At 41.9% G+C, this 121,896-nt stretch overlaps 1 protein-coding gene and 1 non-coding gene across 4 annotated transcripts; both read right to left on the bottom strand.

The window, feature by feature from the left end:
- Window positions 1-1,624: 1,624 nt before the first annotated feature.
- TBC1D9 (TBC1 domain family member 9) lies at window positions 1,625-117,596 on the bottom strand. 3 transcript variants are annotated; one of them, XM_039249155.1, is made up of 21 exons: window positions 111,804-112,823; window positions 62,586-62,696; window positions 51,011-51,129; window positions 45,481-45,709; window positions 44,784-45,045; window positions 42,802-43,009; window positions 36,544-36,750; window positions 35,492-35,662; window positions 34,781-34,931; window positions 31,165-31,379; window positions 28,683-28,800; window positions 26,408-26,693; window positions 25,959-26,088; window positions 19,147-19,245; window positions 18,933-19,001; window positions 14,550-14,790; window positions 8,774-8,839; window positions 7,851-7,937; window positions 4,174-4,248; window positions 3,976-4,079; window positions 1,625-2,580 (listed from the first exon to the last, which is right to left on the bottom strand). In XM_039249155.1, the coding sequence occupies exons 1-21, from the start codon at window positions 111,931-111,933 to the stop codon at window positions 1,858-1,860; spliced, it is 3,801 nt and encodes a 1,266-aa protein (XP_039105086.1). In that variant the 5' UTR covers window positions 111,934-112,823; the 3' UTR covers window positions 1,625-1,857. The 3 variants fall into 3 exon arrangements, with proteins under 3 accessions (XP_039105086.1, XP_039105087.1, XP_039105088.1); XM_039249156.1 differs by lacking the exons at window positions 51,011-51,129; window positions 111,804-112,823 and adding an exon at window positions 117,560-117,596; XM_039249157.1 differs by lacking the exon at window positions 51,011-51,129 and having other exon boundaries at window positions 1,626-2,580; window positions 111,804-111,882.
- LOC120243143 lies at window positions 30,304-30,406 on the bottom strand. The gene has a single exon (XR_005531233.1). It is a non-coding gene; the product is annotated as a U6 spliceosomal RNA (small nuclear RNA).
- Window positions 117,597-121,896: the final 4,300 nt, after the last annotated feature.

The following is a 121,896-nucleotide window of genomic DNA, read 5'->3' as shown; positions in this document are numbered from 1 at the left end:
TCTCTGGGCCTCCCTTGCTCATGCTGTCTCTCTCTCTCAGAAATAAATAAAACATTAAAAAAATTTTTTTTTAAATAAATAAATAAGGACACCACGACATACTGTCTTTCTGATCTCAAAATATTTGCCTCAAAGTGTTGATTTACTCAGTCAAAATGGTTGCCTAAATATGATTTCCCCCTCAAAGTTGTCAAAAGAATAATGTTATTGCCTTAGGCAGGAACTCAAGCATAGAGATAAAAGCCGTATCTGAATATCGGATATATTTTATTTGTTCACATTTGTCCTACTTGAGGTTAACACTACTTCATTTGACAGTTTAAAAATCATCTGTAAACAAAATAAAAAACAGCAGCAACAGCTCAAAGAAAAACACAACGCATAATAAAGGAATGTGTTGAAAGGGACACTCTGAATCAGCAAAGAAAACGTGACCGTGATGATGAAGTCAACAAAGAGAAAAAAACCTTCAACATCTGTAAAAGGCAAAACTATAATAGTAATTTTTTTTTTTAAAAAGCAAGAATCCAAAGTGCAGGTGTGCTAGTTTTCATTTCCACATCCATTCAGGAAATAGATAGAGCATACTATTCTTTTAATAAAGTGACAAGTTCTGCTTTAAAACATTCAGGTATGTTATCTTGCAGATTTTGTTTTCTAGTTTACATGGCCTCTACTTGACATTGATTTTAACGGGAAAGATGGTCATACAGGATACATGGTTTAATTTCTTGAATCTATGCAGAGTACTGAAATGGTAAGGTTTATTGGTTTAGTTTTTGCTTTATTTGCAATGAGTAACAAGAAGCTGAAGATCCAGTATCAGAAGCATCAGTACTTTTACTCAAAAAACAAAATCCTGAGCCCTCGGCTATCTTTGCTGTCATTTTTAGATTCTCTGTAACAAAAGACTGTTCATTTTTCCTGAATTCTGACCCACTGACTTCAATAATCAGAACAGTTTTTTAATGCAAAGTTGGTCTAGTATTGGTCCAAATTGATCAGCTAGAAGTGTTATTCTGGCATCATGTAAAAATCATATGCACTTTCACAATTGTTTAGAGCCTCAAATGTTTTCCCCTCGAAAGGAAACCTCTGTTGAATATGATTTTTGAATAGAGGACTTTTATGAAATATATTTTAAATCTTAAAAAATACTTCTAATGCTCCCTAAAATGGCATATATAGGATTTACTCCAGCCGACAATGCCTTTTCCTTTTAGGAACATTTTTGTGTTTGTGGCATTTCATTTGCCTGACGGCTCTAGTTTTATCTAAAAAGCCCAAATACACAAATGGCTGCTGCCTTATTTAGCATTAAACAGCACTATTTTTTAAACCATGTACACAGATCAACAGCAAGATTAAGAAGTTAAAATACACACATATCACAGACAGATTAATCTTTTTTTGGAATTCACTGAATTAACTGTATTCTGGTCAACCCCCCCCAACCCCCCCCCCCCCCCCCCCCCCCCCGCCACATGATTGTATTAGGTAAGCTTGAGCCTAACATGCTCTTTTAACACTGGGCATCAACCCACCTCTTNGTTAAAATACACACATATCACAGACAGATTAATCTTTTTTTGGAATTCACTGAATTAACTGTATTCTGGTCCCCCCCCCCCCCCCCCCCCCCCCCCCGCCCCGACAGTGTACTGTACCTACATCGAGGTGTTTAAATATTTCTCCAACAGTTTTCATTGTATTATATTATGAAAACACTAGGCTTCAAGCCGGGTACTAATAAATATTTAATTTAAAAGGAAGAAAGAAACCCCAACACAGAACGTTAAAAAAAAAAAAAAACCCTTTCCCTCCCTCCCCTCCCCGTCCCCAGAGAAGGCGTGGGTGTCAGCCTGACATGGCCGAGATCTCATAGTCACTGGCGGAAGTGAGGGGCTTGCCTATCATCCGGATGTTTTTTGCACTGGTGATCCTGGCCATCATGCACACGGGCTTGTCAAAGTACTTCACCAGGGCCGGCTCAGTCAGGAGGGAGGCCAGGAACTGCTCGAAGGTGATGGCCCAGTCCCGGTCCAGGCTGGTGCTCCGGGGCAGTGCCGCGGTGCCCTGGCCGCTGCGCACCAGGACCGTGTCCTCCCCGATGTCCTCACAGTGCAACTTGTCTTCCTCGTGGGAGCCGGCACTCAGCACCGAGTACGAGGACATGGAGCTGTCGTCCTTGGTGTCGTCATCGGAAATCAGCATGGAGGAGCAGGCCCCGTTGTCCCGGGGGGAGGAGTCCTCCAGCTTGATGTCCTCCATCTGCCCTCCCAAGGAGTGCTCCTCACCCTCCACTGCCAAGCCGGCCGAGAGGGGCTCAACGGACTCCACCGCGTAAGGCTGGCTGGGCCCTTTCTTGGGGAAGAGCACGCCCGGGATGCCCGGGTTGCAGGGGGGTCCGCTGCCCCCGCTCCCGCCCTCCTTTGCAGGCTGGGGGGCAAAGAGCTTGCCGACTTCCCCGATCTCCAGGAGGAGGCTGGTCACCGCAGCCGTGGCGTGGTACAGCTCCTGCTCATTGGGGTCTTCACTGAACATGTTATACATGGTCTTACACAGCTCAATAAACTGCCCCTGGAAAGTGAGTGGGGAAAACACAAAGGATGTGGCTGTCTCATTGGAAGCATAGAGGCAGGACTGAAGCGGACTGTAAAGCCACTTAACCTGAGGGCTCCGGAAAAACTCTGAAAAGTCCTATATGTAAGATCAATTGACTGCTGTTTAAAGTCTCTTTATTCAGGGCGTTGGGAGGCTTAGTTGGTTAAGTGCCCGACTCTTGATTTTGGGTCAGGTCATTAACTCACGGTTCCTGAGTTTGAGCCCCACACTGGGCTCTGCGCTGACAGTGTGGAGCGGCGTGGGATTCTCTCTCTCTTCTTTCTCTCTGCCCCTGCCCCACTTGCACTCTCTCTGACTAAATAAATAAACTTAAAAAAAAAAAAAGTTTCTTTACTGTTTCTGTTCTTTTTAATTTGAAGAATTTCTAACATCCACGAAAGTAGAAAGAATGACATAATGAACTTTCATGTAGTTGGAACCCAGAGTCTAGAATGATTGTCCTACAGTTAGCTGCTTCACTAACTCTTTTATCCTTTGTTCAAGTATCGTAAGTAAATCCCAGACCTCATGTCATGTCCTGTCAACACTCTTCAGCGTGCAGCCCCGGGGTTAGCTCAAATCCCCTCTCCTACAACACATCTGCCGGTGTCCCTGGACAGGAATGATGCCTTCCACTCCCCACCCACGTGATTCATCTGCTCTCTTGTTAGGAGACAGCATTTTCATCCTGTGTTATAATTATTGATACTGGTTTTTCTGCCTCACTACATTTCAGCTTCTTAAGGGAAAAAGAAATGTGTCAGGCATCTTTAGAGCCGAGCACAGTGATTTGAAAATGGCATGAGCTTGTCTTCTGAGCATCTGAGAGTATTTTTAATAACTGAAATGAGAATGTGTAAACTCTAAAACCTGAGTATTTTGTGATTTGCATTTTCTCTGAGGAGGGGGTCACCTTCTCAGGATTGAACATATTTGTGATGCACAAAAACATGCACAGAATAGATCCAAACAGATCTTAATTAAACACTCCAAGTTACCGTTAATTTTTAATTAATTATTTTTAGTTTTAGTTTGGGGGGGAGAGAGTGAGAGAGCGTGCACAAGTGGGGAAGAGGGATAGAGGGAGAGAGAGAAAGAGGGACAGAATCCCAAGCAGGTTCCACACTCAGTATGGAGCCTGATGCAGGGCTCCATCCCATGACCCCAGGATCATGACCTGAGCCGAAATCAATAGTCGGACACTCAATTGACTGAGCCACCCAGGCAAGGCATTCCCTTTTATTAATTCATTTTTAATTTTTTTTATTGAGTTACCATTATCTTTCAGGGGTACGTAGTCTACATTTTTTCTATGACTGGAAAACAGAGCTTCAGGGTTCAAAATGGAGAAGCTGAATGTAAGACACTTACCTGATTCAGTTTGGGTAAATCCTTTGCATTCTTTGATTTGGATTTATTTTCTGGAGTCCAGAGTCTCAGATAATTACGATTTTCTTGAGAATTTGCCCTCTTCCCTAAAACCCAAATGTCAAGAAATAAGTATGCAAACGTCCACAAACGACTGTTCACCCAGCAGTAACGGAAACACGCAGAAGAGGAGATCTGTACCTCTGTCCGGCTGCAGACTCACTGTAACAAAGCCGTCATCCGCACCCTGTTTCCTCCTGCTATCCAGCCCAACTACTGCCAAGAAATATGCAGAAGAAAAAAAAAGTACAAGGTTATATAATAAACCCACACTCAGGATTTCCAGCAGAAAATAGAAAAATCTTTAGGTAGGGTTGCCTGACTTAGCAAAACAAAGAAAACTAAAAACCAAAACCCAGTACATTGAGTTAAATTTGAATTTGAGATAAATGACATAGTATTTTAGTATAACTGAGTCCTAAATATCACATGGAACACACTTGTGCTAAACAAATAATGTTTTGTTAATCTCGAATTCAGAATTTACTAGTGTTCCATATCTGACCTGACAACCCTATTTCTCAGTAATGGATTCCCCCAGAATTATTTTTCCCAAACGGGGCTCAGTGTAGAACTAGGAATTAAAGAAACGATGTCATGTAGTCTTCCTTTCTTAAAAACTGGTAGTGTTGGTCCAATGAATGTTGATTTCCCTGCCCTCTCTGTTATATCATCATCTTAACTGTGCATTTATGAGACTGGTTTTCTGCCAGGCTCTGCAAAAGATCAAGAACTCACTTTTTAAATAAGAAACCCAAAAAATGTTATATGTTACAAACATTCATATTCATAACATGGCATTTCAAAACGATGACTTTTTGGGGTGCCTGGGTGGCTCAGTTAAGCTTCCGACTCTAGATCTTGGCTTAGATCGTGATCTCATGGTCTGTGGGTTCGAGCCCTGCATTGGGTTCTGCACTTACAGTTCAGAGCCTGCTTTGGATTTTCTCTCTTGCTCCACCGTGGCCCCCCTCCCACCCCGCCCCATTCTCTGTCTCTCTCCTTCAAAGTAAATATATAAATTAAAAAACAAAGACTTTCAAGGAAGCCACTTTTAACTGTTTTCCTTTTACTTCTTAAAACAGGACATCTCCGGGCACATAAGGACTTCATAAGGGAGAGGCATGAAAATCCCCCTCCCACTTCCCATTCAGTTTGTCAGCTGTCAGAACGCATTCCAGCACATCGTCAATCATCCAAAAGGTGGCTGGTTTGCCAGGTATGTGGCCTTCATTGAATTCAGCATCAGGTTAATCTCAGCAGCTTTTAAGACAGAGTGAGAACAACGTACTATATGTCATTGAGAAATTCTTCTCCTCTTAATGTTGAAAATGATTTAGGAAACAAGTAAAGTAGATATTCAAAAATATTTTCAAGTATGGTAGGGTCATGCAACAGATATTATACAGCCATTTAAAAACCAGGTTGTCAGAAAGGGGCACCTCGGTGGCTCAGTCAGGTAAGCGATCGACTTTGGCTCAGATCACAATCTCACAGTCTGTGAGTTTGAGCCCCATATCGGGCTCTGTGCTGACAGCTCAGAGCCTGGACCCCGCTTTGGATTCTCTGTCTCCATCTCTCTGCCCCTCCCCTACTCTCTCTCTCTCTCAAAAATAAATAAACATTAAAAATAAGTAAATAAAGACCAGGTTTTCAGAGAATGTTTAATGACATGGTAGCATGCTCACTGGATTTTAAGTGAAAAAAGTAGGATACAAAATTGTACAGGCAGTTTGATCCCAGTTTTATATATATGCATATATATTATAATTATATACGTTATATGAACAAAAATGACAAAAGTATTTCAGGATACTGTTATCTTTGTATTATAAAATTTTAAGCTTTAGCTTACTTTATATATCTATATCTATATCTATATTTTATTTTTTTTGTTTTAAATAGTTAATTGTCAAGTTGGTTTCCATATAACACCCAGTGCTCATCCCCACAAGTGCCCTCCTCCATGCCCATCATCCCCCTATATCTATATTTTTTAAATTTCTATACAAAGCAATCGTGATTTGGGAGTTAGAAAAACATGATTTTGTTGTATTTTATTTTTAAATTTTTTAATGTTTTATTTATTTTTGAGTGAGAGAGAGAGAGAGAGCATGAGCAGGGGAGGGTCAGAGAGAGAGAGAGACACAGAATTTGAAATAGGCTCCAGGCTTTGAGCTAACTGTCAGCACAGAGCCCGACGCGGGGCTTGAGCTCACGAACTGTGAGATCATGACCTGAACTGAAGTCAGAGGCCGAACCGACTGAGCCACCCACGTGCCCCCAAAAACATGTTTTTAAAAAGTAACTTTTAATGATTATTAAAACCTACTGGCATGTGACCATTCCTGAAGCATTCTGAAATAAGTTTTCTGAAATGAGTGTTTCCTAACAAAGATATGGCTAACATTTTGCAGCCAAAATAACTATCGTAAACAAAGAATATTGTAAGATATGCTAAGGCACTGTGCTAAAAGCCTTCCTACGTCATCTCATTAAACCCATACTATACTCAATATGCCGGCTGTCATCTCCATTTTCCATAGAAAGAAACTGAGGCTCAGAGATGCCACAACCTATCTGAGGTCACCTATGTAACAATATACAGCAAAGCATTCCGTCCAAAGATCCTACTCACAACTCGTGTTGCCAACAGTAATAAGACTGGGTCTGGCTCACCCCTTTCTACTCAATTATACTAATGTTGTTTGGTGACATAGGGTGACCACACTTATTGTGCTGAGCACAAGTGATATATAGAATCATTGGGTCATGTTGCACAGCTGAAACTACAACAACACTGTAAGTTAAATACCCCAATTAGAAACAAAAAAACAAAACAAAACAAAAAGCTGGTCTAAACCATGCTTACTTTGGAAGGGCAATAGTTCAAAGGCAAAAGGACCCGGAAGCAACCCACGTCTACTTTGGGACTTGGGTGAAGCCATGAAGCTGCAGTAATGACGAGTTAGAAGGTAAATAAGTCACTGCAATAGCAAGCTGGAAGATGTTGCCTAGATTCATACAAGTCAGACACTGCCTTGTACATCTCATTGTATACAGTGAGTTGAATCATGTCTGCGTAGACCTAACAACTACATAAAGCCAAAGTCAGTACATTTTTTTCATAAAAGACTGGACAGTAAATATTTTATACGTTTTGCAGACCACACTGCCTCTGTCTCAACTACTCAGTTCTACCACCCATAGCATGAAAGGAGCCAGAGGCAATACAGAAATGGTGGTGTTCCAATAAAACTTTATTTATAGGCACTAAAGTTTAAATTTCATATAATTTTCCCATATCATGATATACTATTCTACTTCTGATTTCTTAAAATCCATTTAAAAATGTAAAAACCATTCTTAGTTTGCAAGCTGTACAAACAGACCACGGGCCACATCTGGCCCACGGGCCGGAGTTTGCTGACATCTATTACAGAGCCTGTATCTCTTATGCACAGATATAAGAGAGTTCTTTCTGACACAAGTGTCCTGATTCTGGATGGCAGCATAATAACAAGGTGATGTTCTTAATGAACCTGACTACAGTAGGGAGAGGGGAGCAAAATACATATTTCTAGGGGTCATGTTTTCTCTAAGCCAGTGAGACATGGTGTACGTGGTCCCTTTAGTGGGCAAAGTACCCACTCCCCAGTCGTTGGTTACCTGACTTCACAAATGTGAAAAGAAAGTAATGTATTAGGCAACTGTATTCATATACTTCTTTGACTGACTAGCTTTGGAGGCACTTTTTCCAGTAACAGAGGGCTCTGTAGAAAAGAAATACCATACCTATGGGGAGGAAAGTCACTTACCATGTGTGCATTCTGGGGTGATGTCTTCAAAAAAGTATTGAGTTGCTTCAAAAGCAGAATCTGGCTCGTCTTGATCAGAGGATGGCTCTAGAGAGGGGAAGAGAGGTAACTTTTGTACTGGCAGAGCGGTGACTCAAGGAAAGTGTGCTTTCATTGCTAAAGAAGTGACATGGGGTAGGATGAGGAGCTAGAGGAGAAGGGGCACATTGCTGGGGGCCCTGAATGCCGACTGCCTCTACAGCCTTAATGGGGGGGAGTTGTAGGGGCTCACTCCATTTTTCACTCCGCCTTCCTTTTTAACAACCTCACACTGAAGTGTCCCCTTGCCTCTTCCTTTTTATGAGACTGTCCTAAATTCTGTGAAATGCTGCCTTACAAACCAAATTTTAAGAAACTGTACGCAACTTAAGATAATTCTCAAATCCAGCTTTACCCTGTCTCTATCCTTAATGCCAACCTCCTCCTTTTGTGTGTGTGTGTGTGTGTGTGTGTGTGTGTGTGTGTGTGTGTGTGTTTGCGAGATACGTCCAAGGTATAGGCCAATGTTTTTAAAACCTGAACTCAAAACCTCTCCATCTTGCCCACTTGTTTCTGTCAGTGTTAAATGATGCCTTCTAAACTCAAAATCTCAGGTCCTACATTCTCTTCTCTTCTGCAACCTCTGTATCCCATGAGTTACCAAACACTATTTGTTCTTTCTCTTGCAGACATCTGCTCTTTTCTATTACAACTCATACCTCATACCTCTATTACAACAGGTACATGACCACGGAATCAAGCACATACTGATTCAGGAACCTATATAGGTAATTACTATTCAGTTCACGCTTAGTGACCAGTGAGTGATTTTGTATATCAGAAAAAGAGCTTTCAAACCAGGTCATGGTCACAAATACATGGGCTCCTCTGTGTAGGTCACTTACCGGGCAAGACATGCATTTTGTACAGGAGTTTGAGTTTCTCCGTGAGGTCCCCGTGGCACGCAGCACCTAGAATCACATGAGTACAACACGAAATGTATCGTGTGTGCCAGTGACCCCTCTCAGCCTCGCATTCCCCTGAAAAGTCTACTTTTTGCAAACTGAAATCAAGACATTGGGTGACAAAAGGTCTGGTCAGGACCTATTTGGATTAAGAGCTGTGGAACCCGGATGCCTGGTTGCAATTCCTTTGTACTTACTATTTGCCCTCAGGAGAGTTAACCTCTCTACCTCAGTTTCTCTTGTATAAGGCTGGATGACAAATAGAAATTTCTACCAGTGGTCTTGCCATCAGGATCAAAGGAATGTGAGAATTAAATGTGTTAACATGTGTAAAACACTTAGAATAGCACCTGGGACATAATAAATGTGTTATTCATAAGAAAACTCGTATAATTGGGTTTCAACAGTCTAATGGAATTCAGAAATAATCTCAAAATATGTCTGAGATTGCTTCCAATTACTCATTGTAGAAATCCCTTTTACCAACAGACACATGAAATGATGTTCAGCATCCCTCCTCATCAGGGAAATACAAATCAAAACCACACTGAGATACCACCTCACTCTGGTCAGAGTGGCTAAAATGAACAAATCAGGAGACTCCAGATGCTGGTGAGTATGTGGAGGAGCGGGCAGCCTCCTACACTGTTGGTGGAAATGTAAACTGGTGCAGCCCCTCTGGAAAACAGTGTGGAGGTTCCTCAAAAAATTAACACTAGAACTCCCCTATGACCCAGCAATAGTACTGCTAGGAATTTCCCCAAGGGATACAGGAGTGCTGATGCATAGGGGCACATGGACCCCAATGTTCATAGCAGCACTTTCAACAATAGCCAATTCGTGGAAAGAGCCTAAGTGTCCATCAACTGACGAATGGATCAAGAAGATGTGGTTTATCTATACTATGGAATACTACATGGCAATGAGAAAGAATGAAATCTGGCCGTGTGTAGCAATGTGGATGGAACTTGAGGGTGTTATGCTTAGCGAAATAAGTCAGGCAGAGAAGGACATATATCATATGTTTGCACGTATAGGTGGATTATGAGGATCTTTATGGAGGACCATGGGAGAGAAGAAGGGGAAAAATAGTTGGGGAGAGGGAGGGAGGCAAACCATGAGAGACTCTTGAATGCTGAGAACAAGCTGAAGGCTGATGGGAGTGGAGGAGAGGGGAAGGGGGATGATGGGCATGGAGGAGGGCACTTGTTGGGGTGAGCACCAGGTGTTATATGGAAACCAACTTGACAGTCAACTATTTAAGAAAAAATAAATAAATCTCTTTGAATCATTTTGGGGTTCTCCTAAATACTTCTTCAGTTTAATTCATCCTCATCTGTCTGCCATTATATCACCATCCCTTCAATCAAAAGAACCCTGTTACTTTTCCTTTAAAGTCTTATGTATTTCAGGATCAGAAAATCCTTCAGAAATATCTAATCTTAGAGCACCTAGTTGAAGATTAGTCAGTTTTAGGGAAGGAAGAATCACAGCATATGGGTTGGCAGGAACATCAGGGTATCCACTAAACGTAGGAATCTCCCTTCATGCACTGATGAAAGACAGGGCTCTATCACCTGCTTGAACACTCTCAGAGGCAGGGAGCTCATCACCACCAGACACATTCCATTCTACAGATGCATTCTCTAAATACTGAAAGTTTTTCTGCAATTTTTACCTTAGTCTCAGGATCCTTAACCTGCACTCTCAACTTTAGAAAGTCCGCAAAGCCTAGGAAATGTAAAATTCGTCTCTATGTGCATATGTCATTTTGAGGGGAAGAAAATGTCCATAGTCCCTATTAGATATCAGAGTCCATGACTCAAAAAAAGGTTTAGAACTGCTCTTCTTCCCCCTATTCAACTCTTTAAAGCCAAACAAAATAGGCCTGTTGCCTCGATACAACAATCCTTCAGATTCTGAGGATAACCCACCTGTCTCCCTCAATCTTTTCAAGGCAAGTTTATCCTGCCCTCTCCAAGTTTTTCCACTTTCTCACATAACATGATTTGTATAGGCTTCCTCATTTTTACTCACATCTACCTTATGTGTCAACTTGTCAATCAATATGTCTCTGGACAGAGACTTCCAGATGACTCTTATCTACTTCAGAGAATAATGGAGCTCTTTTTGACTCTTCCACTAATATGGCCTGAGTCTGCATTCAATTTTTTATACTCTTTCACTCGGCAGTCTCATATTGACCACGTGGTTAACTAAACCACAAGATGTCTGCACACCAACTAATACTAGTCAGAAAAGTAACCACAGACAATTCTATCTCATAAAATTATCATGAGAAGAGAATGAAACCAGTGTGGAAAGTAGTTAGCATGAGATTTAACACAAAGCCAATAATTAACAAATGTCTATCAGTAAACCCTTTTTAAGTCAGGCACTGTTCCAGGAGCTCTATTCAAAGCTATTTTATCCTGACAGTAACTCAGTTGTAAATGAAGGAAAAATCAGAGGTGAAATACCAAGCCCAAAGTACTAGAGAACTCTCAGTTGAAACGGATTCATTAACCATCACATTTTGGGGGGTGGTGTTCAATCAGTTACCTCATCACCACCTTCTATATTCTCCCACCTTTTCCATCTATAATGAGTTATCTGTCAAACGATGGACCAGCTGCATTACCACATGTATGACATATTTAGAACCTGCCTTTTAGCGACATGACTGAAAAAGGAGATACACTTCATTTGTGGCTTCTGATAGTAATCCCTCGCTTCTAATTCCATACAGACCATCTGTTCACGAACTTCTAGAGGGAACTTCCTGGGGATTGACATTCAAATTACTGATTCACCTTTTCCAGAATTTCTTTCTTAGTTTTTAAAACCTGAACAGAATTTCTCTTTTCTGGTCTACTTGTCTGTCTCCATAATAACTGTTCCACACGAGTGACAACTTTCATGACTCCCAGTATCTGAAAAGGCATACTTTGCTCAAGAACTCAGTTGTATTTTGAGAAGCCTAAATATTCTTTCTCAGTATTTTCACTCTCCTGCACTACAAGCCTCTCCTTCCTTTCCTGAAGATTCTGAAGAGTATTTTCCTTACTGGAGTCACCTGAACTTAAGTCAATTAAATATTTCTATTAAATTCTATCACTTTTCTACATGCAGAACTGGTTTCTTTTTCCTCCTCCTTATTCTTGTCCAAAGATAATTTTTAAAACTCCCCTTTTGATAACCACCCTTCTGGTATTAAGTAGTTACCCTGGGGCAGAAAAGATGAGGAGAGGGTTAAGGGGTCTTCGGCCTTGCCTAGATTGTGTCACTGTTTAAAAAAGCGGAATGTACTTATGTTACTTGTGTAATTAAAAATTGATATCTCCTCCTTCCCTAAAACATATCCTGCCTGCTGTCCTCAGCACGGAGTAGCAAGAAAACGATGAATCAGCGAGACAGGCAGCCCCTGTCTGACCGGGCCCGGGACGCACTAACTGTGCAGTCAGTCCAGTAACAGGTAAGTACTGGCTTGCTAGAAACTAATGTCCTCTGAGCTTTCATGTCTTCAACCGAAAATGGGGATAATAAGAATAGGCAGGTGGGAAATAAAGCTCAATAGTAAGAGCACAAACTGAGCCCCCAGAGTGCCTGGGTTCAAACTCCAACTCTGTAGTTGTGCGTCGTAGGCAAATTGAATGCATGCAAACGTTAGCGTAGTGCCTGCCGCAGAGTAATGCTGTATAAATGTCTGCTGTCATTATTATCCCCTCAAAAGGCCACTGTTTGGATTTAGTGATAACATACAAATTCTGAAGCATCTGAACAGTGGCTACACAAAAAAAGGCTAGTTCTTCCATGTTCCCCTCCCTTTTGAAGCATGTATGTGAGTGCTTTATACAAATAACTTTTTCCTTCCTAAGAGCACTTCATCTACACCCCTTTGCCTTTTTATTTTTTTAATGTTTAATTTTTATTTATTTATTTTGAGAGAGAGAGAGAGAGAGAGAGAGAGAGAGAGTCTGTGTGAGCAGGAGAGGGGCAGGGGGGAGGGGGAGAGAATCCTGAGTGGATCTCGTGGATCGTGAGATTATGACGAGTCAAAAATTAGATGCTTAACTAACTAAGCCACCCAGGCACCCCTCCCCTTTGCCTTTTTAAAAACCATCAGCTTCCCCTGGCCTTTAAGTCTTCTAGTCATTATTCTTAAAGATTTAGAGCACTTTCTGGAATCATCATTGGCTCTGTGCCTGACCCCTTCATCTTTCCTAGGCCATGTCATTTTAAAGTAAATGACTTGGGGATGCCCAGATGGCTCAGCCGGTGAAGCCTCCAACTCTTGATTTTGGCTCAGGTCATGATCTCATCGTTCCTAAGATCGAGCCCTGCATCAGGCTCTATCTATCTGCTTTCAGCACAGAGTCTGCTTAGGATTCTCTCTCTCTTTGCCCCTCCCCTGTGTGCCCGGTCTCGGTCTCTCTCAAAATATATAAATAAAATATTTTTAAATAAATGAAAAAAAATAAAGTACCTGGCCCAAGGTCATAGAGGGGCACAATTAGAATAAACTTTTTTTTTTTTTCTACTCTCATTCTGACACACTGGCATAACATCTCCTACATCCACAACGTCAGTGTCTGGTGGGCCAAGCGCTACTAGCCTGTAGCCTTTCTGCTCGATCATGAAGGGAAGAAGAGTTCTAAAGGACACAGGGAAGTCCTGCTAACACAGAATAACGGTCAGACAGTGAGGCAGACGGGCAGAAACCACGTGCTGCTTGTGAGCTGTGGCTGTGCTTTCTCAGGCGGCCGGTCCTTCCTCCGGGCTAGATGGAAAGAAAAGACCTCCATTTATTTATTTTTATTATTATTATTTTTTACAAATAGTTTATTGTCAAATTAGTTTCCACATAACACCCAGTGCTCATCCCCACGAGTGCCCTCCTCCATGCCCATCCCCCCTCCCCCCTACATCCATCAGTTCTCAGTTTTTGTCAGCATTCAAGAGTCTCTCATGGTTTGCCTCTCTCCCTTTCCCCCACCATTTCCCCCCTTCTTCTCCCCCTCGTTTGTCAGTTAAGTTCCTCCTAATCCTCCTATACGTGCAAACATATGATATGTGTCCTTCTCTGCCTGATGTATTTCGCTCAGCATAACACCCTCAAGGTCCATCCATGTTGCTACACAAGGCCAGATTTCATTGTTTCTCATTGCCATGGAGTATTCCATTGTGTAGATAAACCACATCTTCTTGATCCATTCGTCCGTTGATGGACACTTAGGCTAGAAAAGACCTCCATTTAGACCACAGAACTGCAGCGGTTTCCTCAGCCCTTTATTAAAAACATCCCAAAATGTTTTTATAACATCTTGCAATACAGAATATAAATATACTTTGTGTCAAAGAAAAACAATCCCCTGAAATATTCTTTTTCTTGTAAAGTTATCATGGTCTGTGGTTCCAGTGTGTAAGCTGGCATTTTATCGTCTTACAAATTGTCTGAGAATGGATTTTAACTGGTGCTGAGGACTAACTAAAGGCGAAGGCAATGCTTTAATCATATAGTATATTCATTCATCAAAACGAATTTTACCATCAGTCTGCAAACCTTAAGATGAATCCCTCTGCCCCCTAAACCCAATCTTTGGAGGCAGCGTGCGGCTGTGGCCCTGAGGGCAGCACCGAGGACCACCATGCGCGGGGCGGCTGTTACTGCCCTGTCATCCCTTTCAAATTCATGCAATAACATCCCCATGCTTACTCAGCCCAGCGACAAACTCTCGGAAGTTAATCAGAGAATCTCCATTTTCATCCAATAACTGGAATAAGCGGGAGGCCAGCACTTCAGAGTGAGTTCCACAGGCCCAGGGAAAGAGAAGGGCGAACATCCCCTTGAACTGCTCGAAGTCAATGCGATACTGTTCCAGGTAAGGCAGGCTGGGGTCTTGGCGGTCCAAAGCATTGCTGCTCCCACCCCAGTAGCAGCTGGTTAGATGCTCCGCCTGAAAAATTAAAGAAAAAAGAGGATTACTGGGGATGCGCTCTCACAGCAGAAACCGGGGAAAAAAAAAGCCCCGTCTCACATTTGCAAAAAGCCTTTTCGGTGGACCCTGCGGCAGGTGCTCTGGTCTTAGGGCTCCCTGTCTTCTCCTTGTTCTACACCCACCTCCACTGGACCAACCCATTAACTCCATGCTGACCACCTCTGCAGGTTACATCCGGCATGAAAGGTCCAGTTCAGTTACTGGAGGTAGAGATGAAGAAAGCCCCCTCCCCCCCGCCCCCACCTCTACCCCTATGTTCTTCTCCTTTACACAGACACACGCATTAAAAAAAAACAACCCTCATAAAATAAACAAAATTATTTATTTGAAGAAATTAAACAGAACGTTAACCTGAATAGGATCTGTAATTTAGGCAATCTGACCACCTTGTTTTCTAGGTGAGGATGAGAAAGCCCAGAGGCTGAGTGGCTCTCACAAAGTCATCAACCACTTACTCAGAGCAGAAGCATCGTGACATTTGGGGTTTCTGAATTCCTAGTTTAAGGGCCCAAAGACCCCTTGCCTCTTGGTCACTGGAATTACATAAATATTATAGTCATAGTATTCAAAACAAGGCAGCCTCTTATTCATGAAGTCATATTGATCCTGGTGGATACGTGTACCCATTCTAGGAAGACCACAAAGGCAAAACTTGTAATAGAAAGGCCCAGAAGGACACCCCTCCCCCAGACATTACAGTTAGCTCTGGATGGATGGTAGATGGGGGCATGAAAAGGAGGACTTTATTTTTTACTTTACTCCCTATTGGACTGTCTGAGTATCTCACTACAGTAATGTATAAATATTCCAGTAGAAAAAAGCACTTTCGAAACCGATCCTTCCCCCTTGCCTAGGAGTTGTGTAAGGGGGGAGTCAGTAGTGGGTGTAGTTGTTCAGTTTGCTCTTACTTAGAAAGGAACAAAGCCCTAATGTCTTTCTCACAGTTGTTTACTGGGAATCACGGCAAATAAATTAGAAGAGAGGGGAGCGGGGGTCAGCAAGAGAGGGGAAAGGGGAGGTGGAGTGCAGAACCAAAGGCAGGATTTTGCAGTGCAGCCTTGGGAGAATAGAGAAAGCGGGACAGAGTTCACGGAGGCTTTGGGACTACATTCCAGGCTGTAGTGCTGAGGTCAGAGTGGGGGATGTCAGAGGGAGGCAGGCGAGGTTGAGGTCGGAGATGCTGCAAGGATTGAGCCCTATGCCCTCTGTGGGTGGGACCACCTTGGTAATACATCCCTGGGAGGGTCCTCCTTACCTGAGCTACTTCAGTGCATAAAGGTTGTCCTAAAGCGTTTCCTCCTAACTAAAGCTTGCAAATTACTCCAGAACCTGGCTGGAATGTGGGTCCAGGCACTTTGACAGAGCTCACAAACTTCAGGAAAAGACTAGCCGGTTCCTTGATAAGCCCCATACTCCATCACGTGGGGGCTAGGGACCCAGACCTCCAAAAAGGACCAAAGGAATGATTGAGGAGTTCAAGAGAAACTAGGGCAAAGGGGCCTTGAACTACATTTTCCATCAAATGTGCCTCAAGGTGGCAGCCTTTCACCCTTTTCCTCCAAGCTTTTGTTTTGTTTTCATTTGAGTATAGTTGACACAAGGTTACGTTAGTTTCAAGTGCAGGACTTCGTAGTTTGCCAAGTTTCCAAGCTCCTCCAGAGGGGACTGCATCTGTCCTTTGTGTATGCAGGAGAACCCCCCAAAACTGGTATTTTCAAGGGCTAAAAAGTCGGGCAAAGTGTCAGACACATAGGAATGCCTCAATATGTGTTCAAAGGATTTAAAACCAACTAAAGTGTTCAGAAGAATCAAGAAAAGAGACTCCATAATGAAATTTTTATCTTAGGTTCCACGGTATCTCCTGATGCTCCTTCTGACACCTAGTCTCAGGTTCTTTTTTGGGGTGCTCCGTAGATTGGGGGGACTCCTGTTTGTCAACACAGCCTTAGAACAGGGCTTTGGAGTATAAGAAGAGTTTGCTTTGTTCCGGCATATTCTCAGTGTGCAAATGACACACCTGGTACCTGAAGGTATGCAGACCAGAGAGTGCAGATGTGCCCAGGCTTCAGCGATCTCTGGGCCCCGGACTTCTGCACCACCAGCTCTGGTCCTCCTTTCCCTGGTGTCCCCCCAAAGCAGCCTCTTCTTTCTAATGTCAATGCCCTTCCTGTTATCTGTTCTTGGTCTTGCTGCCTCTGGCTGCTACTCCCACTTCTGTTCAGTCACCCAAAATCCTGACTCTACCTGCTCCCCCTCCCCCATAAAGTGGATTTCTTCTGGTCTTCAGCATCTCTTCAAAATCCAATCTTAATTGGATCATTATGTCTTGTTTTGATCTAAGTCGGATCACTGTATTTTTCTTTTATGAAACCAAGAGGGGCCCTTTTCTTATGAATCACCCATCTACACTGAGCAGTGAGTTATGGTATATGAATAAACTATGAATGGGCGGGCATACTATAGAGACTCCACCATCAAGTGCCGAATGCAGGCCGGCGGGGGTGGTGTCCACTCTGCTGGTCATGCTGCTGGGATACCCGAAGGTCGTCATTAACCAGCGATGGAACCTCACTCTCTCTGTGTCCACATCAGAAACATGCAGAGAGGATACTAGATGGACCACTGGTCACTAATTTACCCATGTATTCAATACATGTATGTTTAGAGCACCTTCCAGGGAGAGACACTATAGGAGGCACCAGTAAAACAAAAATAAATAATGGTGGTGCCCTTCAGTAGCTGACAAGCAAGTGGATATTAGCGAAAACATTCCCAGCTATCACATCCTCTGATTCTAAGATTTATTAGTATTCAACCCAGACCATTGTCCCTTAATGCTTCCTGCTGTACTATGTTTGCAGTTCTCCAAATAGTCATGTTTAGTTCAGGCAGTAACAGGTGAAGATTCTGGAAGCTACCCAATTAGAGATCAAGATAAAGATGGTATCAGCATTGAAGACATAAAAGAATGAAAATCACAGAACTTGAAACCAATTGGGCTTTTCCTTAGACACAGGAACGGCTTTATTCTTATTCTGGCTGCATTATCTCTTTTTCAGTGTGTTTTAACATAGCTTAATACAGGAAAGCTCTTAGGGTGCTTTAATACACTTCATATAAAAAATTATAAAGTACAATAATTTCAGGGAGACTTTAAACTCAACTGCCATCTTTCCGGTGAGTATTATAAAGTAATACCCTATTTTGTTAGGTCGAAGGAAATAGCTAAAATATAGATGGAGTGGAAGAGAGCTGAAACATCAGCTTAAATGAGTTAAGAGAATATGCTTATTTTTCATATGAAGCAGTCCATTTTTTTTAAATGTTTATTTTTAAGAGAGAGAAGAGACAGCATGCATGCACAGGAGAGGGGCGGAGAAAGAGAGTGACAGAGGATCCAAAGCGGGCTCTGGGCTAACAGCAGCGAGCCTAATGCAGGGCTCGAACCATGACCTGACCTGAGCTGAAATTGGATGCTCAACCGAATTAGCCACCCAGGTGCCCTGAAGCACTCGAGTTTTACACTCTCAGCTCTATCTTCATATTTATGCATGTGGACACTCGTGATGTCCCTTAACAATTTAACAGAAATGGGGCACCTCGGCAGATCACTCAGTTAAGTGTCCAAATGTGGCTCAAGTCATAATCTCATGGTTCGTGGGTTTGAGCCCCGCATCAGGCTCTCTGCTGTCAGCACAGAGCCTGCTTCAGATCCTCTGTCCTTCTCTCTTTCTGTCCATCCCCTGCTCATGCTCTCTCTCTCTGTCTCAAAATAAATAAACCTTAAAAAAAATCTAGAACTAATTGAATTATTACAGTGAACTCTTTTATTCCCCTGGATGTACATGAATTTTACTTTAAAATTCACCTTGAGGGGAGCCTTGGTGGCTCAGTCGTTAAAAGTTCGACTTCGGCTCAGGTCATGATCTCATGGTTCATGGGTTCAAGCCCCACCCCAGGCTCTGTGCTGACAGCTCAGAGCCTGGAGCCTGCTTTGGATTCTGTGTCTCCCTCTCTGTCCCTCTCTGCTCTCACTCTGTCTCTCTCTCTCTCTCTCTCTCTCAAAAATAAATAAACATTAAAAAAAAAAAGCCACTCACCTTGAAAAGAGCATAAAGCTCTTCTAGCTCATCAATGGTAAAGGAAGTTTCTGTCACAATTGTTCGGACCTGTAAGAAGGCAGACACAATTAATCTCACGATCTCAAAGATGTTATATTGAGAAAGTTCCTGATTTTCTTCTTTTAAATCATCTGTCTGTGAAGAAGGAATTTATGGAGAAAGAAGGCCATCCATTAGTTTTCAAAGGACCTACCACGTTCCGTTTCGTAGTATCCTCCAGTGTCTGGATCACCTTCAGTCTCTGTTTGAATCTCATCTGCTCAATCAAATCTGCCCGGATGGTTCCAAATTTCTGAAAAGGAGCAATATTGGTATTTCTGAGAAATCTGCTAAAGCACACAGTCTGCAAGATTTATGGCGACACAATCCTGACACATAGAAGAAACTGAATTTATCATTTCACCTTATGTTTGGTTTTTATTTACTATACCTATCCCTTCCCACCACCCTCCCCCCACTTACTATTGAAGGAAGAGATTGTGTCCACTGGAGTGGAGGACAGTGCTGATTTAGTAAATGCTCAACAAATATTTGCTGAATACATTGAATTCTCGCGATAATACCAGGAAGGAAGTGCTCTTCTCCCCATTTCAGACACAAGGAAACAGAAGTTTAACAAAAACATTAACTTGCCAAGCCCACAGAACTGGTAAAGTACTCATTGCAAAGTACAGGCTAAAGACAGAGAACTGGGTTTACTTCAAACTGGGCCATAATATGCCTTTGATTAACAAAAACAAACAAAAACATTAGTTATAAGACAGAAGGAAAGTAAATGGCATCTAACCTACAACTGGCAAGGCCATTATGTGCTTTGTCATTGGCTCCCTATAATGACCTTGGGAGTTGGCACTCTTACTTCCGTTTTACAGATGGGAGAACCAAGGTTCAGAGAGGTTGAATAAGTGACCCAGAATTCCACAGGGGCTGAGCTGCAAGTCTGAGGCCCAGACACCAGTTCCAGAACTCCACCACCCACCATTCTGTCCGACAAGAAGTTCCTTCCTGTCTCTGGGAAGATCAGAACATAGATTTTGGAGCTAGACAAAATTTTATTCAAATTCATGTTCTTTGCCTGATTAGCTATTGTGACTCTATGCAATTCGGTTGAGTCTTTTGAAACTCAGTTTATTTCTGTGTCAATGAGACATCAAGACTGTCCTTGTAGAACTGCAGACAGATATATTAACATAAAGTACTGATAGTAGTAACTAATATTAAACACTGGCTTGAAAATCTTTGCAGACTGCCAAAGAAAGAGTTATTTCCTAGCCCGACCTTCAAGGAGCCCTGTATATTTAGTTAACATCTGTTCCTCAACTAGAAATGGGTCCTGCTGTTTGCTAGGCAGGACTCTCCCTTGGCCAGGCCTCTGGGACTGGTCTCAGATGGAACACAATGAAATGCAATGGCCCTTCCATCTGAAGCAAACAGTCCCAATCATGGACTCCAAGTTCCCGCCTGGCTATTTCTGGAGGATGTCTAAAGGAAAATGAGGAATGAGAATGATTGAGTTCCTCTCTCTCTCCCTTAATCCCCCTTTCTCTCCCACCTTTTGCAGGAGCTCTGACTAAACGAAATACTAAATATAGGGCAAACAAAAGGTGGCTCACTCAGTACATCCTGGAGCCAGCATTTCCCATCACCGAAAGCAAGGGCAAAGCCTGGTTGTAATACTTTTCCCTAGGCATTGCACATTTTGGTTCCGTGAAAAGAACAAATTCACTAATGTAACAATACTTTTTCTAACAAACAGAATTTAGTGGTGCGAGTGAGGAAGCCTAAAATTATTTTATTTTCTAAAATCTTCCCTTCCTTAAACAATAAACAGAATTATCCATCTCCTTTACATCCCTTCTTCAACTCAATTTTTATCTGAATGTTTGTGTCCTGTTTCTAATTTTCCAAACTAATTTCTAATGTTTTTAGGAGCTGAGAGGCATTTTCAATGCAAGCTTCCTCTGTTTGCTGCTTTGCCTCCCCCCTTCCCACTCCCGCCCCGGTTGACTTGACTGTTGATGATAATAGCTAACAACTAGGTATTCGGCCCTTTGTTTCATACCACTTCACCTCTCCTGCGTTCTGTCCTCACCATAAGCCTTGAGACAAGGAGAGAAGCTCAGGTAAAGGAATGTGGGGACCAGCTCCCCTCAAGTTCCCAGCTTGTGTTCCCTGGCCTCTCCCACGCCCACCATCACTCCTCAGCGGACGAGAGCTCCCTTCCCCATGCTGGGCAGCCTCTCTGTGATTTCATCCCTCCAAGCTTTCCCTCGCATTGCTGGGGAGACAGGGATGATGGAGAACAAATACAGATTTTATAGAGAGACCACAAGGGCCAGGCTCCATCAAGTTCAGTAGGCTTTTCGTTTCTAAATCCTCCAGAGAAGACTAGAAATATTCAAATGCTGAAGCTTGAAGAAAAAAGGCAACATAAAGCAGTTTAGGCCTTAAGTCCATGATCTGAATAAATCTGCCTACAAGAAGGAAATTTATTGCAACAAAAAGAAGGCATCATTTCTAAAATCCCAAAACTCTACTGCTTCTGTTTTTCAGTAAGGGTATGTCATTGAAATTATGCTCAAAAGTACATTTGAAATGTTAGTTTGAAAAAAAGAAGCTATTTTGGGGAGTGCTTATTTTCCTGGGATATAGAATGGGTTTCACTCTTGTTAGCCAGAGGACTGAGCACCGTTCACACCTGAGGGTCCTTTCTGCGGTCAGAAATCTCCAAATGCCTAAGGTGGTGCCTTGGAAGAGGAGTTTGGGGAAGAGAGGAGAAACTGATGGGATGTGAGTGAGTCTCTGGACTTAACAAAAAATAGCAGGAAGTTGTGCTAGGCTGAGACCGAGGACTAGGGGAGAGATTCTCAAAACTGCTGAAGGAATCAAAGCTATAAATTAGCACAAAATATCAAGCCCTAACTGCTTTCCTGTTAGAGATACATAATCAAGGGTTTCCAAGTGAAATAATATGCTATCTAGAGTTTGCCTGAAAATACTCCAGGAAAAAAAATGACTTAGATGAAAAGAGATCAGAAAAATGCTGATAATTGTTGGGACTGGGTGACGAGTTAATGGAAATGGAACAGGTTATCCTTTGAACTTCTACTGTGCTTGAAAATATCTACACATTAAAGATCAAGAAAGAAAATATTCACACCAGTTGTTGATAACGTATCGCCAGGGCTGAGCATGATGCCTGGCAAAAGATAGGCACTTAGAACATCTTAAATAAAGATTTTTTTTCAATAAATGGATAAACGGCGTTTCTTTTATCTCCTGGGTCTTTCCTCACACAACTGCAGTATCTTCTTTGCTAGTCTATTCCTTCGGCTCTCCCCAGTCCAATGTATTGCACGGGGAGCAGAAATAATGTACTTGAAGAAAACTCCCCTCAGCTTTGAGGAGGCTGTTGAGTGCCTTGCAAATCAATCAGTGGTTTTAAGACTCCTGCTCACCAGCCTCTACTAGACCAACTGACCTCATGTCCACATGTACATTTATAATTCCATCTCCATTCTATCCAGACAAACCCCAGTGGCTCTAGCTTTAATGCTAGAGTGTCACTTTCTAGCTGTGTGGCCTGGAAAACCTAGCTCAACTCCTCTCAACTTACAGTTTTAACCTTAAAATGGGTTAACTTTTACCTGGCGGGTCTGTCTATGAGGCACGGGCACCCCGCCTCAGACAGCGCAGGCTCTCAGTGCGCGGTAGCTTTTGCAGTCTTCATTAATAAGCCCAACACGTAACTGCCAGTGCCGTACAAACTCCTCTGTGTTTTATTAACCACATTCTTTTGTTTCTTTCTTTTTAAATATTTATTTACTTATTTTGGAGAGAGCACAAGCAGGGGAGGGGCAGAGAGAGGAGGCAGAGGATGGGAAGCAGGCTGTGTGTTGACAGGGTGACAGCAGTGAGCCCCATGTGGGGCTCGAACTCATAAGCCTCGAGGTTGTGACCTGAGCCAAAGTCGGATGGTCAACCAACTGAGCTCCCCAGGTGCCCTTCGCCACATCTTTTCTATTAGCCAGCTTTTCTCAGCTTAAACCCACTGGGTTGGATCGTGTTGAACATGAAGAAACTCTGGTGGTCATGTGCTCGCTGTAAGGTCCTTTATTTGTGTGCCCTGTGCCTTCGAGGAGGGGCATCTTGGTCTACAAATCAAACCTGAGTTTTGTCTTTTACTTCTGTGTAACTTTGCAAAACTGCAGAGCTTCACACACAGGGCCCACACAGAAGTAAACCCTCTCTCAAACTGTCTATACAATTCCTTCAGGGGGGTCTTGGGAGAACGTATAACGAACAAGAATTTCTCCATGAGGCATTTATGAATAAAGTTATCATCTCCACTCATCAGGAGAAATCTTGTCAATATCAAGCCAACATCCAGCAACCTGGGGACCTCAAAGCTGAATGTACTTCCAGTATTTTTCCTACTTTTCCATTTTCATGCTAAATTATCCCGAAGCACAGAGATAAACGTGTTGCACGCCTTAGAAAACCGGTGTCCTGCCTTAGTTCCAGCCAGGTTATAACCAGCGTCTGTGACCAGTGGCCCCATTCTGCATTTAGGGCAATGAAGCGCAACCCTCCCCTGGCACTGGAACCCTCTGGGCGACTTTCAAAAAATACTTATTTCTTAGGCCTCATGCCAGAGATACAGATTTAATTGGTCTGGAATGGAGCCTGGGAATTTACATTTTTAAAAGCCCGAGTTGGAAAAAAATTGTAAGTAGTTTTAATGCACAGGCAAGATTGAGAACCACGAATCTGATGGTTAGGAGGGGAAAACGGAGATGCGCAAGAGTTTGTGGTGGTCACTTTACACTGATTTGTAAGGCACTGGGGAGCCACTGGAGACTTATGAGTGGCACGGTGACATGAAGTAGGGAAAACAAAAAAACAGTCATTATGCTCTGAAAGACCAGGTAATATAGGCACTGGCATAAATAAAAGGGGTTGTCTGTCCAGGCAGAGGAAGGAAACTGCTGCTGTATCTTGCGACAGGATGTTTGGCAGCCAAAGGGCCACCATTAGCGATCAGCCAGACAGGATGTAAATGGAAACCAGCCCTTGGTCTTGTCTCCATTCTTTCTTTCCCATTAAAAATGGGTCAAGTGCTGACCTCAGCATGATGTTAGCTTATCTGCCGTCAAGAGCAGAGCTGAGTTTCCACATACTAAGCTTTGCTACTTTGGTCCAGAATTCTCTTAACAATAAAGGTTTCAGGGGATGCCTTTAGAAAAACAACTCACAGCTATAATAATAACCATTGCCTTTAATTACATGGCTCTTTTTCTGGAAAAATAATCATCCACAATTTCCAACAGAGTATTATCCAAAAGTCCTGAGGCAGTGATGTTTTTTACTGCATTATGATAACAACCAGTTTTTGAGAGACTGAGGTGAAATAGTCATCCTTAATCTCTACTAGTGGAAATATAAATCGGGTCGATCTTCATGGAAATTGGATGGTGTGTGCTAGGAGCTTGGAAATAATTTGTACTTTTTGATTTACTGCTATAGATATATTCCTTAGGAAGGACTCTATGAAAATAATCAGAGATGTGGTATTTGTATACAAGTTTATCATACAATATAGAATATATCATATAATATATATATATAATATATATCTAACAATATCATGTAAAGTTGCCATAAAATATTGAAAATTTGGAAGCAACCAAAGTAAATGTACAACAAAAGTGACTAATTAAATGATTTTTGGCGACTCATTAAATAAAATATTAAGAATCTATGAAAATTATAGCTTTCAACAATATTTAATATATTAGAGTGCTCATAGTATATTTTAAGTGAAAACTGGGGTATTACAAAGCACTTTTTAGTAGAGACTTAATTTTTAATTGCATATTACAAATATGAAAATCTACTTTAGGGAAATATAGTGAATATAAGTTTATTTTTCCATAGTTTCTACATTTTAAAGAATAAACATGCATTACTTTTATGATTCTAAAAGATACAAAAATGTTTTGTTCTCAATACATATTGAGTGTCAATGAAGTTTTTTAAAAATAATAAATTATCAGTCTTGTCTCCTTTATGGAGTGTAAGGACATACATTTCTGAAAAGGTTGTTTTAAAGCAACAATTTTTTTTCTCTTTAAGAGAGACTTTCTGACCTCAGCTTGTCCTTCACTATTTGTCCCTTAATCCAAGCTGTTACTAGTTGCAATGCTGACAATCATAGTCAAACACTCTCAAGATATCTGTGAGTACTGTGCTCAGCAGAATATTCATGCTCTTTCTTAATGATCATTTCCATAAATGTTTGCACAGCCAAGGATCAGGAAATGAAGAAACCACTGGGTATCATGGGGACTGAGTCCTCAGGGCTTCACAAACCACCAAACACTACTCAGCACATAACACTGCTTCCTTCACCCCTAGAAGGTTGTTAGTTCTATTCTGAGATTCAGGGCCAGATCCAGGGTCCTCACATACCAGAAGGCATCCTCCCTAGCCAGTCCAAGCATTTGAGAGACACCCCAGGACTCTGGTTCTTCTCTAGGATGGTTCTTCTCTATTCCATCGGTCTTGGACTGAAGAGAACTGACTTGTTTTCTTTAGAGACGACCTGAGTACTTGACCCGAGCACAGAGAGTGTATCGATGTGAGCAGGTCGACTGAAGCATGCCTGCTCTAGAAGCCCCTCCTCAATACACCCAGAGTCGAATCTGAGCCACTACTCTGATCAGGCTTCAGGACAGCCATGGTAAAGAACTAGATGGCGAGAGTTTGTCATGCCATCTGCCCTATGGTGTGAGAGCCAGCAGGTGTCATGGCCCTGTTCAGTTCCTGTCTCTGAAGGTCAAAGCCGTCAGCTGGAAGGCAGCTGCTTGCTCTGCCACTTAGTTATCAGAAGGTGAAAGGAAGCAGGTATACCCATGGTTAGCAATGGAAGCGGGTGCCACACATCAGTGTCCCTCTCTGCACTCTCGGAGCACTGTGCCATTCAGGCAGGAAATGAGAACCCACCTCATAGGACGTTCTGATGAGTCTGAAGATGTCTACCTCAGGGTAGGGCTCCACGTCATCACTGAGCAGGGAGTGGAGGTGAGGGATGGGGGGCAACGTGCTGTCTTTATTGGTCACACTGTCTAAATACCTGGACAAAGAAAGGAATCAGAAGTCACCGAGGCTAATTTGGAATTCTCCCTTTACAGTTCTCTGTTTTCTGCAAACTCTTCATTTTAAAATATACTTTAAAATGTATACTTCATCTGAAGTACCTCCTTAAGAACAGAACAAAATTCTCCTAACTTCTAAAGATGCAGCCTATGAAAATGAATCCTCAGCCACAGACAGGAGTGGGCATGATGATGACCATCAAGCCAATAAAACTCATGAAGCCAAGGGGAAAGGAGAGAGGGCAAGTTCAGAGAAGGAGCCTGAGGTGGTCTGCAAAGTGAGGCTTGGTCCATTACCTTCCCAAAACGGTCATGGCCTCCCCGTCGTCCTTGCAGCTCAACAGTTTGTCCACATTTGCGTCCAGCACAGCCAGGGCCAACTGGAATATCACCTTGATTCCTTCATAGAAGAAACAGTCCACAACCACAACCGCACTCTCAAAGGGCATCACGCTGAGAAAGAGCGTGAGGAACCAAGACAGGGAGATGGTAGAAATCACGCCCAGGTCCTGCATGCAGTCGTACAGCTGCGGGACATAGTCTCGTGCCAGTTCCTCGAAGACACCCTGGTCCACCAGTGCGCCTGCAGCAGAGGCGGGCACAAAAGGGCACAGGTGAACCCACCGCACCTTCTTACCATGGAACCCAATCAAATCAAATGGCTTGACTAAAATAATCCAGCTCACAATTGCTGCTGAGACAGAACTCAGCTCCTTTCTCTAACTGTTCTGCTGCTACCATGTTACCAGGCACTGAATGACTAGACCAAGGTGTCAACACAGCTCAGGCAGCAGATTAGCCATGGGTGTTTCTTCTCTTTCCAGAGTGTTCCTGTCCTGCTTCCCTACCACAAAAGGGCGGTAACACAACTGTATGGGTTGTTGGAAAAGTCAGTTTGGAAAGTTTTCATGATATATAATTGTTTACTTAGGCATGAAATGTATATCTAAGTAGCCTCATTTCTTGGCAAACTCATTGAAAAAAACTCTGGGGTGCCTGGGTGGCTCAGTTGGTTAAGCATCTGACTTTGGCTCAGGTCATGATCTCACGGTCTGTGAGTTCAAGCCCATGTTGGGCTCTGTGGGGACAGCTCAGAGCCTGGAGCCTTCTTCAGATTCTGTCTCCCTCCCTCTCTCTCTCTGCCCCTCCCCCACTCACACTCTGTCTCTCTCTGAAAAATGAATAAACCTTAAAAAAAGATAAAATTTAAAATAAAAAACAAGTTGCTTTTCTGGATGCACAGTCCCCACAAATGAGTTGTTGACTTTAATAAGAATGGGTTTTTTTTTTTTAAGTTTATTTATTTTGAGAGAGGGAGAGAGAGAGAGAGAGAGGGAGCACCCTGGGGAGGGGCAGAAAGAGACAGAGACAGAAAATCCCAGGCAGGCTCCGCACTGCCAACACAGAGCCCGACACAGGGCTCCATCCCAGGAACTGTGAGATCATGAACTTAGCCAAAATCAAGTCAGCAGCTCAACTGACTGAACCACCCAGGGATCCCTTAAATGAGTGTTTTTTAAACTCAAAAGCATTTCAGGGGCACCTGGCTAGCTTACTGGTAAAGCATGTGACTCTTGATCTTCGAGTTGTAAGTTCGATCTCAACACTGGATGTACAGATTACTTAAAAGAAAAAAATGTATGGGGCGCCGGGGTGGCTCAGTCGGTTGAGTGTCCTACTCAGGCTCAGGTCATGATCTCGTAGTTCGTGGGTTCAAGCCCTGCATTGGGCAATGTGCTGACAGCTCAGAGCCTGGAGCTTGCTTTGGATTCTGTGTCTCCCTCTCTCTCTGCTCCTCCCCCATTCATGCTCTGTCTCTCTCTCTCAAAAATGCATAAACATTTAAAAAAAATCTAAAAAAAAATAGCATTCCAGTTGTACATACTCATGATCAACTTACTGACGTTTCTGGGGAATTTTTCCAATGAATCAAATCAGTATGAAAAGGTTTAGAAATGAAGAGCACATAAAACATACAATTTACCACACTAGCAACAAAAAGCTTGCCCTGCTAAAATGAATGTCTTACACGTGAGAGGATTTTAAGAACAGCAACAATTCATTTAAATGTTTACAGTCATTGTTTGCTTTACAATGAAACCAGTTCCAAAAAAAAAAAACTGTAGAAACTTAGTTTTGGATTTTTTTTATTGGAGAGTTTCTCTCTCTTTCTCTCTCTCTCTTTTTTTTTTTTTTTTTTTTGCATATTTCTGTTTTCCACAGATTCCATCCTTTTCATGAAAACATTTTTGGTCAAATCTGTTTGGGTTGATTGATGGTTGACATGTTTGGTGCCGTTCACACATGCCACAGAGTGACACCCACATCAAATGTTTTCTAAAATAATTCCTGTAACTGTGATACATGCATATTCTCTTACGTTCCATGGGGCTCCTTTGTGTACAGTCTTATGTTAATTTAAGCCCTCTCACTCCTATTTTGGGAAACTGGAATTATTTAAAACTCTTTTGGCTATTGGTGACTGGAAATGGAGTTCTAGCCGGCATCTTGGCTCTAGAAGCATCTTCGCTGTGAGCCGTAAGTCAAAATGTTAACTACAGCCCCCACATACCAACAACTCTGGTGTTGTAGTAATCAGGAAGCATGCGTTCACACAAAGCCACTAGCAGCCAGAAAGCTTCCTCCTCTTTGGCATAGAGCAGCAGCACTGAAGTGACAATATTCATGGCCTAAAGGCATGAGAAAGGGTGTCATCAAATATATTTGAAATACAGCATACAGGTTAACATAAGAAATTTTGTTAACCTGAAGAATGGCTGAGTTTGTCTCACAGAGCCAGCCGACTTTATAAGGCCAGATGATAAATATTTAAAGGCTCTGCAAGCTAGGCACACATATTCTTCTAAAGTTTGGTTTTGTTTATATCATTTAGAACCCTTTAAAAATGTACAAACCTTTAGTCCTTGGTCTGGTAACTGTTAAGGGTCTTCATCGACGCTAATATTCACCAAGGACTGAGCCCCTACACACAGGCCAGCCCTTATGCAAAAACTTTGCCCAAAGTCTATTTGACAAAGCTTTCAACTGGCTGAAGTCTCAACATTTTTAATCCCTAATTCATGAGGTAAATGTTTCCTTTTTAATGTTCCATAATGGTTTCTATAACCCAGTACACATGGCCTGAGGCTCTCCTCTGAGAACAATAAAACCTTTCAAATTTGGAGTCCTCACCCACTATTTCCATCCAGATAAGGATGGTAGTGATATGTAACAGTGATTGAGACTCTTAGGTAACCTACTTTATGAAAAGATATTCTCACATAGCTCATAACCTCTCAAGGCTCAACTACTTTAATAGTCCTCTTAATTAAAAAGAGGAAGATCAAAAGATAAATATGAATTCTGTAATTGTAGAAGCCAACTAACTCCTGCACATCTTTTGATCTTCTACAAACCAGTAATCGTTCATCAGACTTCTCCAGCATACACTAAAAAGGAAATTTAGGTCTAATAGGCTTTTTCTTGTAAGTCTTATTATTTTCTCAAGTGTAATCATTATTAAAATTGCACTTGAGAATTAACCTGCCGAATCTAGTACATGATCTGATCGTGGCTGGTTCCTTAGTCATTCGGTCAAGGTAAGTTTGAGGGTCTGCTTCGTAACAGACTCTGGACTGAGTATTGGGGGATGAGAGGGGGGACACAGTGGTGACAGGTTTCACAGGACTTAAATGTTGATGTCAGAGAGACAGAATAAAGATTTAAGATTAATTAATCAGTTTGGGAGTCTATTTAAATTAACTGCTATCAAAAAGGTAAAAAACATGTGGTACAGGAAGACCTGTACTCTGTGTGTGTGTGTGTGTGTGTGTGTGTGTGTGTGTGTGTAGAGGAATTAAGCCTACTTTAGCATTTATCTATCTGTTTATTTATTTTTGTGTAAAGCAGTCATTTAGTAAAAAATACATTATGCCATCTTTCTGGATTGGTGGGAAGTTTGAAGTATTTGTCAACATATTAAAAGTTGTATTTGGTTGTGATTTTTTTCCACATTTTTTGGAGTGCAGCTGACACAGGTTTATACATTATGCTATGTTCACAAGTGTAGCTGCCATCTGCCCCACATATATGTGGATACATTGCTATTACAGTATCACTGACTACATTCCTTATGCTGTGTCTTTTAGTCCCGTGACTGATTCATTCCATAACTGGAAGCCTGTATCTCCCACAAAAATACGGAATCCCTCACAATTTGCGTGTCATCTATGCGCAGGGATTATGCTAATCTCCGTATCGCTCCAAGTTTAGTGTATGTGCTGTCAAAGCGAGCACAGACCTGCCGTAGGTTTTAGGTGGATGGTCAGGGAAGGCCTCTCTGAATACGTGGCCTTTAAGTCTAAAGTCGCATTATCTTGAAGCTTTCCAAATTGTGGTATATGTCCCAGTACAAGAGATAACTTTAGTTGGGGCAGCATTTTTTTTAAAATAGCAGATTCAACATTTATTTTACTGTGTATTAAAATATGATCATAACATAAAATAATTATATTCTCAAGGACGTTATTGCTTAGGATGTAAAGGAGGAGCAGTGTGGAACCTAGAATCCAGAACTACAGGCCTGGAGCTCAGACATGCTCTCTTTTACCTCAAGGAGGGATGCGGGGTGGCTCAGAAAGTAATCAGAAGTTACTTTCCAAGGTCACCCAGCTACACAGCAGTGGCTCCAGAGAGGACACTCTTGGGCACTCTTGTCCGCTAGCTCCTCTGCTCAGTGCAGTGGTCTCAACTCAGGGAGCTTTTGTTCCCCAGGGGGCATTTAGCAATATCTAAAGGCATTTGGTTGTCACAACTGGGGGGTTCTACTAGCTGGGTGGATGTCATTAAACATGTTATTAAACAGCAATGTTATTGAACATCCTACAAAGCATGGGACAGTCCCAAACAAAGAATTATCCGGTCCACCATGTCTACAGTGCCGAGGCCAAGAAATTTAGGTGCAGGGATAGTTCTGTTAACCATTCTTCTTTTTCTCATTTACTTACTGCTTAATAAACAATTAAAAAAATATCTAAACCATCTGTGTCATTTACCTGGCAATAGCCTATATTAGGATTTCGAAAAGCATAAGCTGTTAAGACTCTCCGTAGAGCGGCAATGCCCATCTCATTCTGGAAAGCTGGATGTTCTGGAAGGGAGCGGTGTAAATCCCTCTCAATCTCCTCCGTGGCGAGATTATACTTGCCCATGGACTTCTCCACTAGATCTTCATAGTACCCAGGATGCGTGGCCTTCTCTTTGATGGCACCTAGGAAATACAGACAGATACAACATCCAAAAGTGCAAGCCCTGCCTTTAGTCGGCAGATGCAGCTTACCAGCTTCATGTTCCTCACCACTCAAAGGACACTTGTGAAATAACAATGACACCCCACAGAAGAGGTGGCATGTGGCAATTGTGGCTAGACGGGTAAATTTACTTGCTTCCCTCTTTCGACTCCACTATAAACCAAGTATTTGAAGAGCTCCTGAGGTAGAGGCTTGCAAGCTAAAAATCTGTGTTCCACAGAACTTCCAAGAACAATCCTTGAGGGCTACTTAGAGGAGAGAAGGAAGGTAGCAAGAGTAAGGCGAAGCCCCCTCATCTCAGCCCTTCTCGACCATAGCAGCTTTGCTGGTATTTTATTGGGGTTTTTCTTAAGATTTCATTTGAAAAGGGAAGTTCTGCCTCTTAAAACATGTCCAAATGCTGCTTGCTACCGCATAAGGTCTGAAGAGTTCAAACAGCCATACTGAAGAGTAGGAGGAGGTATCAGAGTACATGGAGCGGTTTGTAGAAGTGCAGTGGGTGGTGTGGGCATTCCTACCAATGAGCCACCCGCATGGGTGGGAGTTTCCCGGGTGGTGGGGATGAGGATGGAGAAATGGGTGGAGAATCACTGGCTTGAGATATTTGCATTTTAATATTCTTAAAGACAGGAAGCCTGTATGAAAATGTCTAGATTGAAACCTAATTAAATATAACTTAGGTAATTCTACATTCTCTCTCTCTATATATACATGTATGTATATATATAAAACACACACATATGTACATGTTATACTACACACACACTACAACACAGGATAGACTGATCTATATTTCACTGGTTAGAAATTAGAGCCCTTGGGGCTCCTGGTGGCTCAGTCAGTTAAGCATCCAATTTCGGCTCAGGTCATGATCTCACAGTTTGTAGGTTTGGGCCCCATGTTGGGCTCTGTGCTGACAGCTCAGAGCCAGGAGCCTGCTTCGGATTCTGTGTCTCCCCCTCTCTCTCTTTCTCTGCTCCTCCCCCGTTCATACTCTGTCTCTCTGTCTTTCAAAAATAAATAAAAGTTTTAAAAAAACTTAAAAAAAAAAAAAAGAAATTAGAGCCCTTGGGATGTCCTGGACCTTGTCAATGACAGTCACCCAGGGAGACAGGCTTCCCACTCACACTTACCCTGGAAAAGGCAGTCTTCTTGACAGCAGCTTAACATGGGCCTTCGCTTGTTCTCAAGGGAGATTTGCAAAGATATCTTACCCTCTGGCCTGCACTTCACTTCACTGGGTACACTGAGCCAGGTCCTGGTATAATGGCCCTAAGAGTCATGAGGAGCAGGGCGGGACCCAGGCAAGGCTCCCCGACCAGAAGCCGGGCTCTCCCCATGGGTGAGCTGGCTTCACATGCACCCCACCTCCAGTGAGCTGGGTGGAAACAGGGGCTGTTGTGTACTCAACAGAGGCAGCAGGGAGCCCGCTCTACCCTCTGGCCTCCATCACCATTAAAGAAAACACTGGGTCTAACTCTAGATGTGTCTCTGCACCTGTGCTGTGTACCACTGTGTACTGTTTCTTGGTGCTGAGTTTGAGTTTTGTTTTCAACCAAAATGTGGCTGTAAGTAACTTCCAATTTGAATAAGGATGAAAATGAAATCTTTCATTAATTATGTCAATGATCTGAATCAAGCTGTCAAGGTGACTAGTTCGCCAAACACAAGGAAGACAGAAGACAGGACAGGAAGGCTCTTCTTGGGCTGGGTTTGTGTAATCAGAGATCATTTGACTCAAATCTGGATTTCTTTTTTTTAACATTTATTCATTTTTTGAGAGACAGAGAGAGACAGAGTATGAGCGGGGGAGGGGCACAGAGAGAGGGAGACACAGAATCCGGAGGGGCTCCAGGCTCTGAGTCGGCTGTCAGCACAGAGCCTGACATGGGGCTCGAACTCACAGACCATGAGATCTCGACCTGAGCTGAAGTTGGACACTTAACTGACTGAGCCACCCAGGTACCCCTCAAATCTGAATCTGTAAATGAGGAGCTAAGGCTGGTTTCCTGAAGGAAAACGAAAAAGCCATATGAATAAGGAGAGAACAAACTAGTTTTTCATGAAACACATAAAGCCAATTATTTTTCAGGATTCTATCCAACTGCTGAGATGTTAATACATCTCATTACGGCCAATTACCATTTATATCTACTTTTAGAAAGAGATAAAGGTTTGGGTTTTTTTTTTTTTTGGTTTTTTTTTTTTTAAAGGCTTTCCTGTAAGTCTGGTAACTATGCTTTTAATTTTAATGTTATTTTTAGAATAAAATGTTTTTTTTTTAATGTTTTAAAAATTTACTTCTGAGATAGAGAGAGAGGGGGTGGTGTGAGCAGGGGAGGGTCAGAGACAGAGGTAGATACAGAATTTGAAAGAGGCTCCAGGCTCTGAGCTGGCTGTCAGCAGAGCCCCATGGGGGGCTCTAACTCACGAACCATGAGATCATGACCTGAGCCGAAGTCGGACGCTTAACCGACTGAACCACCCAGACGCCCCTAAAATAAAAGGTTTTGATAACACACTTGTGTTAGACCACCTTAGGGTGAAATACAAATATTCAAATAAGCTTATTTAAATGATTAGATCTCAGGCCTCTAACCAGGTAAAGTACCTGATTTATAAAGTCTGGTGACACCAAAAAAATGCCCTGGATGTTCATGACAGAACAGACACCTAGATGGTTTTGGCAGGGAGGAAGGTATGATGAGCCAAGCCTGAAGCATCTCTGGTCTCCCTCAGGGCTCAAAGGTCTGACCCCACAGAGCTTGTGTGTGGGCATGAGCCTCGCTGAGGACCCACAGGTCCATAACACACCTTTCCTGGCCTTCCTGTGTCTCCAGCTTGGAGTGTTAGTGTGATCTGGGTGGGCCTTCAGTTCTAGTGCACATTCTGGCCTCCCCTTCACATCTCCAAGTGATAACCAGCAAATTTAGGAGAGGGCAGAACCCAAGCATGAGGCTTTCTCATTCCTCCCTCTCCTCACCTTCATGATGGCTCTGAGCATGTGCCACACTTACACATTCTCAGTGAAGTGGATACAGCAGGGAAAGGAACAGGGGCTTCAAAAATCACAAAGAATTATACTCTTTCCCTTCGGGATCTCTCTTCTTCTAAATCGCATTCGTGAAGGGATGGAAGAGGTTATGCAGGGTTGGGAGATGGTGGCTTCAATATCTGGACAGTTGTATATGCGTTCTGTGTTTTTACGGAGGGACTTCAACACTCCGGGGAGGAAAGGGGATTTAGGGCTAAACCGGAGGGCTGCGTATTTGAAAGAGCCCAGGTGCATGATGGGATGCGAAAGGGCAGCGCTGAGGTCTTGCACACCCTAGGGCCGGTACGCCACCCCCCGGGTCCATACCTGAAAGCAGCAGCCAGAGGTCCCCCCGCATGCTCTCCGGAATGCCCTTCAACACCAGCTCCCGGGTTTTTTCTGTGCGGTACATGCAGATCCCTTGCCCATACTCGGCAAAGTGAATTTTCCAAGCTTGCTCCTTCAAGAACTCTTTGGCCTGAAAGGGATAATGAAACACTACTACGTGCCATTCTCTGTCCATATATCAGAGATGGACAGGAGACGTTGGCAGGAAGGTCAGAATATCTCCCCTGGTGGATGGATAGAACTCAGAAGGACAAAGAACTCAGATTTTCTGCACTCCTTCCCTAATTGGATGCCTGAACCACAGCCTCTGGTTCTGCCTTGACGCTTTCTAGACCAGACCTGAAATGGGTCAGTAGAATGTGAATTAGATTTATGGCTTTATGTCTACACCTCCAAGTGAAAGTGAGTTAATGTTTTTAAATGTGGGCTGAGAAATTACATACTCATTTGTTGACTGACTTAAACAATAAAGATGAGATTAAAAAAAAGTCACCTGGAGATGCCATAACTCATTTCCTTCTGTGTAGAAGCCGTTCTACAATCTAAAGAGAGATTTAGATAAAAATCTGCTTTGCTTATAGGAAAATGTTTATTTACACAGCTATTTATCAGTTTTCTTTTATTAAAAAATATTTTTAAATGTTATTGTTCTAATGAAGAAAGTTTCAGGCAAGAGCAGGAGGCACCCACCAGCTTCGGGTTGAATTCCTCGGGAGACCGCCGCCGATACATGGTCATCAGGGTCTGCGTGGCCGTGGGAGCGCTGTTGCCGTTCAGGTTGAACTGGCGCTCGCCATCGGCCTCGGAGCTCGTGCTTCTCTGCGGGCTGGAGGAGACAAGGCTGCTGGGCCGAGAATACACCTGCCGAGGGAGGGAGGGACAGACAGTGAAAGGGTTTGGGCCGCAGAGTCTCCTTCTTCAGTGTCCTCTGGACAGACATCCGCAGCTACATCATGGTCCCACACTGTTTCCTGCTATGTGAAGACACAGGAGGAAGGCAGCAGTCCAGCATCTTGGCGGGGATTAGACAGGCCCGTGGGTCATAGAACACAGAGCTTCAGTGCTCAATATGGGTTTCCTCTAATTTTTGATGCATTTTTGTAACAAACTGGTTGGCTGTTAGCCTCCGATTGGCATGCAGACGAAGCACGATGTGGCTGAATCAATTGCTTATTGACAGAAAGACCGCCTCCTCGGGCCCTCTATAGTTTCTGATGCCTACAAGATCCTGGGTAGACAGGGGCAGGGATGTTCCTTGTGAGGTCAGCATCTTTACAATATGTTTTAGCTGCCAATTTCCCTGGATGTTGGCCCAGGGCCTAATTCAAAAGGGACACAATATTTTTTTATATACAAAAAATAACAAAATCATCATAGTGATGTTGCATTTCAGATTTGAGACTTTATTTAGTGACGTCTGTGCATTCCTGACAATGTCACCATAGGGACCAGAGTCACTTGCTATGTAAACAAGACAAATCACTCAATGATTTCTTCACCTGCAACACAGGAGGGTGAAACCAGATGATCTACAAAGCTCTGTCCAGCTCTGTGATCCCAAATACAAACTCCATGAGATTCAAATGAGTTATTGCTCAGATACTGCCCTGGGCCATCAGGGTAGATGCCTTATCTTAGCACAGCTGCAAAGCTTGCAGATCAAACAGAACAGATGAGGAAGAGAACATTCTAGGGCAGAGTAACAGGACAAACACAAACACCCTCAGGTGTCTCCCACTGACCTCATCATCTGAGCTGTTGTAGCTGCCTGCAAACTCTTTGTCCGAGTATATTTTGGAGGTGGTCTGTTGCAGGAAATCAGAGATCCTCTGCACTAGAAAATCTCTATCTTTCAAATTGGCAAATAGGAAGGTCATCCTGTTCCTGGTGCTGATGGATAAAGGGCTGGGGAGTACGCTGGAGCTGTCTGCCTTTTCCACAATTGTCACCTGAAAAGAAACATGAAACAAAGCATTACTTGCCAGGGATCACCCAGCAGCAGCCTCTGAGCAGCACAAAACAAGGAACACAGCACTTTTATATTCTGGAGGAACTACCCATATGTTACTGAGGCAAAATGAGATTCTTCAACTCTGTTCCAATAAAAATAAAATAGCGCATAGCAAATCAAACCGGAGCTCTTATCAGAAGCTGGAATTGTTCTGCTGGGCTTTCCAAATCAGCAGATCTACACTGGGAGTGATTTTGTGCCCTGGGGCACATTTGGCAACATCTAGAAGCACTTCCGGTTGTCACAAGTAGAGGGTACGAGTGGCATCTAGCAGGTAGAAGCCAGGGATGCCGCTAAACACCCTGCAGTGCACAGAGCAGCCAGCCTCCACCGAAGCCTGGCCCATGGCATTGATAGGGCCAAGCTTTAGAAAACTTGTTGTGAAGAAACTCCTTGATTTTCATTAAAATTTCATGGAGCCATAACGGAGTGGACACCTAGCTGCTGCATCATCCATAAGAGAAAGAAACAACCCATGATACTCGTGTTTTATTCGAAGATTAATGATGAGATGGTTTTCAAAATCCCACTAACCTTTCAAACATCTCATTGGAATTCCAGAGCTTTGCATCCCTCCCCTTTCCACTTCAACGTTTTAAAGGCTCCATTCTGAACAGACGTGATGTAAACAGTTTAACTGCAACCCTATCTGCACTGGCTGACTCTGTGCGCGTGCATGCGTGTGGTGAAGTAAATCTACCACATCAGGAGACAAGCAGGAAAGAAGGACATCTGTTTTAGCTCTGAGGACACGCATTTGGTGCTTTATAATAGGATTTCCCTCAACTGGAACCGAAGATAAATGCATTAAAATATTTTTCTTTAGAAGCACCTGGGAAGCTCAGTCAGTAAAGCGCCTGACTTTGGCTCAGGTCATAATCTCACGGCTCATAAGTTCAAGCCCTGCATCAGGCTCTTCTGTCAGCACAGAGCCTGCTTTGGATCCTCTGTCCCCTCCACTCTGCCCCTTCCCTGCTCACATGCACGCTCTTTCTCCCTCAAAAATAAACATTAAAAAATTTTTTTTCTGGGGCACCTGGGTGGCTCAGTCGGTTAAGCATTCGACTTTGGCTCAGGTCATGATCTCATGGCTTGTGGGTTTGAACCCCATGTAGGGCTCTGTTTAGACAGCTCAGAGCCTGGAGCCTGCTTTGAATTCTGTGTGTGTGTCTCTCTCTCGGTCCAACCCCCACTGTGCTCTCTCTCTCTCAAAAATAAACATTAAAAATTTTTTAAACATTTTTCTTTAGCACATTAGGAAAAAAAAATCTTGAAGCAAGTCCTAGATAAATGGTTTATTTGCAGCAGCTCTGACTACAATACTTAAAGTTCAATTTTTCTTCCCCTCTTCATTTCCACCTGTAAGCAGTCTAGACAGGTCCAGCTTTAGCCTCTTTATCAATATTTTTATGTGAAATACATTATCCCCGAAGCAGAACTTTAAAACCTGACTTCTACTTGCAGACTTTATAAATGCAGATAGTTGGATATATACTTATATATTTTAAAGGAATCCTGAGATACGTGGAGTTGCACATAAAAGTGGGTTTTTTCCTAATGCAAGAAAGCTGAAGAAATGGGAAAAACAATTTCTTTGCCATGAAAAGGATTTTCCCATGGCACTTAAAACATGTTAAATAATACCTATTTTTAAAAGGTCTATAAAAGCTCCTTTTCTTATAATTTTTTTCTGATTCTTTTGGTCACCAGATCTCTCAGACTAAATGACAAATGCCAAGGGAACTAAGGGTTCAAGTTCCATACCTAAAGCCCAGACAGCCATATGATATTTGATGAGGGCAAAGTGGAAAGATCTTTAGCTAGATTATAAGCACAGAAACAACCAGGAAGCTGCCATATAAAAGATATGAATGCTCACATGCACTACAAAATATTTTTTGCTGACAAATTATTTCCGGTAGAATCCTATCCCATGAGCTTTGTGACAAAGAAAGGGTAACAGCTACATTTGAGTATTCTAGTTTAATAAGACACATTTGCCTTACCAACTAGGGTTATAAAATAGACTGGAATTTAATCAAAGCTTGATATTTAATATATAATATTTGCAAGGTAATTTATAATTAAAAAAAGAGAGACTTCATCTGGAAACTCTATCTAATGAGGAACCTAATTGGTTCATTTTTACCTTCCTGCTTTGCTGCCTCAATAATTTCTTCAAAATCTGTAGTAACATAATTCCATGATTCTGTGTCAATTTGGTCTACCTTAAGTCTATATGTGAAATATATGTTAACAATATCCAGTCAATATTTTAGCTTATTTATAAAAAAGTTAAATGAAACGTGGGGCACCTGGGTGGATCAATCCATTGAGCATCTGACTTTGGCTCAGGTCATGATCTCCTGGTTTGTGAGTTTGAGCCCCACGTCAGGCTCTGTGCTGACAGCTCAGAGCCTGGAGCCTGCTTTGGATTCTGTGTCTCCCTCTCTCTCTGTTTCTCCTCTGCTGGTGCTCTGTCTCTCTCTCTCTCTCTCAAAAATAAACATTAAAAAAAAATTAAACAAAGCAATGATTATTAGTTTATACAATCCTAAATGTGTCCATTTCAAGTAGGATGCAATGTTCCCACGGAGACTACTGCTCATCAGTCAGTTTAACTCAGCCCTGAAAGGTGACAAATCACTCTCTGCTCAGACAGACCCCATGTATGGGGTGGAGGGTGGAGGGTGGAGGGTGGGGGGCCCACCCCATCACTTCTCTGTCATTAAGGTTACCTAAAAGTAGTAAAAATTACATTAAGTCCTTTGCTTCTTCCACTAGTCAGGATTAGGGGTCTACCATTCATATATCTTAGAGATTCACCAGGTTAAGGGGAAGGTCACTGCTGTTTCATTGAGCTATTTCTTTGGAGTTGCATCCACCAATCACAACATGCTTTACTTCTCAATGCTACATCCACAATTGCTCCTCCTCCGATTTACCCTGAAATATAACTGAATTATCTCTACTCTACCACCTGTTAGGGAAAACAAGCCAGCAGAAGATGGATTGAGATTATCAATCCCCATTCTCTCAGTTGCCCTGAACGCTCACTATTGTATTGCATACTGCACTGAAGGGTAAAGAGCCAGCTGGAGACGGTGAACAGGAGAACGGACATATTGACAGCAGCTTATAACTCCCTCCACTCTATCGCCCTCTGGATAAACAGAGTGATGACTTGCTCAGATTCACAAATAAACATTCTTAATCCTGAAGTGGATTTCCCTAGATGGTGCAGGTAACTTGCTTGTAGATAGTACTCGAGGAAGAAAATTAAGTTTAATAAGTCTATGGCAAAGAAGGTGCATTTGCTGAGAAATGTTATAAAATCCATTCCAGGGCCAAATGTAAATACTTGTTGAATTATCTGTCTCAGAATTGCCCCCACAACATAATTCTGGCCTCAAAACGTGTTATAATACCAGTTAGCTCATCTCCTAAGATGGAGAGCTAGATTCGATAACTGCCTAACATTTTGCATTCCTTTTGATCCACCAATTCAGCTTTTAGGAATTCATAATTCATACTTTAAGGAAAATTATACATATGATTGGGAAAATGAAAACAATGTAAGAGCCCAACCACAAGGAACTGAGCAAATAAGCTTTATATATCCATTTAATGGAATAATATTCAATCATTAAAAATTACACTGTAAGAGAAGATTTAATGACATGGGGGATAGTTTAATATATACTCAGTATTAAGGGAAATAGGTAAAAAATAAAATTCCCTATGTTTTATATCTAAATAATATAAATGACATACATAGCAAAGTATAGATAAAGTCTGGGAAGCCATACAGCAGAATAACAGTTGCTATCTTTGACAGATGGAACTAAGGGTGAATTTTGTTTTCTTTTTATTTGTCTATACTTTCACAAATCTTCTCTGATAATAGTGAATTATTCTCTCTCTCTCTTTTTCAATGTGTGGGGGTTTTTTGTTGGTTTTTGAGAGAGAGAGAGAGAGAGAGCGCAGGTGTGGGAAGAGCAGAGAGGGAGACCTAGAATCCGAAGCAGGCTCCAGGCTCTGAGCTGTCAGCAGAGCCCCGACTCGAAGCTTGAACTCACAGACCACGAGATCATGACCTGAGCCAGTCAAGCACTTAACCGACTGAGCCACCCAGGCACCCTGTAAATTATTCTTAAAACAGGAAAAAAAAACCAAACAGAAAATAAATCTGCTTACATGATTAAAACATTTTCTTTAAGGAACCAAGGCAGAGGGAAACTTGAATCCTTTACGCTAGGGAGTCTTAACAAAGGGTCAATCTTTTTTTTTTTTAATGTTTTTTATTTATTTCTGAGAGAGAGAGAGAGAGGCAGCGTGAGCAGGGGAGGGTCAGAGAGAGAGGGAGATATAGAATCTGAAGCAGGCTCCAGGCTCTGAGCAAGCTGTCAGCACAGAGCCCAACATGGGGCTCGAACCCACGAACTGTGAGATCATGACCTGAGCCAAAGTTGGACATGTAACCGACTGAACCACCCAGGTGCCCCATCACTCTTAATTATATAATCAAAGCTTCTAACCACCCTAACTTGTAGAAAAAGGAACAGGGTGGGTTGCAAGTTATTACCAGGACAACTTCAAGACTGTAATACTTACAGCCTCCAGCAGCCTAGCCTGGAGTTCCTTCTTAACTCCAAACCTCCTGGCAAGATTTCCACACAAGTACCAGAATAATCTACCACCGTGAAGACATGACAGGACCCACCTCCTCCCTCCTCTCAGAGACAATAAGAATGTGTACAGAGTAAGAACGCACAATGTTTTCATTGTGCAAGAGAATCAGCCTGGGGCTTTATTAAAATACAGATGCCCAAACCTGCAGAGATTTAGATGTACGGTGGGCTCAGGAATCTGCCTCTGTGGCTAGCAGCCACCGTGATTCTATTGCGGGCAATCCACAGACCAGATCTGAACACTTGGCTTTCTGATTCACAGTCCACAAGACCTAGACTGTTTCCTTGTGACCAAGCTCTTCTCAGGCCGTGAGCAGGTGTAATAACTACACTTCCCGATTTCTGTATTTGTGCTTTGACATCCCAGGCCTTGCTGGCGCTTGGTAGGACCACCCTCCCGGAGTCACCTGTGAGCAGCCCATTCGTGTGCAAACCAACCATCCAGAGCCCACACTTCCCCCACTCTCTTTATTTAATTCAGCTCTCACACTCAGGGTCACTATCCTTGTCCTAATCACCATGGGGCCAGACACCAGATAACTAGGGACAACCCCTATGCCCCACAGCCTGCTGAATTATTTCAGCTAGCCATCCTAAACCTGTTTACCCTGCCTTGCCTGTTTCTTCCCACAGAAATAACAGTAAAGGCTTTTTTTAAAAAGTTTATTTATTTTTAGAGAAAGACAGAGAGACAAAGAGAGACAGAGAGAGAGAAAGCAAGAGCATGGGAGGGGCAGAGAGAGAAAGTGAGATGGGGCAGAGAGAGAGGGAAAGAGAGAACCCCAAGCAGGCTCCACACTGTCAGTGTAGAGCCCAATGAGGGGCTCTGATTCACGAGCCTCAAGATCAGGGCCTGAGCCGAAGTCAGACACTTAACCGACTGAGCCACCCAGGCGCCCCACAGGAAAGGCACTTGCCCACGTTTTCCTGGCTCCCTCTGCCTGTGAACCAAGTCTGTGCCTCCCCAGTGTGCCCCCATGGCCTCTCCTAGAAGGACTGTGAGGTACAACAGTCTTTTCATAGCAATCCCCTCCTGATGTGTCTGGCCTCACCACACCTGAATAACAGTACAATCTCCATCTTAAAATACTAGGCTGCCTTTTCTAGGAAGAAGATCTCTTGCCAGTCACTGAGATTGCTGACAACACACAAAAGGGTGTGGCAGGTGCCACCCAAGAATTATGAGCACTCACCTATAGTTAAAAGCCAAGGAAATGCTGGTAAAAACACATTCCTGGTTCACACAGAAGAGTATTACAAATGCAACTCCTAAGATCTCCATCCCCCCCAACACCTACCTCACGGAGTGGGATGATAAGGCTACATAGGTTCTCCTCCTTGCTGGTAAAGCAGATGTAGTTTGTGGACACAAACATCTGCCCCAAAATGTGCATTTTGTTGAATGGAGTCCAGAGGGTGCAGTCTGTATGGCCGTCTAATTTTTCATCTTTCGGCAACCGGAAAAGTGCGCGGTATCTCTCACTCTTTGCCCTGGCATCAAGATCGCTGGAAGGCAGGAACAATGTCACCTCACACAAGAGCTAGGTTTCCACACCTTCTCAAGGATGTGCCAGCCCATCTCTCCGCCCTTCGATCTTGTCAGACGTATCCCTACCTTCTTGGGTTTCTACTGGAGCTAACTCCAACCTATGACTCAAAAGTGTAATGTAATATTTTAATAGACTTAGGTCCCTTGTGTAGTCATTTTACAATCAAGATCGATAAATGTTAAAGACTCGCAGGAAAACTAAGCCTGGATAGGAAACCCATTCTTTTTCTAAAGGAATACAGTAATTTCTAAGGAGATTATGACATTGATATTTATCCAGGGTCATTTTCTGGACCTTATCTTTTAAGAAAGGCCTAATGAGAATGCAAACAAGCCTCATGACTGCTGGATATCACTGTCTGCCCCAAAAAGTCAACAGAACTGCCTGAAACACAGGAACAACCCACCTCTTCGACAACCAGAGTTTCCAACCTCAGCTGGGTCCGCTGTTGACTACAATCTTTTTTCCCTTTTTCCTGTTTACCATGTTGGTCGTTCAAACCTCTCCTCTCAAGCCTCTATGCCACCCCAGCCCCTGGGTGGTGAAGTTTCTGGCTTCACAGAGCAAAGAGGAGCTCCCCACCCCTCTCCCACACCCTCCTCCCTTTTACTTCCAAATTACCTCCATCCTCACCTACTCTTACTTCCTTTCCATTTCAGAGGGAGAGGTATCTGCACACACAAGCATCTTTTTCCACCCAGTATCAGATGTCACTATTAAAATCACTGGTTTTCTTACAGCTGTAGCTCTGTGCTCCTTCCCCCCCCCCCCGCACCTACCCTCAGCCCACAGTCTTCCCATTCTATGCTGTATTCAAATCTTTCACTTTCTATCAGAGCAACACCCCCCTCCTTTCCCATTGAGTTTCTAGAAAAAGCAGTCTATACTTGCCTCATTCCCACCCCCTTGCCTTCCATTTGCTATTCAATCCACTACAGTTAACACCATTCACCCTCAACCACTCTACTGAAACACGTTTCAAATCACCAAGTATCTTAACTGCAGTGATCTCTTGTCAGGTCCCAATTGCCAGCTATACGCCAGTGACTTCCAATTCCATGTACGTTACTGGACCCACCTCCAATGTGATGTTCTGCAGGCAACTCAACGTGATCAAAGCCGAGCTCTCCCATCCCTTGTACATGCTCTCCCTGTCTCATTCCCCATCTCAGTCCGGGACAATTCCATGCATACAATCACACTTGAGAGCATCAACTTTCCCTTTGCTTTCTCTCTAGCTCCACTCCCACATCTACACTTCCAGGCTTCCCTGCAACCTCTGCTCATCCCATGTGCTGCCCCTTTCCAGATATTAATGGACTTCATTCCCTCTGTGCTCTTGCCTTGTGATTCCTGCATCATGTTATTCCATCTGCCTGAAATATCCATCCTAGTGAACTGCATGGGTAACTTCTACTGCCTCCTGAGAGTCCACTCCAAGCAGCCTCCCCTGAGGGCCTCTTCCACCACCCTGCCCCGTCTCCCCATGCGTGTGCTCATGGCGCAGTGCCCAAAGGACCAGAAGAGTTCCCGTCACTTTGTGCCAAAGCTGGCTATGTCCCTCTCACTCACTGAACTGTGGCTGCTTCAGACAGTCTCTTTCGGTTCTGTATTTATACCCAGAAAAGTGTTGAGAACCCTTGAAGTGGTTAAGAAAAGGTTAAATTTCATAAAAGAATGTAAAGGTTTCTTTTTTCTAAAGTGTGTGAGACTCTGTCTCTGTCACCTACCGTTTTAGAGCCGATACTTTTTTAGGAGACTTCTTTTTCAGTTTGGGCAGGGATCTATCTTGTTCAAACCCCTCATTGTCTAAAAGTTGCCTCATGGCTATGTTGGCGAGCTGTTCCATTAACTTGAAGGTCTCATTGATGTTGAGAAATACAGAGAAGAAATGTTCACTGGACCTCGTGCTCACTTTGATCACGTCGGGGAGAAGCAGAGTGGCGTTCTTCTCAAGCTGTGTGATGTCCACCCACCGGATTACCAGCTTGGCTGGGCACAGGGAACAAGGCTGGTCAACATCTGGCTCCTTAAAACCCCCTGAGGATCATTCAGCCTCACAACCCAGCCCCCAATCTTGGTGCACTCCTTCCTTTGAGTTTGCTTGCCCATATTTATTACTGTTTTGGTTGTTTAAGAGACAAACTCACACCACATAAATTGAGTTCACAATCCTTATGGATTTAAGTCCACATCAGCTGCATGAATGATAACTTTGGTGAATCTTTATTACTTAATAACCTTTTTTTTTTTTTTTTTACAAATACTAGACAAAAATAATTGACTTCACTTGTTAAATGGTTAAAACACAGTGTTGATCCAGTCATAACTACAGATATATTTCTGGCATTTTGATGTGGTTTATGAGGTCAGGGCAAACCTCAGCAGATTCTCCCAAGCTTCCCTCTGAAACTCTAGACAACTCACCTTCCCTTCCCATAAGGAAAGAGTAAAAGCAAAGGTGGTTAATACTGAGGTACATCCAACCCTGACGGGGGACCTTCCCCTTCCAGTAGCTGCAAGAATAATAGTTGACAAGCTTCTCTTCCTCGGGCATCCCAAACAGCCTGTGGAATTTCACAATGGCTTCTTTAAACTTCTCCGTGTCATCATCTTCCTTCACATCGTTGATCTTGTTATACTCTGCAATGATGCCCTAAGCAAGGATGAAACAGGCATGCAGCTGCTATTAATATGACTAGGGCTGCTTTTTTCTGTGTGCTATACATATTGGAAAGGAAAGAAGAGAACGATTTCTAATGCTAGAATTTTCTTTTAAATTGATCAGTTATTTTCAAAGGCAACCCCAAATTCGAAGCCAGTTACCAAGGAGCATTTGCATACTAAAAGATTTTGAAATGACAATGTAGATTTGATTATGTTTGTTGGTGCTAATCATGTTATAAAGCGAACTTAGAATGAAGCCCATGGTTTTATTTTGCAGTTGGGTTCCTAGGCAATCCCGATGGCCAATAAACTGGGAATAAGCTTGGAGACTCTCAAGTAGGCTAATACTTGCTCTTCCCCTGGACCACTTAGCAGGGTTTGGACCTAAAGTCAGAATAAGGAGAATATTAGAAGGAAGTGATGTATAGCAAACCAAATGATACCCATGTTTCGAGTGGAAAAACATTCAAACTACACTATCCAAGATCTACTAAATACCACACTTTTCAAATGCTCATCTAAACTGATGAGAGAATTTATGAGGATACAGAACTGAGAAACAATACTCTGGCACACTGCAGGGCCTAATACGCTAGTATCAACAGACCAGGCCTTGCCAACTAATTTCAACGGTAAAGGTAATAGTCCCTATTAAGGTTCAACTCCCAATTTCCCCACCTTTAAGAAAAGAGAGGATCCAGAATGCAGAACCTCTCCTGAGTTTGCTATAATTTTTCAGTGGACCGGCTGATGGAACAAAAGGATGGAATATCTCCTTCCTTTGTGTTCTACAGGCTCCACCTAACATACCCAGCTTCCAGGCAACAGCTCCATATAACTAAAAAGCTACTGGAATCCAAACACTTGGGAGGTCCTATACTGGACTAAATTTCTCTTCATTTAAATATGCAAAGGACATTGACTGAGAATTCACAAAAAGGAAAATTAACTTAGCAAACATGAAAAAATGTTCAACCTGATCATCAAAGAGAAAACTGAAACAAGACCCCAACTTTTACCTATTAAATTTGAAAAACCATTTAAATGACCAGATTGTTGAAAAGTAAGCAAATTACACAGGGATCCAATACACTGACAATCTCTACTAAGGTCCATTAAAAATGTATAAACTAACTCAGTAACCAACATTTTGTAATCTATCCCAAAGGAAGGAAAAGCTATAGGAAACCTTATATGAACAAAAGTATTCACTGCATTGTATTACTGTTTGCGCCTCTTCCCCACTGGCCTAGAAGCTAAGGAGACTTCTAGAAAGAGAATGGTAAGGTCAATAGTGGGCTAATATTCCATTATTAAAATAACTACTAAAAATCATATAACAACATCAGTCAAGGAAACAAAGACATGATCAAAACTATGTACAGTAAGACTACTATTATGATAAGATGCATTCCAGAAGTCTAGAAAGAAATACACAAAATGTTATCCATGGGTTTGGATTATGGCTGCCTCTGTAGTTAATTATTACATTTATAATTTATAAAAGTTAATTAAATCTCAGAACAGATAAATTTGTTGGTTCCCTTCATTATTGGACAACTGGGAATGCTTAAACCATTCATTTGCACATGAATGACATTCTTTCACACATAATTGCATTAATAGCGATTCCTTCCTAGTAATTGGTTTCAGGGGAATTAAATGTGACATTTTGGGTGTAATAAAAACAGTGAAAAGAAGAGCTGTTTGACATAATTGGTTCTTGTTTTATTTTCTGTTTCCTAGTGTTTGTTTTTGTTTTCCTCCTGGCTATTGTCACTTCTAAGCTTCAGTTTCTTCCTATAGCTCTTTATTTTATCTTATTGTCCAAAGACACGCCTTCTGAGGGAGGTCTAGGAAACCGTAACCGAGAACCTCAGGAGGGGCTCCTAGATGGGGAAGAGGCCTCATGCCCTTTCCCGCACCAGTCTCTGTCCCCTGTGACGTGGTCAGATGAGGATCCTCACACTCTCTCCATTTATATTACTTCCCAGAAGTTCAGATGGATGACTCAGAAATGAAATGAAGAAGTTATAAAATCAGATGGGTTTTATCAATAAAACAACTCTCCATTACTCAGGAACACTTTTTTGTTTGGAAGCTCCCACCTCCTCCCAGCTTCAAACTGAACCTTTCCAATGTCCTCCCCGCTCTCATTTTTACCCTCTTCACTACGTGTCTAGTCTCTATAATTACGACAGAGTAGAAACTGAAATCAGTCGTCTTGAAGCAGTCTAAATATCCATCTTGAGGGGCAAAGGGAGGGAGAAAAGGGGAAGCTGATATGTTGTATGTGTTTTTGTGCTACTCAGCCCTCACTAATTTTATGTGGTCCAGGTAAAATTCAGTTCTCTCCTTCCAAAACATTAGATCCTGAACAGCGATGATATTCCACTTATTTTTCTGATTATAAAATTACTACTTGCTCATGTAAAAGTTCAGGGAAGGAGAAGAAATCAAACAGAAATTGGCCATCCTGTGGCATTTTAATGAGAAGTAAACTATCAGATCACTTCCTAGATTTCTTCCTTAACCTGGGTGTAAAGAAAGGCTTTCTAACTATGACTAAAAATCTGGAAAGAATTTATAATTTTGACTAAATAACACATTTAAATGTCCCATGGCAAAAACTATAATGAGCAAAGTAAAAAGACAAATGACAAATTCAGAGAAATTATCTATGATCTGTATCACTGACCAAAGGCTAATGACATTTATATAAAAGAACTTTAAAAGATTAAAGAAAAATAAGACCAAAGTCCCATAGAAAAATAGGCAAAACACATCAGCGATCTACAGCTATATAAAAATGGCCATTAAATATCCAAAATGTTCAACTTCACTTGTAAGTGAGATAAATACAAATTAAAACAACTCTAAAATATTTTTCCCCCATCAGACAGGCCAAAACTCAAAAACCTGATAATCTGCCTCTTTGGTGAAGCTGTGGGGAAACAGGCATTCCCCTACATGCCAGTGGGAATGTAAAAGGTTACATTTTACATCCTGTCGGGGGCGGGGTGGGAATTTGTCAATATTCAGCAAAATGACACAGGCATTTTGCACTTCTACCAGTTTATCTTACAAATACATCCCTACAATACAAAAACCGATATGCATACATACATCCATGTTTATTATAATTCATGCATAAAATTATAATTCACGCATATACTGTATATTTGTGTGTATGTGTGTATAAGTAGATAGATAATTATAGCAAAATACCAGAAACTACTTGAATGTTCCAGTGTAAGAGAGTGCTGAGTTCTCTACAGTATATACATACATAATCTGCACTCATTAAAAAGAATTAGGCACTAAATGTAACATGGGGTCCTGATTTGGATCATGGAATAAAAAAGAACATGAAATGGTAAATCTGGTAAAATCCAAATTAAGCCTGTAGTTACCAATATTGCATTAATGTTTATTCCTTAGTCTAGACATATACTATGGTTATAGAAGATGTTAATATTAATGGAAACTGAGTGGTAGGGTCTATGGGAATTCTCTGTCCTATCTTTACAGTTCTATAAATCTAAAAATTAACAATATTTCAGGGCATCTGGGTGGCTCAGTAGGTTAGGCGTCTGACTCCGGCTCAGGTCATGATCTCACAGTTCGGTGGTTTGAGCCCCGTGTCAGGTTCTGAGCTGACAGCTAGCTCGGAGGTCGGAGCCTGGAGCCTGCCTCAGATTCTGTATCCCCCTCTGTCTGACCCTCCCCTGCTCAGGCTGTCTCTCTCTGTCTCTCAGAAATAAATAAAACATTAAAAAAATTTTTTAATTAATAATATTTCAACATAAAAACCAAACTATTAAAGATTTTTTTTAAATAACAAACACACACACACATAACATGCGGATACTCTCTATGAACTGATATGAGGTGTCACCTAAGAGTTATTGAGTGAAAAAAGCAAATGCAGAGGAGTATATATACATGAAGGCTTATGTGTAAGAATTAAAGAGAAATAAAAAAAAATACATATATCGGCCTCTTTTCACTAAAAGAAACACAGGACGCATAGGCCCGATGACAATGAAGTTGGTTAACTACAAGGGGCTGGGGAGAACAGGATCGTAAAGATGAAGAAGGGAGTAACATTTTGAGGAATTTAAGCTTTCAGAAGCATGTTAAAATTTTCTGCATGAAAAAAAGAATATTGAACTCTGCAGGAAAGGAGAGAGGGCCTGAAACTGAAAGCAAATGGAAACAAGTGGCTGACTCCAGGAAAGGCACAGAGAAAGTCCAGGACGAGTCTGGGACATCCTCCTAGAGCAGAAGTGCTCAAAAAAGCAACTAGCTAACCCTGGGAGGGTGTGGGGACCAAAATAACCAAGTCCAGTAATGAAACATCAACGACCGAAAAAACAGGAATCCACGAGTCCACAGCAAAAATAAATAGGTACATAAAGGACGAGAGAGAGCCCTTGCTTCTAGTAGAATAGCAGGCGTCAACTGGTAAATGTGAGAGGACTCTGGAGTTGGAAAATTATCAGTTTGTAAAAACATCACTGTACAGATCGGTGAAGACAAGAAAATCATCAACGGATGATTCCCTGCTAAATCATGGGGAAATTTTGAAAAGGAATAGGATATTTTTGTAGCCTTAAAATGTCTTCCTACAGACAAGTTCAAATTGTTTATTATTCGAAAAGGCAAAATCAGTAACTTGATTGGTGTAGGAACACCTTGCTGAGTTTATATCGCCCAACGAGGGGAGATGGGTGTCATGTGTCCCCAGAACTGACACTCTTAAAGGACATAAGATCACTTATGACGCGGTGCACGTGGGAACGCATAATCAGAATCAAATCATGCAATTTGACAAAACCCAAAATGAAAAACGTCCCATTAAAAAAAACCAGAACGATAAACTTAAAAACGTGAATGTCATAAAAGACAGAGAAAGGCTATAGAAACGTTCTAGATTGAAGAAGACAACAGACGAAAACCAATTCAACAGCTTCCTAGACTGGATCTTGTGCTGGGCTGAAAAGAAAAAGATGCTGTAGGTTGGGTCAATTAACAAAATTGGAATATGTGCCAAATATTAAAGTATGATGTTAATGTTAACTTTATTGTAGGTGATAACTGCAGTGTTATTTTTCAATAGAACATTCTTGGAAATACACACTAGGTTTCTGGAGGAAATTCCTCTCGAATAAAAGTAAACGAGCACTCACATGATAACGTTAACTGGGGTAAAATGTTAACAACAGGAGACTTTGTTTTAATTTTTCCAATTAAAAGTTAAAACTAAACAAAACAGAGAACCTGCTACCTGTATTTTTCCTCTCACAAATGTGGTGATATCATTCTCGTTTTCAAAGATGGAGAGTGTCTGCAGCAGATTCTGCTCAAGCCATTCCCAGTGTTCGGTGATTTCTTTTCTGGAACCACCTGTACGAATGTAAAGATGATAATCGAATTTTCGGAATTTCAAAGATACTTAAACAGCCTCACTTCATCAATATGCAATGTCACTAAAGAAGACGGCTGCATTTAAATGCTTTTTCCTTTTCAGGAGACGCAGAGGACAAATAAGGATGTAGAAACCCAAGAATAAATACTGTGTTATAGTCAAGTCTGATCAGGTGGGTTCAGACACTTTTCGGACACTGTTTCCAGGTAGAAGGTGGCAGCATCTCTCCCATTCACTTTTCTGGACTGGGAATTGAGCCCTACCTTCCATTTTTCTCCCTCCTAGAACCTGCACTTCACAGAGTAACGTAGATCTTGTTCGGAGACTAGGTTACTTTTGGTACGTTGCAATAATGAGAGCTTCGGTGTGCCACTGGAGATCTGATGTAACCACCTCCCATAATGGGCAAATATTATCCCCCCTCACTTCAATTATGAATGAGACGTGAAAATGGACGATCGCTAGGGAACCCGCCTGCTCTCATGGGCTCAGCTGCCTTGAAATGTAATGGGATGAGGTCATCCTCACAGCCTCCGACCAAGTGTCTACACTTGGGTCGGGAACAAGTAGCGTAAGTCACTTCGCCTGGCAACCTCCACATTTAAACACTGCTAGCCTGTAGCCTATGTACCGGTACTGCTCTCTCCTCCCAACTGTAGGGCATAACACAGGGCTGTCAAGATGTGGTTGTAAAGACACTCGACTCAGTCCCCTCCCCTCTTATTCCTGCTCTGGGATTGTTAATGTTCTTGAAGAAAAACAATGTTTTATAAATCATTCATAGATCATATACATAAATCGTATGCACTACTCATTCCAGAATTAAGTAACGATTTTATGACTCCACCGATCAAACCTCCTGGCGTCTCTTTCGATTTCCAAGCTTCCTTTTATTTGATTTCTTAATAGTGTCTTTCCTCTTTGTTCTCTGTCACCAGTAACTCAAGGGATCTCAGAATCATTCTGACTCCTGACAAAGAAGGGAGACACGAAGGTGTCTGCAATGATACCAGAACTGTGGGAGGGGAACTAAGAGCTCTTTGAGAATGAGATAGGTTGGGGGCGCCTGGGTGGCTCAGTTGGTTGAGCATCGGACTTCGGCTCAGGTCATGATCTCACAGTTCGTGGGTTTGAGCCCCGCATTGGGCTCTGTGCTGACAGCTCAGAGCCTGGAGCCTGCTTCCGGTTGTGTGTCTCCCTCTCTCTCTGCCCCTCCCCCACTTATGCTGTGTTTCTGTCTCAATAACAAAGAAACACTAAAAAAATTTTAAACAAAGAGAAAATGAGATAGGTTTGAGGAGTTTCAGACCCACTATTTAAGGAGAGGCAAAACAAAACAAAACCAAAGTTCATTTTCGTTTACTTTAAGCACCAAAACTGTCTCCACAGAATACTGATGTAGAGGATTAAAAGCAGAATTCTTAGTGGAGAGGCAGCCCTGGGAAAACACGGGAGACCAGATTAGAGCCTTTTGTGGGCATCTTCCCGGCTCACTCATTCGAGGTCATAGTCAACCACATGTAAAGGCAATTGATGACTGTACTATGATGCCATGGCAAGAGCTAGAATTCAGGACACGTGCCCCCCACTCCCCCTGGCCCTCTGCCACTAGCCGGTTGGATCACTTTAGACAGTCTGTTTAATCTGTGAAATGGAGATGAATGAACAATAGAACAAAAACTACACCAAGCCCTTATCCATTTCAGGGCAATGCTGTAAAAATCCCAAAGAATAATGTCCACAGATACACACTTCGGAAAGGAGGAAATATTTTTCAGATGCAAAGAAGAATGCCCATTTGGAATACTTAGGGAATGAGTTATTCTAGAGTTTACCAGAGAGCTTTAAAACACTTTAGATTTCAGGGGCATCTGGGTGGCTCCATCAGTTAAGCATCCGCCTTCGGCTCAGGTCATGATCTCGCGGTTCACAAGTTCGAGCCCCACATCTAGCTCTGTGCTGACAGCTTGAAGCCCAGAGCCTGCTTTGGATTCTGCTCCCCCTCTCTCTGCCCTTCCCACTCTTGTGCATTCTCTCTTTCTCTCTCAAAAATATAAAAATAAGCATTAAAGAAAAGCATTTAGACTTTAAAATTTTAGGGGCACCTGGGTGGCTCAGTTGGTTAAGTGTCTGACTTTGGCTCAGGTCATGATCTAGCGGTCCATGAGTTCAAGCCTCGCATCGGGCTCTGTGCTGACAGCTCAGAGCCTGGAGCCTGCTTCAGATTCTGTGTCTCCCTCTTTTGCTGCCCCTCCTTTGTTCATGTTCTGTCTCTTTCTCTCTCCCTCAAAAACAAATAAACATTAAAAAATTTTTTTTAAATTTTTAAGTAGTAATTGGATAATTTTCTAAAATATCCTTCCTTGTGTCCCTCCTTGTTGGTAAACAGGTCACTACCATCACCCGCTATCGCTGGCTGTGATATACAGAGAGAGGCCAGTAAATGCCTGCCATGAGCCCTCCACTCCGGCCATCTGTGCTCGTTGGCACTGTCAGGTGTATGCACCTCAGGACAGTGACACTACTGAGCTCCTGCAGACCCAGCGGGCACAGTTCCCAGCATCTGTCTGATCTTGCCTCTCTTCTGCCCCTGCCTATGTCCACTGCAGATGTGCCTTCCAGAGGCTGGTTTTCACTGAGTCTGGCTGTTGACTGGTATCTCACCGTGCTCAGCATTTGGCCAAGTAGTCACACCAGGTACTAGACTTTAGAGTGCCTGTTACACTGGTTGTGGAACCCCACTAATCCCCAGTTGTCCTGGATAGAGAAGTTCCTCAGCTACGAGACCAAGGACAGAACAGGTGTGCCTTCAGCTTTGCACATGCTGCCTTCAAAGTGTTCCTCGTGTACATATTCCTGCAAGTACACCCACTTAAACACACACACACACTCACACACGGTAAAAATGGCGTATGTATGCGCACACTCATTCAACAAATTTTCACTCATACTTCCAATTCTCATGGATATAATATGAAGACATTGTAGCTGATTTCTATCTTCAAGTAGCCCTCCGAGTGCTCTTGTATTGAAGTTCAGATCTACAGTCTACGGCCATACCACCCTTAATGCGTCTGCTCTTCTGTGACGTTCAGATTCACTCTACACATTGTGTCCCCACCTGTTGCCCTCTCTGCTGTCCTGGGGACCCTATCCAGTGCCCTATCCGTCACTTCCATAACCTATACCACCTAACACCATTTGCACCACTGGCTCTTCTGTCTACTTCTTGCTGCTCAGGAAGTGAATCCCCGTATTTCTATTTTCAGTTACCATCACTGCCCCCCTTCTGCTGCCTGTGCTATTTCTGTCCTGCTTTCTATCTCCTGTTGCTCCTCCCACACTTCTCATTGACACATGAAAAGGCTGGCCTTCTAGAGGTATCGTGTGCCACTCACCGAGGAGCTGGCACTGAACATCTCAACATCTTTAGGTCTTGCAACTCTTGCAGCTTTCTCAGTGCCATGGGCCTGCTTCTGTACTACCAAACATGTTTTGGAGGTTTCTTCTGGCTACGTCTACATTCTAAGATTCCAAAGTTCCAGACGACTGAGCTCCAGATAAGAAAGAACCTTGTGTATCATCATATGAAACCATCATCACCATATACTATTTGAGAAAAGAAAGATGCAAATGCCAGCAGCCAATGGTAGTTTTGGGAATTAACTACAGATACTTATCTACACCCAATGGACACCGAAATACACCTTTTACATTTATTGCTTACTATACAAAAGCACCCTATTCTCTGAACACTTTCCTAAATTCACAAAGGGTAAATGAAGACAGGGGTTCAGGTTCTGGGGACTAAACGTATGACAATGCTTATAAAGCAGAGCCGGGTTCCCTGACTCAGCAGGCAAAACAAATCCTGAAGATGCCAGTCTCATAAAAAGTATTTCTGAAATCAGGTGACCATTTCTGTCCACTTCTCCCTCCAGAACAAAGAGTCCACGTTACCTCTCAGAGATCACAGAGCAAATGCCCTGCTAACAGTTTGAGAACAACTGTGACTGCCACACCACTCTTTAGGAACAAGAGAAACTCCCCAAACACCATCTTGCAATCCGAAATGTTCCTTACAAATAGCTCTTTCACTTCTCAAGAAACTAAATACCAGTGCTGCAAGTTTTAAGATGTTGGGACTTTCCTCGTGTTATTTTTTAAGGTGAGATAACCCAGAGCTCTTGTGCCGTGCCTGTGCATAGGGACTGATCTATTCACTCACCAGTTTGAGCTCAATTTTCTGGAGAGGCTTCATTCACAGAGATACAGCAAGGAAAACAAGCTGACCTGACTGTGCAATCAGCTGGAACAACAAAGAAAGCCGGTGTGGAGAAGGAGAACCCTTCAGGAAATCCCGGTTAAGCCAGTTCAAGCATTCTGCTGTGGTAAAAACTACATTGACACTTGATGGGCACAGCACAAGGTTATTGAGAAATTAATTTCGGAAAAATGGGAATCTATCATTTAGAGTGGGGTTTTGTTTGTTTTGTTTTGTTTTTAAGAATACTAGCCACAGGCCCTATGCATGTATCTGGGCAAAATTTAAAGATTATTTAAGATGATGAAAAATACAAAATCATCCTAGTCTAATCTCTCATCTAGCTTTAAATGTATATGAAAGTACATCAAGACCACTTGAAACAAAAAGGAAAAAGCATTAAGAGGCACCTACAAATTGAGTCTATCAGATCTTGTCTCTGAGGATTAAGAACAAAGGCTGAAGGTCCTATGGAGAGACTTCCAGCAGACATTTCTTTGTGATGCATGATCATCTATCTCCAAAACCTATGTTTAAGTGCGATATGACTGAGGTTAGATTATCTGGAATAATAAGGAGCCTGACTATCAGGGAGCCAAAACCACATCATGGAGCAGAACACTGACTTTGATGTCAAAAAAGTACACCCGGTCTCAAAAGTGCACATAGTGACTTTGTGATCATAATTTGTGCTTCAAACACCTCATCTGTAACACGGGGTAACACCCCCTGCCACACTGGTTTGTGCTGAGAATGACAGGAGATCATATGGACAGGAGACTTTAGCACAGGCTGAGAATACACAAGGCACTAAGTAAACAGTTGCTTTTGGCACCATAAGCAGTAGAACACAAAGATCTCGTCTTAACCTGTGACACAGAAGATATTTCAAAAGTGTGATGTCAGGGCACTAAGACATCAGCTGTTTTACCCTTGCCGGACTAACACACACTCACAGAAATCTCTCTGGCCATGGCATCATTATGTTTGGATTGCAAAGTTACTGAAGGAAGTACATTACTGAAGGAAGGCCGGCATGGAACTCCCTGTGGAACTACTGTAAGCTTCTTTTTTTAAATATGTATTTTTTAATGTTAGTTTTGAGAGAGAGAGACAGATCATGAGCAGGGGAGGGGGAGAGAGAGAGGAGACACAGAATTCGAAGCAGGCTCCAGGCTCTGGGCTGTCAGCACAGAGCCTGACACGGGGCTCAAACTCATGAGATCATGACCTGAGCCGAAGTCGAGGCTTAACCAGCTGAGCCGCCCAGGCGCCCCTGTAAGCTTCTTATATAACTTTGCTTATAATCTCTTACCGGCCATAACAATACACTCATAGCTTTATAACACTTTGAGAAAGGAGAAACTCAGGTAACTCACCCAGCCTTGACTATAAGAATCAGTGATTGACGTCTTTATTTTACTTTTTTCACTTAAGTGCCAAGGTCCTCTCCCACTCTGATGGAAAGAATGTAAGTGGCTATCTTTCTGGAAGACAATCAGGCTAGGAACACTAAAAGCCTTACAGATATGTATATTTTTTGACTCAGCATAACTATTTCTATAAATTTATTCTCAAGTGATAATTAAAGGACTGTGAAGAGATTCTTTTCAGAGGCCACTGATTAGGCTGTTCAACATGCAATTAACATTAGGGGGGAAAGATCTATATTTCCATTAATACTGTGTCAGTTAGAAAAATTATGTTATATACAAAACAAAATGTTATCTACCTGTTAAAACTGACATTATAGAAATAGGTTTAAATATTTTTTAACGTTTTTATTTATTTCTGAGAGACAGAGCGACAGCGTGAGCAGGGGAGGGTCAGAGAGAGAGGGAGACACAGAATCTGAAACAGGCTCCAGGCTTCTGAGCACAAAGCCTGATGCGGGGCTGGAACCCATGAACCGTGAGGCCGAAGTCATGACCTGGGCCGAAGTCAGATGCTTAACCGACTGAGCCACCCAGGCGCCCCTAGAAACAGGTTTAATTAGCAAGGAAGGTCTATACACAGATGTATGTACACACAAATATACCTATGTAAGTGTATGTATAGACACACACTCACACACACACATACGTACATATACACAAAGTCTGAAAGGTGATTTGGAGTGTGGTGTTATTGTTTTCAAATTTTTATTCTTTTTGCTTTTCTATATTTTCTTATTTTCTGCAATGAACATGTACTGCTTAAAGAAGAAAGGCAAGTTCTTTTGTTTAAGCTGCTGTGTTCCCAAGGATACAAGAATAGTTCTTGAGGTACACGGACCAAGAAAAGATGATAAAATAAACTTCCACATTACATGTATTTCATGTGGATGGCAACTAAATTACCCCCACATTTTCTCTATCTATTGTAGAGAAATGGCAGAAGCAGAACTAATTAGCAATCTTTAATTAAATGCTGGGTCTTAGCAGTTGCTGACTAAAGAATGTTTAAATATAAAAGCCAGGACAGTGCTGCTGGGCTGGGAAGGGGGAGACCTAAGAACCTGGTCTCAGCTCTGCTCTAACCAGCTACTACAGCTAGCACTGTGAACCTGGGCAACTCCCCTTACCTCTAACCTATTAAAATAAAGATGTGAGACAAGACGGCAGCTAAAATATCTTTCAGCTCTGAAAAAACTTCTCTTATAGAAAAGATTCAGTTCTGAATGAACATCGAGGCCTAGATGAAACTCTGGGATGGTAAAGAAAAGAGAAACTAAATCAATAGGCAGCCAAATCAAGGCAGCACAGAGGGCTGTGTCATCAGTGAAGTGCCCGTCAAACACACATCCTCCACACCACTTCCGTGATCAGTGCTGCTGGAAGGTCAGATGTATCTAGAGGGAACTGTCAACAGCTCCTCTTTGTTTCTGTTTGTCACGGTCCCAGAGCTCCTCTGTAGACAACGCCCTTGGAAATACCACCATTTTTATGTGCCTGTATCTTCACTGAGGCTGTGTAACGTTTCTTACCATTAGAACCTTCTCTAGTTCTTCCAATGGGGAAAGCCAAATGGGTTGCCTTCTACTTAAATCCAGTGAAGGCCAAGGAGGGCAGAGAACCATGTCCAAAACACTAGCTGCAGGTGGAAGACCTGTAGCTGTTTAGCTCCCTAGTGAGATTCTCAGGTGCAAAACGGTCAGTCAGCTGACTGGTGGGGAGTGGGAGAGACTGTCAGAACATAACCAGCTTGACAAAGCTGGCTGAACAAATTCCTATGGTACTGTTTCCTTTCTGTTCTTAGAGTTAGCAGAAGGTATAATTTACTGCATTTCATAAACCACTGAGCAAAATGCAATTCTAAGCTAGAATTGATGGCATGATGGAATATCAACCACAGAGAATGGTGGCTTCCTTTGAGGTAGTAGTGATAAGAAACAGCCATTGCTTAGGAATGATTTTGGCTTCCTTTCCCAATTAAAGGTCTCAATGCCAAGGAAATGTAAAAAAATCAATTTCTTCAAACGAACCTGGATACAACTGTTAAAAGTTTAGAAGAAGCATATGAAAATGGTGTTTTACCAAATAACTCTTGCTTTTTTTTTTCCATTCTTTTTTCTGTATGGGTCAGATTATTGCCAAGGGCCAGGTGATTACTATACTGGGAGTAAGTCAGATGAGGCACAAAAGATTCCTTCTGTCTGGCTCTTCGTGGCTCAAGTGAAAGGCAAGTCAAATGACTAGGATTTACCACTGCTCTTCTATAGAAAGTTGCCTACGTGAAGACATTGACAGCAGATGCTCCCTTCAATGGACATGCTGAAGATTCACAAGGTGCATGGCACACAAGATTTTGTAATGCTATGGATTCTACAGGGCAGTGAGTTAGACTCACCCGGGTTTCTGCTGAAGCTTCCTCCTACAGTAAAGACTCATGAAATGAAAGCAAATTAAAAAGCTCCTGACATACTGTCTCACCAAATACCAAGTCAGTAGTTTACAAAAAATAACACTAAAATTACAAACCGGAAGGTCAGCATATCGGAGAAATCTGAAAGCTGGCAGCTTCCGCTCTTAAAATCCTCTCCTGAAAGGGAGCCAGCAATTTGGGTTTTAAATGGAAATCGATAAGAAGGGCTAATGGGTGAATGGGACTTTCACAGTGGTTGTCACTTCCGTGGAGTCTTCCACAAGGAAATTCTGGAGCTCTCTCTATGGGTAATCAATATAGACAAAAGCTAAAACTGTTCTGGGTTTCTGATAATGAGATCATACAGTTGTGACAGCCTTCCTGGGAAAATGAAAGCACATCTCTTTGTGGTATAAATTATGCCATCAGCATGTACTGCCTAGTGTTCCTTAGCCTTGGCTTGGGAAATAATTCAGGAATAATTAGGCTTTGTAACTCTGGGCTCTTTCTCCCGTGAGCTTTCACAGAAGCATCTGCTTTATAGAATGGCAAAGCCCCAGACACAAACTGAGGAGTAGTGATGTCAGGTAACAGGCAAAGAAGAAAAGGTTAGGTCTGAGAGGGCAGGAAAAGAAGTCACGAGGCACAAGCCAGCAGCTCCCGTAAGTGTAAATTGCACACTGACCTGGGAAGGCCAGGTGCCTGGAGTACTGGACAGAGAGACAGGGGAACTCTAAGGAGTTACAAGCTCCAAAGGATCCCAAAAGCCTCTGGGCACAAGCGTTAGGCCGGGAGGTGAGAGAGAATGTGTGAAAGTGTCCTTTCCACACCCTTGTTAAGTCAACTGATTTAGTGGCTCTGTGTGATTTCTAATTCCCTTTCTTTTTACTCCTTCGCTTGCTGGCTACAATGTCTATTTTAAGAAGATTCTAGAACGTTTGCCATCTAACTGTGACCCTTTCCTCACCAACCACCCCAGGACACTTCCCCCTCTACAGTAGCTATTGGGTCCTTCGCTTTTGTATTGAATGAATGGCACAGATGGCTGGGTTACCCCTGTAAGTCTGTCTTCTTCAGGGTCCCAGCTTCCCTCTTCCTTTAGCCTTCTTTATCTCCTACCTCTCGCTCCAATCCCCACCCTTCACCCCTCGGTGGTTTCCTCCACACCGTGCATCCTGATGTCATTCCTTCATTTACCAGAAGGCATACATGACTGATATATTCCATCATTTCTCATGGGGCTGTTTGCATCCTAACGAGAATAACTTGAAAAGGATACAACGCTACAATGTTAGTGTTTCAGGTACCAATAAATCCTTGAGGAAGCATTAATAGAGCACTGGAGCCTTCTGGCAGCTAGGAATCACACCCAGATAATTTCCCCTACCTATGTAGAAGGCCAGCTGAGATTCCCGTCTTTAGTTGGGCACCCTGCAATCAACTGGCACTGTGTGGTACTGGTTCACACTGGGCTATAACTGAATATTTACTTATGTTCTCAAGAGCAGAGACCAGATCTAATTATCGTTGTATATCTTTAGATCTGAGCACAGCACTTCCTACTGAGTAGAGATCAATTCAAAGACTGAACAAAGTCAACTGAAAAAGCTCCCAATGGCCAAAGCTACAATGATATAAGCAATAAAAATAAAGTGACACTGGACTCCCCCAAAGTATAAAATAAATATATATGATTCCATACTGATAAAAATAACTGAATATATTAAAATTCTCCACTCCTTAAGAGTGGGCTGTGCATAGTGACTTTCTCCCAGAGAGTATGCAACATGGAAAGGGGGAAAATAGTGACCTTAACAGTGGAGAAACCCCAAAACTGTGATACTTCCACTGGGTGATCAAAGAAAACATCATCAGTCATAAATTGACGATATGTACCCTTGCTTAAAATAAGGTGATAAAAATAGCACTTTATCTCGGTGATTTTGCTCAACAAAAATCCATCACCTCAGCCTAATCATGAGAAAACATCAACTTCCACTTGAGGCACATTCTATAATATGCCTGACTAGTATCCTTTAAAAGTGGCAGGGTCATCAAAAACAAGGAAAGCCTGAGAAACTTCCACAGCCAAGAAGAACCTAAAGAGACATGACAACAAAATATATTATAGTATCCTGGACAGGATCTTGGAACAGAAAAAGGACATTAGGTAAAAACTAAGGAAATCAAAGGGCACCTGGGTGGTTCAGTCAGTGAAGCGCCTGACTCTTAACTTCAGCTCAGGTCATGATCTCATGGTTTGTGAGTTCAAGCCCCACAATGGGCTCTGTGCCAACAGTGCGAAGCCTGCTTGGGATTCTGTGTCTGACTCTCTCTCTGCCCCTCCCTCATTTGCTATCTCTCTCAAAAATTAAATAAAAATAAACTTAAAAATTTTTTTAAATCTAAGGAAATCTAAATAAACTATGGGTTTTGCTTAGTAATAGTGTATCAATATGAGCTTGTTAACTAAAACAAATGTACCATACTAAGATATTAGTAATAAAGGAAATGATGTGTGTGGGGCAGATGGGAGCTCTCTGAACTACCTACTCGACTTTTCTGTAAATCTAAAACTTCTAAAAAGTAAAGTCTATTAATACTACTACTACTACTACTAATAATAATAATATAAATAAAAACCAAGTGGTGGTAAAAAAATTAAAAAAGTATTCAGTGTCTTAGCTTTTCCTGGGGTTATTTGTAAAGCCACCAGCAAACAGATAACTAAAAAACCCTGGTCACTTTGGATTAAACATACTTGTAAGAGATCCAACAATGGCAGAGCTGCTGATCACCATTTCAAACACAGGACATTATTCCAGATTATCATCAGAAAAAAAAAAGAACTGATCCCTACCCAAGGAGGAAGCGCCGTGCTAGGATATGTGTGTATTATTTAGTACACTCAAGTATTTCACATGTTTCTCTTCATTTCCCAGCTGCCCATGTAGTTAGGTTGGAATCGTGTGACTAGTTCTAGCCAACAGAGTGTGAGTGGAGGTGGTGTGTGACGCGTCTGGGCCAAGGAAGTTAAATGCAGGTGTGCCTCTACCTCCCCTTTTCTCCTTCTAAACTGTCCTCCTATGGAGGCTATGTGTCACTGCGGATGGAGGAGGCCACAGGATCCACACGAGATGTCACCAGAGTGAGAAAGAAATCGTTCCTGTGTTAAGCCATTGAGATTTGGGGCTCATATGGCTATGACGGCTATGGTTAATTGCCCTAAAATACCAAGTGACTGCATTCCTAAGTAAAGGCTCCTTCCCCTCTGGCAGAAAGATATTAATCATAAAGTTTCTTGGTATTTCTGAATATGCTACTCACCACAGGCGATGGTCCAGTAGACCAAAGAGTCAGGAGTCTGGTACAGGATTCGGTAAGGAGCCACCCGGGCACTGGAGTCCAGCACGACATCAAGGGTACCCACGAGAAGGCCTGGGGGCAGAGAAGGCAGAAAAATGCTTAAGGGTTTCCTCAGGGCTTTTCCAAATTCCCAGAGGCAGTGCCAACACACCCCTTCTGCTGGATCTCCCAATGGTCTTCCTCTATAACCCTCTGCACAACACCTCTCCTTGCACACCCTGCCTTGAAAAAATTTTCATCTTAAACGCTCTGAAGTTGGCTCTACGTGACTCGTTCCAACACCGCCAAGAGAAACAGCACAGGCTGTTTCAAAAGTAAGTCTGCTGGTTTCAAAAGTAAGGGGAGGCTAAGAAAGCTGGTAGCTTGGTGTCTGGCATAAGCTGCTATTCATAAACGCCTATTTAAAATAAAAATAAGGTATTAAGCATTTACATGTTGGCATCTCTGCTTTACCTACATTAGCACATTACCCAATGTGCATTATATTCTTCCCCTTTTCACCTAAGAAACCCAGCCTCGTTTTGAGTAATTTGCCAAAGAACCAGTCCTGTCTATCTGAGTTACTGTGCCAGGCTGGCCTACATATTATTTTAATCTGCCCCACTTTCCTTGGTATTGAAAAAGTATAGTTCAGCTCAGCAAGCACCAGTTAAGTACCTACTATGTGCAAAGCAAACCCTGTGGGCACAAAATATAATAAGACAGAGTCCTTAAAGTATTTGTAGTCTAGGAGGAAAGAAGGCCAAGTAGAGTCTTAACACTTGTTTAGGAGTGAACAAGGGCTGTGAAACAAGCATTTTCCCATCTCAGTTCCCACCTCAGTGGCAGAGTCCGTTGCCATTTGTCACATCAGTCATTAAAACCAGAGATGACTGCAGATGACTACATTCTGCATTGATGCAGTAATTAGGTTGAGCATCAGGAAGGCATCTTGGTAGCATACAGTAGAATTCTGTGGGTCAGGAACCTCACCGATCCATCCAGGCCCTGGGGGAAACTTGCCCACATCATCCAAATCCAGGAAGCCTGAACAGCCAACAAATGCTTTTACTTATTTATTTGTGAGAAATGCAAATACCCAGTATCCCGCTGCTCCCTTAAAAAGAGGCAGTGCCTTGGGGCGTCTGGGTGGCTCAGTTGGTTAAGTGTCCAATTCTTTTTTTAAGTTTATTTATTTTTGAGAGAGAGAAAGGACAGAAAGAGAGAGCATATGCGAGAAGGAGAGGGGCAGAGAGAGAGGGGGACAGAGGATCTGAAGCAGGCTCTGTGCTGACAGCAGAGAGCCTCAGACGAGGCTTGAACCCATGAACTGTGAGATCATGACCTGAGCCCAAGTTGGAAGCTCAAATGACTGAGCCACCAGGCTCCCCAAGCATCAGACTCTTGATTTCATCGTGTGTGCATTCTCTCTCTCTCGGAATGCAAGTCTATCTTATACCCACTGTTCCTCCAGGTCTCCCCTCCAGGAAAGTGTGCCTCTTTTATCTACCCCAAGCTGGGATTAGGCACCAAACATTTTCTCCACTATTCTAAAAATAACATGGACCCACACACAAAGTCCACAAAGTAAATAAAGTAGATTCCTTACTCGGCAGGATGACTCCAAAATATTCCCATAAAGTAAATGCCCATAATTATTCCAAAGCCAAATGGAAATCAGCACACATTAGGATTTAGACTCAGAAGAATCAACTAGAAACTCTGGCTAGTTTTTATCTCAGGGCAAGGCATTTTATTTTCAATGCCATGATTTTTTTCTAAATGATAAACTGGAGACAATATCACTACTACAAGATTGTTCTTATAATAAGACTAAATAAAATGGGACTTAGGGACAAGAGGCAGATTAGAATGAGGGGTTAAGAAACCTGTCTAGAACTTGCCAAGACACTCCTTTGTTTAATTTGACTTATTCTTAGCATGTTTATTAAAAATGGTTTGGAGATAGTACTGAGAGTGGTCAAGACTTAGACTGGGAGAGGGAGGCTAAAGGTCCCCAAGGCTCCCTTGCTCTGCTACTGTGGAAAGTAAGTAGCATTCTGGGAAGCGCAAACCTCAGTGCTTGACCCATAACAGGCTTTTCATGAACTTCTGCTGAATCTGAACCAAAGATCTTCTAAAACCATCCCCACTGGTATGTCTTTTTTTTTTTTAATTTTTTTATGGTTTATTTATTTCTAGGAGAGAGAGAGAGAGAGAGACAGCGTGAGCAGGGGAGGGTCAGAGAGAGAGGGAGTCACAGACTCTGAAACAGGCTCCAGGCTCTGAGCTGGCAGTCAGCACAGAGCCCGACGCGGGGCTCGAACCCACGAACGGCGAGATCATGACCCAAGCGAAAGTCGGACGCTTAACCGACTAAGCCACCCAGGCGCCCCACCACCGGTATGTCTTGATGTGTTGTCTTGTATTAATGTCTCAAGACTTGGTTTCCACCATATTGAATATCTTGATGTGCACCATACCACTGAAACTCACTTCCTTGTTTTCTGGCAGCCTGGGGTCATGGACAGAGCTACTGTGCAGTCACCCAGTGTTCAGAAGAACTCAGCTCTGGCTCTGACTCTGTTATAACCAGTTCTGTGATGAACGTGCCACTAACATCTCATTGCTTCAACTGCCTCAGTTGTAAAGAGATCATAATAGCACCTGCCTTCCTGAACCAGGGTTATTAATCAAGAAGCCTATGGGAGGTTAACCATAGGCAAGGCCTAGAGTTGTCCTTGGTCTTTGTCCAAGGACAGGAATCCACTTAGGCTCACTCCAAACCACGGTGACCAGAGCTACCTGAACACACCAGGGAAAACAAACCTTCACTAGAGTGGAAATTAATTCATTTGTTTGACCTGGCCTGTATGAAATACGTTAAAAATAAAAGCCCTACAGCTTGTAGTTTTCCAAGGGGCAAATTTCCACATAATGCCACATATGTGCGCATTTTTGTTTTCTTTACCGTGACATGGATTTACTGCAAAGACCTCTAATTACTTTTCAGTTATCTGCAGATGGAAGGGTATATTAATTGGAAAAACAGAAAAGAGCGCCAACTAAACTGGATTCCCTTCGACGTGAACTTGAAATACAAATACATCACTCATAAGTCAGTGTTCGTGATACTTCACTCTTTTTGAATCTAAAAGAAGAAGTGAAATTCTCCCAATACCGGAAATGTCACATACGTTGGTTCTAAGGAAAACATACTTCAGTCTGGGGTTATGGAATTCAGTCAAGGATTAGTCTACGTGGCTTAATGAGCCTCTAAAACAGTGTCATCACAGATGAATATTCTTCCAAGGGCAAGCGTAGCTCACTGAGCAGTACAGCAGTGCAGACAGTCCACGTCCTGGCCCCTGCCGTCACCCAACTCTCACACCCAGCCTCTCAGCCTCAGTTTCCCCATCCTTAATGTCTCACTAAACTTCTATAGTCTGTAACACACAGGAAGGAAGGTTCAACCTAATCCACTCATCTTGACCACCACAAATGTCCCCAGTTAAAATCCATCTCCAATATCCATTATTCTAATTAACAAAGCCTCTAGTGTCACTCAGAGATAAAACAGAGTTCTTTAAAGAAGATTCTCCAGGGTGAGGGCTTCTTATTAGATGCTAGTTCACCAACCTTGAGTGTGCACTCACAACTGGCACCACCAGGGGAGCCTGGGTGGCTCAGTCGCTTAAGTGTCTGACTTCAGCTCAGGTCATGATCTTGTGGTTCGTGGGCTTGAGCCCTGCGTTGGGCTCTGTGCTGTCAGCTCAGAGCCTGGAGCCTGCTTCAGATTCTGCATCTCCCTCTCTTTCTACCCCTCCCGTGCTCATGTTCTGTCTCTCTCTGTCTCTCAAAAATAAATCAATATTAAAAAAAACCAAAAATCTGGCACCACCAGCTTCCACTAAGACTTAGAGGAAAACTAATAGGCGCCTACATACCTACTATAGGGTTCATGTTGAAATATTTTATTTTTTAAAGTTTTATTTATTTAAGTAATCTCTATACCCCCTGTGCTGCTCGAACTCATGACCCCAAGATCAAGAGTCATATGCCCTCTGACTGAGCCAGCCAGGCACCCCAATGCTGAAATATGTTAAAATTAACTATAGACAGTACAATATGGTAATACTCCCATTAGGTACATATACAATCAGAAAACTGTCATGACAATTCCTTGAAAACTTAAGGTACTGGATATCTAGACAGAAAGAAATACTGTGAATTGCAGATAGCCAGCTGAATCAATAAATACACTCTTCCATATTAACCCGCAAGTACCCTTTCACTTGTAACACCGACTAGAACTTTCCCTCTATTTGGAATGTTGTGCTGCTCTGTCAACTCTTACCTCCCACCACCTCAGATAACAAGCTCCTGTTTATTTAATGCCACCTCTTTCTATCCCTCACCCCCCTCCAAGTTCTGCTTCAGTAGTACCTATCAGAATTATTTAAAATTACTTGCACATTTTGCCTTGTCCCCTTCTCCTCCTCTTTCCGGATGGAGCCCCTTACGGCGGAATCTGATGGACTCTTTCTGACTCGTAGGTCCTGTACTTTGCTTGAAGCACAGTGAGCCTGGACACACGTTTGATGAATGGCTGAGTTAGGTATTTTTTAAAAACCTAAACAGTAATTTACTGCTGTGCTGCCTAAACCCTACTGATACAGAGTCAAGATTCTGAGAGAGGGCAAAACATTCGTCCTGTACCCACTATCCATACAGAATACTAGACGATGGGAAATCTTATCTAGAGAATCCAACCCCTCCCCGTGCCACACACACTCAAAATCCCCCCAAACCAACCCAGCAATCAGGATTTTCTTAGAAGTCTTATTATTCATACCTCTGAAATGGCTGTCAAAATACTGAACCTTTTATCATTTCCCACACGAAGCATTGTTTTAGCAGCTGTGCTTGTCAACTATTTCTGGCGTTAAACAATCTTTGATTGCCTGAGATAACTAAATCAAATTATGGCCCTCAAAATAACTCTTCTGCACATCTGCCTATTTATATTAGTTCAGGAGCATCTTGTAACATAAAAATGCTGGTTTCAAAGAGATTCAGAAAACACTGCAAAATTGGTATATTTAGGTTGCCCATCTGGCTGTGGGCACTGGAGGGTGTGTGACCCACACAGAGTCATCGCTTGCTCCGCTCCTGTGCCCGGAGAGTGCTGGACATGTAGGAAAGTGGCCATGACAACGATCAATCATCTACTGATGATCTTGGGATAACAATGTTAAAGTGGACAGTATCCTAAAGCTTATTCGGTCTCCCTCTACCCCCTTAGCCACGCAGGAAGTCAGAAGTCGACAACGACAATGGCAGCAGAAAGGTCAGGGGCATGGGCTCGTGGTGCGGAAACAATAATAGTTCCTCCTCAGATAATGCCATGTATGCCCTAAGCACTATTTGTTAACGGAATATTTCAAAACCACAGAAGAGTATAGGAGACTACAAATGCATGTGCCACTACTCTGACTTTAACATTTGGCCTTATCTTCTTCTTTTTTTTTTAATGTTTACTTTTGAGACAGAGAGAGACAAAGCATGAACAGGAGGGGGGCAGAGAGAGAGGGAGACACAGAATCTGAAGCAGGCCCCAGGCTCTGAGGTGTCAGCACAGAGTCTGATGCAGGGCTCGAACCCACGAACCATGAGATCATGACCTGAGCTGAAGTCAGACACTCAACCAACTGAGCCACCCAGGTGTCCCTTCTTCTTCTTTCCATTTTTTAACAAAGAAAATGTAACAGACACAGGAAAGGTCTCTTTTGTGCCTCCCTTGATCCTATTTCTCTGTCTCCTTCACCACTGTCAAGTTGGTTTGTACTCTACCCATCCAGGTCCTCATATTTTTATTGCCTTAAGTGTATGTACATGAATGTACATTTAACACTGGTATGGATTTTAAATTTTACATTAATGATAAAGAGCAGATATTGTTCGGCAACCTATTTTTTTCACTCGATAATATGATTATAAAATGTACCCAAGTTATACTTATAAATCCAATTCATCCATTTAAAATGTTGTATAATATTCACTGTATAAATAAACTGTAAGTTACTCTTTTTCCTAATAAAGGACATTGGATTTATTTCCAATTTTTTTCCTTTAATAGGCATTGCAATCATTTTTTTTTTGGTATATGATGCTTTAAGCATGTGAAAACATTTTAGGATGGAATTATTGGGTCATAGGGTAAGTGTATCTTTAAACTTTATTAAATATTGCAGAATTGCTGTCCAAAGTGATTGCCAATTTACTCTTACCAGGAAAGTGAGTGAATTTGTTTCTCCATAATGGTCCCAACACTTAGTATTATCAGTTTTTTGTGTTTTTTTTTTAATCTCAAGGGTGAGAAATAGTCTCCATTTGTTGTTTAAAAGATTTTTTAAAATTTTGATTTATTGAGAGAGAGAGAGAGCTCTTGAGCAGTAGGGCAGCAGAGAGGGAGAGAAAGAGAATCCTGAGCAGGCTCAGTTCTATCAGCATGGAGCCCAATGCGAGGCTCAATCTCACAAACCAGGAGATCATGACCGGAACCGAAATCAAGAGTTGGAGGACTAATCGACTGAGCCACTCAAGTGCCCCCATTTGTTTAAATTTGCATTTTTCTGATTACTAATGAGTTTGAGTATCATTTCCTCTTTATCCACCATTCTGGTTGCCTACTCTGTGAGCTATTTGCCTTTCCTACTGAGCTGACTTTTGCTGGAGATGCTAGTACAGAAACTCAAAGTTTACCATTTAGAAACTTCCACTAATACACACTCTGATCAATTCATTTCACCAAATATGCACTGATCTCTCTAAAGCCAGAGAGGCAGTACTCTTGGACTTACTATATATTCTATATAAATGGAGGAGGTGGGATCAGTATTTGCAAACCCCTCTGCATCACTCCCGTGGGAAGTTTCTATAGGTCACAGGCTCCCCCCTTTTCCTACCAGCTGCTCCCAAGGTGTTGAGTACATCCCTTGTAAGTCTTAGCACTTCGTAAGGTACATGATATCAGGCAGAAAGTAATTAAACAGTAACACCCAGAAGCGACTGCTGACAGTTACAAACTCCAGCCACACCATAGTTTTTTACACTTCTCTCAATGAATCTTGTTTGTAAGCTCCTCCCACCAGTCTGTGAGCTCCTTGAAGGCAGGCACAGCCTATTGATCTTGGAATTCCTGAAGACTACTTTAAGTCCTGCATATTAACCTATAAATTGGGCCACAACGTTTTCACCTTGATGAACATTAGGAGAAACCACAATTATTTTCAAAGCTTATTCAGTTACCACAGTACCTAATATAATAAGTTCTGGCCAACTGGCGTGAAATAATTAAAACTGTCTAAGAATCATTCACTGAAAGGAGAACAACACTTGAGAAAAGGCTGGAAAATTCCGCCTCAGAGAGTGTGAGGTAACACAGATCAAACTCCCACTTTGTACCATGGGAGATCAACTTCTCTAATTTCTGAAGTAAATGTCATTTTTTAATGACTATTGAGATTTATCTGGAGGGACAGCACAAGTCTTCCTACTCTCTCACTTTGGGGAAGCAGTCCAGAAACTGGCAGTTGTTGCCAAAAAACGAAGAAATTACCCCAGTTTAAACTCTTGCACCCACCCACAGATTGGTAAACAATTTGTCTGCACACCACCCTAGCCAGGGGACCAGGTAAGAGATTAGGAAAACTGGCGTGTGTGCACAGCCGTGGAGGGGCATGCTGGCATTACCAGGTGAGGGTCAGCTCCGGCGTTATAAATACACCCAGGTGCATGGTGTCACCATGAACAATGAGAAGGTACACACAGGCTACTGCAGACCAGCTACAGTATCTCTGAGAGACATCCGAACCATGCCTGTGTTCTGTAAGGAGGTGAGGGATGTAGGTTTGTTGGGAGAGACGGCTGGGGCTGGAGATGGGAGCAATGAGTTTTCTCAGTTTTATAACCTCAGAGAGTGTAAGAGCCTTCTCAAGTATGGATCCTCCTGGCTAAAGGGAGAGACCATCCTCAATGCTGGGATTCTACCTTCGGTGCAGAAGAGTCCGGGCATGTTTTTATTTTCTAGTATTGCATATTTTCTAACCCCTCTGGCATGTTTAGGTAAAAATGGTTTCTCAACACAGTTCAACTGTAGTTGGTTTGAACAGGCCACCCACAATGCTCTCAACTTCAATAGCTGTCTTTAAAGACACCATCCCTGCCACACATACATCATGGCTGCCTTACGACGATGCCTCTCACGAGGGGAGAGAGTGCATCTTACACACACACACACACACACACACACACACACTCACACTCACACACAGGGGTTTGTCACCATTTGTGGAAAGACGGACTAATCAGAAGTCCGGTAGTTCAGGAAATATACTGCCGGCTCTGTCAATTAGGGGAGTACTTCTCAAGCTCTTTGTGGTCAAGAATCGGTTTGTTTTTAGTTTCCAATCTGGTGTAGACTGATATTTTCGTAAAATATGGTGCATGTGAAATACTAAAACATATCTACAGAATATGAAAAGAGACAAAAACGCACCTCCAATTTTTTCATAATTTAATTCAACCAATTGCTCTGGGTTTCTAAATAAATGCTCAATCTCAATTTCTGTTCTTTAGCTCAAGGCAGTGGTAACAAACAGGTTGCAAACCAGTACTTTCAACAGGCCTACGTTCAGGAAGGGAAGGCTGGAGGGTAGTCATTTTCTCGGGACTGTGTTTATTAGAATCATATGTATTGTTTTAAAGAGCACATTCGATTCTACAACATACATTTTTATTTGGGAAATTAAAACAATTGTTTACCCGTTGCAAACTAAAATAAAACTCTACAAAATCATTTCTCAATTGAAGGCAAAAAATATGTGAAGGCGGGGAGGCAGGGGTTTTTCATTGTATATTTATCCCAAGGGCACTGGTTTAAAGTATGGAGAATCTGCACGCCTGCATTAGAGGAAGCCTAGGAGACCCCGACACATTTCTTACCAAGGGGGGGCTGCAGGCTCAGGGGGCAGAAAGACAGGCTCAGAGAGGCAGAGCACTCCCTCTGTAGTAAAGCAGAGCAATTCTGGTTTTCAAGGTCTTTGAAATTCATGCTTATGTAAGGAAAGTAGTCTCCCTTATCCTGTGGTTTCCTTTTCCTTGGTTGCAGTTGCTCCCAGTCAAGTGCCTTCAGAAGCAGATGATCCTCCTTCCGATTACGGTCAGAAAGTCCCTCCACAGACAAGGGGGAAACTACTGTACACAGAAAGTTAGGGCTCAAATGGAGACAAAGAAGCCATGACTTTCACATTTTCCACCACGGAGGATAAAGCACAAGCTGGCTGACACCTGAAGTAATCGCAGAAAACTGAAATCTGAAGAGCATTTCCTGGGCAGAGACTGTGTCATACAGCCAATTAGTATGTGCCGTTCAAATCTACCAAGCACCCTTGAAGGCCACGTCTTCCAGGACCTTCTCCATTTCACCCTGTTGGCCAGTCTCTTAAAGTCACACGCACCTCCTCCTACAAAAAGGGCAGTTGGAATTGACTTTTCCTTCTCTTTGGGGCCATGGCTGAGAAGGAATTATTAAAATATTTTAATACCTTACCTAACACCCCAGTTAGGACCAGCTATGTAATTTGCAGGGCTCTGTGAAAAAAAGAGCCCTTGCATTTAAGGGGAGTCTGGGTGGCTCAGTCAGTTGATAATCTGACCCTCGATTTTGGCTCAGGTCATGATCCCTGGCCTGAGGGATCATGGGATAGAGCCCCAAATCAGACTCTATGCTGACTGTGCAGAGCCTGCTTGAGATTCTCTCTCTCCCTCTCTCTCCGCTCCTCCCAGCCTCTGTCTCTTTCTTTCAAAATAAATAATTTTTTAAAAAAATCTTAAGAATTTCAAGACAACAAGTAGAACATTAATCCAAGCCTGGAGCCCTTTTAGAAGCAGGTTCCTGTGCAACAGCACAGGCCACATACCCAGGAGGCTGGCCCTGACCCCAGCAGTACGTGGTGATTTCGTCCCCATAGACAAGACTGTTATTCTCGGACTTTTATCAGGGATTCAGGTTTGCTCTGATATAGAGTAATGAGGACAATGAACTGCATTTATTCAGAAAATAGGCACCTGTGTGCTCCATTTCCTCAAACAAGCCCTCAACCCAGTTAGAGAAAGGTAGATGCATTTTTGTTACATTTACAGCTGCTTCCATATATGCCACAGGAAGGTGTATTGGTTCTATTCTTGTCTGTAGAGGCAGGTATGAAAACCTGAACCTGATGGCTCAGGGCTGGCCAACGTCAGCCTAGAGAGTGAAGATAGAGGGGCCCTTTTGGTGCTGGTGGGAGCCATTCATCACTGTGAAGCCCACCGTTTCTAAGGGAGAAGCCATATCAACAACCTTGGGGCAACTTGGGAGTGACACACCTCAGACATCTTCTACTAGAAGGGCCACATTTGAAGGGGCCACTTCCTACCCCAAGACCACTGCCAAGCCTTCTTCTAATTTATGTGACCCCTTCTCCACAATGAAGTATATCATGAAACAGAAGCAATTATGAATTGTAAATTACATTTAGGTAACGACCTAGGATGTCTAAAGAAATCACAGTACCTCTATGCAGTGACGGACTTTTTTTTTTTATTTGAGAGAGAGAGAGAGAGAGAGAGAGAGAGTGAGGGAGAGGGAGAGCAGCAGAGGGAGACAGAGAGAGAATCTTAAGCAGATTCCATGCTCAGGATGGAGCCCCACTCAGGGCTCCATCCCACAACCCTGGGATCATGACCTGAGCTTAAATCAAGAATTGGACGTTCAACTGACTGAGAAACCCAGGTGCCCCATAGACATTTAAAACCATGCCCTCAAATGATTATCTAATGACATGGTGAAGCAAATCTAGCACATTGTGTGAAGAAAAGAGCACAAAACTATTTTTGTACCATAGGATTCCCCGCAAAATATAATATTACCATATTATAAAATATAATATGCATTCTTTTTAAAGACCATAAAATCAACATATTAGTGGGTAAAATGATTTTACTTTTTTCTGTATTGTTCCGTGTTTCCAAAAGTTTCTCAAAAGTACATTCAATACTTTTATGACGTAAAAAAATTTTTTTATCTCAAATACTTCCAACCTTCTACCCTGGGCTTTTTTACTCACGGGTAATAGCATTAAGTAAATATATGGTTACTGTGTTTATAATAAAGCTTCTACTTCATTTCATATAGCCAGAGGTTAGTAATTTTGTTGCCAGAATGCAATAGGACAGGTAGGGGTAATATCTAAATGAGCGGCATCCTCAAAAACACACTTTGATCGAGACAGGCCTGGCCTTTAAATTTCAGAAAATTTTTTAAAGTTCATTTTCCCCCTCTAGCATATGAAGTACATAGATACTGTAAATTGATACATATTCAATCACACAGCACCATACTGCTTAACTCAGTTGTAGGGACTGGGTGTTTAACAACTGGCTTAAGTCAGGAGTTTATATTCCCCAAGTAAAAACTACAGACATTAAATGAATGAAACTAGTTTTGCTACTTTCATTACTGAGTCTTCATTATGACTGTAAATACCCATGGTGCTGCCTTTGGCTATATATAAGCAAGACAAAGAAAGGGGTTATATGTGCCTATATCCACATAGGAAGTGTCTGGAATAGGATGTACATTAAACTGTTAATAGTGGTTACTTCAGGGAAACGACATTGATATGGGGAGATACCCCACAGGGAAGAAATCAGACTCTTTTGACTCTTTTTAGAAGTAATTTATATGCTGTTGGAACTATATAAAACTGTACTCTTGTCCATGTATTATAATAAAGTAACAATACAAGAACTAATAAAGTTGCAACAAAATATCACAATGAATACCCTGCTCTAAGATTTGATGCAAGATGAAACTCCGTAACCAATCAGTTCCTGCTACTTTCTGTAAGGGCACTTGGCTACCCTAAGAAGTAGTCACTCTTGGCATGTCAAGCGGTGGGGGTGGAGAGCAAGACAGACACACTGACAAGATAAGGCTGTCTTTCACCAGGGACTCTGCTTGGTGCTAACACAGAGGACTCAGAGGTAGCCTGGAGCGAAAACCGAGGCAGCCAGTCGCAACCTCTTCAAGGGAATGTGAGCTGAGAAACGCCAAGAAAAGCCATGTAGCTACAGAAGCGGAAGATGAAAAGATTTCATGAAAAGAGAACATGGCACACAAGCCAGATGACAGGGAAGTGGGAACACTGAGGTAAAGAAGAGATATAAAGCAGAGGTCAAGAGAGCCAGCTTTGGGCAAGAAGAGAAAAGAAGAGAAGGCAGATGAGCAGCACAGAACCCCCGGCAGTGGGGAGGGGAGGAGCCGGGCCCCTTCCCCACTGCCCCGGCTTCCTGTCTGCTTTCCAAGCCTGGTTCCAGTTCCTGTGTGTCCCGGCTATGAACACCAGGTACTAGAGCTAACCTGAGTTCCCTGCAACCCCCAAACAGCCCAACTAAAACCCTAGCTAACCCCCTAGGCTCACCTAAGATGAACCGAGTAAACATTCCTTTCTGCTACAGCAAGTCTACTGCTGTATAACAAACTATCAAGGCTGTAACCGTCATTTAATAATATGCTTTCCAGCCCTGCATCCCGCTATTCCAGAACATATAAAAAGAGCAGCTACAGAACTGTAATTAAAACAATGATGCTGCCTACAGCTGGGAGACACAGGAGCAGCCCAGCTTAATGAGTGGGAATTTTGTCTTACTGTAACACCTTGAAGGCATGCACCTCCACTTGCATTCCCTCCTCAGAACAATTACAGTCCTGGCGCAGCCTTAACGCACCTGGATAAGACTAAGGGATATTTCACAGAGTAAAGCTGGTTTGTAATACATCCAGTGAGAGCAACTTTCCCCTAAGGCCCAGATAAAGCTTTAAAGAGAAAACTGAGCTAGAAGGACCTGAAAATAAAAAGAGACTATCATGGTACCAACAACTGGAGAAAGTAACCAAGGCAGATATTACTAAATATGGTGTGACCTTGCAAAGCCAGTGCAGCGCAGCAAGTAACGCCCTTATTTTGTCAAGTTGTTCGTTATAACGTTGTGTGCTTTTCTTTTTCTTTTTGAGAGAGAGAGGGTATCAGTGGAGGAGGAGCAGACAGAGACGGAGACAGATCCAAAGCGGGCTCTGCGCTGACAGCAGCCAGCCCAGTGCAGGGCTCGAACTCACAGACTGCAAGGTCGTGACCCCAGCCAAAGTCAGACACTCACAACCGACTGAGCCACCCCGGTGCCCCTGTGTTTTTCAGTATACATAAAAGACCTGCATATACTAATGGGTCCCTTATGGAACACATTAGATCCAACTGAGATTTCCTAAGCAATAATAGCTCTAGGTATGGCCTAGAAATAGCCTATAAGCTATTTGGAAAAATATTGATAATGGATGGAAAAAGGGATCACTGGCAATAACAAAAGCAGTATACTGAGGTAGGGGGAGCATTCCTTTGCAAAGTGATTTCAAAGTCATTTCCAAGAAACTGTTCTTTTGTCATGTTATTAACAATGTCATCACAAGAGACACAGAGCAGTATGACTACCAGCAGCATGACACCAGCAATGCCACTGCCTCATCTATCCTCAATCAGAGACTGAGGAACAAAGGAGAAAAGTGGGGGAAATTATTTTTTATATTATGGTTTTACTAATAAATGGGGAAATTATCATAATAAAGGTCTTGTTATGTTTCTTTCACCCTGAGTTGTATCTTTTACACCTACCTTCTTCCTCTGTAAGCAAAAATGACATATGCACACATATATATACAGCATACACACTTATATGCACACACATACTACAATACATTATGCTCATTGAAAGCAGACTCATTTAAACTGAGTTTAGAGTACTGTGGGCTCTGAAATGGCCTCTGAAAGTTCTTCTATCTTTGGACTTAATGAAACACAACGATGCAATGAAAGAATAAGACTACATCAAAATATTTTAAAACTTAAAAAAAATATTTTTGGAGTTTATTTATTTATTTATTTATTTTACAAATAGTTTATTGTCAAAATGGTTTCCATATAACACCCAGTGCTCATCCCCACAAGTGCCCTCCTCCATGCCCATCTCCCCACTCCCCCCCACATCCATCAGTCCCCACTTTGTTTCTCAGCATTCAAGAGTCTCTCATGGTTTGCCTCCCTCCCTTTCCCCCACCATTTCCCCCCTACTTCTCCCCCATGGTCCTCAGTTAAGTTCCTCCTAATCCTCCTATACGTGCAACCATATGGTATTTGTCCTTCTCTGCCTGACTTATTTCGCTTAGCAGAGTTTATTTATTTTTTGAGAGACAGAGCACAAATGAAGGAGGAGCAGACAGAGAGGGAGAAGCAGGCTCCAGGCTCTGAGCTGTCAGCACAGAGCCCGTTGCCGGGCTCGGACCCACAGACCATTAGATCATGACCTGAGCCAAAGTCAGCAGTTTAACCAACTGAGCCACCCAGGTGCCCCAATATTTTAAAACCTTTAAAAAAAGATAATCACATGCAAGAATTCCTTTTATGCCAATGCTTCTCAAGCAATATAGCCTTTGAATAAACACAGAAATTTCACTCTCTCCCTCAGGTTGTTATGCTAAACATCATGATTCTGGGGAAAATCACCTTATGTTCCCTGAGTCCACAAGATACAGACAGAAGATTTTTGCCCCAACTTTCCTTTCTGTCATTTGTTTGAGAGAGAAAGTGAGAAAGGGAGAGAGAGAGGAGAGAAATAGAGAGGGAAAGAGACAAAGCCTATTTTTTTTTAAATTATCAGTTATAGGGACACCTGGGTGGCTCAGTCGGTTAAGCATCCAACTGCTAGTTTTGGCTCAGATCATGATCTCACAGTCTGTGGGTTTGAGCCCCACGTTGGGCTCTGTGCTGACAGCTCAAAGCCTGCTTCGGATTCTCTCTCTCTCCCTCTCTCTGCCCCTCCCCCTTTCATACTATCTCTGCCTCTCTCAAAATTAATGTTGAATAAAAGTAAATTATCAGTTATAAAATAACAATACTTAAGATGCTTCTTCAAATTTCACCAGGCTTCCTGTCTGTAGCTACCACATAAACAATTCAAGAATGACAATGATTGTTCTCTGATGGCTAATTCACCATCCCTTATCTTTGTATATATAACTTCTCTTTGCCCATTATGATCATGTATGGCTATCTAATTCATCTTCCCAACAGTGTGTCAGCTGTAACCACTAGGGCAGGAATGATCCTGGGCACAATAAACTGAAGCAAATGTTCTGCTGAGAAGCTTGGGCACAGTGAGGCATCACATCCCAGCCCTTCCTGGCTTCAGAACTTTTCCATCACTGGTCGAGGGCCAACGCCTCTGAAATCTAGAACACAGATTAGGAGAACAGATGCTTTCCATAGCTCAGTCACATTGTGAAGATTATGCATTTGGGAGAGGTGTGTTTCATGCACTCACCGTATCCACTGGGTGTAACACAGTGCCGTCTGTGAGAGACAGAAAGCAGGGCTCTGAGTTCCCAGGTCCCCACTCCTTAATTCTCTGTCTCCTAGGCCAGAAGATGGTGGCAAGTGTTTGCTGTTGCTGTTGTTTGTGAGTTGTTTTTTGCATTTTCAGAGTTTTATTGAATATACAGAAAGTATACATTCTCTTGAGGGTTTTTTTTTTTTTTTTTTTTGGACGGCACACCATAACACCAATGTTTGGTTTTGAACTACACTTGCAGCACTGGAGAGGCATATGGATTCCTCAGCTCTTAGTGGAGCTGAGTGGGGTCTTCCCCTGTGTATCCTGCAAATACCACCATTTTCAAGTGTGCTGTGATGTGAAAATAGGTGGAAAACTCTGTATTAGATGAAACAAAGTACAAGCCTTCGGGTTACAGCACATTACACTACAAAATTTCTACACATTTAATCTCAGTGCATACTGACATCCAGCAATTGAGTTAATAGTATGCAGTTTTCCCCACAGTTTGCCTATAAAGTTGTAGTGAACATGCTTGAGTTTACTTAAATGCAATATATGTAGTTTTCTAAATTTGTACATTGAGAAGTGACTCATGTGACATTTGCCTGATCTTTGCTTCTCTTTATGCTAGTTCTTGGGAAATTTTTATTAAGACCAAAAAAATCTTTTTGTAAAAGTGTTGGGATCTCTGATCCTTTTCTTCACTCTTCTGAATGGACCCTGAGGAAAAGTGAGCGGGGGCCACCCCACATAACTGGTGCCCAGGTCTCAGGCCTCCCCCACCCCCAGCCAGAGAGGCCAATGAATAAAAAACCAATGTGACTGAACCCTTTCACATGAGCAAGCCAAACGATAAGGAAATTACCAACATGCCTACTTCAAATAATTTTCAAAAAGATCATCAGGAAAACCCCTTAGAAAAACTCAGCTCTTTTAAGTGAAATCTTGGAGACTACCCAGGAATCCAAGGGAGAGATTTAGATGTTTGTATGGGCCTACATCCTGGAAGGAATAGGAATGTTTCTAACATGGCAAGGCCCACCCAGTGGGATACAAAGTAATCACAGGCAGTGGATTTAAGTTCCCATATCCCCACTCAGGAGCTGTGTGGCTTCAGAGAGGTTACTTAGCCTCTCTGAGCCATAGTTGCCTGCTACTATGTCAGAGATAATTTATCTTCTCTGCCTGTTTCCCAGGGTTGTCAGGAAAATCAGATGACATACTGTATATGGAAGTGCTTCATAAATTGCAGAGTATCTTGCATTTTTGTAATCTAGAATTTTTTGAAATAATACTTAGTTTTAGAGCAAGAGAAAAGCTTTTAGTCATACATTTCCTTCTTCTTGTATTACAGGGAGGGAGACTGAGTGCTACATGAAAAAGTGCTTGCCAAGGTTATGTTTTAAATCTTAACAAGTAGTCACCATCGTTATTACTGTCTAGTAAGGGTGAAAGACCTGTCAGAATGGCTAACATTAACAACACAAGAAACAACAGATGTTGGCAAGGAGGCAGAGAAAGGGGAATCAATCCTCTTACACGGTTGGTGGGAATGCAAACTGGTGTAGCCACTCTGGAAAACAGTATGGAAGTTCCTCAAAAAGTTGAAAATAGAACTATCCTATGACCCAGCAATTGCACTACTAGGTATGTATCCAAAGGATACAAAAATATTGATTTGAAGGGACACATGTTTACAGCAGCACTATCAACAATAGCCAAATTATGGAAAGAGGCCAAATGTCCATCAACAAATGAATAAAGATGTGGTATATATAGACAATGGAATATTATCCAACCATCAAAAGGAATGAAATCTTGTCATTTACAACAATGTGGATGTAACTACAGTGAGTGCATCATGCTAAGTGAAATAAGTCAGTCAGAGAAAGACAAATACCATATGATTTCACTCATATGTCGAATTTAAAACAGATGAACACAGGGGAAGGGAAAAATAGGGAGCGAGATAAACCATGGGTCTCTTAGCAATAGAAAGCAAACTGAGGGTTGATGGAGGGAGGGTGGAGGATGGCTAGATGGGTGATGGGATTTAAGGAGGGCACTTGTGTTGAGCACTGGGTGCCGTATGTAAGTGGTGAATCACTAAATTCTACTCCTGAAACCATATTACACTACATGTTAATAAACTAGAATTTAAATAAAAACTTAAAATTAATTATTTAATTAAATTGAATACACATTAAAAAATAGAAAAGGTGAAGGAATAAATATGGTCTCAGTTCTGAAGATGTGTGTTTTCATCCTTAATCTCATGAAACAGACACTGAGCAACTGTGGAGAGGACATTTTTCTGAGCATTGGAAATATCATCTCTGCTGTCTTGGAGGAAATAGGATCTGACTGGGAAGATGGAGCAGCCCATGCAAACAAGAACTATTAAAATGACAATCTGCACCATTAGTTCAAGGATACATATAATAGATGCCACAGGGCTGGGGTGCTCCTGCAAGAGACCGTAATGAACAGTGTCTTAGAATTGGGCTTTGGTAGAAGGTAGCACTTAAAAGCAGTGAAATAAAAGTTGTTAAGAAAAGTAGATCCTGAAAGTTCACATCATAAGAAAAAAAATTTTCATGGGGCCCGGTGCAGGATCAGTGGGTTGAGCATCCGACTTCGGCTCAGGACATCATCTCGTGGCTTTTGAGTTCGAGCCCCACGTCAGACACGCTGCTATCAGTGCAAAGCCCACTTCACCCTTCTGTGCCCATCTCTCTCTGCCCTCCCCTGCTTGTACTCTCTCTCTCAAAAATAAATAAACATTAAAATAATTTTTGTAATTTCTTGTAATTGTGCGGTGAAGATGTTAACTTGATTTACTGCAGTGATCACACTGCAATATATACAAATATCTAATCATTCTGTTGTATACCCAAAACTAATATAAGGTTATCTGTTGATTACACCATAAATAAATAAATAAATAAATAAATTGCTCGCTAGCTAGCATGAGAACCTGCGTGGAATCCCAGTTTGACTACATCTTAGGGTCACGATGGATGCAAGGCATATACTTTGTAAAAATCACAATTTCTCCACCCAGACAATGAACATAATAGTGTCTTTCTGACAGGGCTGTGATAAGGACTAAAGGACCTAATGCGTCAGAAACACACAACAGCTGGCACTTTGTTAAGTGCTCAATAATAGTAATAATAATAATAATAATAATACTGCCATTGCTAAAGTGTGGCGAGGTAGCCCAGCCAATGGGGAAGGCATGTGGCATGCTTGGGGAGCGACCATAAGGTTTCGGACAGAGAGACCAGACTGTGGTTGGGCAGCCCTGTGCTGCACCGTTTGGACTTTATTCTACCCAGGATGGTTTCTGAGCTGGAGTTACACCTGTCATTTAGAAATTCCTCTGAGGGCAGTGTGTAGTAATTGAGAAACGGGGAACAGAAGCCAGCCAGAAGACAAATTAGGAAGCTTTTTATGAGGGGATTTATCAGGCCCCTTCTTTTATATCAAGAACTTTCCTTATACAGAATCACCTCTTTAATCCTTGTGAACCCCTAGCAAGTTATTATCCCTATTTCACAGATGAGGAAATGGAGGCTCAGAGACATTAAGAGATGGAGCCAAGATCTGTTAACTGTTCAAGTGAGCCCATTGTGCTGCTTCCCCTGCACAGGTTAACAAGGGCCATGGACTGCCATGTGCAGCAACGGGAAAGCAAACAGCACTGCAGTACTTGGATGATAATCCTGGCCACCACTGGCAAGGTGGTAAATTTTCAGCTGTTTTTATTTCCATCAGGGGCAAAGCTTCTTAATCCACTCTCTCCCAGGGGAACTAGCCTTTGAAGAGCTGGTTTCCAAGGTGACCCATAACTCTTCCACCACTAGTGGAAAGTTCAGCCCTCACAAGTTTAGTATTTTCTGGGTTTTTTTCTTCAGAAGGGAAGATGGCCCTTGTAGCTGGGCCCATAGACCAGCTCCTCATGTGTGCCACCAGAGGGGGGCCACTGTGGGCACATCAGCAAACACAGCTCCTTTCATGGTTCCTAGAAGGTGCTTTCTGTCTGGTATTAATGTCCTCACTAAAGCTCAGTCAGCCTTCGAAGGAAGTTTCCAGAATTACCCTGGCATCTACCTAGCAACAGGTAACTAGACCCAAAGGGTGGGGAAGACTCTAGAGATCCTAAGGGTCTGGGGAACACAGTCCACATAAACAGAAGCCTGTTTATATCCTGGTCGGGGAAATGAAATGAAAATTGCTATATATGCCAAGCATATGTATATTATTCCAATGGATCCCTGAAACAACCAAATATCACCAATAATGGCTAAAAGTGGTGACCATATGCCAGCTGCTGTCCTTTTCACTTTATCCATTTTCTAGTTTAATTATGTCAGAACATCCTATGCCATGTATGTATGTATGTATGTATGTATGTATGTATGTATGTATATCTCTACGTGGATGGATGGATACACTGGGGCTCACAAAAACTGAAACAACTTGCCCAGTGGGCACACAGCTTAGGCAATAGCTCCAGTCACTGGCCTTTGGGCGGGAGGACTCCAAAGCCTGTGGTAGTTACACGCCGTCAGCTTCTAGAATAATTTCTTTAAGAGAGCTGAGGATGCTCAGAAGGAAGTAGTACAAATAAAAAGAGTAATAATAAGAACTTTCTCTAGCTTCTAGAAAATTCAACCTTATTTCGGTCCTTTAGATCCTATAGCCCATCCTTACCATTTCCATTATTTTCTTAACTATAGTCTATATAGTCTATTAAAACTGTGGTATTCTCCTGAACCCTGACTTGTGTAACTGTTAGAAATTTTCACATATAAAGATGATTCACAGTCAAGATGAAATACTCACCATAGGCACTGTCTTGGAGACTGTGAGTCAGCTTAGAGTACTGGTGAGCCTGTTACTGACCCTGATTTAGCTTCCAAGCCTGTGAGCCTGCAGTGGTCCTTCCTCTCTCTCTCTTCATCTTCCAAAATCCCAGAGTGGAGGAATGTGGAACACTGGTACTTGGCGGCAGGCTCTGTGCTGTGACAAAGAGGACTTGAGGAATCCCCATCTTCCTGCTGGATCTATTAAGACCAAGATCATTTTGACCCAGTGTCTAGAATTATTCTCCAGCGGCTGCATGCCTGTCTTGGTGTCTCCCCCAACATCTCCCTTCCCTCAGTACACAGCCTTCCTGCTCGCTAACACCTGCTCATCTCTGCCTAGATCTTAACCGAATGCCTTTTGCTGAGACTTTCTCAGAAACATGCCTCGCCTCAGTGGTTCCAAATATCTACCTCCATTTTCCCAGGGCTGGCCTGTCCCATCACCAACCCAGGATTTAACCCTCCCCCGCCTGGATTCCCACAAGGCCTGGAGCCTGTTTTTCAATAATGGAAGTAATAACTGATGCTCAATCCACAGAAGCAGGGGACCTTTGGGGGATGAGAAAACGTTTACTCAGGCCAAGCTTCCACAATCAGAGTAGCTCCAAATGACATGAAATCAAGGAAAGTATTACAATATTACATGGGCATATGAACCAATTAATATTTGCCAAAGTGATTACAAATGCCATGACTATAACAGGTATTTGGTCATTTGAGAAGGGTCCACTGATCGCTGATCATTTTTCTACTCCACTCATTTCCTATAAAATACACAAATCCTCAGAAATACAGGAGAAGTGGAAATATAAACTGCACCAAGTGTGTTTACTGAAACCCTTTCCATTAACCTTTCCATCTGGTTCTATGAACAGGTAAATCACTGTCTTAATAAAGTCAAAGCTATAAATATTTTTACTCAGTCTGAATTTAGGTCAGACTAAGCAGGCCACAAACAGATCATTCGTCAATTCAATCATTCATTCGCCCAGCAAACATTCACACAGTGACTTACCAGATGTCTGGTATGGGGCTATCATGGCAATGCTATGCTGATCTTAAACTCTTGGTTAGTGGGGACTAACTAACTTGGTAAATAACATGAGATAGATAACACTATGATTCTGGTCTAATGATAATTCTTAAAAGTGATGCCATTGTAAACCTTTCACTCTTCAGCTATTATTAAAACAATTAAATGACTATTTTCTGCTCTGTGCTGCTGTTATTTATTTGGTGGGCTTTTTTTTTTTTCATATTACTTTGAAAAGACTCTCATCACCATTTTGTCTGAAATGTCATTCTCATCACCTCCAAGGTGTGCCTCTGAATCCCATCCCCCGCTTCTTTCCTTCTCACAGCATGGGATTTCGCCAGTAATTCTCCACCCTGTTCACTGAATTATGGCTAATTACTCTTTGGGCTCTCTCTTATCATCTTTCATGCCTCCTATCATCCGGGCTTTCCTCTTTCCTTTTTATTTCTTTCAACTTCCTTTGGGAGGGGATGAGCTTTTCTTTTTTTCTTAGACCATCAAATTACATTGCATGATGGAAAGCACAGTACCTACTCATTAGAGTCTTTTCAAATAAAGAAAGGCCCTACTGTGTCTGAGTGATTATGACATCTTGAATGACAAACTCTAATAACTCTTAGTAACTACTCCTCATATGCTGTGCACTCTCAGCTCCTCTTCAGACCCTGGGTGGCTGACATAAATAAAAGGATGTCCATGTCCTGCAACTCAATCATTATGGCCTTCCTTCAATGACTTACTATGAAGAAGGCATCACCAACAGACCCAGCCTCAAACTCATTGATTTACCTCATTATTTCCCAGTCTTTGACAGCTTCCTTCCAATCCGGACAGGCTTTCAGAATTATTGAAATGAGAACATTTTAACATATAGGCTCCACAAAAATGTCAAATATAATGATCAAAATGTTGCCTTTCACCTATATAGGCAGTATTACTTTCTGAAAAAGAATTTAAGATAATAAAAGTCACAAAAATAACAAGCGATGTTATATATGTGAAATGCGACCAAACAGGCCTGATTAATGCAAGGTCACTGTGCAGTTTCCGGGGTCAGCTGGCCATTTCTGCTCCACCCTTCTCTCTTACCACTCTCTCAAAAAGTGCTAAGGAAAAGAAATAGGATACAGGCTAAGGAGTGAGTCTATCACTGGTTCAAAAGGCAACTGAAATATCCCTGTCCAGCTTCAGCTCCCTGAAGCTGTGCAACAGACAGGAATGACATAAGAAGTGCCACAGGAAGTGCCGTCGTCACATGGCTCTGATGTAGTCCAGAAAGGCGACCTAATCAGCACTGGTGAGCACATGTTTTTGAAGGCTTTTTCAAAACTCCCTTTGAGTTTGGGAGTAGGAAGGCTTTCTAACTATGAATCACAATCCAGAGACCATTTTTTAAAAACCCCAAATTTCCACATGGCAAAAATACCCTAAGTTAAGTCAAAAGACAGAAAAAAAAGATGCAACTCAGATCACAAAGAGCCCACGTCCTTACTATATAAACAGTTCCTAAATGTTGGTAAGAAAAAGAGCAGCCGCCCAGTGGAAAGCGAGCAAAGAACAATAACAGACAGTTTATAGAAGAGGAACTAGAAATAGGTTATAAATATATGAAAAAGGTTCAACATCACTTATAGGAGAAATGCAAATCAAAAACATACTGAGATACTATTTGCATTTATCAGAATGGCAAGAATCCAAAGTTTGGTAACACATTCTCTTTAAAACGAGACAGGGAAAACAGGCACTCCTCGTACATTTCTTAGCAGAGTGTGACTCAGTAAAATCCCAAGAGAGCATGATTTGGCAACACTGAATTCCAAATGCATATACCCAATGGCCCTGCAGTTTCACCTCTTGGTCTTTACTACACAGATATGTTTCTTGGCTAAATAACACTTCCAAGGTTATTTATTGTAGCATTAGTTTTACAGTAAATGTCTCAAAACAACATAAATGTCTGTTCGTGGGGAATGATTAAATAACTAATGGGTTTGCCGTATAATGGAATAATAGGCAGCCATAAAAATGATGGCGACATTCTACCTCCTGATATAGGAAGATATACTGTTCACTGAAAAGAGTAAGGTACAGAAAAACCTTTCTGTACAAGGAGTTGAAGGAAGGGTGGGCTAAAGCTATCTACAGGTGTTTGCTGGTATATGCAGTAAAGTATCTGGGGAAGATACACAAGACATGAATAGAGTGGTCACCTAGAGGAAGTAACAAGGCTGAGAAACACCTTGCACTGTATACCTTTTAATATCTTTGCATCTTCAAATCACAGAAATGTATCATTATTCAAAGCATATTTAAATGTTATGATTTAAAATTATTTTTAACATTTATTCATTCTTGAGAGGGAGAGAGAGAGAAAGAGAGAGAGCATGAGCAGGGGGAGGCACAGAAAGAGAGAGACACAGAATACAAAGCAGGGTCCAGGCTCTGAGCTGTCAACACAGAGCCCGATGTGGGGCTTGAACTCATGAACCATGAGATCATGACCTAAGCCGAAGTCGGACTGAGCCACCCAGGTACCCCCAAAACTTATTTAAATTTTAAGAGATGTCTTCCTGACCATGGTAAAGATATTCTTTGCTGAAAACATTAATAAATAATTAAGCTCAAAAATTAGGGGATGCCTGAGGGAAAGCCACTAAAGGTCATCATTTGCAGTCTCTTCCTGCCTTGTATGGTTTCCCAAACATGGACTATTGGCCTTAAAAGTGAAAACATTCTCACACATTCCCAACCCCAATAAGTACCTTTTCTTAAAATGGCATTACTCACATACATACAAGCACAGAACCAAGTAAAAACTTTTTATCCTCAAAACTCATTTATAATTTGGGGCGCCTGGGTGGCTTAGTCGGTTAAGCGTCCGACTTTCGCTTAGGTCATGATCTCGCGGTTCGTGGGTTTGAGCCCTGCGTCGGGCTCTGTGCTGACTGCCAGCTCAGAGCCTGGAGCCTGTTTCAGTCTGTGACTCCCTCTCTCTGACCCTCCCCTGCTCATGCTGTCTCTCTCTCTCTCTCTCCTAGAAATAAATAAAACATTTTAAAAAAAATAGTTAAAAAAAACCTCTTACAATTCTAAAACCAAAATGTATTTTCAAATTAAATTATAGCAAAATTATAGAACAAATAAAAATCTAAAATACCTACATTATAATTGAAAGCTGAGGTTGATTTGAGTTAAATTGCCACTTGGATCAGGAATACCATATAGGTCCTCGGGAATTCACCATACCGCATTCATTACCTCTTGTTATGCAGTGTGGTGACACTACCGCCATTTTCCTCTATTTGAATTCAGGAAACGTTTGTGTAGTGTGTTGTGAAATCATCTGACCTTCTTCCGGCTAAATGTATCTTTTATACATTCAACTCCTCTGCCACTTTTCTCAATAGCTTAAAACCCTGATATGGAGTTATCACAGACATAAATCCAAACGCTACCTGAGCATTACAATTGGTGTCAGTCATAAGATGGCAGGCCCAATTTCCCAGAATAAACTTAGGAAGATTATTTTATTCATTATTAATTTTTAACATCACAATAAAGATGAAACTACCAAACTTAAAAATTACAGAGAGAACTTGGGCTGTGAGTGACATCACAACTGTACTCAGTTTCTATGTCTGAGAAATGATGCCTCTATTCATTGCTTCCGTCGAAGACTTCGCCCTGATTTTCAAGCCTCTGAGGTGTGAGACACTGGCCCCTGAGTCTGCCTTCACCTTCGATGCCCTCTTTGTGTCACTGTCCACAGCTGTGGAACAGCCTGGCCACATTTCAGTGCCCACTTCTGGGCTTTCAAATTCCAGCCTAAATTTGATTTGGGTAAATCTCAAACCACCAATGGGCTAGGATGAGAGTGTGGATGATCCCTGATGACATGATCCCCATTTAGTACAAATACCAAATCTCCATAGAGGGCACATACATTTCAATCTGCATTGCCAAGTCTCTCTCATTAAGTCTTAACTGAAACCAAGAAACAAATTTCAGCATTAAACATCTGTGCAGATTTCTGCTGAATCCAGTCTCTCAAGAATAGGGATGATGTCATATACTTTTCCATCTTCAGTGCCTAACATGTGGCAAGCACCTAATACCTGTTTGATGGATGAATGAGTGAGTTAGTGACTGGATGAATAAATGAATGAATGAGCGATGAATTAGCAGAGAGTAAAAGTAGGGAAAAGGCAAGAAAGAGCTCATCCAACTACTACCTGCTGGTAGACTCCACCTGAGACATCAGCTGGCCTCTCCTTTATGTCTGTAGTATCTCTTTCATTGCACAGAAGCAGTATTATCCTTTTCTAATTAAAATATGACTCTACATATAATGTTCCTTATTATATTTTTCTGATACACTACCATTGTTAGAGTCTTCACGTGCATTTATTTGTAAGGCATTTGCAGGTGCATCACAAATGGGCCCTCTGACATCCGGCCCGTCACCAGGACTATAGCTAAAACAAGTAGATTCTACTGGACTTAAGTTAATAAAGAATATAATGTGGTAAACGCTTTGCCATCAAATGGTACAGTGATTATAAAGGTCACTGGCTACATACTTCAGGCACATTCTTTTGATACCACGTTCAACATCAGTCCGGAATGTTGGCCACAATCCAATCTAAGGAGGAAAGGAAACAAGTTTCTCTTGAGTTCAAGCACTTTCTGAGCTGCATGAAGGTTTGCATTTACTTACTTACTTTACTTTAAATGGTAGAAGAGTGGACAGTTCTGCCAAAGCTGTTGATGAATTTAAGTTAGCTATTTGAGAAAAGGTGGAACTCTGTTTCCTTTAACAAAAATGTAGGCTTCTGTAATGCAAATAAATGGGGGTATTTACTGCCATTCTGGGTTCCAGACCAGATTCTGGCACTGCTTTGCTCACCTCTGTACCTTCCTCCTTTTTGGGTTTTCTCTATGTCACAGTCCTCATTCACCACAGCTATGGAAGTGTCATTAACTGGCTGCTTCCTCTCTCTTTCTCTGTTGACAACAGAGACAACACAGAGAAACCACCTCAGGGGATTTCAGAATGTAAAGCCCTCATAAATGTAACAAGGGTGAAGCTGTATTAGCTAATTTGCTTTCCCTAAGATGTTAGGGATATGCATGATTTGAACAAATTCCCAGTTTTAATGAGATTTAACTACTGCTAGAAGACTCAGATGATCTAGAAATGAGACTGCATTCCACCGTACTCCCAAACTTCAACTCGTCCATCACAATAGCCAAGAACCCACGGAGGCACTAGGGAAGGTGGTAACTTTTATTCTATTGAAAAAGCCATAATTTTCTTCCTCCTGGTTTTCAAAGTAGAATAAAAAAAAAAAAAAAAAAAAAGAATGATGCAATGGGGTTTTCTCCTTTACCATGTTCCTTTGGAATTCTCCCTTTTGAGCAATTATTTCATTTGGGATTTGAGCAAGCACTCTATGGGATTTGAGCAAGCACTCTGTTTTGGAGGGATAACATCACTGACTTGCTCAGACATTTTGCTGTGGCCTCTAAGGGGCCAAAATTCTCTGTGTTTGTGAGTGGCAGAGATGATGTCTTCCTCCAGATAGACTCCTGGGTACTTTAGACAGAAAAAAGCATTCACCCACTTGGTCTCTTCCTGTAACTTCATAGAGCTTCACCCTTAATCCCACTCTTACTGGAGACACTAAAGGGCTTTGTCTGAGTGTTCGATTCTTTTTTAAATATTTCTTTTAAATTTTTAAATGTTTATTTTTAAGAGAGAGAGAGAGCACGCACAAGTGGGGGAGGGTCAGAGAGAGACAGGGAGACAGAATTTGAAGCAGACTCTGGGCTCTAAAGCTGTCAGCACAGAGCCTGTGGCAGGGTTCGAGCCCATAAACTGAGATCATGTCTCAGCCAAAGTCAGACGCTCAACCGATTGAGCCACCTGAGTGTTCAATTCTTGACACGATTAGCAAGGCTTCTTGGGTCTCTCATGAGTAGCTCTCCCTCATCAGACCACTCTGACAATAAATGCCTCTCCTACACCCTGGTGTATGCAAGCTGGCCACTCTGAGACCAAGGGCACCCAGTCGGGAAGAAGGCCTCCACGCTGTGCAGTTGGAATCGGGGAAGATCCAATTGTCAGATACCTTGGCAAACTAATGGATCTGATGGCACTGTCTCCCTGAGACATCAACACGAAATAGGACACACATCTGCTTGCACACCAAAGCCATCAACACACAAGGGTAAGGAGCTGAGCACCACAGGTGAATGACGGTACTCTCCACCCCAAAGTGGAGAACACTGCAGACAGGCAGCGGAACAATCGCTGTCCACCCTGAGTAGGCTTTGAACTGCTTTTCTAAACAATCAAGCAAGCAGTACTTGCCTGTCCTCAATGAACCCATGTTAAATGACAGCTATCCTTTATCCAAAGATGGCCAGCCACATTCTTACCTAGACCGTGGGGCCATTTACAGTTGCTTTTGAGGTTCCAAAAATGCAAGGGGGAAAGGAGGTGGGTTGCAGGGTGTTCCAGCAGGTGGACTCAGGGCGGACGCTGTGGGTTCACATAGTCCCAGCTCAAGCACTGACTGGCTGAGTGACCTTAGGCTCAATCCCCTCCACTAAAAAGCAGAGACAAGTCCTACTTCTGGGGGCTGTTGTGATAGTCCAAGGAGAGTGCCAGGCTCTCAATAAGTATTCAAATGGTATGACACATCGTTATTATCGTTATTAGGATCATGAATTATTATGAGGAGTCTCAGTGCCCAAATCCAGACATTTTCTTCTGACTAACCATTTAAAAAAACAAAACAAAACAAAACAAGACAAAAAAACACAAGGCTTTGAAATCACCAGAGTGACTGATTCACAAGAGAATAAAAGGTTTGCAAGCTGGTGCCTGTTCCGTGGAAGAAGACCTGGTCTAAAACCCAGTGCAAACAACCTCACAGCAAAACAAAACCAAGCTAGCCGTCTGCCAAGTACCTCGGTGCCTCCAGATTCATAATTCGTCTGACCTTAGTGAAAATCCTGAAGAGCAGTTCTCTTCCTCACCTCGTGCCTGTGTGAAAAAACTGAAATTGGCAGTAACGGGCCTCACAGCCAAACGTATTCCTTATTCCAAATCCTCTTCTCTTTCCACCACACCATGAAGTGAAAACGTTTCTTAACGGGTACTCTGGAGCTCAAGGCTGAACCCAGGAAGAAGCATGGCTACTTTGAGCTTCCACTTCTTTCTGATAATGGAAACCATCTCCTAATGAACGGAGTTGAGTGCCATGGGGTGAGTCTCCCCCCATCATTCCCCATTCTGTCACTCCTCTTCATTGTAGCCGTGACTTCCTGTGCTCTTGCTAGATCGAGTGCTGTCCTCAGTGCTTTCCATCTACAAATGTAAACAACTCCACTACAGGACTGCCTTTACCCTTATTTTCAAGATGAGGAGACTGAGGCAGGGGAATGCAATTTGCCCCACATCACAACTGTTTGGAAGTGAGAAGTGGATTTCAAACTTAAGTACAGGGCTGGTCTGTCTCTGAGCAAGGTGTGCGTTGCAAGCAGGGACCTGGATGAGTCGGATGGGTGGTGCTGAAATCAAGCCCCACTTCTGCCTGGGGCGCGGTGCCTTCCCAGCAACACAGCTCAGAAGGGACACCTTTTTCTAAATGTGCAAGGCCCTGGGCAGGACCCGCTCAGGAAACAGTTCCAAAGCCATGCTCTTAAACACAAGTCTATACTCTTAAACACCATTGTCCCTAAGGGGAATACCAGTTGAAAATATAAACTCAAAAGAGCATCAGTGAATGTATGAATAATGTATAATAAGTAATGGGCTCTAAGTTATTAAGGGGGAGTAGGACTTAGGGGCATGGGGCAGATTATACCCCATCTTCTCCAGCTGACTTCCAGGACAGCAAATCTCCATGGACAATGGCTTATCCTTGTGAGACACTTCTCACGGGTCTTGTTTGGAAAGAATGAACACTAATGGGTATCTCTGTACAGCTACAAATGTATTCAGTTATGCAAATGTGTTCTGCCTACATACGAATGTAAGATGTCTCAAATATAAGAAGGTCTTTGGGAAATCAGAACACCTTTCCCAATGACATTGTTATCGTTTATTCACTCATGTTTCCCAAGTTCTAACCAAAACATTGCTCAGTTCCCATCTCTTCACGTCGCAAGTGTTTATCTCATTAATTGAAATAAAATTTGGTCTTGGTCAGGTAACACCATCAGCAGTTAAATCTGGTTTCAATACAGAGTTCCAGTCTTTCCAGAGCTGTTCCTATCATAGGATATAACCCTCCCCCAAGCCCCAGAATTCCCTCACTGTTACCAGGAAACCAGGTTTTCTATGGAAAGTGTGATTATTTGAATCAGTAACACTCTGGAGTAAATTTCAAAGCTGCTGAATAGATAGCAGGGAACGAACATTCTTACTGGCACGTTCCAACCAACAGCATCTATTTGTAAATTATAATAATAGGCATCATGGTGAAGCTGTACAATACAATTGCCAGTGTAAATAACAGCCTGCGACTAGCTATCTGGAGAGGGCACAGACTCGCCAATCTGCCCTGGTCCCGTCACTCACGGTCTCTCTGACGCTGGGGATGAGGCCAGTTCCCACTTAACCACCCTGCACTCGGAAAAAACTGCAATCATTATTCACAGCAATGAAATGTATCTCTAATCATAAACTACATCTCTATTAATGCTGGGGAAACAAAAAACAGGCCGAGAGGGCTCTACGTTTCAAAATATTTGTGAAAAGGTGTTTCTTTGTGCAAGAACATTCCAAAGTGTTTAACATTTTAAAAATCGACCTTTACTGTATAGGCAATATCCTTTCCCTCCTTTCTCACTCCCTTTCAAAAATCATTGTTTGAGTCTAAAATGCCAGAGTTAGGGGTGCCAGGGTGGCTCTGTTGGTTAAGCCTCTGACCCTTTTATTTTAAATTTATTTTTATTTTTTTAATGTTTATTTATTTTTGAGAGAGAGATCACATGTTTTGGCTTGCATATTCTTCCCCTATTTTGAGCAGGAAAAAAACCTTCTCCCACCATTTTATTTCTCTTCTTCCTTTGCTGTTGCCTTAGGATGTAGAGTGGTTTTCTTTGAGTAGACTAGAAAAAGAGAGATCATGGTCTGTTTTTTAGTGTTTATTATTTTTTGAGAGACCGAGAGAGACAGAGCATGAGTGGGGAAGGGGCAGAAACAGAATCCAAAGCAAGCCCCAGGCTCTGAACTGTCAGCACAGAGCCCGATGCGGAGTTCGAACTCAAGAACCACGAGATCATGACCTGAACTGAAGTCGAACGCTCAACCAACTGAGCCACCAGGTGCCCCAAGCCTCTGACTCTTGCTATTGGCTCGGGTCATATTCTCACCGTACATAAGATCAAACCCTGTGTCCAACTCTGTGTTGACACTAGAGAGCCTCCTTGGGATTCTCTCTCTTTCTCTCTCTCTCTCTCTCTCTGCCTCTCCTCCTACTCTTAGGGGCGTGCTCACTCTTTCTCTCAAAATAAATGAATAAACTTAGAAAAAATAATTAAAATGCCAGAGGTTATTAAACATCCAGGTACTTAATCCCTCCTTTATTTAGCCGGTGTCAAGATCAGACTTGTCTGGGAAAAAAACAAAACAAAACAAAACAAAACAAGAAAAAGTCTTCCCAGAGAAATTTCTCTTTCTGAGAGATGTTTCCTAGATCCTTCTAGGGTTTTACGGAGACTCTAAGTTTGATATTTCTTAATGCTTGGATCTTCATGTTCCCTGTCAAATTTCAGCAAACAACCCAACAACTTTAAACTAAATAACATTAAATTCTTCCTATGTGCACTCACACACTTATTTCCATAAACCCAAATTCTTCCCGATTGTACCTAGGCAACCTGGACACAGGGCTACCCAAGAACACATAGGCACGCTTCCTCTCCGTTTCCTACTTTGACTGTCCCAGAATGAAACAATAACCAGGTGCATGGAACTGTATCACTGAGTGTGTGATGTGAACATAATGCATTATCTACTCTCAAAGAAATAAGGAACAGTCAGTCAATTTCATTTAGATTTAAAAAGTAAGTGGCCTGCAGTGCCTGGGTGGCTCAGTCAGTTAAGCGCTGGATTTCAGCTCAGGTCATGATCTCATGGTCTGCGGGTTCAAGCCCCACGTCAGGCTCTGCTCTGACAGCTAAGACCCTGGAGCCTGCTTTGGTTTCCATGTCTCCCTCTCTCTCTGCCCCTGTCCTGCTCAAGCTCTCTCTCTCTCTCTCAAAAATAAACAGTAAAAAAATTTTAAAAAGTAAAGGAACTGACAGTTTCCCACCCCCATTACCAAAAGCAGTTTTTCTTTGCTTTTTCTTTTTCTCTTCCTTCCTCCCTCCTTTTCCTTTCCTTCCTTCCTTCAACTGAATGTCAGCTCTTGTAGGCAAGCCTGTTGTATCTGCGTGCCCATTTTCACTTGGCGCATGCTGCCGCTGTGCTAGCTGACGGCTCCCACAGAGATCTGCGACACCACCGCTGCAGTTCTTCCTGATTTGGCTGAGTAGATGGAGGATACTCAGGAAAGAGAGGACTTCCTTGGAAATACAAAATCCTGATACCATATTAAAACGGACTGATGCTTTCGGCTTCCAATGCACGTTCAGTATCCTATTTGACCCTCACAATGAACATGTGAGGTGGTTAGGGGGAATCATCCCCATTTTCAGATGAAGAACAGTCCCAAAGAAGTTAAGAATCATGGCCACACATTTTGGAGACAGCACTGCTGGGTCTCCTTCCATTCCAGAAATCCCTGTAAGATAGCAACCACCAAAAATGTTTAAACTCTTACACTACAAATATAATTTACAATGAACGATAGATTTCTTTTTGTCAAGTTCTGATTTATCTGCCATAAACAATCTCAATTGGAACAGATAGTCTCTATGACATTTACATTCTATTTGGAAGACAGTTCCAAGGCCCTTCAGAGATGACTGTCCTCATTTACTAAGCTTTTTGAAAATAGTCTCTCAGCCATTCTCCTCCCATTCTGCATTATGAATCCTTTAAGACAAAGGTCTAGTTAGTGAATAAGAACAAGGAAAAGAAAGCATTTGACTAAAGACTTTAAAAACCCATGTGCTCTTCATCTAAACTTTCAATCGGAGATTGAAACCTGCAAGTGGCTTTTAAGAGCACAAATGCTAAAGTTCAGTAAAGCTGTAACATCCAATTGTATACAGTCCCAGTGACAAACAGAAATGTCCACAAAATGCGAAAGAGTAAAGATGTGTCCTCTGCTACCCAAAGTTTCTACCGGCGCTAAGGGGAGACAGATCACAGCACACGACAGATACTTCGATCAAGGGTACAGCCTAAGCTTTTTTAGATGTGAGAGAGTCACAGGGTGTTTGTTTGGTCAAACACATCCTGAAATTGGCATCATATAGACAAAATTAGCGGGGCTCCAAAAAGAAACTTGCATTTGATAATGTATGAATCGTTTCAAACACAAAACAACATGAGGCCTTTATGAAGACTCCATGGAGTTTGCCACAAAGATGGGGTTGCCACAAGAGGGGAAAGAGACTTTTATCCAGGAGAGAATGAGGAGGAAGGGGACACTGGGCTCAGATAAACAGATGAGAGCAGAGAGACGGTGAAAGTGGCAGGGCAGATGGCACCCTCTTTCTAAATATCACAGGTTACACTCAGGCAATAATCTCAGGACATGAGTGAGAGACAAGAGGTGGTCCAGATGCAAAAGAGAGAACAGGAAGAAAAGAGGGATGTGCAGTTCTTCTTCTAAGGATCAGCCTTCTGGCGGGTGAGTGAGCTGGAGTGCAAGGTCTGTAATGATTAGCCATGCCATCTGCTCGGATCTGCACAACGATAGGCCAATAGCTGAATTTTAGCGAGCCAAAGGGAAATGCCAACTCACTGTTCTGTGTTTAGACTCCATTCCTGTCTCCACTCACCCGCAGAGGAGAATTCATAAGGAAAAAACAGGGGAGTTACCTGTGAGACCTGTGTGCTCTACATTACAGAGCATCCCCGACAGGGCTGCCTGACAGGAGCATCTACAGGGAAGGGAACAGCCAGCACCCTTCCTCTCTGCCGGCGCCCTTCCCTCCCCCTGTACCTCCACTGCGTGTGCTCTCCCCTCCCTTCCCCACACACTGCTAGGGTCTTTCTCACCATGAGACGCTGAGAGCTATAGTTGAAGGGGTCCCACACCGGGGTATCGGGATAAGAGTAAAAGGAGCACCAGCATTTTTATCACTGTATTCAACAACAGTGATGTTATTACTATTGTTTAAACAATATATAGCAACAGAATTACCTGGAAATCATATAAGGTTTCTTACAGTGTACAGTATTCCTGGTACAAGCAACAACAATAAATTTCTGAAAATTTTTTGGTGGAAAATTCACAGTTGAGAAAGTCAAGACTCTAGGGTATTAACTCTTCATTTATTGGATTCACAATCACTTTGAGTAGCTAATGGAGGTGGTGGATCCCTAACTCTAGAAAAATACATACTCCTAATGAATTCATATATGATTTCAGGCCATTCAAGGACCTCCTGAAATCCCCATCAGCTTAAGTAACTCTAAAAGAAAAAAAAAAAAAAAAAAGATTGAGGAGTGTTATCCTATAAAAAAACTCAATAACATTTTTATATGCACAAAGAGAAAAGTAGATACTAAATAAAGAAAATCCTTATGACATTTGACATAAATTAATACAGAGCCAATGCTGTATGTCAAATTTACATCTTTCCTCCTTGGTAGCCATACACTTTTTGAGATTGACCTCAGTCACAATGAGCATGGATACTGGTCTTCTCTGTGGAATATTCACTTATACAAATAGGCTCTACCCTTGTCTGGTCCTCCCCCAAAAAGGTTCAATGCTTCTTGACTGTACAGCCTTGAACAGATGGTTCCATATTGTGGTCCCAAAGTCAGCTTACCAAAAAAATGGAAATGGGAAAAGTTTGGAAACTTTTTTAGGAAAATCCAGACATGGTGCTCAGATTTCCATCCAGGTGTACAGAGTCACTTAAGTATAACCCTTGAGAGCTGCTAATCAATGACATCACAACCCAGAAGTGCTGTCTTGCTCTGCCTGTCCCCTTCATTTCCACACTCAACACTGCATTTCTAAGACTGGGGCTCACTCTGCCCCAGGTTCCTTTAGCTTTCCAAAAGATGCATTCCAATTTCAGCTTCTTCTCTCCTTTTTTTATCTCCTTTCTCACTTTCCAAATTCAACCACTCAAGTACAAATTCAGGTTCTGTCAGTTAGTAGCAGGGTTCCTCAAGTAAGATACTTAACTTCTCGAAGCATTCAGTTTCCCCATCTATCATAAAGGGAATATCTAACTTATGGGGTCGTTATGAAAATCAAATTTGTGGCAAATGATATGTTCTCAGCAGAATGCCTGAATTACAGAAGGATTTCAGCAAATGTTAGCTCCTCTGCCTTTATACTTTATGACATTTGTGAAATTAATAAAAAATATATATAATCAAGTGTTAATTAAAAAGCATGACCACAATAACAGTGCTTTGAAATTTAGCTTTAGACCACAAAGCTCTGAAATTTTATGAAGATGCTTCCAGATATTGTGTATTTTATATTATTTACTATAGTAATAGATATGTAAATGTTATAAAATGCCAGTGAAATGAAAGACAGTAAATAAATTCATGATTTCTTCTTTTTATGCTTTAATTAAAGAGTCCAGGGATAAGTCTGTTAAATCTTGCTTATTTTTATTAAAGACTACCTTAGTTCCCGGTTAACAGAAAGCTTTAAAAACTTCATTGGTACTATTGCCAAGTAAATAGTTTTCCTTATTAAGAAGTATTACATGCAGGTAATCTAGGAGAAAGCTCAATGAGATCAACAGAGTTCACTTTTTTTTTGTTGTTTAGAGTGTAAACAGAGATCGAGTCCTTAATGTTGGACTTGACCTTCCCTCCAGCAAGTAAGTACTTCCTTGCCCAGCAAGTCTTGGAATAATGCAGCTGAGAGGGAGAGTGCCTTTCAAAGACCTCAACTCTTGGATGAGACAGTCACACACCTAGCTTTGTGCTTCTAGGACCCACACAGAGTGAAAGAGTTGATTCATCTAAATGACAGCTTCTCATGCAGATCTCCAGAGGAAAGTCACAAGAACCTTAATGGATTCCTTGAATGGATCTCACTAGGAAAGCTAGCCCTCTTGAAAGGACATGTAAATAACCTAACAGCAGAAGTGTGAAAGGAGATCTGAAGCAAGCTTGAAGCCAGCAGCCACTTCAGAACACCTTTAATAATGGCTAGCCTAGGGGAGCCCCATGTGGGCTCTGTGCTGACAGCTCAGAGCCTGGAATCTGTCTTAGGATTCTGTGTCTCCCTCTTTCTCTGCCCCTCCCTGGCTCATGCTGTCTCTCTCTCTCTCAAAAAATAAAAAAAACATTTTTAAAAAATTTAAAAAAAATGATTGGTCCATCCTCTGAGCTCTCTAGAACATAAGTACACCCAACAGAAAGGGAAAACAAAGAAAGGAGGAAAGTAGAGTCAGGACTTCTTCCACATTCTCTGGTGTAACTATTAGAACCCATGTTTCTAAATTACGAATTCCTGGTTAACTAATTAACCATATATACATTAAAGAGAAAAGATGGCTCCTCTCTGTCTCCACCCCAGTCTTGTCCCTAGGCGTCCGACTTGCCGCTGTCAGAGAGAATCATTTGTGCAAGGAGGAGGGGAGAGGGACAGCGGGAGAGGGAGGAGGGTAGGAGGGAGTATAGGTTTCCTGGCAGAGAGCTCAAAACATGCCTGTCCACGAAAGGAAGGGGGAAGGCGAGGGAGGAGAAAAGGCAGGCATGTAGGAACAACTTAAAGTTGCCCATCACAAATTACCTTTTCTAAGAGAAAATTGCCATCTCCCAAAAGCCCTGAATATGACTTAACTTCTTTGAGTGGCCTAAATATCATGCAGTTATCCATTTGCTTTAACAGCACCCTTTGAAAAATGCAAGGTCTCTGTAAACTGCAGACTCTTCAGTGGCTCACACGCTGGTGTGAATTAGTTCGAGTCAGCGGCCTTCTAACACCTTCCAGAGATCATTTGCAGGGGTAGAACAATGATGAGTTATCATCTATGAATGGCTCTTTATGCTTCCTGTACTTTACATAACTTAACTCATAGAATGTTCACAACAAGCGCTAAAGGATTATTAAGCTCTCTTGTATAAGGAAATCAAGCTCAGAAAGGAAGAAAAACTTCCCAAATCATGTCTCTTAATAATAGAAGGGGCTGGGGTTTGAATCTCCTGATCTTCTTCCTTAGGGAAGGACTGGAAAAGACCAGCACCTAGTGAGGCAGGTAGTGAACACAAAGAAGTTGTGCAAAGAGCAATCCTGGTGGTTTTCCAACTTGCCTGTGGCATTCCTTACATTCCACTAGGCTTTGAAGCACGCCTGGGCTTTTGTCTCCAAGACCCAGAACTCAAGGTGCTGCCTACAACAGTCGTGGGCCTAAGCTGCCTAGTTCCAAAGGACAAAACGAGCTTCTGTGAGCTGGCGTAGGAAGCATCCCACAATTTGGAACCTGATCTCTTCAAAGAGGAACCCTCTTGCACTGCTGGTGTTGATGCAAACCAGTGAAGACACTCTGGAAAACAGTATGGACGTACCTCAAAAACTTAAAAGTAGAACTACCCTACGAGCCAGCAATCAAACTACTACGTATTTACCCAAAGGATACAAAAATATAGATTTGAAGGGGCACTTGCACCCCAACGTTTATAACAGCGCTATCAACATAGTCAAAGTACGGAAAGAGCCCAAACATCCATCAACTGATGAATGGATAAAGAAGATGTGGTAGGGGCGCCTGGGTGGCTCAGTCGTTTAAGCGTCAGATTTCAGCTCAGGTCATGATCTCGCGGTTCGTGGTTTCGAGCCCCACATCAGATTCTGTGCTGGCAGCTCAGAGCCTGGAACTTGTTTCGGATTCTGTGTCTCCCTCTCTCTCTGCTCCTCCCCTGCTCATGTTTTGTCTCTTCCTGTCTCAAAAAGAAATAAACCATATATATATATATATATATATATATATATAAAGAAGATGTGGTATATATATTCAATGGATACTGATCGATGATCGAAAATGAAATCTTGCCACTTACAATAATGAGGATAGAACTAGAGGGTATTATGCTAAGTGAAATAAATCAGTCAGAGAAAGACAAATAACATACGGTTTCACTCATATCTGGAATTTAAGAAACAAAACATATGAACATAGAAGGAAAGGAAAAACAAGATAAAAACAGAGAGAGACAAAAACCATAAGAGACTCTTAATAAGAGAACTGAGGGTTGCTGATGGAGTGCTGGCTAGGGGGAAGGGCTAAATGGATGATGGGCATCGAGGAGGGCACTTGTTGGGATGAGCACTGGGTGTTATACATAAGTGATGAATCACTAAATTATATTTCTGAACTCATTATTACACTATATGTTAACTAACTTGGATTTAAAATTAAAAAATCAACAACAATAACAACAAAAATTATATTTAAAAAAAAAAAAGAACCTGATTCCTTCATAAAGTGGGAATCCTGTACCAGACAGCAAAGCAGAAAGTATATGCAGTGTCCCTAGAACAGAGGTCAGCCACAACCCCTTAAATTGATGAAAGGAATCTTGGAGTAAATATTCCCCGCTCTACCTTTTTTTGAAAGTTTATTCATTTATTTATTTATTTAAGTACTTTTATTTAAGTAATCTCTACCCCTAATGTGGGACTCAAACTCATGACCCGGAGTTAGGGAATCACACGTTCTTCTGACTGAGCCGGCCAGGCGCCACCCAGTTACCCTTTCACACCAGCTTACAAAAACCCAGAAGATGTCAAAAGCTATCTCAAAGCCTACATAAACGATATGCATTCACTCTTCAACTTCTTTGTAGAATAGGGTAAAGTCGCAAGACAAATTGGAATGGGTGTAAATCATTCTGTGGTTGAAATTCTCTTAAAGTTCCCCATAACAAGTAGCTGGGGAAGAATTCATGAAATAAGCGAGCAACAACTGCTTTTGTATAATCCTTGCTAGTAGCAGTTGCTTGGCATGTATTATGAGCCAACCCCACACACAGCTTTAGAGTACTGCCCATCCCAACACAGAATCACCAGTTATGACATTAAACTTCATTAGGAACTAAAACAAATTGTACTTGTTTTTATATATAATTAATCCACAAAGAAAAACTTGTACTGCTGAGTGTAACTTGTAACAACTTTGTTGATACAGTACTTACAAATTAGGAAGATTAGAGCATTTACCCGAAAAGTAGGCACCAAGTAACTAGTAAGGCCTTAAAGAAATTATTCCTCTCACCACTGGGAGTTCTTTGTTGATGTAGAGGAGAAAAAATTTTCCTTGACTCTCTTAGGAACCCTGTTTGGGTCTGAAAATTAAACTGATGAAGATAACAGGAGAAAAACACACAAATTTTACTGAATTTGTACATGTGCAAGGGGGCCTTCACAAGAGAATAAAAAGGGGCGCCTGGGTGGCTCGGTCAGATAGGCCTCTGAATGTTGGTTTTAGCTCAGGTCATGATTTCCTGGTTTTTGAGTTGGAGCCCTGCATGGGGCTCCACAATGATGGTGTAGAGCAGCCTGTTTGAGATTCTCTCTCTCTCTGCCCCTCCCCTGCTCATGTGTTCACTCCCTGTTCCTGTCCCCCTTTAAATAAATAGGTAAATAAATAAATAAATAGATAAATAAATAAACTTAAAAAACAAAAACAAAACAAAAAACCCAAGAGAGTAAAGAAATAAACAAGTGGTCAGAGCAGGAAGCTTTCATACCCATTAGTCAAAGAAACAATACTTTGTGAAACTCTGACAAGAAAAAGGGGTTTGGGCAAGGAGTAATCCAACTAGAGCTAGATCATCCTCATCTTCCTTAACTAGGAAGATAAGGGTTAGTTTAACAAGGTTTGTTTAGAGATTCCTCTGGTGCCTCTCTGGCTGTCTGTCTCCAGTAAAAGGAGAATTTATTTCCTGCCTTTAGGCAGAAAAGGGAGAGCTTTTTCCATGTTTACTGCTTCTCAATTGCTTCCAGCTCAAACTAATTTCTATGTCAAAGAGGCATATTTTTGGGTGTCAATCTGGCTTCCTTTATCGATTAGCAAATGGAGCATTTCCCTAGTTGTGAAGGTCTCCATGTGATGCAAAAAGTCCAATTCCTGGACCATCTAGTGCTGAGTCTCCAATGGAAACAATCTGAGAGCCTTAGTCCACACGAGCATCCTCTCCATGCCTATGTTCTCAGCTCTCCCAAATTTATGCATACAGGTTTGATTTCTAGGTTAGTAATGAATGGTTCAGCAAGAGAATCCTGGCTTTTCCTTCTTGTATAGCCTTATAAAGTTCAACACTCTAAACAGCTGGGACTCAAACACATTTCTCACAGAACAGCTTATGGTGGATATCACACTCCTGATTGTGTGCGATGAGAAATTGTGTTGATCTCTTGGTGACATCCTCCAGCTAGGAGCATGTATGTTCTTAATTTGCCTGAGATCTGTGGAGCTCCTGAAATTGTGTGTAAATTTTGGAGATGTTTTCGTTTTTCTGGAGATAGAGTCAATAGCTTTTACTAGATTTCTAAGCAAAATAAGGATAGTCCAGACCATTATAATTAGTCTTGTAAAGAAAAATAAATAAATATAAAGTCTAATAGTCCCTTAACTTATTAGCTGTGTGACCCATGGCAAGTCATGAAATCTAACATTTTACTTTCTTTTTCTATAAAAAGGGGGGATAATAACAGCAGCCACTGTATAATGGCATATAAGGTAATTTGCTACTGAGGACTATACAAAAGGGACAAAATAAACTTTAAAATACCAAAAAAGTAAAAAAAAGGAAATTACTTCACTTAGGAAAGAGCAGCTCAGAAAGAAGAGCTGTATATATGGGGCAGCTCTTATTTGGGGAGGGATTTGCCTCTTCTAGAAGGGGCTATAGAGTGGCTGAAAGTCACGATGTGTTTTTAACAGATCAGAGAGTGTGAAGACAAGGACAGGAATCGTGCCAAACAGGCAGGGAAGCCAATGATGCCCTCCTCTCTTTGCTTTGGGACCTTCAAGACCTACAACGTCATCATAACTGTGAATCTTAAGTAGGCAAAGCCACCCAGGGCAAAGCTCAGTTTTGAAGTCTATCAATACCTAAAACTAAAGTGATTTGGGTTTGCAATTGTCAGGGGAAAAAAATCTCTCCTATATCATCTTCTACTTCAGATTACTTCTGCAAAGCAGAAGTACAATATCCAGTACATACTCAAAAGTAGCCAGATATACAAGATGGCATAACAGCACGAACGAAAACTGGGAGCGGCGCCTGAGTGGCTCAGTCCCTGGAGCCTCTGACTTTGGCTCAGGTCATGATCTATCTCGTGGCTTCTGAGTTCGAGGCCCCCTGTCAGACTCTGTGCTGGCAGCTCAGAGCCTAGAGCCTGCTTTGGATTCTGTGTCTCCCTCTCTCTCAGCTCCTCCCCCACTTACATTCTGTCTGTCTCTCTCTCAAAAACAAATATTAAAAAATTAAAAAAAAAAGAAAACTGGGAAAAACAAGAGACACTAGAACAAACCCACTTGGGCTCAAGATATTGGAGTGAACGGAGATTCTAAAACAACTATGCTAGCCATGCTTAAAACAGATTTTTAAAAATATTGAGGTTTCCAGATATCTGGAATTTATAAAAATGAGCCAAATGGAAATTTTAGAATTCAAAAAGTAATTCAGAATGGGTAGGCTTAACAGACTAAATACAGTTAAAGAGATCGTACATTAAAACATAGCCAAAAGAAAATAACTAAAATGAAGCAAGTAAAAATCAGAAGGTTACAGACACAGAAGATACAATGAGAAAATCTGATATGCATGTAATGGATGTGCCAGAAAAGAAGTGAATGAGGGAAAAGCAGTATTTACAGCGACAGTGGATGAGAAGTTTACAAAACTAATGAAAGAAATCTTTTACACCAAGCAAGATTTTTAAAAATCCATAAATAGCTGGATCATAGTAAAATTGCAGAAAACCAAAGTCAAAGAGAAAACCTTAAGGCAGTTGGAGAAAAAGACATATTACTATTACCTACAAAAGAAAAATAATTCAGAGTGACAGTTTACACCGCAAGAAACAAACAAATAAATAAAATAGTAAACCAGAAGTAAATAAAATAGTAAATAGTAAATCAGAACAATAGTTTAACCATGTAGTAAATCAGAAGTAAATAAAATAGTAAATAGTAAATCAGACAACATCTTAACCATGCTTACAAAAATATTACTGCCAACCGTTCAAAACACAAATAGCCTTCAAGAATGAGAGCAATATAATTACATTTTCAGACATAAAAAATAGAAAATTTCTCAGGAGCAGGATCTCACTAAGGGGAAACAAAAGGACTTTTTTCAGACAGTAGAAAAATGATTCCAGAAAGCAGCACAGAAATGGAAGAAAAAAGCACAAAACAACAGTAAGCATATGTGGAAATGTAACTGAATACAGACTTTTAAAAGTAGAAGTAATTGGGGTGCCTGGGTTGGTCAGCCGGTTAAGTGTCAGACTCTTGATTTCTGCTCAGTTCATGACCTCACAGTTCATGAGTTCGAGTCCCGCATTGGGCTCTGCCCTGACAGCCTGCTTGTGATTCTCTGTCTCCCTTACTCTCTGCTCCTACCATACTCATGCTTTCTCTCTCAAAAATAAACATTAAAAAATAATAAAAATAGTAGTAATGACATGGTCTTGTGTGGAAATATATAAGGAATTAAAATATATTAAAACAATAACATAAAAGTTAGGGGTCAGGGGACAAATGGAGTTAAAGTATTCCAAGGTCCTTGTGTTGTCTAAAAAAAGATTAAAAGTACCAATTTTAAAAAATAAAATGAAAGTACCACTGAACAATATACTTTAATAAATCACGAACGCATTATAATCTCCAGAGCAACCACTCCAAGAATAGTGAAATGAATATAAAGCTTCTTGCCAATAGAGGCTTAAAAATGTAATCATTAAAAAAAAAAACCCATATTCTACCCAAAAGCAAGGAAGAAAAAAATAGAGCAGGTAGAATAAAAAAATAAAAGAAAGCACTTAATAAGATAGTAGAGTTAAACCCAAGTCACATGTACATTTACTAAATAATCCAATTAGGAGGCAAAAGTTCTCAAGCTGGATTAGGAAAAAAAATCAACTCTCCGTTATTTATAAAAGGCACATATGAAATATATACAACTGTACATCCTACAGACACTAAAATCATGAGAATATTATTAATAAACTTATGCCAATATATTTGAAAATCCCGATGAAAAAGATAAATCCTAGAAACATTATAAAACTGACAATAAAAGAAAATTCTAAATTATTTGAATACTTGTCATACCATTCAACAAACCCATGAATAAAAGTTCAAGGTTGGACTGCCTCACCAGAGAATTTTGCCAAACATGTCACGATGAAATAATACTTCTATCACACAAACTTCTGTAGAAACTTGAACAAAGAGTGAGCTCTCTCCAACTTATTTTTAAGGCCAGCATAATGGTGATAGCAAATTTGACAAGAATGTTACGAAAAAGAAAAATTATAGGCCAAGCTTAGTAATTTATAAGGATGCAAAATTCCTAAACAAAAGATTAGCAAGTGATATTAATAAATACTTAAGAATAATAATATATCACATTCAAGCTGGATTATTTTTATATATGCACTTGGAAGTCAATTTATATAAGTCACTACACTAACAGAATAAAAGAGAAAAATCATACGGTTGCCACAACAGATGTAGAAAAGCATTTGAAAAAATGCATCATCCATATTTAGTTAAAAATTTTTGGCAAAAGAGAAATAAGAACTCCCTTAAAGTGAAAAAAATTATCTACAAAATCACCATAGTTGATGAACATATGTTGAGTCTTTCTTTTGAGACCTGGAAAAAGAATGGGACATGTACAATCAGCACAGTATTCAACACTGTATAATTTGCCTGTATAAAAAAGGCTTAGGAAAAAAAAACTGTAAAAGCTTAAAAATTAGAAAAGAAAACTGTCAATATTCTTAGAGGATATGCTTGTGTATGTGGAAAATGTGAAAGAATCTACAGATAAATTACTATAATTTATTTCATAAGTTAGCTAAGTTCTGGACACAAGGTTAATATAAAAACACAACAACTATATTCCTAGAGGTCAACAGAAAAGATTTAGAAAATGAAATTTGAAATTTGTTTTTAATGCTTATTATTTATTTCTGAGAGAGAGAGAGTGCACAAGTTGGAGATGGGTAGAAAGAGGGAGACACAGAATCCCAAGCAGACTCCAGGCTCCAAGTAAATGGTCAGCACATAGCTGACGTGGGGCCCGAACTCACAAACCATGAGATCATCATCTGAGCCACCCAGGCTCCCCTGAAAAGGAAATTTTAAAAGGATACAATATACAATAGAGTGAAAAAATATGAAATATCTACCAATAAATCTAATAAAATATGTGTAACCCCTCTACACAGAAAACTATGAAACATCACTGAGAGAAATTTTAAAGGACCTAAATAAATAGAAGAACATACCATGTTCATGAACCAGTAGACTTGATATTATAAATATATCAATTTTGTCCAAATTTATTTATAGACTCAATGCAACTGCAATTGAAATCCCAACAGTTTAAGTCTTCGTTGCTGCTGTTGTTTTGTTTTGGTGGAACTTTAACAGTTGATTCTAAGATGTTGTGTAAATGTAAAAGACAAAGATAGCCAAGAAACCAAAAAAGAAACCAAAAACGCAAAGAACAAGATAAGAGTACTTGATAAAATGAATATAAACTCTTATTCTAAAACTAGAGTGTGGTACTGGTACAAGAATATTCTAGTAGACAAAAGGAATAGACTAGAGTGCCCAAACAAATCAATCGTCACATGTCTGGGCACTTGAGTCATAACCAAAGTAGCCCCACAGAGCAGTGGAAACAATAGACTTACCAATAAATCATGCTGGGGCAACTGGATGTCTATACACATTAAAAAAAAAACAACAACTTTGACCCCTATCTCACACAATATGCAAAAATCAATTCCCAGCAAATCATATATAAAAATGTAGGGGTTAGGCGCCTGGGTGGCTCAGTCAGTTAAGCATCCAACTTTGGCTCTGGTCATGATCTTGCAGTTCACAAGTAAGAGCCCCAAGTAGGGCTCTGTGCTGACTGACAGCTCAGAGCCTGGAGCCTGCTTCAGATTCAGATTCTGTGTCTCCTTCTCTCTCTGCCCCCCACCCCCACTCGTGTGTGTGTGTGTGTGTGTGTGTGTGTGTGTGTGTGTGTGTGTGTTTGTGTGCGCTCTCTCTCACAGGCTCTCTCTCTCAAAAATAAATTAAAACATTAAATCATTTTTTAAAATTTAAATGTAGGGGTTAAAACTGAAAAGTTTCTAGAAGATAATACATTTAGAACCTCAATTCAGAAAAAGACGTATTGAACAAGACACTAACCACAAAGGAAATGGAACCTATAAAGAATTTGGATATTAAAATTAAGAACCCTTAACCATCCTTAAGAGAGTAAACAGGCAAGCAACAAATGAAGATTTTGCCACACATGTAACCAACTATGAACTCATCTCCAGAATACATTTCTAAAAACACCTATAATCAGCAAGAAAAAGACAAACAATCCAACTGAAAAGTGGGCAAAAGACTTGAACAGGCAGGTCACAGACTATTTCGAATGGCCAATTAACACAAAAAGATGCTCAACCTCATTAGTCAGGAGATAGTAAGTGGTATTACTACAAAACCACCAAAATAGCTAAAATTACAAAGACCGAGGATGTTGGCAAGGATATGGAGCAAGGGAAATTCCCATATGCTGCTGGTGGGAGTATACTGGTACAACTACTTTGGAAAACAGTTTGATATTACCTGCTAAAGTTGAGGATATACATAACCTCTGAGCTAGCAATTCCTCTCCTGCGGACAGACCAAGGAGAAATGCATGCATACAAGTACCAGAAACACCCACAAGAAAGATCAGAGCTACCTTACCTTCAATGCCCCTAAACAGACCATTCCAAAGTCCACCAACAATACAGTGGATAAATATGAACAAATGACTGTGTTATACTGATATAATAGTTTTCTGTACAGCACAGAAAGATAAACTAGAGCCACAAGCAACAACATTCATAAATATCACAAACACAATGCTGAACAAAGAATCCAGACACATACTCTGGAATACATACTCTGATTACATTCATCCTTTGCTCAAAAAAAAAAAAAAAACAGGCAAAACCAAAATACGTGTTTAAACAGATATGTTCTTTATCAAAAAAAATCATAAACAAAAACAAAACAAAACAAAAATAACTAAAGAAAAGCAGCAAAGTGTTTACCAAAACACACGAGAATAGTGGGTTTTTGTTTTTTGCTCTTTTCCCTTTAGGAGAGGGTGAGTAGTGACTGGGAGTGCGTTACAAGGAGGAGCTTCTGGGGCAATGTTCTATTTATTATCTGGTATTAGTTGCAAGATGTCACTTCGTGATAAATCATTGCACTCTGCATCTTTATTTTGTATACTTTTTTGTATATGTATGAAATCTCAGTTAAATTGGGTTAGATAAATAAATTTAATGCAACTACAATAAAAAAAACTTCATTGCCTCAGTACCTATGTATAGCGCCTGGAATTGGGAAGAGAATAGCTCAATTAAAAAAGAAAAAGCAGGGTGCCTGGGTGACTCAGTCAGTTAAGTGTCCCACTCTTGATTTCAGCTTAGGTCATGATCTCATGGTCATGAGATCAAGTCCCGCATCTGACAGGAGGAACCTGCTTGGGATTCTTCTCTCTCTCTCTCTCTCTCTCTCTCTGCCCTTCCCCTGCTCGTTCTCTCTCCCTCTCTCTTTCTCTCAAAATAAATAAATAAACTTTAAAAAAAAAGCAAGTGTCTTCACTATGACGCATTATTTTTCATAGCTTTTGCGCTACCATCTTACCAAGCACCGCGGACCACCGAGCACTCCTGGCCAGTTCCTACTGAGCAAGTTTCCCATTCATCATCCTGTGACCATCATCCATTTCGTGAGTGGACACAGGTACACTGGCCCAGATAATGCACATTATATAAAGGTCCTGAGATCTTCCAGAAAACCTCCAACAAATGACGCCCAACACTTGGTCTTCCCTCCCTCCTCACAGGCTAATTTTTTTTCTTTCTTCAGTTCTCAGCTCAAGTGTCACTTCTTCAGGGAACCTTTCCTTGCTCCCATCCCCATCCTCTTTCTCTGAGGGGACTGACCAACATCATGCTCCTCTCTTTTCGATGTCAGTGCTGGTCATTCTCAGTTTGCTCCCACCTCCCAGGTCCATCCCTGGGAGGCTGATCCCTCGGGACTAGATCACCAGGACATCCTGTCCACCTGGCTTCTCCTGGGTTCTGCTGATGAAAGGCAACGGGTAAGAGGGGGGAAATGGGGATGTCCTCTCCCCTTCCTTTTTGCTGCGCTCTGTGTTTCTAGAGGAGGCTGCGGCTCCAGAGGCCCAAAGCTCCTCCTGCCTGTCAGGCTCATATGGCTTCCAGGAACCTCATTCCTGCCGCCTAGGATTCCCGCCCCTCACCACCACCACCACTGTGCCTTTCACTGGTTCTGGTAACCCTGTCTCCACCTTTTTAAGCTGTCTTTTCAAGGAACTCTCTTCGTCTGAACCAGGTTTGATTCTGTTTTCTGCTGGAACACCGTGGTTGAGCAATTTTATATTAATTTATATGATTATTTTATATACACTCGTCACATGGCTGTGAGCTTCATGACGCTGGCACTTCAGACACTGCCAACAAATATTTGCTAAAAGATTTCATATGTTAATGAATGCACGAAGGAGCACACATTAGGATCCAAACAACCTATACATAGCACAGGGATTTCTAAAATGTTCCTGCTACATTTAATGTGGCACCAATCGATCAGAGAAGACAGTTTTCCTCTATTAGTTGAAAAGAGTCTTCGTTGGCAGTATTATTTTTACTCACGATAATAATCTCAATTATTCTCGCATTAAGTGCAACAGCTATGATTTTTCACTTAAAAAGATGTAACTTTCTTTCTGAAGTAAGTTCTCAATAATGAGATTCCAAGTGGGCTGTGGTTACTTATAGCTCTAAGAGTCAGCAGGAACATAATAAAAATATTAACTAGGAAAAGAAGGCTCTGCATCTCTGGATCTTTTATAACCTATTGCAAATGACTCTAGAAAAGAAATACTACGTAATAGTTACATGGCCTAGGGCGGGTAGCTCCAGGCAGGAAATGTCCTTTGTTAATATAATCAACTACCTACTTTACATTGTTGTTTTAGGTTTAAAAAAGGACAATCTGAGCTGATCCCAGTATTAGACATGCAAGCTACATATTAGCATATATATAGTTAGACAACTTCTACAACGTGAACTCGACAGTTCTGTCTCTAGACCACTAATCAGAATTTCCACAGCAGGGTCTGGAGCTCTACCTATTGCCTTCTCTTTTATGGCCGAAAATGTATAGAAAAATCAGGTTAGCCATAGGTCATATGACATGCTAGCAAGATCTTCAAATCAATATATGCCACAAAATGTGTCACTTGAATTTTAATCTTGAGAAAACCAGTCTGTGAATTATAATCACAACTCAGTACCTACCACCTCAAGAATTTTTAGTTCCTAGCACAGCATGTTGAAAGTCACAATGTAGCTAGCATGCAAGCTCCCAGAGGGTGACATATTTTGGACCCTGAAGAGGTCAAGGTTCATCTCTTTTCTGCAGTCTCTTTCTTGGTTAAATCTCTCTCTCCTATTTCTCCTGTTAACTTCTCCACTGTAAAAAGTATCCCAGTTCTCTTCGTTCTAACCACCATGTAGAGGGGAAGGTCCAATTTCTCCAGGATGGTGTAAGTTCAAGATTATTGGTCACCTCCCAGCAAGCAAACTCATTAGTTAATAATGAAGACCTTTCTAATATGGCACTACTTGGGATATGGGTCTGATTTTATAGTCCTGAAACCATAGAGCATGGTTTCAGTATAGTTACAGTATTAATAATAATACCTTGTGAGGGGGTTCAGATAAGTGATTGAGTTAAAATAGTTAAAATGCAGTTATAGTGCTAATTCTTTTTACAACCAGGTAACTTGCTTTTTTAGGTCTTAGGTACTACAACCACCACCACAACATCCTTTTTCCTTATTCATTCTCTTCAGTCATAACTAATCTAGCAAATGACCACACCAGCCTCTTACTGATTGCTTCCCTGGAAACAAAAGAGCGTTTTATACCTGATCCTGCCATGATCAGTAACGAGAACGAAGTAAAAATGAACCATCTCCTGCCTCTCTTGCCCATATACAAAAAGATATTTTTTAAGGGGGGTTGGGAGGTAGGGAGAAGTACTGCATTTAATTCATAAGCGCTTCTCTTCCCCCCCTCCCTACCCCCGCCACCTCCAGTCTCATCAACATCACCCACTTAGGGGGCGCCCAGTACTCGAAGGGCCCCGTAGCCTGACAGGGTCAGAGAAGAATCCTCTCTTTCATAGACAGAAAAACCAGGACTCCTGATGTCTTCCACGCACCAAAGTGGGGCGGGTCACCCGGCCCCGGGGGACCGGGCGGCGTCCCGGGTGCCCGCAGCCCAGGGCCGCGGGCGGCGCCGCAGCGCTCCCGGCCCCCTCCCGCAGGGACTGGCCGCCGGTGCTTACCCGCTAGTCCGCCGCCGCCGCCTCCGTCGCCCGCGTGCCCCTTCCTCCGCTGCAGGATGAAGTAGGGGTTGGCCCTCTCGGTGATCCACAGCGCGTTGGCCAGCAGCACCTCTTCGGGGTTCACCCACATGTTCGCGGGCGCCGCGGGCGGACGCACAATGGGCCCGCGGGTCAGGTCCTGCACACACCGGCGCGCACAGGCGCGCACTCCCGGGCACACGCGCGCCCCCCCGCCCGCTCGGTGCGGCGGCGAAGAGCGACTTCACCAGGCGGCGGTCCGCGGTGCCCGGGCCACAACAAAGCCCCCGCGGGCGGCCGGGGAGGACGGCGCGGACGCGGGTGCGGCGAACAGCATCCTCCCCGCGGCGGCGCCGCCCCCCGCGAGCCCGCCGCCCCGCAGCCAGGCTCCGGCCCGCCGCGGCGGGAGGAGCGGGAGGAGGCGGAGGAAGGCGAGCGGGAGGAGGAGGAAGTGGTGGCGCTCAGTCCCGGGATCCGGATCGGCGGCGAGGAGGGCTGCGGGAGCCTGGAGTCGACACTGCCCCGCGGCGAGGGCCGAGCTGGGCTGGGGCGCGGCTGCTACCGCAGCACCTAGCCGAGCTCCAGACCTCCTCCGTCTCGGCGCCCTCGAGGTCACCGGGCGGTAACACTCCGCGTCGGGTTCCCTTGCACCTGCGGCGAAGCCCAGCTTGCGGCTGGAAGGACGCTCCGGACACTGCGAATGAATGACGCCAGCGCGGCTCACTTGGAGCGGGCCCGGGTGACACCAGTTTCCGCGGACGCGGGTCGTCCGCGGGCTGCGCGCGCCGAGCCCAGCTGCTGTGGCCGGCCTTGGGGGAACCTTCTGGGGACCGTGGGCCAAGCACTCGGCCCCACGCCCATCTCAGCGGGGAGGACGCTGCCAGCCTCCGTGTGTGTGTGTGTGTGTGTGTGTGTGTGTGTGTGTGTGTGCGCGCGCGCGTGTGTGTGCGCGCGCTGTATGTTTATGGTTGACGCTCTGTGAGCTAGCGCCACCCCTCTTCCCAGGAAATAAGTGTTTCAAGGTTCCAGACTTGAAGCTAGATACCGAGTGGGAAGTGGACGCAGCCAATGGTTGTCCGTGTTTTTGTTTCCTGCATCCCTAGGGCAAGTCATGCGCTAAACTTGTCACCGCCTGTAACCCCTCCCCCTCCCCATTGCATTGTAATTAAAGTGGCCCAGCTAAGTGCATTACATCACTTCTTTCCTTGACCTGTGGGGCATGAGCAATCCTGAAGTTGGAAGCAGCCCAAGAGCTTAGGCCAACTAATTCACACTACAGCTGATCCTATTTCAGGAATTTGGAGCTCTGAGGACCAGAAATGGCAGAATTCATGGATTTATTCACATTTAATAGATAGATTTAAAAAAATTTTTTTAATCATTGAATTCAGAGACACACAAAGACCAGCTTTATGGCTAGATGGTTTTGCTTTCCCCCAATACTTCAAGACTCTTGTGATCACGGCCCACCTACCTATATATCTGGTGACCTTTTTTCACTGTTTTTACACCTAGGAGATCTGCAGATAGTTAGCTTAGTAAAAAGAGGCTCTACTTCCCAGATGATGGGAATTTACCCAGCTCTGCTTTATTGTGGAAGCTGGACAATCCTAGAGACTTAATTCCTTTCCAAATGAGCAAAGCTTTCTAATAAGTCTTTCTTGTGTGGACTTCAGCTTTTTTGCTTGCTTAGCTCTCATCTGTCCTTCTGAATTCCTTTAAATGGCGAAGTGAATGCATCCCAGCCATTTTAACACAGATGCTGCCTCTGTCTGTTGGTTTCCTACTCAGTGAGCTCTCAAGGAATGGAAGTGTCTCTTTACATTATCACATTGACTGATCTGCTTCTTCAGGAAACCTTTTAGACCTCTAGGTATGTGTGGCAACTTCACATATTTAACACGGACTGGAAAATGTCACTTGGCACCTTAGGCCATAGCAGTGTCTTTAGTAGTAGAACCTATGCAAATCAAACACAATACACATTAAGATTGCGTACGTAATCATACACGTGCAAAATTGTGATTAATAATATATTTATATAACTTTTAATGTTTTTGAAGTACTTCCTTAAAAATTCCTTCATTTTATGTAATGAGCACTTTTTAAAACTCTACAAAGTGCCTTCGTATTGTCTTTTAAAATGTTCATATCATACTGCTCAAAACTGTGACTTGATAGCTCTACCCTAACCCTAAAGTGTGATTTTAGCTTAGCATTCTGTATTGATAGATACCAAAATGCTACTAACTTATAATTCATGAGTTCATTCACTCACTCATTCATTCAACATGTAGTTACTGAATTCCTACTATACTCCAGGCCCTGGGGATAACAAGTGAACAAACATATAAAAATCCTTGCCTTCTTGAAGATTAAATGTAAAGTTAATAATAAAAACCAAAACAAATGTACAGAAACTCGTTTTGAGAACAAGATTGGACACAAAAAGGAAAGAAGAAAAAATCTTAAGTCCTTAACTGTTTTCTACTTCCTCTAAGAGTTAGAGAACATTCTTGGAGCGTCTGGATAGTGCAGTTGGTTAAGTGTCCGACTTCGGCTCAGATCATGATCTCATGGCTGGTGAGTTTGAGCCCCACATCGGGCTCTGTACTGACAGCTCTGAGCCTGGAGCCTGCTTCGGATTCTGTTTCTGTCTATCTCTGCTCCTCAGTCATTCATGCAGTCTCTCTCTTTCTCTCTCCCTCTCAAATATAAACATTCATAAAATTTAATAAAAGGATTAGAGCACATTCTTCCAGGAAATCTGGGTTTCCATTATGATAATGAATTGTGATAACCTGTAGTAGAAGGCATTGCAAAGAATCAGAGAAGCTACAAAGAGTTTACGGCAGTTTACTGATCTCATACTTCCAACTGCTTGCTTACTAAAGAGTAGCTTTAAAAAGAAAAGACCATCAAATATACCAAAACTAGAAATAACACAAAGGGAACCTGATTAATCCAATCGCTTCCTCAGTAAAATAGGTATTTTTAGCATTCAATTCATTCTCATTGGTTTTAAGCCCAAGGATTATACCAAACCACTTAAAGAAGAAAAGCATTCAACAGATGCCTAGATAAGGTGATAAATGATGTCACAGTCTTTGTGTCTCACTGAGGTCTCCTACTCTCCTCTTCCCCACTTGGAAAGAGTCGACCCAGGTAAGGTTCTGATGTCCCCCTTTCCATGGAGCAATCAATGAGTTTACTGCTTAGTGGGCAGATCTGACTGAAACATAATTGGGACGGTAGTAAATTTGTCTTTGGCCCTTCTCACCGCCACCCCATTCCTACAGCGTTTCCACATGTTCTGCTTTTCATCTTCACAGTGGTGTATTTTCCTCCCTGTCCTCACCCCTCTCCAAATAAATCCTTTATTTTGCCTGCTAGGGATTTGTGCCACCCTTGGAAATACTGTGGAGTCTTGGGCACTTTATTTCTGCCCACACCCTCTCACCTCCCAATGCTAGCTGCCCTGAGAGTGAGCAAGTCAGTTAGAAGACTCGGTTCTAGTTTCTGCAGAGAGAATTCATGCAGCCGAGTGAGAAAGTGCTAATGCTTCCCAGGGAGAAGCCAACTACTCCCCTAGCCTTCTGGTTGAAGGTAACATGTTACTAGGAACCATTTTTTAAGTGCCCATACTTTCCTCGTCCAACCTGGAAGGGCAGGAGCTGCCGTAGGGTATTTGGAATTTCTAGTGTCCGGTGAGGTAGAAAGAAGGGTTACCAGTTGGGTTAAAGAAAGGTAATAATTGTTTCAAAGACCCAAGACTATACAGTAGCTTTGATATCTGAAGAGACCTTCACCCTGGATCTACTTCCAGCTAATCCAGCTGGAAAAACTAGATCAGCCAGTCAGCAGAATGTCTACTCTGCAAGTAATAGAGCTAATTGATGATATAGAAGTCACAGTTTGGTTCTTTCAACTTTAAGTGGCTAAACAGATCTGTAGCCAAGACCATCTTTATATATAGTGCATATTGAGGAGAAAGATCCTTCAAAATACCTCAGATCTATAAGAGAACTATCTTGCCTCCATTCAGTAGATCAGTCCATCTTTTGAATTCTGAGATGCTCTGGACATCAGAATTAATAAAACATCATTTCTTTCCATATTGGAGAACTGTGGCCCGATGACCTCTGTCAAATATATCTGTATTCCTGGAGTGAAGAAAAGGAAGAAGACAGCAAATCTCTAGGGGAGAAAATGAAGCAAAGTATCACAGAGATTCATTTTCTGATTAACTGTCATTAAAGAGGGCAAGTTTTAATGGTTAGGAATGATAAGGTCAAAAGGTTAGACCATGGGGAATGCAAGGGAGATATTTTGCTTACTTCAAATTCATCCATTGCAAGTTCCCTGAGGGCCAAGACTGTGAAAAGATCACTGTCGAAACCCCAGGCGTAGCATCTGCACTTCTGAAAATGCCCAAAGAGGAGGTGCGGACTTAACTGCTGAATTTCTAAATTTAAGAAAGGTTTAGAGATTTAGGAAGGAAAAGAGGACCCGATTATAGTCACCCTGAGCTCCTCATACCATGAACAAGGAAACTGAAGCTCAGAAAAGGGAAGGGCTTGACTCACTTAGGTAATTAACAGCAGAGTTGGAAGTTGGTCTTTTATTTAGGTCTCTATTTTTGGCTATTATATAAGCCCCCAAATCTTAACTGCACCTTTTTCTTCTTTCTCCGCACATTATTTGTCACATTTTTCTTGAGTATCAAGGTGATTCATAATTATAGAATGCCATGATGGCTATTATCTATCTATCACTGTGGTCTGAATGCCAGGATCCACTGATTGGCTAAACCTGAGTCACAAGCCTGTCCTGGAGAAGTGGTGATAGAGGTGAAAGGTGAGTGGGTGCGAGACAGTCCTCAAAGGAAAATCAAAGAACTATTACTAAAATAAGGTAAGAAGGTTGTGGGCAAGCTTGGACAAGTTCTACTAGGCAAACTGCTACTAACAATTTGTTTTCTAAAGACTGAATCCTCTTGGTTGTAATGTTATATTGCATAAATAGAACATACTTTGTTTTGTTTTGTTTTCTGCTAAAGGTTAGTGGTTTGACCCTTTTGATAATTTAATTTACCAGAGAAAGGAAGGGGGGGGGGGAGGAAGGAAGGAAGGAAAGAAGGAAGGCAGGCAGATGTCACTGCAAATGTTCATATAGACTAAACTAGTACAAGAAACCTTCGAGAAGCTCTCGGACCAGCCCCTCTCTTGCTTACTTGGGCGCTTGCTTTCTCTCTCTGTCTCTGAATCTCTGCTTTTCTTTTTTCTTCTTCTTCTTTTTAAATGTTTTATTTATTTCTGAGAGAGAGAGAGAGAGAGAGAGAGAGACAGCATGAGCAGGGGAGGGTCAGAGAGAGAGGGAGATACAGAATCTGAAACAGACTCCAGGCTCTGAGCTGTCAGCCCAGAGCCCAATGCAGGGCTCGAACCTACGAACTGTGAGATCATGACCTGAACTGAAGTTGGATGCTGAGCTGACTGAGCCACCCAGGTGCCCCTCTGCTTTCCTTTACACATTTATTTTAGTATCTTATCTCCACTGATCAGCCTCCTTTCCTCACCCATAGTTTCTCTTCCTTATAACTTAAGCGTATATGTGACTCATGGAAGCTTCTCTGGTTCTATCTTTTGTCATTGCTTTCAAGCTATAGCTCCCACCATTAACTGAAAACTTTAGATATTTCATAGCTATAATTCATGAGAGGAAATGGATTGGCTCACCTTATCTCTTTGTCCAGGGACCATTTGTTGCCCAGCCTGTGGCTGGCTGCCGTTTGGTAAGATTACCAAGACACAACAGCTATGTATGTGGGCGTGTCTTATGCAACTGATACTTCACAAAATCTCACTGGAGGTTTGTTTTTATTATAAAACTAGTCAATCTGAGAGCTGACCCATTACTTGGCCTTCAATTACTCCACTAGCTAGGAAATGTCTGACATCTCCCCTGTTTTGTGTAAGCCAATCAACCATATCAGTAAAGGCAAACACTCTTTAATCTGGTATATAGCTGTGTGTTCTGATGATTGTAAAATAGCCTCCTCGTTCCTTTTAAGGATGAAGGGTTTTTTCCCACGGTCACGCTGTTTTATTACCAATGACTAATCTGTCCATTTTCTTTCTTGTTAAAAACACGCAAAACACCCCACCATCACCATCAACAGGATTTTTTTAAATCAACACAAATATTAGTATCAAACATGTGAATATAAGTAAAAAGCATATTGGAACATTTATATCAAGGCAATAATAGTGTTTCTTCTGAATTACACATGATAGGCCTATAAATCTAATCAGTAGCCTTTTCTCTTTTTAAACAGAAGAATACAACTTTTTTCCTCTGAGGATAAGAACTAACATTTTTAATGATCTTTTTGAAATAAAATATGTTGATTCACACACATGTATTTTTATGAAAAAAAGATGGTCAATTTCACACAGATTCTCTCATTCAAAAATTCAAGGAAAAAATGAAGTTTCTCTTTTTTAATGTTTGTTTATTTTTTAGGGAGAGACAGACAGAGCACAAACTGGGGAGGGGCAGAGAGAGAAGGAGACACAGAATCTGAAGCAGGCTCCAGGCTCTGAGCTGTCAGTACAGAGCCCAACGCAGAGTTAGAACCCACAAACTGCAAGACCGTGACCGAAGTTGGGTGCTTAACTGACTGAGCTGCCCAGGCACCCCTGCAGTTTCCTTTTCAAATAAAAGAACTGTTTTTTTAAATTATTATATACAGACAGCATTCTTATTAGAGAAATACTATATTCTAACTTGAATCTCAAATCTTTAAAACATTTTTATATATTTGACTAAGTCATTTAAAAGAAAGAGGGATATCTGGGCATCAGTACCAACATCAAACAACAACATATCACTCAAACTCCCTACGTTATCAACTATATTTAAACCCTTTATCTCTTAATTTCCAGCCTCTCAGAGCTTCAGATTACAGATTATAAAACAGAATATAATCTGAAGGCTGCAAATATTTGAAAAACTGTAAGTACAAAACATTAAGAGGGAAAGCAAACTTATTTCTGTACCAAGGAAGAAATAATTCAGATCATTTAATTCCTAAAAAAATAAGCATGAGAGCTGGCTGTTGAGCTATCTTTATCAGAATTGGGGAAAAGGCAAAAAATAATTCAGTCTTTATTTGTCCCCAAGGATCTTAATACCCTTGTTAGGCATCTATCACTGAGGTTTCTTTTACAGAATGTATTGCCCTTCAATGACGTCTTTGATTTCTTCTATAAAATATAGACCTAAGTGGGCATTTTCATCATAAAATTGTGTTGGTGAGAATTTTGCTTTTTTTTTTTTTTTTGTCACTTGTGATCCTCTTATAGGCTGTGAAATGGAATCATCCATAAAAAGGGATATGTTAAATCACACTGATTTCTATTCCAATGAAAATTACAGTTTGCTTTTAATGGGAATGACTCAGCCAATCAAATTGGAAGCTTAGACATTCTGTCCTTGAATGAAACTTTTTAAAATATCATTTCTTCTTTCTTCCTTTATACAGAGCCAACCTTCACTCACCTAATAAACACTGAAATGGGAAGCACATATTTAAAATACAAAAATATATACCTTTCAAATGCAACCTTCCCTACAAACTGTGACCCTTGGATTTTAACATGAAGTCTCAATTAAGAAACCTTTTGAAAGAAATGAGAAAATCTCTCTCAGATGTGCCACTAGAAAATCACAGAATTGTAGATAAAGACAGCTGGTTGGTGGTTAAATGAAACAGTACTATGTTAGAGATTACACTAGATTAAGTCAACTATATAAAAATATTTTTATTGGCTATCTTTGAAGCTGGTGCCATATGGTATGAGTAACCATCAGTATAATAAGATGTGTGTGTGTGTGTGTGTGTGTGTGAGATCGCATAAACTATTTTACAAATTTAAACATCTTTGATTAATAATCCTTCTGCTGTTTAATTTCTAATCACACAAGTAAATCATGTTGATTATAGAAAAATTAGACAATACAGATAAGCCAAAAGAAGAGTACAAGTATACAGGTATGTAGTGTGTTTTTCTTTTTAAACAGAAATGGGTTCATGCTACAAGCAAATTTTTATATCTTGCTTTTGTTGCATAACAATATTGTGAACACCATCCGCTGATTTTTTAAAAAATTTTTTAATGTTTATTTATTTTTGAAAGAGAGAGAGAGAGAGACAGAGTGCGAGCAGGGGAGGGGCAGAGAGAGAGGCAGACACAGAATCTGAAGCAGGCTCCAGGCTCTGAGCTGGCAACACAGAGCCTGACGCGGGGCTCAAACCCACGAACCGTGAGATCATGACCAGAGTCGAAGTCGGATGCTCAACTGACTGAGCCACCCAGATGCCCCTTTCCCCAGATTTTTAAAAAATGTACATTTATATCATTACTTTTATTAACTGCGTATTATTTAATTATATGATGTACCTTCATTTATTTAACTCATCTGCCTTAATTATTGGCATCTTTAAAATATATAAACAGGGGTGCCTGGGTGGCTCAGTTGGTTAAGCCTCTGACTTTGGCTCAGGTCCTGATCTCATAGTTCGTGGGTTCAAGCCCCATGTCAGGCTCTGTGCTGACAGCTCAGAGCCTGGAGCTTGCTTCAGATTCTGTGTGTCCTTTCTCTGGCCTTCCCCTGCTCATGCTCTGTCTCTCTCTGTCTTTCAAAAATAAATAAAAGTTAAAAATTTTTTAAATGAAATATTATAAACAGATCTGTGAACATGCTTATAATAAATATGTATATTTAAAATACATATATATTTTTGCATATTTGTTTATTTTTTTGTTTATTCATTTATTTTGAGAGAGAGTGGGGGAGGGGTAGAGGAGAGAGAGAGAGAGAGGAAGAAAATCCCAAGCAGATTCACCCAATGTTAGTGAAGAGCCCGATATGGGGCTCAAATTTATGAACTGTGAGATCATAACCTGATCCAAAATCAAGAGACGGAGGCTTAACCAACTGAGCCACCCAAGCGTCCCTTAATTATTTTCTTAATATAGATTCCTAAGTAGAATTTCTGGGTCTTCTAGAATGCACCTTTTTAATCCTCTTGACACACTGGCAAATTATTCCTCAGAAGGATTGTATCCACTCCTTCTGCTCAGCAGCATGGACAGTGCATACTTCACAACCTCATCTATTAGGTTTGCATGAAAGTGCCTTTCACTATGTTCTTAGGGTGAAACATAGTAATGTGACTCTGCATTTGTATTACATTTTAGGCTTTCAACACACACAATACTTTTTCCCAAGATTAAAATAGCTTCATTTTTCAAATTACAAAAATGATACCCGTTTTTTTTTTATAAAAATTGAACATGATAGAAAAGTATAAAAGAGAAAGTAGAATTTCTCCAAATATTACCACTTAGAGATAAAATTGGCTTTTTTGGGGGGGGACAGCTTTCCAAATACCAATCTGCGCATATAAGCATATGTGGACAAAGAGACATCATTACTTCTGCGGCCAGGTGCTATATGGGGATAGTATGACTGTGCACCTGTATTCAGAAGATTTCTTTGCTGCCTGTTCCCCATGCAGAGTTAGAGTGAAGGTGATTATGGCCTCTTTCCCTCAGGATGTGCCAGGACAGGGCTGGGTGGAGGAAAGAGGTCTCTTTATGCTCCACTTTCTTATATATGTATGTGCAGACCAGGCCCTGGAAAGATCGTGAGAGTATATGAAAAGTTTGGTGATTACCTCAGCATCTTGCTCAGACTTGAAAGGGAAACGGAGCCGATGTGAGTGATTCTAAAATTTCCCCTTTAAAAGGGATGCAGGATTCCTGTGTGAAATTTGTGGTCACCTCTCCTCTTCTGCTGCCAATGCAGGCACAGTGTCTCCTAAACAGAAGGGTCACCTACTGGCACAGCTGTTCCACAGTGTTTTGATGAATCTGACATATTTTGAAAACAGATGTCTTCTAAAACCTCTTTTTACAGCTAAAAATATGGGCATTTAATGCCATCTTAATAGGTTTTTTTTTTCCCCTAGCCTGTTTATTATGATAGGTTTGTCTTGTTAAATGCA

The sequence above is a fragment of the Hyaena hyaena genome, unplaced genomic scaffold, assembly GCF_003009895.1.
Source record: "Hyaena hyaena isolate Hyena2069 unplaced genomic scaffold, ASM300989v1 scaffold_333, whole genome shotgun sequence".
NCBI lineage: Eukaryota > Metazoa > Chordata > Mammalia > Carnivora > Hyaenidae > Hyaena > Hyaena hyaena.
This window is presented reverse-complemented; position numbering and strand designations above follow the sequence as displayed.

Coding starts and splice junctions, on each gene's coding strand:
- TBC1D9 (XM_039249155.1), bottom strand. CDS start 111,933: ATGTGGGTGAACCCCGAAGAGGTGCTGCTGGCCAACGCGCTGTGGATC. Junction 28,801..31,164: donor CTAATATAGGCTATTGCCAG/GTAAATGACACA, acceptor TCATGCCTTTAG/GCCATGAATATTGTCACTTC. Junction 14,791..18,932: donor AGCTTTATGCTCTTTTCAAG/GTGAGTGGCTTT, acceptor TTAATTTTTCAG/GCGGAGCATCTAACCAGCTG.